Source organism: Pleurodeles waltl, chromosome 5 (genome assembly GCF_031143425.1).
Source record: "Pleurodeles waltl isolate 20211129_DDA chromosome 5, aPleWal1.hap1.20221129, whole genome shotgun sequence".
NCBI classification, from domain to species: domain Eukaryota; kingdom Metazoa; phylum Chordata; class Amphibia; order Caudata; family Salamandridae; genus Pleurodeles; species Pleurodeles waltl.
The window spans coordinates 1,824,500,166-1,824,644,344 of record NC_090444.1 but is presented as its reverse complement, the minus strand read 5'-3'; positions in this window follow the sequence as shown (position 1 = coordinate 1,824,644,344).

The following is a 144,179-nucleotide window of genomic DNA, read 5'->3' as shown; positions in this document are numbered from 1 at the left end:
AAATCAATGTCCCTGAATTCTAATGCTACTTTATTCTTATCACTGACACTAAGCCAAAACCTGACCTCAATCATAATCCTGATATGAAAGATTAGATTTTGGGTTTATATTAGATCATGTTTCCAGAAGGTTCTTTTGGTAGCCAGTGTAGGTCTGTTTGGTTGAAGTTAGGTTATTCTAACCATATATCTCTGAATGTGTTTTGGGGGGAATTTGGTGAACATATATTTACAAATATATTTAGAAATAGTTTGAGGGGGTCCCTAAAACAAGGACAATATAGAAATCGAGCTTGGACATGACGATGCTTCTGACAATGCATTAACTGGTAAAAGATGGAGTGCTTCCTTGACTTAGGAGAGTAGGAAACATACCTGTTTTTCATTATTACTTCTCTTTGGGAAGATGACCAATAGGCTGCCGGCAAACAATACTCCTCGATTCTTGTGTGCGACGGTGCCAGGGGACCACTGCCAACTCTTAAACAAATGTTATAAAAAAATCTAAATTCCGCCCTCTTTCCTTTAAGGAAAATGGGCTGCATTTCAAAATAAGGTTATTTTATAGGAAAACATTCACACAAATGGTGGTCTGCTGACCTGGGCAGGCTGCAATTTCTCTGATTATTTTTCAAATTGGATTGAATCTCAATTTCCGACCTTCTTAATGAACATTGATTAGGTAGTTCGGATTACAACTCACTCCGATTCAGTTTTTCTACTGAACCAACTTGATGTTACATTTGAATATTAGGTCCCACATACTGTGAGTCAAACTGGACACATCATTGGCATCTGAAACTCCAAAAACATGGAAGTGATAAAATGGCAGATACATCTAAGCACTCTTGTTTACTAGGATGTAGAGTGGGTGAAAAATTCTGCTCTGCCGGCGGAGTTTGCAGAGTTATGCCTACTCCGCATTCCAACTGGAGAGAGGAGCTCCAGCAAAACTCCACCCACCTTTCGCTATGTGGCAGAGATTTTTTTAGCATGCGGCTTGCCAATATTAAGTTGGTGAGCGCGAGTGAGAATTTGCATCCCTTAGAATGATTTTTGTGCACTAAAATGCCTCCAGCTGAGATTTCTTAACAAGGGTGGTCACCGCAGGTCACAAACATTTGGGTTGAGAAAGCTGCCGCTCAAGTATAAAATCTACCTGAGCGACAGAAAGAGTAAGCGCCCTTTGGCACACCGCATGGTGATGATCACACAGAGTTTACAGAGCGGAACAAGCTCCTGCTCTAAAAATCAGCGTGAGCAGCGTGACATGACCAAATTCCGATCACTCACGTAAGTGTGCAGAATCTCACAGAGTTTTATGTAACTCAGTGGAATTCAGCTGAATGAAACTCTGTGAGTTCCGCCCACCCTGACCAAGAAGGTCATTCAGCATGTTTTGTTTTATGGGCTTGAGTAGCTACTCCCCCAAAAAAGTCAGCAATGACTCCATTTAATATGGCTGTTATGAATCCTACCTGGCCTCCAACTTTTAATTGTCATGTAATTTTAACGTTTGAAAGCAGTGAATAAGCTTGAGATGGCCTGGTTTGTCTTAATTCAGCAGTACCAATAGGAGGTCATCAACTACAACAACAGACACGCACACACTTTCAATTTAGAGTTATTTGTAGCACCAAACATTGATTTTGGACAAAGTTTCACTGGAAAATTGTATTAATTTCATCATTTGCATCTATAGCTATTGAGATCACATAACATGAAGGCTAGATCGAATGACAGGACGCGACAATGATGCATGGGGTGATTACGCTGTTCCTTTAACTGGAATGCCAATATGGGATGATTTCCATGGTGCTTGCAATGTAAAATTATTAAAGGACATGATTCTATATATAGTCAATATCAAACTTTGAGGTGATTATATGTAAGCTATATCTGAACGTAAGGCCAAATACTGTACATGTTTTTTTATCCAAATGGAGCAGGGAATCATAAGTTACTATGAAATTGTGAGCTTCACCATACTTCAGTGTAAGCCTGACTGCACTTGTTAGTCATGCTTAGGCTTTAAATATACAGGAAGGTGTGTTAGAAAAAATATATTTCACCGCACCTTGCATGGAAGGTCAAAGAAATATGAAAATCATTTTGAAAATCTATGAAGAAGCTTGACAACCATACTGATGCATTATATTGTAACATATTGATATTTATACAGAGCGTCTTACCCGTCTGGTTGAAAAGATGTTGCTTCTAGTTTGACTTATACAGGGCATGTTGGGTGATGTGCGGTAGGTTGATGAAGAGGTGTGGAGAATATTACTGCAGACATGCTTCTGCTGTTGTGAAGAGTGTAAGACTAGACCCAGTCGTACAGGCAAACACTTACCATCTAAATAATTACCATCCATACATGCAAACCACTGTGGATATATGTCAGTGGCACCCCGCCCAAAAACCCAACCTGTTAGAGGCATTGTTAGACCGTTAGGGATAAATATATGGATCTCCACTGCAGGCACTGAGATGCGAACACAGCGAACTATAGAGAGTTCTTTCAAGAAAGAGGGAGAACCAGCCATACTGAAAGCACTTATAAACCCACATATCAACGGAGCGGATGAATCACAGAGCAATGAGTTGGTTCTATTGATGAAAGGATTTTCTTGGAGGTGGGAAAAAACTGCTAACCCCCTGATGGTACACTAGGGACACACACGCCCAAATTCCTCCACTATCCATACACTAGTATCCCTACATCTTAAGGCTGGTCACACTCTGCAGGACCAGCCATAGTTATTCCTTTGTCATAAGAAAATTCATTTTTCTTGTTCAGTGACCCTCACCAACTCTAGTAGTGGCATGCTTCATCATCAGGTCTACCCTGGCTCCTAAAGGCCAGGGTGGGCTCAAACGACTTGCGGGAGTACTTATGACGATCCTACCGGAAGCCTACAGATAAAAATACCTTATCGTTCATCAAGGAATCCCTTTATTAAGGGTGACAGATGTAGAGAAAAACGCTGATTCAAGCGGCTGCTTACTCATAACTTTTATTATAAGAGGCAGTCGGCGACCATCCGTACGACTCCAGAGTTAACGGACTTCTCTTGAATCCGCTTCTCGCCCACGTTCTACCTCCCACCATTCTATCGCTAGTCGCATGCAAGTGCCCTGCATGCGACTTTATACAACACATCCTTTCCCTTTAATAATAACAATTATAAATACTAGCATGAATTAAATCCTAAAATTAAAGATAATAAAAATGCAAAATTGTCCATTAAGAATCTAACACAAAATCCTGAAACTTCCTCGGTAATTCTATAACTCTTCCACTACGAGTAGCCACTTGATCCAAATCCTTGTGATTATTAGTACAAGACTGGTTTGACATTTGTTACTGTGTTTCCCGAGCAGGTGACAACTCATTTTGGATAACTGAAGATGTGGAACTTGAAATGAGTTCATGTTGTTCATCTCTTCCAGATTGTTCTCGTGTTGTCTGCAGATGCTCATAATTCTTCTCACAATTGCTCTCCATCTCTGGCCCAGACAAATCTAAATCTGCACAAGGTTTTTCCAGTGCACAGACACCAGAACTCTTCACCACGTCACTACACCTGGCCAACCTACTACAATGCCATATCTTCCCACCACTCAACAACACTGAACACTTGAACATTTTCCTTACTTGGAGGGAGTTAGAGAATTTGCTGTCTCCCTTCCTTGTTTTACACATCAATTTTATTTTGACCCAATCACCTGGCTTACGTTTGACTTCCTCAGCCTTTTTATCATGATCATAATACTTCCCATGTGCTTCTTGTGCTTTCGAAATATTGCTTTTGACCATGACAGGAGACCACCTACTCTGAATCTTAAGTTTTAGCCAAGCTCTGTTATCTTTAGTAAACGATTCTCTACATCTTAAAATTTTTAATGGACTATATCCTGTAACCGTTGGTGTAATTCTATAAGCCCACATCATGCATGCAAGTTCCTTCTCCCAATCTTTCCCAGCACTGATGGCTGCTTGAATAGAACCCATAGTCATACGGTTGAGGCGTTCTACAGCACCATTCCCTGCTGGATAATAGACAGGAGTATGTTTTTCCTAAACACCATTTCTGGAAAGAAACTCTTTCCACTTTTTTGACACAAATTGAGGACCATTGTCACTCAAAACTGATCTGGGTATGCCCTTCCTCAAAAACACATTTGAAACAAAGGAAATCAAAGTGGATGAGTCACATCTCTCACACACTTTGTACTCAGGCCACTTAGAATAAAGATCTAATAATACTATTACATACTTAGTTTCGTCATAAAGACTATCTAAGGATCTTGATATAGGACCTAAGATGTCAATTGCAACCTCCTCCCACAGATTCTCTGGGAACAAATTTATACCTAAAGCTGGTCTGAATGTTTTCAAAGACTTGTCAGCATTAGCTAAAATTCCGTACCACCCTTTCCACTTCTGCATCCATACCTGGCCACCAATATGACAATTTCACTCTTTTTTTTATTTGACAATTCGTAGATGGCGTTTATGAGTTATCGCTAGACTCTTTTTATGAAGCACTTCCGGTGGTACCATTTTCTCCCTCCTGATGAGAAAGTTGTTCTCATTGATGGTCAACTCATTCCTGACCTCCCACCATGTGACAAGGTTTTGAGTCAGTTTCCTCTTGCAAGGCCAACCATTGCCAACATACCCCATGATTGTTTGCAAAACCTCATCACTGTTGTAAGAAGAAATGCATTCAGTTTCATTAATGACATCACCCTCCAAATTGATTTGGTCTCCATCAACCATATCAGCAAATGCAACACTATACTCATTCCATTCGCAATCTTCCGCCGCCTGGAATGGTAGAGGTTAACGACTTAAATAATCTGCCACTTTATTTTTTATACCAGGAAGATATTCCACTTCATAAACATAATCCAACAATCGTAAAGATAACCTAGCTATGTATAGCCTTAGTAATGCCTTGGGAAGTCAAAACCTTCACCAAAGGTTTGTAATCTGTCCTCAATACAATATCTGTTCCCCACAAATAGTGTCTAACTTTCTCCATACCCCAAACTGCAGCCAGTACTTCTTTTTCAATAACAGAGAATTTCTCCTCTGAAGGGGATAAGGCACGTGAGGCAAAGGCAATAACATTCTCCGCCCCTTTATCTGACACTTGAGTTAACGCTGCTCCCAGACCTTTTCCACTAGCGTCAACCGTGAGCAAACTCTTTTCTTTGCAGTCAAATCCTTGCAGGGGAAGAGCTGAACAAATTTCTTTTTTTGATTTGCTCAAATTCTTTATTCAGCTCAGAATTCCACACAAATTCCTGTCTCTCCGTTTTCAGTTGTCTAAAAAGATAAGTCTTAGTGGAAAAATGCTCCACGAATCTCGCATAGAATTCCACTAAACCCAAAAAGGATCTAGCATCATTTTTTGAATTTGAAGCTGGAGCATCATTAATCGCAGATAGGATATTATTCTTAGGAAGTATGCCTTGCTTACTCACTACGTGTCCTAAATATGTAACAGATTCCTTAGCAATCCTGCACTTACTTAACTCCGCCATGAGCCCATTCTCTGCTAGCCTTGTCATAAGCGACATCAGTCCCGAATCATGTTCACACCTATCTTTTCCCACAATGAGTATATCGTCCTGGAAATATGTGACCCCCACCATGTCTCCTAACAAGCTGTGCATAAGTCATTGGAAAACTGCCGCAGCAGAAGCCAAACCAAATGGCATGTGGATGAATCTATAACACCGAAAAGGTGTAACAATGTAAATTTCTTACTTGACTGATGTAAACAGATTTGATCGTAAACTGACTTAAGATCAATGGTAGAAAACCATTGACAACCCTTCGATTGAGATAAAAGCTCTTCAATCTTGGGTAAAGGAAATTTATCAATCACAATACACTTGTTTAGCTCTCTCAAATCCACACAAAGCCTAATTTGCCCACTTGCCGTCTGGGAACATTGTTACGCGTAACACGGCTGCAGCGGGGTATAATTAGGCACCGGCCCTGAACATGGTGACGTTCCTGTACAACGCGTCCCTTCTGCAGAAACAAAGGAAGGACTTAAGGAATCTTCAAGCGGCTGCTTACTCAGAACTTTTATTTGAAGAGGCAGTCAGCAACAATCCGTACGACTCCAGAGTTAACGGACTTCTCCCGAATCTGCTTCTCGCCCACGTTCTACCTTCCACCATTCTATCCCTAGTCGCATGCAAGTGCCCTGCACACGACTATATACAACAACAGTGGGTATGATTAAAAATAGAAGCAATATAGTACTCTAGATTTTTATTGTCCTATGACCCTATTGTTTATGTGTCCACATGTTTCAGCCTCATCAAAGGCTGTAAAGGCCCTGGTTGAAAGTCGAACCGCTGGATTAGTGACCCTGCAGCAAGAATAATACATTGAAAGACTGCATGCAAGGCGTAAGACCTACATTCTCCTGTCAGAGAGAATGAAGCACTCTTGTAGTCCTGTTTTGGGTTACCACCTCACTTCTCTGGGGGAGTCAGGGATGCTCTCCTGAAGTCACACATACGTTAAGGGGACTATGCAGCACTTCCTACCTACATCTCTTCTCACCCCAGGGTTGCACACACACACAGACACACACTCTCTCTCGTCTCTGTTTTGAAGGCCTTAAAGATTTTGATTAGTTTGAAAAATGTAGTATTTGAGGTGCCCCTAACAATCCACGCTCCTCTCTATTTCCACTGCCCCTTAAGCCCTTCTCATGTCCTGCTTCTCACATAATGTGTTTTAACAAGGTATTGCTGGGAAATCTGAGGCTCACATCCCTCAATCTTATTGACGAAGCTATGCCCTACTGTTTACCAACATTGATTTTTAAATGAGGTCGATAATTTCCTTGCTGGATTTCATTTACAGAATTCCGAGACTCATGGAGAGCGCCCGTTTCATACATTAGACAGCAAGACACAGAGTGCTACATGGAAAGCATGAAGGGGTCACTTATGCCTTGGTGAATCTGGAATTGATGTGAGAAAACAAGTCTACATTTCTGACTGTTGTTGTGTGACTGAGATGTTACTGTACAGCATTGTGGGTAAGTCCCAGTTCATGGGACAAAACTTTCTCAGGGCTGACCCAGCCCTCAATGCTTCTAAGTTCATGAAATAAAACCCATTAAATGTGTAGTCTACAGTGCTTATACGTGACTAGATGCAGTAAAGCACTACTGAAAGACACATCTATAACGTTATGAATTAATATTGCTCAAGCACTATTGGGCAAAGACTTTGAGTGGATCTGTAGGTGGGCCCCTCTTACGTCACTCTTCACACAAATCCCTTGTGTTCCACCTACATGCCTTGGTTAACAAAATTAAAGCACTTCCATTGCAATGCATGGACGGTGATGCATCTATGCACTGCAGTGGAGATCCATTGATAGCATCCAGACAGGAACATCAGCGTTGGGTTAGACAGAAGTGGTCGTTTGAGCGGCGCCAACATCACACCTGGCAACGGTCTAGGCCTGGCTCCAGGTACAATCACCCCGTTAACTATCACTGCCCCATTTTGCCCCATGTATCTAGCTCTGTTGCAGCTCCTTGACTGCCCATACGTTTCCCTAACTGTCCTACTCCCACTGACCGCTAGCTGGGCCACACCTACTGTCCTGTACAGAGTCTGAGCGTCACCCACAACTCAGCCTTCATCTTATACCATTTCCTAAAAGTGTCATGAGGAGGATTATAACCCCTTCCTGGATCTGCAGCTGGGATTCAGTCTCAGGATCTCGAGGGGTTATATACAGTGTTGTTGTTTATGAGATGGACATTAGTTGGAACTGTTGTAAAAAATTTTGAACTTCCTGAATCCTATTGAGTAATATATTGAATTTTAACAGTACGGAGTTGTCTTATTCATTAATTAATGACTGGATCATATGTACGGATAATATATCTAAATAATTCCTCTAGGAGCATTTTAAGTGAGACATTGGCTTTACCCAGTTACTAGGGCAATACTGGGTTGCTCCTAAGTGTGTTCATTCACTTTTGGACAGTTGGCATTTTCATACTTTAAATCATCTAGTGCCTTCTGCCTGTCTCTGAATATACATTGGGTGGGTGACAGCTGGGCTTCTGTGCATTTCCTCCAGACAGCCACAAATAAAGGGAGCTTAGGTGTAACTGAGTGGGCCATTTGCATGTTGATGGGCTATCCTGGGCAGGATCGGAGGGAGGAGCTGGCACTTATGCCTGAATGGGTGGTGTCCGAAGCCCACATAAAGGGCTGCAGAACCCCCTGTAGTGTGTCTGAAGCAAGGGCAGGAAGGGCAAGGACTTTGTACCGCTAACAACTCACCCACCCCCCCCCCCCCCCAGCGCCTCGAAACCCTGACGGGTACATAGTGCGCTTTATAAATGTAATGATTGATTGATTGATTGATTGTTCACTTCAAAGGCCTCTCTCTGAAGTCTCCCCGACTTCAAAGGCACCACTGGATATAAGAACTGGACTTCTGGCCCCACCAAATCAGTACACTTCTGGACTTGAGGACATTCTACCAGGAAGAAGGACTGCTGTGCTGCCAGAAGGGACTGTCACTCTGCTGGAGTCTGCTGGACTTTGCTGGACTCCTGCTTTGCTGTGCCTGCTCTGCTGCCTGCTGTCCTCCTTGCCTGGTAGTGATAAGGACTGGACCTGCATTTCCACATCCCCAGAACCAAAGTGGCTCCACAGGCTTGCTGGCTTACCTCCTGTTCTGAAGTCTCCAGGACATCAAAGACTCCTCTCAACCCTGATACAGCCTCTGGACCCTGCCAACTGTGAGTCCTACCCTGCTAAGGGGTGCCAACCAAGGCCTGGGCCCTTGGAACTGGATTCCTCAGCTGTCAGCTGTCTCTACGAAAATTCATGCATCGATGTTGTTGCGCCAGGAGGAACCAACTCATCTCCCCTCGATGCTGATACATCGTTGCTGCCGCAGAGGACAAAGACATCACATCATCAGCTTCACGGGTCAACAAGGACGCATCACTTTCATGGCAAAGGGGTTCACCGATGCAGTGCTGTTTGATGACATTGCATCAACGGCTGTGCGGCTCAATGATGACGCATCTCCGACTGGGCAGATCGGAACCAACGTATTGCCTACATCCAAAGGAATCAACACTGATGCATCGTCTCCTCTGCTTCTCGCATCAGGTCTTTGACTTTGACACAACCCTTCACCCCAGTTACCTTATCAGTGGGACAGCACTTCATCGTGGTCGGCCTGACTTTTCAGATTTCACCCGGTCTAGCAAGACCAGATAGGACCGGTTGGTGCTTTATACTTTTAAGCACCATATTTGCAGATATTCTTCAAAAATTCATATCCTGACTTATACTGGCTGGATTTTTGCAGTTTTGGTCTTTTTTCATTAAATAAAGTTCTATTTTTCTAACTTGGTGTGGGTTATTTTTGTGTGGTCTTTTTACTGTTTTACTATTTTAAGTGTTGCACAAATTCTTTACAAGTTGCCGCTTAAGGTAAGCCTGACTGCTCTGTGCCAAGCTACCAGAGGGTGTGCACAGGTTAATTTATGATGTGCATCTGACGTACCCTGACTAGGATTGTGGTTTCTGCTTGGACAGGGTGCATACCCCTGCGAACGGGAAACCCAATTTCTAACAGTAGGACAAAAGGATCAAAAAGACTAATGCAGGGCTTCAGTAGGTTTGTCTGCAGCAGTGTAATGATTCTGATGGAGCCATGGATGTACTCAGAGAAAGACTGCACATTTCTTTAAGATATGGAACAATTTTATTAATTGTAAGTTTCAAGATATGAGGAGAATAGGTTTCTGTAGCAGAACGAGATGTTGCATTTGCTGTTGTGCAGTCTCCCAGTCCTTGGATGAGAGTGGGGTCTGCTACCTACAGATCACGCACTGCAGCACAGACACCCTGTGTGGTGCAGTCCGCTGGCCCTTGGTGAGGGGGTGTGCTGCCTAGAGGTCATGCACTGCAGCACAGACACCCTGTGCTTTGGAGTCTCCCGGTCCTTGGATGAAATGGGGGGTCTGCTGCCCACAGATCATGCACTGGACCACAGCCACCCTGTGCTGTGCAGTCCCCTGGTCCTTGCATGAGAGGGGGTCTGTTGCCTACAGATCCTGCACTGCACCACAGACACACTGTGCTGTGCAGTCCCCTGGTCCTTGGATGAGAAGGGGGTCTGGTGCCTACAGATCATGCACTGCAACACAGACACCCGGTACGGTGCAGTCCGCTGGTCATTGGATGAGGGGGGGTCTCCTGCCTACAGATCATGCACTGCACCACAGACACCCTGTGCTGTGCTGCCCCCTGGCCCTTGGATGAGAGGAGGTCTCCTGCCTACAGATCATGCACTGCACCACAGACACCATCTGCTGTGGAGTCCACTGGTCCTTGGATGAGGGGATCTGCTGCCAACAGACCATGCACTGCACCAAAGACACCCTGTGCTGTGCTGCCATCTGGTCCTTCGATGAGAGGGGGTCTACTGCCCACATATTATGCACTGCACCACAGACACCCTGTGGTGTACTGCCACCTGGTCCTTGGATGAGAGGGGGCTCTTGCCTACAGATCATGCACTGCAGCACAGACACCCTGTGCTGTGCAGTCCCCCGGTCCTTGCATAAGAGGGTGTCTGCAGCCTACAGATCATGCATTGTACTACAGACACACTATGCTGTGCAGTTCCCCTGGTCCTTGGATGAGATGGATGACAATGTGGTGCCTACAGATCAGGCACTGCAGCACCGACACCCTGTGTGGTGCAGTCCACTGGTCCTTGGATGAGGGGGTCTGCTGTCTACAGATAATACACTGCACCACAGACACCCTGTGCTGTGCTGCCCCCTGGCCCTTGGATGAAAGGAGGTCTCCCGCCTACAGATCATGCACTGCACCACAGGCAACCTCTCCTGTGGAGTCCCCCGGTCCTTGGATGAGGGGGGCTGCTGCCTATAGACCATGCACTGCACCACTGACACTCTGTGCTCTGGAATCCCCTGGTCCTTACATGAGAGGAGCTCGTGTCTACAGATCACGTACTGCACCACAGACACCCTGTGCTGTGGAGTACCCTGGTCCTTGGTTGAGAGGGGGCTCTTGCCTACAGATCATGCATGGCGCTCCAGACACCCTTTGTTGTGGTGCCATCTGGTCCTTGGATGAGAAGGGGTCTACTGCCTACAGATCATGCACTGCATCACAGACACCCTGTGCAGTGAAGTTCCCTGGTCCTTGGATGAGAGGGGGTTTGATGGATACAGATCATGCACTGCACCACAGACACCCTGTGCTGTGCAGTCCCGTGGTCCTTTCATGAGGGGGTCTGCTGCCTATAGATCATTCACTGTACCACAGACACCCCATGCGGTGCAATCCCCTGGTCCTTGGATGAGAGGAGAGCTCTTGCCTACAGACCACACATTGCACCACAGATATGCTGTGCTGTAGAGTCCCCTGGTCCTTGGATGAGGGGGGCTCTTGAATACAGATCACACACTGCACTACAAACACCCTGTCCTGTGCTGACCATGGTCTGTGGATGAGAGGGAGGCTCTTGCCTACAGATCATGCATTGCACCAGCGACACCCTGTGCTGTGCTGCCACCTGGTCCTTGGATGAGAGGGGGGCTCTTGCCTACTGATCATGCACTGCAGCACAGACACCCTGTGCTGTGCAGTCCCCGGTTCCTTGCATGAGAGGGTGTCTGCAGCCTACAGATCATGCACTGTACCACAGACACACTGTGCTGTGCAGTTCCCCTGGTCCTTGGATGAGAAGGGAAGTCTAGTGCCTACAGATCACGCACTATAGCACCAACACCCTGTGCGGTGCAGTCCACTGGTCCTTGGATGAGGGGGTCTGCTGCCTACAGATAATGCACTGCACCACAGACACTCTGTGCTGTGCTGCCCCCTGGCCCTTGGATGAGAGGAGGTCTGCTGCCTTCAGATCATGCACTGCACCACAGACACCCTGTGCTGTGCTTCCACCTGGTCCTTGCATGAGAGGGGGGCTCTTGCCTACAGATCATGCACTGTACCACAGACACACTGTGCTGTGCAGTTCCCCTGGTCCTTGGATGAGAAGGGGAGTCTAGTGCCTACAGATCACGCACTATAGCACCAACACCCTGTGCGGTGCAGTCCACTGGTCCTTGGATGAGGGGGTCTGCTGCCTACAGATAATGCACTGCACCACAGACACTCTGTGCTGTGCTGCCCCCTGGCCCTTGGATGAGAGGAGGTCTGCTGCCTTCAGATCATGCACTGCACCACAGTCACCCTGTGCTGTGCTGCCCCCTGGTCCTTGCATGAGAGGGGGACTGTTGCCTACAGATCATGCACTGCACCACGGACACCCTGTGCTGTGCTGCCCCCTGGTCCTTGCATGAGAGGGGGACTGTTGCCTACAGATCATGCACTGCAGCACAGCCACCCTGTGCTCTGGAGTGCCCTGGCTCTTGGATGAGAGAGGGGCTCTTGCCTACAGATCATACACTGCACCACAGAGACCCTGTGCTGTGGAGTCCACTGGTCCTTGAATGGGGGGGGGGCTGCTGCCTATAGACCATGCACTGCACCACTGACACTCTGTGCTCTGGAATCCCCTGGTCCTTACATGAGAGGACCTCGTCTACAGATCACGTACTGCACCACAGACACCCAGTGCTGTGGAGTCCCCTGGTCCTTGGATGGGGGGGATCTGCTACCTACAGATCCTGTACTGCACCACAGACACCCTGTGCTGTGCAGACCTCTGGTTCTTAGATGAGGGGGTCTACTGCCCACAGATCATGCACTGCACGACAGACACCCTGTGCTGTGCTACCCCCTGGTCCTTGGATGAGGGTGTCTGCTGCCTAAATATCATGCACTGCATACTTAGCCTTGAGCTGCACACTGCTGCTTGGGATGCTGCAGTGATTTCACACCAACCACCTAATAGTGCCTGTTCTTTGGACCTTCCTACAGAGAAAGGTGTTGGAGCTCACAAATAGAGCATGAACAGCATTAGTGCAAGATTTCCTAACAATATCAATACATCTTGCACTATGTATGTGCAGTGTTATGTTATGTTATAGAAATGTTATAAAGCGCGTAGCTACTCTGAGGCCTCCCAGCGCTATACAGAAATTTCCAACAGCTAGGCAAAAGTGACCGATGTTAGTACAACCACGTTTATAATTGCCGGCGAAAGGATAGTTCGTGGCTTGTTTGACGGAGAGAAAGAGGCAGGGAGTTCCAGAGTTTAGAACCAAGATAAGATCTAGATCTTCCGCCCCATTTGGCTTTTTTTATTGGCAGAACAGCTGCTAATGCTGCTGCTGATGATCTCAGACTCCTAGTTGGCTTATGGAAAGTAGCTAAGGTGCGTAACAGCGGGGGACCCCTAGCATGGAGGGCTCTGTGCATACAACACAGAGCCTTAAACTTTAGTCTTTGCTCAATTGGGAGCCAATGTAGGGCTGAAAGGGCAGGCTTGGCCGATTGGTATCTGGGTACGTTTAAGAGAAGGCGGGCAGCCGTGTTTTGAACCACCTGTAGTTTCTTCTTGAAGAGCCCAAGAACAGGGCGTTTCCATAATCCAGACGAGAGATAAATAATGCCTGTACAATAATCCTTTTTGCAATAAATGGGAGAACTTTAAAGACTTTCCTAAGAAGTCTGAGTATTCCAAAGCAGGTGGAGGATAATTTCTTTACCTCGTGGTCCATGGTGAGCCAAGGATCGAACCAGACCCCCAGGCTTTTAATACGGTTCTTGGGGGATGGAAGATGATCTAATAAATGCAGGGTGGGTATCGCTTGGGGAGGAAATGCATGATGGTCCATAATCAGGACCTCTGTCTTTTCTCCGTTCAGTTTCAGTTTACATTCTGCCATCTAGTTAGATACTGCCCGTAAGCATGGGGCCAGCCGGGAGTCAAAAGAATCATGCGGGGTGGAGAAAGAAGCTATCAGCTGGGTATCATCTGCACAGGATATTAGCGAGAGGCCAAAAGGCTCCACTATCTTTGCCAATGGAAGCATATATATGTTGAACAGCGTAGGGCTTAAAGATGTGCCCTGAGGAACTCCCCAATGGCTTTCAAAACTACTGGCGTAGAAAGAGTACCGGTGCTACCTGTTCTGTTCATTGCACATCCTTTCTCTAAACAAGGCCAACAGGGTTGACTTTGCCAATGCTTGTTACTATATTGTAGTGCTGTACTCCTTCTACGCCCACTGTGCTGCAATTGTGTTCGATTAGGTTTATGCGATGCCAAATGCACATTTCATGTTGTTTTTTATTCTATATGTGAGGGCTTGTGTTTTTCTGCTGCTGTTTGACTACAGCAGGAGATGTCAGCTGCTTGCTGGTTTACAGGTCTGTCTCAGCAGCAAGTGGAGATTGTTTTACATTTCCCACATACAAATGCAATCCTGTGAGGGCCTGTTGTGAAGTCTGCAGCGATCCTGTGAGCGCCTGGGTAATGTGGGCGCTATGACTGGCAGGTGTAATTTACTGAATGATCTGCCTGGCGGCTGCAGAAACACATGTCAGAGTCTAGTCTGCGATACCCACAACACTGCCACCCGCGGCGCGGGGGAGCCGCGAGCTCGGCGCCCGCGCAGAGGCCACCAGTTTCCTGAATCTGATTTTTAAATCACTCGTGAAAGAAATTATGGAGCAGCAGAATCCTGTTTTACGCAATTTTTTGAGGTATGTTATTTTTGTACCAGCTTTATATTGGTATGTTTTATTTTTCGTCAATTTATGCATATATGTTGTTCCAAGTGCTTTTATGACTTAATTGTCGAATTAAGCATAATGAAATGCAGAAAGTACAAACAGGTCATGTGGAGTCGGCCTGCTCTCCCACGTTTGCTAAAAGTGTACTAAACACTGGATGAAAGACGCCGAAGCCGACCCCCCCATGTCTGCCTTCTGTTCCAGCATCTGAAGCGCCCACCCCGGGGAGCCGGGCCCACCCGGCGCCACCAGCCTGCACAGCCGGTGTTGCTGCGGGCACCGCACTCCAGCATGGGCGGATATCGGGCATGAAAGCCAGGATGACAGCAGCAGACCAATCAAGACTCCTGCGCTGAGGCAGGTGCTCTGAGGAGGCCAGAAACAGTGTTCCTCGCCACCCACCCTTTCAACCTCTCCACACTGATTTCAGTGCTCCACACTTGAGTGCTAAGTATACATTTGTCTAGTTGACTGGCAGCAGGGCCCTCCCTTCAGACACTTCCAGGCCTCACTTAAGTTGTTAGAAGTGGAGCCGGTTTGGAAAGGCTGCGACTCCCGGATTGAGTGGTTTTGTTAGTAGCATGCAATTATTTCAGGAAGGCCTGTTCCTCAAGGCGCTGATGATGTAGAGTGGCAAACAAGGGGGCCTGAGGATCCAAGACTTGTGGAATCAAAGTGCCCAATCTGATGGGCGACTGACTAGAGACCTTGAGTGGGCCCAGTAGATGCAGGTGTGTGTAGAAGACCTCTGTAGGGAAAAGCTTCTTTGCGGTGTTACTCCTATGTTGCACGCTTTGCTTCCTCCGTCTTTTTCAACCTCTTCAGGAGGTTGAAGCCTGCGAATTAGTCACCCACGTGTCCACTGTTTAAAGGACCGATTGTTTTCACTTCTAAATTGTTATAACTGTTATTATAGCGCAGAGAGACCCTGCACAGCTGTTAGCGTGTAGATGCATGACACCGGAGAGAAAAATATTAATTCCTCCGACACTTAAAACATACTGTGCTTTTAGAAGTGTGTACTGGCTGCAGGACATACGCACAGGGGCATCCTAAGGATTTTGGGGGGCCCTGGGCCAAACGTATTTTTGGTGCCCCTGTTCAGAACAGCTTTGAATCTGTGATCCGATTTCAGCTCTTTCATGGCTGCTTTGGCCAATCCACTGACAGCCCAGAGGCACGTCCAAATTCTTGGGGGCATATTTATACTTGTTTTCCACCGAATTTGCGTCATTTTTTTTACGCAAATTCAGTGCAAAACTAACTCCATATTTATACTTTGGCGCTAGACCCATCTAGCGCCAAATTTATGGAGTTGGTCGTGGAAACCTTCTTTGCGTCAATGAGATGCAAAGTAGGCATTCCCGTGCAAAAAATGACTCTATGGCCTTAGCGCCATATTTATCCCCCTGTGCTAACATCACGCACAGGAGGGGTCAAAAAATGGTGCAAAGCTTGCTTTGCACCATTTTTTAACGCCTGGGTCAGGGCCTGGAACACCATGGAATAAGCATGCAGGTGCCCTTCCCAGGCCCCAGGGACACCCCGCCCACACCAGAGGGACAGCAGAGGGTTGGGACCCCATCCCAGGTAAGTATAGGTACGTACAGGTAAGTATTTTTTTTTTAAAGTGCCATTGGGGGCCCTGAAGTGGGGACCCTACATGGCACTGGGTGCAATGGCCATGCCCAGGGGACACTGGTCCCCTGTGCTCGCCATTGGGGTGGTGGGCATGACTCCTGTCTTTTCTAAGAAATGAGTCATTTGGTATGGATGGTTTTGCATCAGAAAATGACTCTAGGCAGGTTAGAGTCATTCTTTTTACTCTAACCTGGCTAACGTCATTTTTTGGTACAAAACCCCCCTTCTCCCATACTGCCTGCCCCACCCGACTAACGTCATTTTTTGGTTCAAAACCCCCTTCTTCCATACCGCCAGCCCCATCCGACTAACCTAATTTTTTTACGCTAGCCTACCCTTTGCACCGGCTTGCACCATTCCATAAATATGGTGCTCAGCTGGTGCACAGAAATGGTGCAAGCCGGTGCTAAATTTTTTGGTGCAAAACTGCGTTAGTGCAGTTTTGCACCATAAAATATAAATCAGGGCCTAAATGTGTTTACATCTAAAATTCTGGAATAGTGGCTTGTTCTTTTAATATTCTAACACAGCAGTAGCTCACTAATATTACTGCAAATAATCTCTCTGGCACTCCAAGTTTACACCTGTGAGGTCCACTGTTTTGAACTGAAAGAAACTTTTTAAAACATTTCTCACCAAAATGTCTCTAATAGGCTCTCACACATCACCCACATCAAAAATAAATTCAAGGAAAACTTTATTTTTAGCAGAGCTGTTTAAGAACTATTGAAGTTGATCAGGGCAATACTATCTGTAGAACAGAGCTGACTATCAGAGCCCGCGTTGCCCATGTCTTAAAACGTCTCTGAATACATCCTTTGCCAAAGTTCTGGCCACTAATCAGACAGCTTTACAGCTGCAAGTGCAAACAAAAGCCACACAAAGCACAAAAAAATGAGGGAACATTTGACCCACCACTTCTTAGTTCACTTATGTATCTGATTTGCCCTTAAGGTATGCAGCTCCTTTCAGAGTGCAGAGACTGAACCCCAGAGGGACGCCCAAAAGGAGGCCTGCAGCAAGTGAGTGCCCAGGGATGGAGGTTTCCTTTGAAGTGGCTGTAACTAAGGAAGCTAAGGATGGCCTCTGGAGGAAGGGGCAGTGCAAATAGCGGTACAAATGAGGTGCCATCTTAATTTTGTGATGGCTGTGGAATAGCTTTTTACTACAAGGCCTAGTCCGGAGAAAAGAATGAGATAAACCCAAAGTAAAATCTGGGGTGGCAAAGGCTAAAAAGTTTGTTCAAAAAGACTCAATGCTGAATGGCTTCATAATTTCTAGTACCCTGCTTGACCTGCGGCAAAGGAGAACTGCCTGGGTCAGAGGAAGATGAAATGAAGACAATATAACATCCCTTCTTGCTGCACTGAGCAGCTCCTGCATGATCTGTAGAGATGTCTTCAGCTCATCCTTGATTCTGAGGGTCCAGAACTATCTTCCTGCCGACTCACAAGGCGGAAGGGGCCCAGGTCCTGCCAGTGACTCCAGTCTTCCCTTCAGGAGCCTCCCTCTAGTGATTAGATTGTGCAGAGAGCTGAGTATTAAAGGATGCTTGTGTCTGCCTGGTAAGAACAAAACAGTGGACCAGTTCCAGCAGAACCTTTCTCCGCTTAGCCTGCGTGGAACCTTTATCTTGTGGCTAGAGGGTGAACATTTGAACATGTTTCTATCTGGGTAGCAGCACTACAGAACAGCTTTCTACAGCTCAGCATTTTTCATCTCTTGAGAACAAGGGCAGAGCGCCAAGCCATTCAGAAAAGATAGACCCATGGTGGTTATATCTGAGGTATGATTTTGTGTTCCTACCACGGGACCACCAAAGCGGCGGGGAGGACATCACAACCGTGGCAGTGGCAACCCCTCGTGCATATTACAATGTTCATGCCGGGCTGACCAGTGGGAACATTGCAATACGTGTTCCTGCTGGGCTGACCAGCGGGAACAGTGCTAGGATATTGGCCTCGGCTCCTTTAAGGGAGCCGAGGTCAATATCCCAGCACTCCACCACCCTCGGAATGTGCACTGTCTGCAAAGCAGACAGTGCGCGTTCCAATGGAGCTGGACGGGGGCCTGCACGGCCCATGCAGTGGCCCCCAGCACAGGCTTTTTTGGCAGAAAGAGGGGTTGTAATCAGCTAGGCAACGCTGAGTCCAGTGCCGCCATGGCTGGTTACAAGCCCGACCTCCATCAGCCCGTCAGGATGTATGATCCTGGCGGGGACAGTGGTCTTTAGGCAAGTCCACCAGCCTAAGTTGTAATTGGGCGGTCAGACCGCCCTGAGTGCTTGGGTCCTTGGACAACCACACTCGTAATGAGGCCCTTTGGGTTTTATTTGCTCTGGCATTTCTGTGTGCATCTCGAAGTGTCCGCCGGTTTAATTACCAGATGTATAATTATAAACACATTTATCTTACCTGGCTATACTGACACGTTGTTATGGACCCCGTCCCCCAATACCTACATTGGTCACCCGGCCATAGATTAACGATGGATTACTAATGCTCAATTGCTTTTTTATGGAACAACTTTCAAGTTTGCTCTACCATTTGACCGCTTTAGCTGATTATTTATATTTTATTGCATCTTTGATCTTATTTGTTTTGGTTCCTTTTTAAACATACACCAAATGCTTGAGCTACCCGGTGTGAGCCAGGGATTTCTTACAGAAGCCAGTTTGCGTTTGGTCCTTGTTGAAGATCATCCACGCCTCACGTCAAGACTGTGGCCTCTTTCTCCCATAGACTATAGAGAGTAGATGAAAGGATCCAATCTTCTCAGGGTCATCCCAGTTCGTCTCATGCGTCTGTTTGAGTGGCAGTGTTATTGTGTGACCAGCAGAGTCCTCCTGTAGAAGGTCAATGGATGGCCACTCTGCACTGCACTACATACTGACCCAATGAGCTCACTATGTGGAAAATGGTATTTGCAAACTATCCGGTACTTCCTAAATGAAATGAAATCTTAATTAGAGCTCGCAGCAGCGCTGCATGTTGATCACAGTACATACAAGGCGTCCTTTCACAGCACTTGTTGCACTTCGTGGTGCATGGCGTCAGCATGTAAGAGCACCACGGAAATTCTAGTCTGCTTATGCAGTTGCTTGGGGTTGAAAGAAGAGGCTGAGACTGCAAATCCTAATATGCAATGCTCTGGAAACTCCATCAGCCAACAGGAGTGCAATGTGAGTACTCTTTCGGAAGAAGTCAACAACGTCTGCCCAATCAAATCCTGTAAGCATGGTTCCTAATATGTGGGCCTAGTCAAAGTGCTTCTCTCCTGGAAATTATCACATAATTTTCTGGCGACCGGTGCTGTCAAGCCAGAGCATAAAATGGGGGGGTTCACTCGCAGAGCCTGATTGGTTTGGCTGTTGAACTTCTCTCTACTAATAAAAGACTGTACCGATGATGGCTTAAAAGTGCTTTGCAGAGTTTGAAAAGGAACTATCTCTAAAGAGTCCCATTGTTCCTTCCTTTCTTGGAACAGGGGAGCCTTGGAGACCGAGTTGTAGCAAAAAGACTATGATTATTTTTTAAATACCTTTCTACTCATTCATCTGCACTAATCATAAGTCTTGGTATTGAAGATTTTGAAAAGTACTTCTTTTATTTAAAAAAGAAGCAACTCCCATGTATGGAAGGCCTCAGTTAGATTTTGGCAGAGCACCAGTGTAAATCAGAAGTGCTCCCATCTAGCCCAAATTATAGTTCCCAACACTGTTTACAGTCGAGGGAAGCATCAGGTTTACACAGGCACAGCCTCTGCTGGTTCTGTAACCTCTGACCTTGAGTCCCGCTAACCAAAGGGCCTGCCATGTTACAGTGATATCCTCCTGCCTTATTGAAGGCTGGATGACCGCACTAAGGCCTGTATTTATACTTTTTGACGCAAAACTGCCCAAACGCAGTTTTGCATAAAAAAGTATAGCGCCCGCTTGCGTCATTCCAGAGTGCCTGCCGGGTGCCAAATTTATGGAATCCCGCAAGCCGGTGCAAAGAGTGGGCTAGCGTCTGGGAAAATGACATTAGCCGGGTGGGGGTGATAATATGGGGGAAGGGGGTTTTGCATAAAAAATTACAGTAGGCTGATTAGAGGCAAAACAAATTCCTTTAACTAGCCTAACGTCATTTCCTGACGCAAAACCATCCATACCACATGACTCCTGTCTTATCAAAGACAGGAGTCATGCCCACCAAGTCAATGGCCAGCACAGGGGACAAGTGTCCCCCGGGCATGGTAATTTCACCCAGTGCCATGCAGTGGGGCCCATTTCAGGGCCCCTAGTGGCACTTAATTGTTTTTTTTAAATACTTACCTCCACTTACCCTACTTACATGGGATGGGGTCCCCCATCCTCTGGTGTGGGTGTTCCTGGGGCTTGGGGTGTTTCACCATGGAAATGAGCCCACAGGTCCCCTAACGCCTGGTCTGACCCAGGCGTTAAATAATGGTGCAAAGCAAGATTTGCACCATTATTGAGCCCCTCCTCCCACCCGTGTGTCATTTTAGCACAGGGGAATAAATATGGGGCCACGGGGTTAGCACCATTTTTTAGATGGGAACGCCTACCTTGCACCTCATTGATGCAAGGTAGGTGCACACATCCAAAATATGGTGGTAACTCAAAATTTTTGACTCTAGACGTGTCTAGCGTCAAAATATAAATATGGAGTTAAGTTTGCACCGAATTTGCTTAAAAACTAATGACGCAAATTCGATGCACAGATAGCATTAATATGCCCCTAATTTTCCCCGCCCGTGTCCGCTGGGTAGCATAGACATAAGCAACAACTGCCAGATCCACGTTACCTTTTGAGGGGGAAGTCATGCATGAGCAGGGTATGGAGCATGTACATTCTGCATGTGTCTTCTTGTCTCCAATGTCCACGCCCGTCATCAGGCAACACATAAAACAAAAAGCCACTGGTCGTGGTTGAGATGAGATGACAGTTAAGTGCAGGTTAGGCATGGGGCAGAGAGGGCTGCATAGAAGGGACATGATAAGTCCTGACAGCTTCAGCATATGGAACAGTTAATTGGTTTAAATATTGAAACCGCTCCATGCCTGGCATCAAGCCTGTGCAGTAGGTGATTGTTAACTTATGTTCTTAGAGAACCATAGCCATTTCACCACGTTGGCACAGGAAAGTTTCTCTACAACATCAGTCTTAACAGTCAATACATGAATTCAAGTTATGTGTTAACAAATGTTCCCTTAAGCAGGTGTTTGGAGAAAATACTGGTTTAAAAATATCAGGAGACAGAAATATCGGGATTTGAATTTTGTAACATAAAAATATCACAATGCATTGACAAGAATATTATTTTTCACTTAAGTAATATCATTGTATATTATATTTATGTTTTTAATCCCGTTTTCACTAATATAGTGGTTAAAATATTATTAGCTATTTTAAAGTGTTTTAGTTGATATATTAATTTCATGTGTTACTGTTAACCCCTTTGCTGCCAGGCCTTTTCCCCCTCCTGTGCCAGGCCTTTTTTTGCCTATTTGGGGCAGTTCGCGCTTAGGCCCTCATAACTTTTTGTCCACATAAGCTAACCAAGCCAAATTTGCGTCCTTTTTTTCCAACATTCTAGGGATTCTAGAGGTACCCAGACTTTGTGGGTTCCCCTGAAGCAGGCCAAGAAATTGGCCAAAATACAGTGAAAAGTTCGTTTTTTCCAAAAAAATTGGAAAAAGTGGCTGCAGAAAAAGGCTTGTGGTTTTTCCCCTGAAAATGGCATCAACAAAGGGTTTACGGTGCTAAACTCAGCAGCTTCCCAGCTTTCAGGAACAGGCAGACTTGAATCAGAAAACCCAATTTTTCAACACAATTTTGACATTTTACTGGGGCATACCCCATTTGTGCAATTTTTTGTGCTTTCAGCCTCCTTCCAGTCAGTGACAGGAATGGTCATGAAACCAATGCTGGATCCCAGAAACCTAAACATTTCTGAAAAGTAGACAAAATTCTGAATTCAGCAAGGGGTCATTTGTGTAGATCCTACAAGGGTTTCCTACAGAAAATAACAGCTGAAAAAGAAAAATATTGAAATTGAGGTGAAAAAAACATCAATTTTTCTCTACGTTTTACTCTGTAACTTTTCCCTGCAATGTCAGATTATCGAAAGCAATATACCGTTACGTCTGCTGGACTCCTCTGGTTGCGGGGATATATAGGGTTTGTAGGTTCATCAAGAACCCGAGGAACCCAGAGCCAATAAATGAGCTGCACCCTGCAGTGCGTTTTCATTCTATACCGGGTATACAGCAATTCATTTGCTGAAATATAAGGAGTAAAAAATTGCTATCAAGAAAACCTTTGCATTTCCAAAAAAGGCACAAGATAAGGTGTTGAGGAGCAGTGGTTATTTGCACATCTCTGAATTCCGGGGTGACCATAGTAGCACGTGAATTACAGGGAATTTCTCAAATAGATGTCTTTTTTACACACACTCCTATATTTGGAAGGAAAAAATGTAGAGAAAGACAAGGGGCAATAGTACTTGTTTTGCTAATCTATGTTCCCCCAAGTCTCCCGATAAAAATGGTACCTCACTTGTGTGGGTAGGCCTAGCACCCGCGACAGGATATGCCCCAAAACACAACGTGGACACATCACAGAAAACAGAGCTGTTTTTAGCAAAGTGACTACCTGTAGATTTTGGCCTCTAGCTCAGCCGCCACCTAGGGAAACCTACCAAACCTGTGCATTTCTGAAAACTAGAGACCTAGGGGAATCCAAGGAGGGGTGACTTGTGTGGCTCGGACCAGGTTCTGTTACCCAGAATCCTTTGCAAACCTCAAAATTTGGCTAAAAAAACACATGTTCCTCACATTTCTGTGGCAGAAAGTTCTGGAATCTGAGAGGAGCCACAAATTTCCTTCCACCCAGCGTTCCCCCACGTCTCCCGATAAAAATGATACCTCACTTGTGTGGGTAGGCCTAGCACCCGCGACAGGATATGCCCCAAAACACAACGTGGACACATCACAGAAAACAGAGCTGTTTTTAGCAAAGTGACTACCTGTAGATTTTGGCCTCTAGCTCAGCCGCCACCTAGGGAAACCTACCAAACCTGTGCATTTCTGAAAACTAGAGACCTAGGGGAATCCAAGGAGGGGTGACTTGTGTGGCTCGGACCAGGTTCTGTTACCCAGAATCCTTTGCAAACCTCAAAATTTGGCTAAAAAAACACATGTTCCTCACATTTCTGTGGCAGAAAGTTCTGGAATCTGAGAGGAGCCACAAATTTCCTTCCACCCAGCGTTCCCCCACGTCTCCCGATAAAAATGATACCTCACTTGTGTGGGTAGGCCTAGCACCCGCGACAGGATATGCCCCAAAACACAACGTGGACACATCACAGAAAACAGAGCTGTTTTTAGCAAAGTGACTACCTGTAGATTTTGGCCTCTAGCTCAGCCGCCACCTAGGGAAACCTACCAAACCTGTGCATTTCTGAAAACTAGAGACCTAGGGGAATCCAAGGAGGGGTGACTTGTGTGGCTCGGACCAGGTTCTGTTACCCAGAATCCTTTGCAAACCTCAAAATTTGGCTAAAAAAACACATGTTCCTCACATTTCTGTGGCAGAAAGTTCTGGAATCTGAGAGGAGCCACAAATTGCCTTCCACCCAGCGTTCCCCCACGTCTCCCGATAAAAATGATACCTCACTTGTGTGGGTAGGCCTAGCGCCCGCGACAGGATATGCCCCAAAACACAACGTGGACACATCACAGAAAACAGAGCTGTTTTCAGCAAAGTGACTACCTGGAGATTTTGGCCTCTAGCTCAGCCGCCACCTAGGGAAACCTACCAAACCTGTACATTTCTGAAAACTAGAGACCTAGGGGAATCCAAGGAGGGGTGACTTGTGTGGCTCGGACCAGGTTCTGTTACCCAGAATCCTTTGCAAACCTCAAAATTTGGCTAAAAAAACACATGTCCCTCACATTTCTGTGGCAGAAAGTTCTGGAATCTGAGAGGAGCTACAAATTTCCTTCCACCCAGCGTTCCCCCAAGTCTCCCGATAAAAATGATACCTCACTTGCGTGGGTAGGCCTAGCGCCGGCGACAGGAAACACCCCAAAGCGCAACGTGGACACATCCTAAATTTTGGAAAAAAACAGAGGTGTTTTTTGCGAAGTGCATACCTGTAGATTTTGGCCTCTAGCTCAGCCGGCACCTAGGGAAACCTACCAAACCTGTGCATTTCTGAAAACTAGAGACCTAGGGGAATCCAAGGAGGGGTGACTTGCGGGGCTCGGACCAAGTTCTGTTACCCAGAATCCTTTGCAAACCTCAAAATTTGGCTAAAAATACACATGTTACTCACATTTCTGTGGCAGAAAGTTCTGGAATCTGAGAGGAGCCACAAATTTCCTTCTACCCAGCGTTCCCCCAAGTCTCCCGATAAAAATGATACCTCACTTGCGTGGGTAGGCCTAGCGCCGGCAACAGGAAACACCCCCAAGCGCAACGTGGACACATCCTAAATTTTGGGAAAAAACAGAGGTGTTTTTTGCGAAGTGCCTACCTGTAGAATTTGGCCTCTAGCTCAGCCGGCACCTAGGGAAACCTACCAAACCTGTGCATTTCTGAAAACTAGAGACCTAGGGGAATCCAAGGAGGGGTGACTTGCGGGGCTCGGACCAGGTTCTGTTACCCAGAATCCTTTGCAAACCTCAAAATTTGGCTAAAAATACACATGTTACTCACATTTCTGTGGCAGAAAGTTCTGGAATCTGAGTGGAGCCACAAATTTCCTTCTACCCAGCGTTCCCCCAAGTCTCCCGATAAAAATGATACCTCACTTGTGTGGGTAGGACTAGCGCCCACGAAAGGAAAGGGCCCAAAACACAACGTGGACACATCACATTTTTTTATAAAAAGCAGTGCCTACCTGTGGATTTTGGCCTGTAGCTCAGCCGACACCTGAGGAAACCTAGCAAACCAGTGCATTTTTGAAAACTAGAAACCCAGGGGAATCCAAGATGGGGTGACTTGCGGGGCTCTGACCAGGTTATGTTACCCAGAATCCTTTGCAAACATCAAAATTTGGCCCAAAAAACACTTTTTCCTCTCATTTCGGTGACAGAAAGTTCTGGAATCTGAGAGGAGCCACAAATTTCCTTCCACCCAGCGTTCCCCTAAGTCTCTCGATAAAAATGGTACATCACTTCTGTGGGTAGGCCTAGCGCCCACAAAAGGAAATGGCCCAAAACACAACGTGGACACAACATATTTTTTCACAGAAAACAGAGGTGTTTTTTGCAAGGTGCCTACCTGTGGTGTTTGGCCTGTAGCTCAGCCGGCCCCAGGGGGGGGGGGCAGAAATGCCCTAACATAAATTTGCCCCCCCAACCCCCACCCTCCCCCGCCGGGAGCGACCCTTGCCTACGGGGTCGCTCCCCCTGCGTGACATTGGCACCAAAAAACAAATCCCCGGTGCCTAGTGGTTTCTGCCCCCTTGGGGGCAGGTTGACCTAAACTCAGCCAATCTGCCCCCAAGGGGGGCAGAAATGGCCTAAATACAATTTGTCCCCCAGGGGAGCGACTTTTGCCTGATGGGTCGCTCCCCATCTCTAAAAAAAAAAAACAAAGAAAAAAAAAAAGAAAAAAAAGAAAAATTCCCCTGGCGCCTAGAGGTTTCTGCCCCCCCCCCCCCCCGGGGGCAGATCGGCCTAATAATAGGCCGATCTGTCCCCCGGGGGGGCAGAAATGGCCTAAAATAAATTTGCCCCCCCAACCCCCAACCACCCCCGGGAGCGAACCCTTACATACGGGGTCGCTCCCCCTACGTGACATTGGCGCCAAAAAACAAATCCCCGGTGCCTAGTGGTTTCTGCCCCCTTGGGGGCAGATTGACCTAAAATTGGCCAATCTGCCCCCAGGGGGGCAGAAATGGTCTAAATACAATTTGCCCCCCCAGGGGAGCGACCCTTGCCTGATGGGTCGCTCCCCATCTCTAAAAAAAGAAACAACAAAAAAAAAATACACAAAAAAAAAAAATTGCCCTGGCGCCTAGTGTTCTGCCCCGCCCCCGGGGGCAGTTCGGCCTAATAATAGGCCGATCTGTCCCCCGGGGGGCAGAAATGGCCTAAAATAAATTTGCCCCCCCAACCCCCAAACCCCCCCCCCGCGGGAGCGACCCTTGCCTACGGGGTCGCTCCCCCTGCGTGACATTGGCGCCAAAAAACAAATCCCCGGTGCCTAGTGGTTTCTGCCCCCTTGGGGGCAGATTGACCTAAAATCGGCCAATCTGCCCCCAGGGGGGCAGAAATGGTCTAAATACAATTTGCCCCCCAGGGGAGCGACCCTTGCCTGATGGGTCGCTCCCCATCTCTAAAAAAAAAAAAAGAAAAAAAAAAAAAACACAAAAAATAAATTTGCCCTGGCGCCTAGAGGTTTCTTCCCCCCCTGGGGGCAGATCGGCCTAATAATAGGCCTAAAATAAATTCCCCTCCCCCCCAGGGAGCGACCCTTGCCTAAGTGGTCGCTCCCTTTGCGTGAAATTCACACAAAGAAAAAACTCCCTGGTGTCTAGTGGTTTCTACCCCCCTTGGGGGCAGATTGGCCTCATCAAAATAGGCCAATCTGCCCCCAAGGGGGGCAGAAATGGGAAAAATATAATTTTCCCCCATTGAGAGCGACCCTTGCCTAAGGGGTCGCTCCCCACCAAAAAAAAAAAAAAATGGTCCCTGGTGCCTAGAGGTTTCTGCCCCCGGGGGGGCAGAAAAGGCCTTCCCGAAAATATGCCCCCCTGGGAGCGACCCTTGCCCAAGGGGTCGCTCCCTTTTGTCAATTTCTAAGAAAAAAAAAAAAATCCCTGGTGTCTAGTGGGGTTTCAAAAGCCGGATTGCAAGCAATCCGGCTTTTGAAACCCTCGGAGGGACTTCAAAGGGAAGGAAATACTTTTCCTTCCCTTTGAAGCCCCTCCGGGCCTCCCAAGTGATTGAAAAAGAAATGCTTTTGCATTTCTTTTTCAATCGCGCTGGAAGCAGAGCTTCCAGCGCGACGAGGGAGGCCCCTGTGACACATCAGCGCACGCGCGCGCGCTGACGTCACAGGGGGGGGGTGGGGGGGTCAGGGGTGGAAGGGGAAGGTCTTCCCCTTCCATCCCCGACTTGGGGGGGGAAGGGGGGTGCACGGGGGGCGCGCTAGCGCGCCCCCAAGTTCCCCTGTGCCATGGACGAGATGATCTCGTCCAAGGCACAGGGGAACTGTAGCCTTGGACGAGATCATCTCGTCCAAGGCACAGAAGAGGTTAATGATATAAATGTTATTAATTTTTTTTTTAAATATAGCTTGAAATTTTAAGTCAATTAGAATTTTTATTTATTTTTAATAGTAGTTTATAGTGATCTAATGGGTTTTTGGGTTTGTAGGGCGATAATTAAAATTATTTAATACATTTTATTTAATTATACATTTGATACTAATGATGTGAATTACGTAATACTTATTTATTTTCCTTATGAGCCTGATTACGAGTCTGGCGGTCACTCGACCTCCAGACTCACGGTGGCGGTTAGGACCGCCGCTGCTGTGGTGGTCAGACCACCACATTACGACCCTGGTGGTCAAACTGACAGGGTACCGCCGTCGCTGCCGGGATCGGTGATCCTGACGGGCTGATGGTGGCAGAGGTCGGAATCAGACATGACAGCTCTGCATACAGCGCCGCCCTGCTGATTACAACCTGGTTTTCCACCAGCCTTTGCATGGTGGTATCCACACCATAAAAAGGCTGGTGGAGAACAGGTACACTTGGCATGGGCAATGCAGGGGTGCTGGTGGCCTCTGCGACGGCAGCATTGTCGCCGGCTCGATTACGAGCCAGCGACAATACTGCCGCCATTTTCCCACTGGGCTGACGGCCAGAAACCTTGGTTTCCGCCCGTCAGCCCAGCGGCAAAGTCATAATGAGCATAATGAGCATAATGAGGCCCTATATGTTTTTTACAGCCTATTACGTTTGTATGGGTATAACGTGGGAAGGTAATTAGGTAATAATTAAGTAACTATTAATTATTATTTGTAAATTCATTATTTAATTGAATTTTAAATATGTATATTGTGGAACTCTTATTTAATTTCCTTTTATTTTAGTTAGGGGATGCTAGGTTTGTAGGGTCTAGGACGGTGAGTTAATTAAGTAATAATTAACAATTAATTATTAACAAATATTTAATTAATTTTATATATGTACATTATAGAATAGTTATTTCTTGTAGTTATATTTGTAGGGGTACAAGGTGGGAAGGTACATAATTAACAATTGAATAACAATTATCTATTAATTAATAATTATATTTGAATTGACTAGTAGGGATGTGAATGGATTGTTTTTAGTTTTTTAAATACATATGTATATTGTTTATGTAAAGTAATATTTTTATTCAGTTATTTTTTTTTTTACATTCATGAGATTAATCATATATGTAATATGTTAGAAATGAACTATTTTCCCTTCTCTTGCTTAAACTGCAGTAGGAATAGTTAAATTAACGTCTTTGCAGTTCAACACTTACCCTACTGTTTGGAGTCGGAATAGTAAACTTCACCCCTCCGAAAGCCAAGCTTTCCCTACTGTTGCACTTTCTGGAGTAGGAATAGTAAATCTTAGACCTCCGAAGTCCAAAACCTTCATTATTTTTGTAGCAAAGTTTTTAAACCCAGGATTGGTACAGTGTCATGCACGCCGAGCTAGTAAGCGACAAAGTCTTTTGCCATTTATACAGCAAAATCTTTAAGCATAGGATTGGCCCAGTGCCATCCTTATCGAGCTGTAAAATGACAAAAGCCTTTCACCACTCCAGGCACAGTAATACAGCATGGGACTGATAAAATACAATCCATGCCAACCTGAAATGAGCAAAGCAACCCCTGACACGTGTTTAAATATCATTACGTCTCTACAGAGAGGTTTAGCTTTGTCCAGACACAAGGGAGCACCAAGTATAAGTCAAAACAACACCCTTTCAGGGCTACAGTGACGCATAAATTATGCAAAACACAAGGGAGAACTCTGGGTAGTTCCCAAGTTTAGGTGGAACACAGCTCCAGTAAGGAGCACACTGCAACACCAGTGATGCTGTAGATTTGCTCACCTCAAATGTCTTTTTTTTCCTAGCAAAGGTTTTAAGCATAGGATTGGCACAGTGCCATCCACATCGAGCTAGAAAGTGACAAAGTATTTTGCCATTTATACAGCAAAATCTTTAAGCATACAATTGACCCAGTGCCATCCTTGCTGAGCTGTAACATGACAAAAGCCATTCACCACTCCAGGCACAGTATTACAGCTTTGGACTAGTAAAATATCATCCGAGCCAACCTAAAATGAGCAAAAGCAACCCCAGACATGTGTTTCAATGTCATTACATCTCTACAGAGAGGTTTAGCTTTGTCCAGACACAAGGGAGCACCCAGTATAAGTCACAACAATACCCTTTCAGGGCTAGAGTGACACATCCATTATGCAAAACACAAGGGATCTCTGGGTAGTTCCCAAGTTTAGGTGAAGAAAAGCTCTAGTAAGGAGCATCCTGCAACACCTCTCTGCTTTACTCAACATGAACACAATTCGATCCTTTTAGGCCGATTATCCAGGGTGATGACTATCTCAGATAATACACTTATGCCCCAACTGCAATTTGAGTGGGGCAGCAACCCTGTTTTAAATTTTACACAGAATTATAAGAGGGCTTGTGTCTGGTACCCGGATTTTCCAGATGCAATAACACTGAACTGATTTTTCCAGCTAGAAATTCTGTCTGGGAAATTTACTTTGGAAAAGGGCTGTATTGAACCCCAATCCCATTTCCTGGCCCCTGTCTGCCCCACAGCCAAGGCATGGAAGGGGTATTTAAAACTCCCCACTGCCAGAAGGTATCTTCTTTTCCCTTAGCTCACTTTTCCTTTCCAAAATTTAGTCTAGGTGTGAGTGTGACTCGCATAATTCAGTATAGCATAATCACGCATAATTACATAAGAATTCTGCAAGATTCTACATTGTTACATGAAATGAGTAATTCTGCATTTAGCAGCATTTCTTAATGCAGAAAATTATTCTTGCCTTCAAATTGGGCTCAAAAATGCACTTTGTGGTAACAAGTAGTGCTAAATGCAGCAGAACACAAATATCTGCTCCTGCTTGCTAAATGTTCCTTTGAGGTAGGATTTTCCCCCTAGTTACTCCTAGCATTTAGTACTTTTTTCCTAGTGCAAAATACCCTCTTACATCCAAACTGGGCACAAGAATGCATTTTGTGCTAAGAAATTGCACTAACTGCAACAGAACACAAATAGCTTGCAGTAGGATTCCCCCTCCAAATTACTCATAATTACATGAGCAGAAGTAATTGCATAGTTATCAGTAATTCCATATGAAAGAGAAAGGCAGAATTAACAAAATTCCTTCTGCAAAATTGAAATTCCGCCTGGGCCTTTTAAACCCCCCTCAACTCCACAAACACCCAGTAACAGGCATTTATTACCGGCTCATAGTAGGTAATAAGGCCCATATTTATACTTTTTTAGCTCCACATTTGCGTCATTTTTTGATGCAAAAGCGGCGCAAAGTAACAAAATACAATTGTATTTTGTACGTTTGCGCCGTTTTTGGGTCAAAAAGCAGCGCAAATGTGGCACTTGAAAACTATAAATATGAGCCTAAATGTCTGCAGTCAACCCTATTGATAGGAAATTTCATGCTGATTTTTGCCCAGAAAAACTGGGTCCCTATTCTGTGAGGTCATCAGTGGAGGAATTCCGTTTGTACCTGTAGTTCCAGCCACCAGAAACCTCTATATTGAATTCTACACTACTTATAATTTGGGCCTTAGAAAACCATCTTCATTCTGAGCAATATGTCATAGCAAGCCTTTTTGTTCCCCTTTCATATCCAGCAATATATCACCCTTCTGCAGAGTCCAACATGGATCACCACTCTCTTCAGTTCTATAGTTTATGTCTGGCATCTATGCTCAAAACTTCTAGAAATACTAAAGTGGCTGTTCAATTACAAACTATCAACACACATTTATTACATTTTTCACAGCCGCACCAATGTTACTGATCTTCAGAAGGTACTTACTACAAGAAGTAGAATCTTGGATGAGCTCCAACAGTATCCAACTATCTCCAACTTGATAGGTAAAAGACAAAGAGGATCATTTTGACCCTGACATGCTGTTTTCTTTTCTGCCTGGAGATCTTTATGTCTTCTGAGGAGCCACAGATAAGACTCCTCCGAAGGCAATGGAAGTTTGCTGACTGGCCAACATGCTTCATGCGGCCACTCAGCAAACTTTTTTAATTGACAAAATCAAACTCTCGAAGCCAGAGTTTGTATTATAAAAGAAAAGCTAATGGCCCTGACACCCTGGCAGTTTTTTTCTCAGGATATGGAGATCATTTTGTTTCTGCTCGCAACCATAAGGTTTTTCCCTGGCAGTTCCAAACAGGGGAAAAAGTACATTAGAACGCCCACCCTATATAGAGTGATGGTCTGAGGTGATTACACCGACCATGGGGCATGAGGAGTCCGCAGGTGGAGCCAGCAGAGGCACTAGTGGTGGAAACATGATGGTCAGTCAAAGCCTAAATAGAGTGAGCTGATTGGTGGAGATATTGCCCCACCAGGTTTGTGGTGAAGTACCCCATTCACCAGACTCTGAATGTTTCCCAGTGTTGATTATCTCTAGGACAAAAGTCCAGACTAATATCTTATCTATTACTTTTAATACATTTTAACTGGTAGCTCACAAGGTCAAACACATCCACAGCAGTCAGGTAAAAAGAGGGATCTAAACAGAGAGCACATCTCGCGACCTGGATAAAAATCTTCTCTGGCTCCTTGTCAGGGAGTGGTTCTGATTCAGACATGGGTAACTTATTGTTAAATATCTATGACCAGAAGGTGGCCCCTTGACACTTTAGCAAAGGAATGTCTTAATATCAACCAGAGCAAACATTAAGTGCTAGCTAACTGCTATTTAGAGTTTTCAAAGTTAGGGGCTCATTACGAGTGTGGCAGTCTGAAGACCGCTGCCCTGCAGGCGGTCCGACCGCCACATTACAACCCTGGCAGGCAGGGGACTTCCATCCCCGCCAGCGACATGGTTACTGATGGGGTGATGGTGGTTTGAGTTGTTCTCAGCCACGCCGGCGCTCAACTCAGCACTGCCTGGCTGATTACAACTCAGCTTTCTGTCAGCCTTGCCATGGCAGGGACCCTGTCATGGAAATGCTGGTGGAAAGCCAGTGCAGGGGGCCACAGGGGGACCTATAGGCCTCAGCTTCCTTAAAGGAGCTGAGGTCAATGTCGTAGCACTCTTCCCGCCGGTCAGCCCAGAGGGAACATTGTAACACCCTCGGTGGGGGGTCGTAACGCCACCGGTATGATCTTGTGTTTATGCTAAAGTTTAAGTGAACTACTTTGTAAATATATTTGGTGAATATCGTTTAGCAGATCGTATAAATAATAGAAAAAGTGAAAAATACCACTGCACTCAGGAATAAATAATATAACAGGACCACGACAAAAGCATGTTTTGCTATATGAAATACTAATATAGAAGCAATATCTTGAGCAAGTCCTTGATCAAAAACTTGATCTAACTGTACGATCCATATGCTACAATGTTAGGCCACGTGATCTCCCAACAGGTACACACGCAACCCCAGATATATTGTGGCCTTATTGGGATCATCAGTCTGCTGGACCTTGATTCTACAGTCTTTGCACATGAACATCAACCTTTCATGATAGCAAGACTTACTGAGACAACAAGAAGTGATGGATGGAAATGTCTAAAGGAATACACCAAAAACACACAAATTACTCTGGATAAAATTCCTTTCCATCATATTTTAGCTTGTCTGCACCTTCGTAGAAGTAATATGACCATATGTCTTCACTCTGCTCTCACAAAAGTAATGTCACCTCTTTAAGCTAATAAAAGCCATAGAAATAGAATGTTCAAACCACCCTTACATATGCCAAGATTGATTCGAACATTTCAATCAGTCATTTTTCTGCTGTCGAGGGCACCGAGATCTAAGAATACCAAATCCAAGTGAGTGTTTTTTACTCTTTGGGAGGGTGGGGGACACCAATACTCATCTAACAACTGCTTGAGGCATGTGAGAGAAGAGCTGAGAGCATTTGAAAACCTCTCAACCATACCTGTGATGCCGCGCAAGCCCCTTTACCTGGCTTTGAATAGCCTCATAGTTATGGAGTAAGGCAAGGCAGCGCTTTGGCTTATTCTGCACCTGGAGACGTTTAATGGGTGTTTCAGTGAGTTTTCCACCGCAACATCCATGGATTTTGACGCTGCCCCAGATTTACTTAATCACGTCAACCTGGGTAAGTGCCAAAACCTTACGCCTCTCCAGGGCAGACGTAACAAGAACAAATATTTTATTTCACCTCGTTTTTGTCTCTTTCCATGTGTGCTGCAGAATGAAAGAAGACAACGCCTCTGGGGAATGTTTTTGTACAAGAAGATGTCCCTTCCTGCATAAAAACAATCCTGCCTGCCTCGCAGACACCCTTGCACCATAGCGCAAGGGTTCCTGCGTTGGCCGTAGACAGCCAATAGGGCGCTAGTGCAGGGGGAGAGGACAGGAAGGCACCGTATTGCATAAACACCGCATTCCTGTCCTTTCACATTGGTGTAGGGCGGCGCAGCAAGAAGACTTGCAGCACTTACCTACACCAATTCCCCATAAATAATCCCCAGAGTTTGCAGACCCAGTAATTCTAGGCCCGAGACGCTGGGCAATGTCTTCGATGAAATGATATGGCCTCAAAGCAGAAGCGCCTATAAGAATAGAATAGGACAGATAGCCTTTCTGAGGTGAGACCCAGAAAGACTTCCATATGGATTTTTGTAACAACAGAGGCAAACTAAAGAATGATGGAATGGAATATTACCTGGAAGAACTCCCAATTCTTCAATGTATCCTTAACATTCATTTCCCTCAATTCTTTCCAGCCACGAGTCACAACAGGAAGTTGAAGTAGTGCCATGTCTGTACAGTAAATGTACCTTTGAAATATAAATAAAAGAACACTTTAAATAAGCTGCGAGAAATATGTGATTTGCAAAATACATTGCTTGCAAGTTTATTTGGCAGTAAGAAACGTAGCAATAATATTATGTATGCAAAATATACCTGGGAATTCAGTTTGCACAGGGAGCTCCTTTAAGAGTGATGAAACAGGGAGAACTTTTTTTATTTCTCCCTGTTTTTTCCTCTTTTGATTGTTTTTGTGCATCCCCACAAAGCAGGCTCTCTTGCAAAATGGTGTAAGGGTGCCTGCATTGGCACATGGCAGCATTTTGTGCAATGGCGCGGGGGGGGGAGGTCAGCAATGTGCCATATCTGGTATATACAGCAGATTTCTGCCCTTTCTCAGTGGCGCAGGGCGGCACAGCAAGTCACTTGCTGCGCCGCCCTATGCCACGGGCCTTGTAAATGAGGCCCTTGGTATCCGTCTAGCTCCCTTTCTTCACCTTTCTGTCATGACCTTAAGACTTTCATTGTTACACCTTTTATTAGTTCCTTTTGCAATCAGTGCACCCATCTTAAAGTGCCTTTCATAGACCACTTTTCATGGTATTTGTCCCAAGAGCAAAGAGATCTGTTTTCTGTGGACACCCAGGAGTTTCAGAGTTGTGATGCCAAGTGGTTTATTGCTCTTTCTGCTCTTCATCAAACACATGTTTGGACCTTAACACCACCAGGCTCTTTGAGGCATAAGGATGCATCAGGCAAGCCACTGTGCACCAGCTAAGTGTAAGCCACTGCCAGTCTCTCAATAACCCCAAAAGTTTATTTAAAAACCCTAACATGGCTTCCAATCCCCTGACTGGAAAAGCAGCCTCTATAGTTGGTGCTTCAATGCATCTTGATTTCCATTTCCAGATGTCAGTTTGGCTGCAAGATGGAGCTCCTCCATTGGTTATTGGTAACGGTGGCCTCTCCAAGTTGGCCACTTTCTTAGTCCGTTATGACTAAACACGGGGTGAATGTCTTGTTATATAAGGACTTTGGACCCTGTCCTCAATCTTTAATTGATAAGTGAAGTTGGAAACCTTCACCATGCAGGGCCCAGTCACTTTGTTCCGGTTATAGTGAGTGCAGCCCCAGCAGAACAGTAAAGATATTGGCCCTAATTACTAGCTGGGTGTTCGAATCCCCGTGTGAACATAAGTTTTCTCAGGAATAGGAATCCCAAGATGTGAGATAGTTATCACACCCTGCTTTTATAGTAGATTTCAGCAGGTTTAATCTGTCACAAATGTATCAGAGTAAAAATGCCTGAAGAATGGTACCACATGCATAATTTGCTGTGTTGACTATGCATGCCACGTCATCCCTCATTTACAATTGGAAATCTTGGAATAGGAGGCATTTATTACACCCAATAAACCTCAACCTGTGGTAACTGTGCTTGCTGAATACAATAAATACCTCACCCTTTTTGCAACCTACTTAATCAGTTTGCTATTTTTTACAGTATGGGGCAGATCAGCTCACAGACTGCTGCTGGGATGAAAAAGTCCCTTGCATGGTGACGGACATGTCCCCCTGCCCTGAGTGCACCAGCTACAATGATGTCTGGATCCCTGGATGATGTCTGGATCCCTGGATGATGTGTGGATCCCTGGATGATGTCTGGATCCCTGGTGCTGATTTTTGGAGTCATGAGTGAGCAAGGTTTAAGCGTGTGTGCCATTGCATAGTATAGGCCTGTCTCACAGACTGCGATGCTGTTGGTCTAGAAGGGGCATCCAAATCACTACCCTCATAGTGTTAACAGCCTACCGTCCTACTGCCATTGTCCATAGTTGCGCATTCTGAGTGTGGTGGTGGCAATATACTGTGTAGTGATCAGTAGAAGTGAGCAGGCCTTTTGTCCTGTGCCGCTGGAGTGAGGCCTCCAGGCTCACTCATGTAAAGTTCTGCTGCTGTGTGCTTAACCCACCCTTGGCCTACATCATGTTAGTGTCTAGTGTTGTAAAGCGAGGTCGAGTGGGAGAAAATAGTGAGTGGATCCCTGTAGCGAAGTGTGAGGTGACGGCTGCTCACTGATCGGACCATTGTCTCAGGGCAGTTGCCAGTCTGTGGCACCAGAGGCCAGATGGAGGACACAGTGAAGTTAGCAGTGGTTGCTCATGTGCAAAGCAGAGCTGGTGACCCTGTATATCAGAGGGGGCCACCTTGAAGATTACTGCTGTGCTGATCGGACTGTAACCCATGTCTGGAGTGAGGTCAGCAACCCCATATGCCAGAGGTGGTCGCCTTGAAGTACAAGGGACCTTTCCGGGTTTACTCGTCATTAAGAGGAGAGGGTGCCATGGTGACTTGTGCGTGTTCGAACTTCAACTGAGGATCAAAAGCCAAGCGATTCTCCTCTCCACCTGTGTAGTGGATCAGAGGAACTTCTCGTCTCACCAGAAAAGTGTCATGGTGCCGCTGCCTCTGCAGAGCTGTGAGTGCTACTCATCGTCAGTAGCCACTGCAGCCTTCTGCACCATTCAAGAGAAAAGTTCCTGCAAACTCTGGTAGTCCAACCCCTATAGGGGCAGTTACAACTGGTTGCAGGGCCAGAAGGTGCAAGGGTAACTTGTTCTGCCGCAGAGCATTTTGGGCGCTGGAACACTTTTAACATTTTTGGAAGAGCCGGAATGGGACTTCTGAGACTCGGACTACAGGTGAGGACTAATCTGAATGTCACCTATAATGAATGGGGAGTAACTGCTGTGAGTAGTAAGAAGGAAGTGGGGCTCAGGGACTTGCCTATCGAGCACCAGAGACCTCACCTCAGCAGTTGACAGTTCAGGCTGAACTGTTCCCAAGGGGAACAGGGTTAAGGCTGATTTGCATATGGCTGGCTCCAAACTGGAGTGGCGTGGTGGGCAAAAAAACGATGGAATAAACCCAGATCCTTGTCACTGGGGGTGAATGTTTGCATTGTTCACCATTCCGTCCATCATCTCTTCTTTTTGCTTTTGTCGCCCTAAGTGGGAAGGGTATGCCCAGACGTGGGTCCTGTGCTCACTGCACCACTGGATTCAAGCTAGCCTGGCTGAAGAGGGGTGATACTCTGAAAACAGTATCCAGAATGCCTATTTCTGGTTTAGGGAGGACCTGGCTTGGCAGTTCATGCTGGACTGTTTCCATGTGGAACAGGGTCAAAACTGATTTGCGTATGGCTATGTCCAAACTGGGGTGGCATGGTGGTTAAAAGAATGATGGATTAAACCCAGATCCTTGTGACTTGGAGTGTATGTTTGCATTGTTCAGCATTCCGTCCATCGTCTGTTCTTTTTGCTTTTGTCTCTAAATGGGAAGGGTATGTCCAGACATGGGCCCCGTTCTCACAGTGCCACTGGATTCAAGCTAGCCTGGCTGAAGGGGAGTGATACTTTGAAACTGGTCCCAGGATGCTTGTTTCCGGTCCAGGGAGGACCTGGGTTGGCAATTCAGTCTGGACTGTTCCCATGGGGAACAGGGTCAAGACTGATTTGCATATGGCTGGGTCCAACCTGGTGTTCCGTGGTGGGCAAAAAACATGGATTAAACCCAGATCCTTGTGACTGGGGGTGAATGTTTGCATTGTTCAGCGTTCCGTCCATCATCTGTTCTTTTTTGCTTTCGTCACCCTAAGTTGGAAGGTGTTAGAAATGGGGTATTTGGTTGACAGTCAGGTTACCCCTTGTTCAAGCAAGGACCCTCACTCTAGTCAGGGTAAAAGAGAATCACCCTCAGCTAACCCCTGCTTACCCCCTTGGTAGCTTGGCAGAGCAGTAGGCTTAACTTCAGAGTGCTAGGTGTAAAGTATTTGTACCAACACACACAGTAACTTAATGAAAACACTACAAAATGACACAACACAGGTTTAGAAAAATAGGAAATATTTATCTAAACAAAATAAGACCAAAACGAAAAAAATCCACCATACACAAGTCAAGTTATCAATTAAAAATCAAAAAGAGTCTTTAAGTAGCTTTAAATACACACTAGCGCTGCTAGAGTGAAAATGTACCTGGTGCGCGTCAAAAATAACCCTGCACGGGCGGGTGTGCGTCAAAAATAACTCTGCATGGCGGTACGCGAGTCGAAAATCCAGCCGCACGATGATCCGAAAATCCTGCAGTGCAGGTTGTGATCTCCCAGCCTCCGTCAGCGATGCTGCGCGTCGTTTCTCCTGCTCTGTGCGTTGATTATTCGGTCGCGTTTCCTGTGAGCGTCGTTTCTCAGCTGCGGAGCCGGCGGCGCGTCGTTTTTCTCAGTCGCAGATCGGATGCGCGTCAATCTTTTCCCCGCACGGCTCTCTGTGCCTGGATTTTCTTGTCTTTAGGCTGCCAGCTTCTCCTTTCAGGGTCCTAGGAACTGGATGGGCACCACAGGGCAGAGTAGGAGTCTCTCCAGAGACTCCAGGTGCTGGCAGAGAGAAGTCTTTGCTGTCCCTGAGACTTCAAACAACAGGAGGCAAGCTCTAGATCAAGCCCTTGGAGATTTCTTCTCAAGATGGAAGGCACACAAGGTCCAGTCTTTGCCCTCTTACTCTGGCAGAAGCAGCAACTGCAGGATAGCTCCACAAAGCACAGTCACAGGCAGGGCAGCTCTTCTTCCTCAGCTATTCAGCTCTTCTCCAGGCAGAGGTTCCTCTTGGTTCCAGAAGTGTTTTCCCAGTCTGTGGTTTTGGGTGCCCTTCTTATACCCAATTTCTCCTTTGAAGTAGGCCTACTTAGAGGTAAAGTCTCTTTTGAATGTGAAATCCTGCCTTGCCCAGGCCAGGCCCCAGACACTCAGCAGGGGGTTGGAGACTGCATTGTGTGAGGGCAGGCACAGCCCTTTCAGGTGTGAGTGACCACTCCTCCGCTCCCTCCTAGCACAGATGGCTCATCAGGATATGCAGGCTGCACCCCAGCTCCCTTTGTGTCACTGTCTAGTGCGAGGTGCAACCAGCCCAACTGTCAAACTGACCCAGACAGGGAATCCACAAACAGGCAGAGTCACAGAAATGGTATAAGCAAGAAAATGCTCACTTTCTAAAAGTGGCATTTTCAAACACACAATCTTAAAATCAACTTTACTAAAAGATGTATTTTTAAATTGTGAGCTCAGAGACCCCAAACTCCACACGTCCATCCGCTCACAAAGGGAATCTACACTTTAATCAGATTTAAAGGTAGCCACCATGTTAACCTAAGAGAGGGACAGGCCTTGCAACAGTGAAAAACGAATTTAGCAATATTTCACTGTCAGGGCATATAAAACACATTACTATATGTCCTACCTTAACCATACACTGCACCCTGCCCTTGGGGCTACCTAGGGCCTACCTTAGGGATGTCTTAAATGTAAGAAAAGGGAAGGTTTAGGCCTGGCAAGTGGGTACACTTGCCAAGTCGAATTTACAGTTAAAATGGCACACACAGACACTGCATTGGCAGGTCTGAGACATGATTACAGAGCTACGTATGTGGGTGGCACAACCAGTGCTGCAGGCCCACTAGTAGCATTTGATTTACAGGCCCTGGGCACCTCTAGTGCACTGTACTAGGGACTTACTAATTAATCAAATATGCCCATCATGGATAAACCAATCACATACACATTTTGTAAAGGAGCACTTGCACTTTAGCACTGGTTAGCAGTGGTAAAGTGCCCAGAGTAGCAAAAACAGTAAAATCAGAGTCCAGCACACATCAACAACCTGGGGAACAGAGGCAAAAAGTTAAGGGAGACCACGCCAAGGATGAAAAGTCCAACAGAAGGGTATGTCCAGACGTGGCTGCCATACTCACTGCGCCACTGGATTCAAGTTATCATGGCTGAAGAGAATAGAAACCCTAAAACTGATCCCAGGATGCTTGTTTCCGATCCAGACAGGACCTAGCTTGGCAGCTTAGGCTGCACTGTTCCTATGGGGAACAGAGTCAAGAATGATTTGCATATGGATAGGACCAAAATGGGGTGGCATGGTGGGTAAGAAATCAATGGATTAAACCCAGATCCTTGTAACTGGGGGTAAATGTTTGCATTGTTCAGCATTCCCTCCATCATCTGTTCTTTTTTATATTTTACTATGTGTTCATATATAAATAGTTCTTTTTTCACAAAAGCAAGTATTTGTGTAGACAATCATTTATTGCCTCTGTTGAACATATTTTGAGTTGTGAGAGTGTCCCTCCTCCTCCTGCTTCTACCTCTTCCCGAAAAGCCTTGAATTGCTCAACACACACTACTACTGAGAGTCAAATGCAGAAGGGATAGTTGGCCTAGTTGCCAAGGAGCCATTGTAAATTGGACCTAGGACATCAGGATTTAAATGTCTCAACCCCCACAGTTGGGCCCAGTTGCCCCATAGCCCCTGAAAGAGGTTTTGACAGTTGTCATGTTGGAGATGGTAGTTGAGTGCTATGAAGGAACTGAGCTGCCATCTTACAATTGGCCAAACATCTTGACAAGTGCATTGTAATGTCAGTCTGGTACCACATCTTGGTAAACTACTGATAGGCAATCACTTATTAATTTTTACAGGTCACTTGTCAGATCAAACAGGAGCATATATAAATGTGATTTGTATCTCGAATAAGTGGCCTATGTAATCGGGAAATTAGCATAGGACCTGGGGGCTGATATTCATAATGGCAGGATCCCTTCTCTGAATATGTTAATGCCCCTGGGATGAAATAAACAGCTCATGTAGATTGATGGCGAAGGACAGATAATGCACGATTGTCAAGTACCGAAAGTTAACCCCTTGGGTGCCTTGGACGCAAAGGTTGCGTCCTGGGCAGCACTGCTCGGGTGCCCAGGACGTAACCGTTACGTCCAAGTAGGGACCCTCGGGAGAAGCGCTAGCGCTCCCCCCTGGGGGCCTCACACCCCCCTCGCCTGGGCAGGGATGGAAGGGGAATCGCTTCCCCTTCAACCCCCGCTCCCCCCAAAACCCCTTGTTTGGCGTCTGATGATGTCAGCACGCAATTGCGCGCTGACCTCATCAGAGGCCTGCCCCTCCGTGCTGGAAGCTCAGCTTCCAGCATGGATCGGAGGAGAAATGCATAAGCATTTCTCCTCCAATCAAGTGGAGGGGCCGAGAGAGGCATCAAAGGAAAGGAAAAGCCTTTCCTTTGATGTCTCTCTCTGCATTTCTGCGATCGGGCAGCAAAAATGCCCACTAGACACCAGGGATTTTTTTTTTTTTGTTATTGAATATGAGGAGTGGCCCTTTGGGCAAGGGCTGCTCCCCATGGGATCAATTTATTTTTAGGCCATTTCTGTCCCCCCGGGGGCAGAGACCCCTAGATACCAGGGATATATTTTTTTATCTTTACTTTATTTTTTTATATATGGGGAGTGACCCCTTAGGCAAGGGTCGCTCCCCTGGGGGGCAAATTGTATTTAGGCCATTGCTGCCCCCCTTGGGGCAGATCGGCCTATTATAATTAGGCCGATCCCCTAGACACCAGGGATGTCTTTTTTTATGTTTACTTTATTTTTATATATATGGGGAGTGACCCCTTAGGCAAGGGTCGCTCCCCTGGGGGGCAAATTGTATTTAGGCCATTGCTGCCCCCCTTGGGGCAGATCGGCCTATTATAATTAGGCCGATCCCCTAGACACCAGGGATGTATTTTTTTATGTTTTAGTTGCCCTGGGGGGCAAATTGCATTTAGGCCATTTGGCCTATTTTTATTTGGCCAGTCTGCCCCCAAAGGGGGCAGAAACCACTAGACACCAGGGATTTTTATTTTTTTGCATCAATTTCACGCAAGGGGAGCGACCCCCTAGGCAAGGGTCGTTCCACTAGGGGGAAAATTTATTTTAGGCCATTTCTGCTCCCCTTGGGGGCAGATCAGCCTATTTCTATTAGGCCGATGTGCCCCCAGGGGGCAGAAACCACTTAGGCACCAGGGATTGGTGTGTGTATGTGTGTGTTTTGTTTGGGGGGGGCAGCCCCTTAGGCAAGGGTCGCTCCCCATGGGGTCACATTACTGTTGGCTATATCTGCCTCCGCTGGGGGCAGACCGGCCTATTTTTGGAAGGCCCATCTGCCCCCCATTGGTGGCAGAAAACCCACTGGAGACCAGGGAAGATTTTTTTTTCAAAATAAGAGGTTGGGGTATGGCCTTACCCCCACCCCCAAATAAATGGAGCCAAAGTTGTTCTTCCCACCAGTGAACAGATGGGGCAATTACCCCCGATCCACACCCCCGGGGGGGCAGAAAGTCTACTAGATGCCAGGGAATTTAAAAAAAACAAAAAATAGTGAGGTGGTGGCTACCAACCAGTATGGGCCTGGTTATGCCCCCACCCCAACTGAAGGGGGTAACAGTCTTTCAGCTCTCCCCTGCACACTACAACATCTTATCCCACGGCAAGCACGAGGACATTTGATTATTTTGGGTTTTGGTTTTACATTTGGGCTATGAGAGGTTGGCTAACTCTCAAAATCGTCCCACTTGGAATGGTGAGGGCTGCACTTTTTGGACTTTGGGACGCTGCCATGTAGAAAAATCCACGAGACCTAGACGCATCTGAAAACTAAACACCTGGGTGAGTCAAGGGTGGTGTGCTTCACATACACCCCACACCATTTTCTTACCCACAATGCCCTGCAAACCTCCAACTTTAATAGTAGTTATAGCCACCTGAGTAGTTGCATTGAGTAAGTATGTATATAGGAAATTCTATGTGAACGGATACTTACTTTCTAAATTGTGAAACATCATGTACCTGTATGAGATTGTATAAATTATGGATGCGAAGATTTATATATTGTTTTTTGTAAAAAGTATCATCAAAGATAATAACAACTAAAAATGTTATGCACCCATTTGTCTATGCATTGATTTTTTATTAATCCTCTTATTTAATATGCTTACTCAATGCAACTATTATTATAGCTTGATGTAAAAGAATGGAGTTACGGGGTGCTTCACTATTTTTTGTTTTTGCTATTAACTAGTTTTGGTTTTGATTCCAGTTTACACATAGTGGCAACAGATGTTTTTGAGCACCACAAATAGGTACATTTTGATTTGAAGAAACCTGAGGGATGTGCAGCTAAATGAAGTCACTGTGCCTTTTGTCTTTTGAAACCTCCAACTTTGCTGGAAATCACACATTTCTCCCACATTTTTGTGATGGAACCTTCCGGAATCTGCAGGTAATTCCTACCACTCAGCATTGTTTCACCTATACCGATAAAAATTCTGCCGCACTTTTTTTTTTATCAAACTGCCCTTTTGGACCCGCTTTGATTCCCCCTCAATTTCAACATGTTTTTGGCTCTTCCCTGTCACAGGCACTTGGCCGACCTACACAAGTGAGGTATCATTTTTACCGGAAGACTGAGGGGAACGTTGGGTGGTAGGAAATTTGGCCCGGTGCACTGATCCCACACAGAAATGTGGGAAACATTTGATTTTTTTAGCTAAATTTGAGGTTTGCTGAGGATTCTGGGTAAGAAAACATTGGGGGATCCACGCAAGTCACACCTCCCTGGATTCCCTCGGGTGTCTAGTTTTCAGAAATGTTTGGGTTTGGTAGGTTTCCCTATATGGCTGCTTAGGACCAAAAACGCATGTCCCCAGCCCTGCAAAAACAGAAAGTTTCATATTTGATAATTATGATGTGTCCACAAAGTGTTTTGAGGCATTTCCTTTCGCGGGCACTAGGCCTACCCACACAAGTGAGGTACCATTTTTATCAGGAGACTTGGGGGAACGCTGGGTGGAAGGGAATTTGTGGTTCCTCTCAGATTCCATGACTTTCTGTCACCAAAATGTATAGAAAAAGTGTTTTTTTGGCCAATTTTTGAGGTTTGCAAAGGATTCTGGGTAAGAGAACCTGGTGAGAGCCCCACATGTCACCCCATCCTGGATTCCCCTAGGTGTCTAGTTTTAAAAAATGCACAGGTTTGGTAGGTTTCCTAGTTGCCAGGAGATCTAAAGGCCAAAATCCACAGCTATGCACTTTCCAAAAAACACACCAGTTTTCATTGGGAAAATGTGATGTGTCCATGTTGCGTTTTCTGTTGTGGGCATTAGGCCTTACCACCAAGTGAGGTACCAATTCTTATCTGGAGACTTGGGGGGACACAGAATAGCAGAACAAGTGTTATTTCCCCTTGTGTTTCTCTACATTTTTTCCTTCCAAATGTAGGACAGTATAAAAAAGATGTCTATTTGAGAAATGCCCTGTAATTCACATACTAGTATGGGGTCCCCAGAATTCAGAGACGTGCAAATAACCACTGCTTCTCAACACCTTATCTTGTGCCCATTTTGGAAATACAATGGTTTTCTTGATACCTATTTTTCACTCTTTATAGTTCACCAAATGAGTTGCTGTATACCCAGTATACAATGAAAACCCATTGCAAGATGAAGCTCCTTTATTGGCTCTGGGTACCTAGGGTTCATGATGAACCTACAAGCCCTATATATCCCTGCAACCCAAAGATTCCAGCACACATAACGGGATATGGCTTTTGAAGATCTGACATCGCAGGAAAACATTACAGAGTAAAACGTGGAGAGAAATGGCAGTTTCTTTCACTTGAATTTCAATATTTTTTATTTCAGCTGTTGTTTTCTGTAGGAAACCCTTGTAGGATCTACACAAATGACTCCTTGCTGAATTCAGAATTTTGTCTACTTTTCATAAATGTTTAGCTGTCCGGGATCCAGCATTGGTTTCACACCCATTTCTGTCACTAACTGGAAGGAGGCTAAAAGCACAACAAATTGTAAAAATGGGGAATGTCCCAGTAGAATGCCAAAATTGTGTTGAAAAATGTGGTTTTCTGATTGAAGTCTGCCTGTTCCTGAAAGCTGGTAATCTTAACACTGCAAACCCTTGGTTGATGCCATTTGTAGGGAACAAAACACAAGCCGCCTTCTGCAGCCCTTTTTTCCTTTTTTATTTTTTTAAAATAATGAAATTTTCACTGTATTTTGGCTACTTTTTTGGTCTCCTTCAGGGGAACACACAAACTCTGGGTACCTCTAGAATCCCCAAGATGTTTGAAAAAAAAGGATGCAATTTTGGCGTGGGTAGCTTATTTGGACAAAAAGTTAGGAGGGCCTAAGCGCGAACTGCCCCATATAGCCAAAAAAGGCCTGGCACCTGAGGGGGAAAGGCCTGGCAGTGAAGGGGTTAGATGTGTGCTAGATGTACTATGCAATACAGTTCTCAGCAGTGTAGGAAGGAATTCATTGCTCAGTGTTTAGATGTACTCCCCCTTCAGATCTAGTGTGCATGTTTCTGCTGGGATTCGGGAAATGTGAAATGTGAAAGATACTATCAGTTAATCTCTGCCCTAGAGGCTGTAATTAAAAACAGACATACCCCAGGAACTTAAGAAACATGGAAAACAATCACATGCCTTAAAAAACATGTCTAAAAAACCTCGACAAGTCACTGAGCATTGATAAAAGTCACAAATAGCAAAATTGAGATTGCCTGTGAAACATAGATGCAGATGTCATGCGCGTTTGCTCATTTTCCTATTTATTAAAAATCAATCCTGCAGGAAAATGATACCCTCTCTGGAAACCAGCAGTGATAAGAGACAGAAGCACAGTGATGATGTGTCTACTAGATGGACATCCCCACAGGATACAGTGATAGCGGCACCATTTCTATGAATAGCATTGAAATGAGGAAACCTATCTTGTGGAATCAGCCACTGAATTAATCCCGAAGGAACAAGTAGGACACCTTTGCCAACATTGCCCTCTTTTTAAACAGATCCTGCCTTTTGTAATGATGAATGTTTTCGAGACACGTATTAAACTTTCAAAGATGTTAGCTCGCTTACAAGATCCCAGGACTGACAGTCTTTTAATGAACATGAAAGTAAATGTTCTATTTAATTTGTCAGGGAATAGATAGTTATAACAAATGTTTGTAAAGGCGGATATTTTCATTTAACAGAAATTCCCTCTGATTGTATAAGACATAGTGCAACTCCTCTGATCCATTGGGTCCAAGTCCAAATGGTATTTGCCTAGATATCTTAATTAAGAAGAGGAAATATATATTCCTGAGACCCAATGGGCCGTAGTCACAGATCTTTTGTGTAGGTATGAGTGATTCATGCTGTACTTCAAATTTAGTTTTAAATTCCTGGTATTCATTAGTCAGGAGTCGTAGAAGATCAAGTCCCACCTACTCCTAGACGAATCTTTGTGAATTCTGGTCAGAATACGGTTTGCACTGCTAAATAAATTTGCAGATGCAGACATATTTGCTAGGGTAATGTTATATTAATGTGAGCAAAGCTCACAGAGAAAGTTTATGGGTGCTCTAGGGTGCTCCAACTATAACATCTGGTGAACATCCACAAACCTGCAGTTTTGGGGTATTCACCTGCCCTGTGCAGAAACCTTTCTTACCTGAAAACATTTAGAGGTTTACCCCTGCCGGGGACTGGTAAATCCGTTTATACGGCAGGATGTTCTCAACCCACAGCAGCAAAATTTAATTTTTTAAGAAATTTGTGCTAGAGAATAGGAGAACCCATAGAAATCTACAAAACATAGATTCCATGAATAATCCTGCTCCCCTACACTTACGCCTGTGGATTGTCCCTTGGGTAGTCTTAACACAAGGGTGGGTACGGTGGACGCAAGCATCAGTAAATGGATGAATGCATTCCCTTCCGGCGAACCCGACAAATGTGGAATGTTTTCGTGCTCCTCCACTGAGTGTTCACTCCTACCTTACCTCTGAAAATTGTGTGAAAGTAACTATCTAAAATTGTGAATACCCACAAAAGAATGGTACTTTCTATCTCAAAATTACTTCCGCTGTGCACCTTCCCTGAGATACCCTATCTTTCCACGGCTAAGGATGCACCTCAGACTGTGGAAATCCACCGAATGGGCACATTTTCTACAGTTTTAAGTTACACCAGGGGTCTGTGAAAGGTCCCACAGAAGATTAAATTGAAGCATAAACGGGTCCTTCGTCTCGCAGGTCTGTAGTAACTCCATCTACAAAATAGATGAACTATTGTCCTGTATTTACTAATGTTCCATTCAACAAAGCTTGCTGTGTTTTATTTATTTATTTCTGATGTAAAAACTACAACATTTACCAAGTAACTTTCAAAAGGACCAGGCAATAATTTATTTCAGCAGATTTTCTACAAATCAAGTAAATCATTTGGGCTTAAATAATAACCTTTTGGATGAAGCAGAGAGAGAGAGCAAAAAAAGAGATTGCTGGAAAGCAATATGTGCAGTGTCTCAGAGGATAACCCCCTGACCACCTTGATGTGAACGATGAGTACAATCTGGGGGGCAGTGTTGGGACCCCCATTGAGGACGCAGACAGCTGGGATAAGGAGAGCTGGGTCTGAAAAGACCATCCTAGGAAAAGAGATTGTGTGTCCCTGGAGGCTCCCGCGTAAAGCACTGGGCGTGGGTTGTGTAGAAGATGGCATTGGAAGGACTGCACTCATCACTAGGAGATATTAGAATTTGAGTTTCTTCTGGACGCCCTCCTCTGTCCCCCCTTCCATCCCCTCCCATTGGACCCTATACAACCCCTTTCTCCTTGTGTTTCCACCTTCCTTCTACCTACCCCTGTTGTATTTAGGCCTGGGAGAAATTTTAATTACGCAGAAGTAACTGGAGTAGTTCAGAAATGATGCATTACTCTAGTGATGCGAAATTAAAGAAATTACCTGATTATGCTAGTTTGAGTAATTAACAGTAATTCTGGGCAAATATCCTGCCACAGGAGCACAGGAACAATAAACTAGGGGGCAGATTTCAGAGCCTCTAGCGCCTCCTTGCACCACATTATCGTCATTTTTGTTACGCTAATGTGGCCCAACAAAGCCAAAATAGCTGTGCAAAATTTACAAAGTGGCCCAATGCATGCATTGGCCCACTTTGTAACCCTTTGCACTAGATTATGCATGTTCCAGGAGGCGTTCCCCCATTGGGGGGGGGGGGGGAGGGGAGGAAATGGTGCAAAGAAATCTAAGATATTTCTTTGCGTCATTTTTTTCAGCACTTTTGGCGACTAGTGATGCATCCAGTCACCGATTTTAAAGAAAATACATCAAAACGCGACTATTGTAAGTTATTACAGCACAGTTCTGACGCCACAATGCCTGCTGCTGGAGCCAGGAGCTGTGGTGAAGGGCAGGTCACTAGGTCACGTAGCATGACTGAAGCAGCTGTTTAAAGCAGCCAAAACAGAATATTGCTTTTCTTTTTTCTGCTGTATTTGAATAGCTTACAATGACCAGCAGAAGGAATATGTTTATTTTTTGCACTCCATAGATAGAGAAAAGTTAGAATCCTTCTGCATGTTTCTACATATTCCGAGCTACTGCAGCTTTTTTTTTTTAAACAGACTTGTATTGAACTGTTTCTAATATCTGTTTGCAGCAACGCATAACAGGTTTTTGACTAGAAGCAAATCTACTTCTCTGAAGCCGACTGGATGTATATTCTACATTCTTTAACATATGTAATAAACACACCAGAGGCGGTGGGATCATGACTTTGTGACTTTCCCATACCCATTTACACCTCTGCTGGGTAACGTGGAATTTTCCCCAGGGATCGGGGATTTTATGGACTGGGCTTAAGGGGGCGGGGGGGCTAAGTTGCTTTGGGATGTATTCTGAGGAGGGAACATCAAAGACTTCCAGACATGCAAACAGGAATTCTGATTACAGGAAATGGAGCGCATGAGATTTCTATAGCTGAGAAATTGGGTCCGGCACCTAGTCAATAAAGTTGCAGCCATCCTGCAATTATCACTGTGGGAGAAGTTGTTCACCCCATACAGTGGTCCTAAGGGTTTAAATTCGATATATGCTCTCCTTACCAAGACTGCCCTGGATAAAGATTGGCCCTATGTGAGACATTGGCTGCCCTTTTGCTAGGGGAACTGAGATAAACTCTGGGACCATATCCCCTCACTTTGCAGAAGTGTGCAGAATAGGCAAACAATGTATAAAGTTATTGCACTGTGGTACATCACGCTATTTAAACTGCAACAAATGTTTGGGTCATCAGATGGGCTATGCTGGACGGGATGCGGCCAGAAGGGCAACTATATACACATGTGGTGGACCTACTTTAGACTGACAACATACTGGAGGGAAGTCCTTAGCCATATTAGAAGGGTGTTGGGATACCCATGGATGCCAGGTGCCAGATCTTACTACTATAATTTTGGACCTCAAACTGATGAGCATGATGGTGATTACAAAAAGGAATTGGGGGACAATAACCAACAAGCTGCTAGCAGCGAAGCAATTGCTTGTACTATGGTGAAGGACTCCAATGGAGCCCTCCTTGCAGGAATGGATCAGCATATTGTGGACATTGACAACCATGGAAAAACTGACAGGTTCTCTTGAGGCCAAGGAACATAATTTTGACACACAGTAGTGTCAGCTGGTTATATATTGAACAAAGGCCAGTTATATGGGTGCCCCAGACCCTTGAGGTCACTACATCTTACGGTTTAAGGGGAGGCCCTTCACCTGTAAGCCAGATTATGTGTTTTCTTGGTACTGTGTAAGAAAATGTGATCTACACTGGTCTATGTAATGTCATCTTTCTGCCAACTTCTGTTAATGGTCCACTTCAAAGCTGTTAAATGTTACTGTGGGCGGGAGGGCAGATATTCTTCTTACTTTTCCAGGAACAAGAAAACCCAGTAAAGTTTTATTGGGGGAAAAAAACTTCAGCTCAGATCCAGAAATGTGTGGAGGTGCAAAATGTGTGCATGATAAAGCCTCTGGTAATTAGTCACTTCATGTATGAAAAACACAACTGCAAATATGCTAATGAAAAGGCCTAAACCAATGTTTGTCCAGGTGCCCATTGTTCATGATGCAGCCCCAGATGTGTGAGATAGGATGGGTGGGAGCTCACCATGCCGAAGGATCTGCTTATAAATCTCCCCCTGATGCTTCTTCTACAGTGCCAAGGTAGTGCAGTTGGTACTTCCTGAGAGTTCAGCAACACAGCTTTTGACTCCTCCATCTTGTGAATGAGGTCACTGAGAAGGTCCGTCTCATTGGCTTTATTTTGAGTGATGTGTTGTGTGGTGTTGTGCTGTTACATTATGGTGGACGTTCTGTCCTTCAAACATTTAACAGAGAAAAGCTTCTAGTCTGCTCTAGTGCCTCTGTGGCTGAATTGTTTACGCTTCAATGCATATTGTGATATATGTATATGGAGCATGAAATGCCTATGTGTTATTTGAGTGATTTTTTTATGTTCCTGCAATCACGTAACTATTATGTAACTTGGGAGTAAGGCTACCTACGCGCTTGTGTCTGTGTGTATTGCAGTAGCATGAGACACGTTTTGTGCTCCCTCCTGCCTGCCTTCTCTGTGGCCCTGCCTACTTTCTCACCTACCATCCCCCCTACGCCAGCATTTTCACCTATTAGTACATCCTGTTCTTTCTCGCTCTGTTTGGCATGGTCCAGGCTTATCTGACTCTTTGAGCTCACTCGTGTCCTGCTCCATCAGGTCCAGTGCAGTGGTGTAACAAAACCTGCAGGGGTCCCCCTGCAAAGTACATGGGAGGGACACTCCCTCCGTACTCACTTAGGAGCTGTCAGGCCAGATTACTGTGCTGAGGGGGCTCCCTGGAGCTTTGGGACCCCCGCAGTTCAAGGGGTGCAGGGGCCTTTGTTACACCACTACTCCAGTGCTCCTTTCTCCTGGCCTCCCAGGTGAGAGAGTAGAGAACTCTGCTCGCCTACTGGGGGGTGTCCAGGGTGTCCCAGCTGTCTCTTTTGTTCAGGGGGAACCGAGAGCAGTGTCAGTTGTGGGGTGGGGGAGAGGTCTTAAAGTGTGGGTAGTAGGAAGTGTTGCGGTTCTAGAGTAAGGGCATCCGTCCCTCACAGAGAATATTGCTCCTTTAGACCAGTCAGCTTGTTGCTGGGATTGAGCGGCAATGGTGGTGAGTCTTCTTGCAAGGTCACTATGGCCCTCATTCGGACCTTGGCGGGCGGCGGAGGCCGCCCGCCAAAGTCCCGCCGTCAAAATACCGTACCGCGGTCGCAAGTCCGCGGCGGGTATTTTGACTTTTCCCCTGGGCTGGCGGGCGGCCACCGAAAGGCCGCCCGCCAGCCCAGGGGAAAACGACCTTCCCACCATGAAGCCGGCTCGTAATCGAGCCGGCGGAGTGGGAAGGTGCGACGGGTGCTACTGCACCCGTCGCGTATTTCACTGTCTGCTATGCAGACAGTGAAATACTAGCGGGGCCCTCTTACGGGGGCCCCTGCAGTGCCCATGCCATTGGCATGGGCACTGCAGGGGCCCCCAGGGGCCCCGCGACACCCCCTACCGCCATCCTGTTCCTGGGGGGCGAACCGCCAGGAACAGGATGGCGGTAGGGGGTGTCAGAATCCCCCATGGCGGGAGACCGCCGGTTTTCCATTTCTGACCGCGGCCAAAGCGCCGCGGTCAGAATGCCCAAGGGAGCACCGCCGGCCTGTCTGCGGTGCTCCCGCCCCCGTTGGCCCTGGCGGTGCAACACCGCCAGGGTCATAATGAGGGCCTATGTGGCGTGTGGTGATTTGGCATCTCGCAGCTGTGGGTGGCTTGCGTTTGCATTGGCTTTGGCACTGGCGTTAGCGCTTAGCCCAGAGTACGCTGTGGACGCCTCAGTGCCATTGTCTCGCCATCATATGCATGATGGCGCATCGGGCGAGACTGCTCCTCTTCATCTCATCAATTTTTCATCACCACTTTTCTGCATTAGTTACTGGTTTCTTCACTAGTTTCTGGTAACTGGTCACCCCAACCTGTTGACGCTGTTCTAATCTGAGTTTTTGAGACCCAACTCTGCATGTCCGTGTCCATCAGTCAGACCACACAGCACACTGCAGTGATTAAGGATACAGTCTCTTGGGGTTCGATCCCAGTGCTCTTAAATTTATTGTTGGTTGACAGCCAGGATATGAGTTGATTATGAAAATCCACAACCAATCCTTCAAGTGCTAAGAGCTCCCAGCGTCTTGGAACTTAAACAAAGAACTCAATCTTTGTCCCAACTCCCACTTAAGATCCAGGTCCATTAGGCCAAAAGACTAAAAACTAGGATCTCTTGGTGATATATCAATGGGGAATTTGGAAATTCAGGAAGGCTCAATGTCTAGCTTTCTCATTGAGCCCCTGCACTTTGGAGCTTCCACCCAGGCTCTGCCAGACGCCGCAACACTGATCCTGTTAAGGCAAATACAGTCCGCGGCACTGTTTAAGCAACAACTTATTAGTGGCTGTTTTGATTCTGTCAAACTTTCAGTTAATCAATGGTTATTCAGCATGGTGGATACCATTGTTCATCAGTGAGGAGGTGGTTTAAGAAAGAGGTGTGTTGCCCTAGGAATAATTTGGACAGTGTTAACAGACCCATTGATAGCTTCTGTGCAGTCAGCGTCCTCGAAAATGTTACCAACCACCTCCTCACGACCATAAATAGAATCACTTTCCGAATGCAGGTCAGAAATATTCCGTGGTTGAGACAAAGGAGGTAAGTTGGTTACAGCAGTGGTGACAATGTTATGAGAAAGGGCGCTCGTTGTCATGGGGATATCAGCTGAAGAGTGACAGAGTAACCGTCCGCTGAGTTCTGAATCAGACCCTACGTTTCTTGAGGTATCCTGGTTTCTCAACTAACAAACGTTTAATATCCTGATGTTTTAAGGCTTTGGGCTGCTTTTAACATACCTTGTATAATAACACTCATTTCAGAGACCAAGGCCCTCCCAGTTTTAACAACGAGAAACTTTTTAAAATAATTATTGATAACAACTCAGATTCTAACTGATTAGGTTGTAATCGTCCCACCTACCTGGAATCCATGTATGTTCCTTTTTCAGGCCAGTGGTCTCCAAGTCTGCTCTTAAAAGATCCCAGGCGTAGACAGGCAACTCACTCACAGTGGCCCGTCACTTAATACCTTCTTAAATATCTCTGATGTCATCTGTTTTCAGGAGTCATGGAAAACTACACCGTTTGCCTTCACTAACTTTTCAACTTTTGAGAATCTTGCCATTAAATCAAAAATGGGTAGACCCAGTAATGGTCTTTTAACCCTGATCATCAATAATTTGTCAACAAAAGCAATGCCTCTTCTAACTGCATCAGCGGAAATGTTAGCCATACATTTCAAAACTAAAGGCAAGCAATCCTTTCATCACATTTATCTTCCACCTTCTTCAAACAAATCTGGAGCTAGATTTGGTGCCTTCTTAGACAAACTTGATAATATCTTAGATGCACATGCAAAATCCACTATTGTTGTTATAGGGGATCTTAACAATGATTTACTTCTGAACAGGTCTGCGGATGTGGCACATGACTCGTCTGAATCTGTGTTCAATATACTTCCTCTCATGACCAATAAGACCGAACTCAAAACAGCGTCTGATTGGGGACCATTTGTTTAGTATACTCTCAGACAACGCATTCTGTTCACTTAACGGCAGGCTTGCAAATGAATCTACTTTTGTTGCAGGGAATCATTCAACAACTATAGATTACACATTTTTGCATTCTGTTCCCTTCATCCGTGGTCTTGAGTTTGAAATAATATCCAGAACAGAGAGTGACAATAATCGACAGCGCATCCCGTTAAGCATCACCTCAAACCAATATTCAACCTGTCCACCTTTGTCTACCAATAAAGATGTTGTAATCAAGAAACAGTGTATTCCAGGGACCAGTGATCTTAATCTTAAACTCTCTTCACTAACTACTTAACCATTTATAACTCATTGGCGGATGTCCATCATGGACGCTGAGTCCTCTAAACAAGCCTAGATATCAGACTGGGAACAGTACCTTTGTGCCACTCTCAACTTTCTTTCTTCAAGATTCTTGGGCAGTAAATTTGCTGGATCAAACTATTTGTGTAACAAGTAATGAATTTTCCAGCCAACTTATGGAAGCCAAAAGGCATTACTGGCAAACCATGAGAAAATGTGCTGAAAATTTCCTTTACAGACCACTATAACAAGCTGATCAAACATTGAAAACATATATAAAACTATACTGAGAAGTATCAAAGTTAAACAGGCCGATGAGTCTTGGTCCGACCTACTGGAGGCAATTAACTCTAATCATTCTAGTAAATTCTGGTCTTTGGTCGGGCTCGGGACTCACTTCACAAGGCAACCAATAATTTCTTCATTACCAACTCTTAATGGAAAACACCAATTGATGAGCTGTTCACAAATAAATGAGACACTTTGGGAGCCATTGTATTTACTTGTAATACACCGCTTTCCATCTCTCAAGAAGAACTATATAAATTATAAACAAACAGCTGGTCCTCACGAGCAGGTGGTCCAAATGGAATTCCTGTAGCAATTCTCAAAGCCGACAGGACCGCAGGGAGCACAGTACTTCACAGTCGCTTCTGCAGTTTCCTTTCTACGGGCCTGGATCCACCGCCATGAAAGGAGTCTGTCTTGAATCTAACAGAAAAAAAAGTTCAAAAACGACTCAAAAAATGATCCCCCCAGCGTGCTCCTAGATGCCGATGGCAAGTTGTGTGCAAATTTTTTACTGACTTAACTGATTACTGTTATATTGGGTCGCGGGGTGAACCACTCCCGCGGTACACTTTTCGGGACTCCTATTCGGGCCGTATGCAGGCCCGGTGAACTGCAGTAATAAACAGACAAACACACGTGTGTAGTACCAGCGGCTACCAGACTGCCTGGCGTCCCGCCACTCCGTGCTTTTTATTAACTATCGCCCCAAGTCCGGGGCTCAACCATACATTCCTAGGGAGCAGGGGTAACCTTCCCTGTCCCGCGTCACATGACCCGCAAATCCAGCGAACACCCCTTCCCACTTGGTACCTCCTGGAGGTCCCAAACATAACATTCCTCCTTAAATATAACAAAACACAATTATGGACTAAAACTACAACATGCCCACATTGATATAACGTTGGCCAGGCCAAACACAATCGGATTCCCCATGCAAAACGACATCCCCAACCACAAACCTGTGTGATACATTTCTACAACATGCGGCTGTCTGATCTCTAACAAAACAAAACCCCGCCTACTCACACACATAGTCTTTTAGGCTCTCGGGGAGTGTCAGGCGTGACCGCAGATTGTACCTGCCCCGGCCGCTTCTTTGGGTTACCTCCGAGTTACTGCCTTCCGTTGGTGCTTCTGCAAGTACTTCTTCCTGGTTCGGGACAGGGGACCCTGGCGTTGTGGTTTTTCGGGTGGCCAGTCCCTCCTCCATCTGCGAGGTGCCCCTCTCCACACAGTGTTCGGCAGGGATCCCGGCTCTCCCAAACTCGCACTCTGCTTCCTCATGACCACTGTCATTTCCACTCTCTTTGTGATCCACTGGATCTCCGTGATATCTTTTAAAACATGAGACATTCCTCGTGACTACTTCCTCACCTTTCGTAACAGTCACTAGGGTTCCCTTCACTCGGGTGACTGCCCACATTCCGGACTCGAAACGAGTTTTGAACTTGCTCCCTGGACGTCGGTTCTTCATTAACACCACATCCCCTATGTTCAGACTTCTTGGACGAGCTCTCCTTCTCCTTGACATCCGCTCATTATAGGCATGTCTTTGCCTCAGCCTTGTCTCCACTTGTGCCTGCTTCGTGTCTTGAAATGCCATTTCGTGTGTTGCATTCCACTCCCAAGGGGTATGAGCCTTTGTTAATTCCCGTAGTGGGGCAGTGAGGGAGGTCAAGTTCGAGATGAATCTCCCGCAGTAGGTTACCATCCCCAAAAAACTACGAACTCCTGTGACTGATGTAGGGGGAGGTGCTGATTTTATGTCCGCCACTTTTTCTGGATCTGGTCGAACTCCTTTTTCGGAGAAGTGATATCCGAAAAAGGCGATATCCCGTCTCAGAAATTCACACTTTTCCTGATGCAGTGTCAAACCATTTGATTGCAATCTTTGGAATACCGCTCTCAGCCTCTGCAGGTGTGTTTCCACCGTGGGTGCATGTACCAAAAGGTCGTCACTCACATTTATGACTCCTTCGAGGCCAGCCAACACACCTCTTATAGTATCCTGGAATACTTCTGCCGCACTGGCAATTCCAAAACTCAGGCGTCTGTATCTTCTGAGTCCCACGTGAGTTGAGAAAGTAGTGATGGCTCTCGACTCTGGAGCCAACATGATCTGGTGATATCCAGCCCTTAAGTCCATTTTTGAAAACCATTTGGACCCACTGAGCTCTGCCACTATGTCATCCACCGTAGGCGTGAGGTGACGTTCCCTCCGGATGGCCACGTTTGGAAGGCGCATATCTACACATATGCGTACCTCCCCTGGTTGCTTGGGCTTTCTCGTGACCACAATGGGGGATACCCATGGGGTTGGTCCTTCCACCTTTTCGATGATATCCGCTTCTTCCAGTTTCTTCAGTTCTGCCTCAACCTGAGGGCGGAGATGAAAAGCTATGCGTCGGTGTTTTAGCGCAACTGGTTCTATGGACTTGTCAATGTGTAATTTTATTTGACGGTCTTTCAGACATCCAATCCCTTGAAATAATTCAGCATACTCTTCTTGTAAACTCTCCAACTCCCCTATATGTATGCTGAACGCAAACGTCACCAGTTTCAGTGCTTCCGCGGTGCGGCAGCTGAGTAGCATCCCCGTTCCTATCTTTGTGACATACACTTTGGCCTGTACGGTTACATCCTCGTGATTGATATCTGTCACGAAGACTCCTGCCATTGGGAGAGGTCTTGTGGACCCAAAAGCAAACACTTTTACTGTTGTTTGCCGTAGAACAGGACGATGCCGCATTTGGTCAAACGTTGACTGTGCCAGTATATTAATTGAAGCTCCCGTGTCAATAAGAGCTGTCACTTGGTGTCCCTCTACTTGTACTTTGCATTTCGGAATTTTTTTCCGACTTTGGCAACCTGGTTCAGCTGTGTGAACTATGTATACTGTCCCTTCTGGCTCATCATCATCCATGTCCGGACTTAGGTCACGTGGTTGTATTGCCTTTATTCCCTGACTTGTCTTTTGTCTGTCATCTTTTGCTCTCGTGTTTGACCGACAGACCTTTGCAAAATGATTCAGTTTTTGGCAGTTCGCGCACTGCTTTCCCAATGCTGGGCATTTGCCTTGGTGTGGAAATGTTCCTCCGCACATGTAACATGCTCGGTTTGTGCCTGTCGGTCTTGTCTTGTCCTTTCTTTTTGTCGTTGTGCTTGAGGCAATAACATTTATTGGTTCTGTCTTTATGGTCTGTGCGAGCGCCGATTCCATGTGCGCTGCTCTTACCCTCGACAACTCCTTCGACCTGCCCATCGTTAACATGTTGGCCATTGTCAGGCCTGGGGTCTGAAGTATGTGTTCTCTCAGTTTCGTTGAGTGACATCCTTGTATGAACTGCGCTCTTATTTCATCCTCCGGGTCAGGTAAGGTGCATGTGCTTGCCAGTTCCTTTAACCTTGCATAGTACGTGTCTACCGACTCGTCTGCGTGCTGTCTAGCTTGTCGTAAAAGAAAACGTTCATAGTCAGGGTTTGCCATAGGTTCAAAATACGCTGTTATCGCCCTCTTTAGGGTTCGGTACGTGAATGGTGGTCCTTCTTCCGCCACTGTCTTGCTAATCTTGTGTAGCATCGCTCCGCCCATGTGAAGAAGCATCGGTCTTTGCCTATCTGGGTCTAGTGCAACAGCTGCAAAATAGTTCTCTAGACGCTCCACCCAGGATTTCCATTTGGCGGTTTGCGCTGATGGGGGCCCTTCCATAACAAAAGGCTCTATGACTGGAAAAGTGGCCATTGTTTTTCTTCCTTTTTTTTTTCTGCCCCTTATTGGTATTGTTCCTCCCTTTGTTGTGGCTTGTGCTTGTTTCCCTCTCCTTCACTTTTTTTTTTTTTTTTTTTTTGATAAGGGATTATTTCTTGCTGTTTGTCTGGCGGTATGTCCCTCTTTTCTGCCTTTTTCCCCTTTTTTCCTTTTTTTTTTTTTTTGTCTGTGGCCCCCCTCCTGCCGTACCGGTGCTCGCTCTCCCCTGCTGATTGGCAGCTCTTCCCTCACCTTCTTTTCTTGCTGCCGGCCTGTCTCTGGACTCCGACCGGGGGCGGGAGAATGCATGCTCCCCGTGCGCGCGTCTTCCTTAGCCACACGCGTCGCTCCGTTGACAACCAACAACACGGAGATCCCGCGCCGAGCCTCCGCCTCCTCCGCGGACTCCCCGACTCGCGTTGTCGTGGTGTGCCGGTTGCCGCTTGAAGACGCTGCCGTGCAGGGGCCAGCCTGCCGCTCTGCACTCGACGTGAGTTTCGTTTCTATTTCTGCCCGTGCCTCGTCGACAATTTGTTATATTGGGTCGCGGGGTGAACCACTCCCGCGGTACACTTTTCGGGACTCCTATTCGGGCCGTATGCAGGCCCAGTGAACTGCAGTAATAAACAGACAAACACACGTGTGTAGTACCAGCGGCTACCAGACTGCCTGGCGTCCCGCCACTCCGGGCTTTTTATTAACTATCGCCCCAAGTCCGGGGCTCAACCATACATTCCTAGGGAGCAGGGGTAACCTTCCCTGTCCCGCGTCACATGACCCGCAAATCCAGCGAACACCCCTTCCCACTTGGTACCTCCTGGAGGTCCCAAACATAACAATTACCTGGGTGTCGGACACTGGTCTTTCACCATTTAATGTAACAAGATTCAGAAATGAATGTTTCAAAATAAACAATATTGTGGCTGTAACCCTGTTAATTAACAAGGTCATTACAAGGAGGAAACCTATGCATGTCTGTTTCATGACTGTGCCACCGCCTTCGACAAAGTGGTCCGCAGTCGTCTTTGGGCCAAGCTTTCTGGTTGGGGCATTGAGCACTCCCTGGTATATTTCATCGTGGCATTATATAAGGGAGAGAGCGCCCCCTGGCGTACATTATAGGGATATTGCAATGACTGTGCATCAAGTTCAACATAGTTTGGCCCCATCAATACATCTTTGGGATTTTGCAGGCACCTTTTGACTATCTACTGTGGGCTGACGACATTGTAGACTAACTGCAACGTTTACCTCATAAACTGATTACCGCTCTTACCCAGGCCAGGTGTTAGATCTTTTTTTCAATTGACATGAGGAACAGCAGGTAGTTTTTAGAAGCAAAGTCATCAAGTTCGTGATCTACACTATTGGTTCTTATCAAAGTTGGGGTATGGTTGCAACTGATTGCTGTTTTAACTTGTGCTGACTACGGGCTGTTCCCTTTAACTGTATTACCAGTGTTTATCTTTTTTTGCTCTTCTATTACTGCAATTGATTTATTTATACACAATACATTTACTTACCTATTATGTAACCTGATAGTAGATAATACATGAAATTTAAATAGAATATTGTTTTTATTCACAATCCACTTCTCAATTTACCTAAACTTATAAAGAGTCACTTTGAGATGTAAAGATGGTTGAATTATTCTGTACATATAAAAAGTGGCGAAGCTTGTGGCAAAGAAACACTCTGCGCTTTCCCATCTGAAACTGAATACCAAAAATATTTAGCAAGAGTTCCAGACAAATACCAAACAAAAAGGTCGCAGCTTCCTTCTTGATACACGTGTTGTTTGGAAATGATTTAAGTGTGTACTCCACACATGAGGGGCTGCTCTTCAATAGAGCCCTTTTAAATTACAATCCAGCTTTCCCCAGGGCCAGTGCGCCTTTAATACTTCACAACAGGCATCTTTCAGGTCCGCTTTAGTTCAATTAGAAAAACCTTCAAATTCCGTACAGCATTCTTTCATCAGTTTTAATTGTTCTGTGAATGTCACATGTTGGTGCGTTCAACGACTCGGTTACCTTCTGCCTCTCAGCAGAACTGAAAAGCACTCACTAGGGCGCTTGTTTGTAGCCTCCTTCAATGTACATAAAGCGTTCTTTAGACTTCTGAGCACTTTACCAGTGGTGCCGAATGAATTGCTCTTGTTTTTGCACAGACAGATTGCAGCAAAGCAATTCACAAGGATTAATAATACTAAAAACCCGAAGTAAACAAACATTTGTTTCAGATCAGAATCAGGTGCACAAAGAGACTCGATAGCCGGAGCTAATGTCATGTGCAGCGAGTTGATTTTGCACCTGATACTGTCTCCTGGGTCCAAATAGCTCCAGGTCTGACAAATAGGCCCATTTTTTGCGTCCTGATGTTGTTTCCCATTAGTTCCCATTGTTGGCTTGTGAGTGATCTCGCTGTAAAGGAGGCCTTTGAGTGCAGTCTTCTGGCAGCAACAGGTGGACTTGGATGATTTCAAAGGGAGTGTCCTCCTTGTAGAGAGGCAGCTCCACAAACTGGCCCAGTACTTCTGCCATCACAGTAAGAGGGATGGACCAAAAAAGAGTTTTACAATCCTGTTGTTCCTATTTTGTTTTTTTTTCTTATCTCTCCATCCCCTTAGGAATATGTTGTCATTTTGGTCTTGCTTCATTTTACTGGTTGGGTTTTTGGCTCTGATGTTGGTTTAGTGAAGCTACAATACTTCATTTGCATTTCTCTGGGGAAAGGCCTGCTGCCTTGTGCCCCCTTAACAAGGGCTGAGCTGATATTTTGACATTTTACCGGGTCACTGCTTTACTAAAAAAAATTCCGATCAATTCTTGGCCACCCTCTCAGCTATTAAGCCAGATTCCACTGAACCCAAATATGAAATACAGGCAGTTTGAATGCACAGAGAAAAATCACAATGAAAAGTACAATTACAGGACCAAAAAATGCAGTTAATGGGAAAAAAGAAACCTAACTCAAAGGAGCCTAAACAGATAACATACCACATGGGATCCATAGTAGCATAAATCTACCTAGAGGTTCTATACACAGCAGTGTGTCCTGAGAGGCCCTTTAGTTGAATGTAAACAACACAACCTGTTTGAAGAGAGAGAGACCATGGATGAAATATACAGGATAAGCAGCATACAGCTTAGATACCAGGATTAGTGATGTCATTAAAAGAAGACAACGCTGGACTGTTCTTAATGAGGGAAAACAGGAATGAGTGCAGACAGGAGGTGACTGAGAGCTCCAAATGTTAGGAGCTAAAATGCCATAAATGGCTGGCTGTGCCTTTGACCTCAGGACATGGAAAAGAGCAGACCTTTCACTCGGAAATCTTGGGGCATATTTACAAGCCATAGCGCCTTCCTGTGTCACATTAGCGTCATTTTTTTACGCTAATGTGGTGTTACAAAGGTTTTGTTTCTGCACTGTAATTACAAAGTGGCGCAATGCTCACATTGTGCCGCTTGCATTGCGCCACTTTGCAATCCCTTGCGCCAGGCATAATGTATGCAACAAGGGGTGTTCCGGCACTAGGAGGCCCTAAAAAATACAAGATTTCACTGTGCCATTTTTGGCGTAATTTTGAATGCCTGGTCAAATCAGACATGTATATGACGCACCCATAGAAACCTATGAGCCTCCTGCACTTTGCTACACTAGCGTCAAGGTTTTTGACGGTAGTTCAGCAAATTTCCACAGAAGTTAAAAAAATTCCGATGCTATTGTCGTAACGACAAATACAACGCTATTGTCCTAACAACAAATACGGCAGACCGATGGTGGTGTTAGCTGCTGCAGGTGCATCACAAGAAAATTGGCACTTTTTTTTTATAAATATGCCCCCTTCACACTATACAACACTGGGTGTTGCTGTGCATCTACCTAGCTGTCACTTTTCTTAATTTGTGTTTTTGAATGTCTTGATGTACTCACACGCTTGCATGCTTCGCTTTGGGTTTCTACATGTGGTTTTTCAGGATGGGTGTTTCTGTGCAAGCAGTACCGTGGAGGCATGAGCCGTCTCCATGCTTCAAACACCAGAGGCCTCAAGCTCCTCTCTGTGTGGTTTGTTGACCGTGGGTTCCTTAACCAGCCAAAGTCCTGCCTCTGAGTCATGTGCAAATGTTCCAAGAGGGGGGGGGGACAATATGTTGATTTCCTCCATTTCATTTAGATAAAAAGCCCCCCCTTGTTTGGAAAGGCTGAATCTTACTGTGCACAGTAGGCTAAACCTCTTCTAGACTGAAAGAGTGGGCTTGTGTTGGTTGTCAAGACCTTCCAGTGCAGGATCAACACACCTCCTTCATTCTCTTAATGTCAGCATCAATTTTTCCAGTTTGAATGAGGTGGCATCTGTCAAAGCCCTCAGGTTTTTGTGTTGGGAGATGAGACCTTGCCAGGCTGGTGCATTTCTTCCCAATCTCCCTTCATTGCTTTAAGTTGGCGTAGAGGCAGGAGCAGCATTTTATGAAGTACTGAACATCAGTGTTCAAACCAAGATGTATTTCCCTCCTCTGCCGTCTTCAGAAAAAGACCCATCTGGACCCAGTAGGTGACATCGGACCTGTTTAATAAAAAAAGTGAAAGATTAAAATATCTATGAAAATCCTTTCTACACCACTCCCAGCCCTATCTCTAGGTGTGTGAGTTTTTTTGTGGGAGATGGAGATGGCTACAATTGTTGACTGAAGGGTCATTACACTCTCTACTTCTTTTTGGAGTATGGTGGGGTTTGCCCATTCGTTAGCTGTGGCCGGTATACCTCACCGGTATACACTACACTGCCCCCCAGCGCCTTGAAACCCTTACGGGTGAGTAGCTGCGCTTTCCAAGCACCGATTCACTGACTGGCCTCTTCAGGTGTTATTGGTGGTTTCAGCTTCCTTCAAAGCCACACATTTTCAACCATCCCCTACTTCCCAGGCCTCACCCCTTCATTGTGTTGTGGGCTTCCTACGGGGCACGTCAGTTGCTGTCCAGAACTGAATTACCATGGGCAGATGAAACCAAATATACAACCCTTATTGTGTATATATGTATTTATTTATATATAAGCGCACTTCTGTCATTTTTAAGGTCTTGAAATAAAAGGTGGCAATATTACCCAATTTAGTGGTATTCAATTTACTAATCTTGGAAGGATGAAAGGCTGAGTGGTTGTTGCTACGATGCAAAGTCATGAGCTGCTTATCACTGTATGTTTCAATGTAGAGCATTCAGCTCACTGAGCCATTGAGCTAGATTCTAAGCATAGATGCCATGGCCTGCTTTGTTTGCAATGTAGTGTTCTACTAATGATGGATATTACAGTTCTTGAGGCTCAGCGGTCACCTTCTTTTACCTTGATATTAAAGGAATGTGACTGACTCTTCAACATGTAAGTATAGAGCGAGCTCTAGGATTTCACAAGAATCATTACAGAGGGTGTTGCTGTTCCAGGGGCAGTGCCTCTGTTGGGGCATCACCCCACTGATTATTTTGCCCCCCCCAATAAGAAGTGCATAGAGAAAAGAAGTAACATTTGTATATGTTTTAAAAAGTGCAGCAGCATGATGCTGCTGTGAGCAGGGAGCAGTAACTTCACTTGTCGAAGTCGAGCAAGGAGCGCTCTGAGGCAGCAGCGAGCCTGAGGGGGTGGGGCTTACTTGCAATAGCAACAATGTTGCCACAGTCTTTTGATTGTGAGAAACTAAGAAAGATTCCCCAGCCACCACCGCATCTAAGTGTGCATGTTGAGTTAGATGGCAGCTTTTCTCCGGCCAAACCGACATGCGCACTAGGTGCTAGACACAGCATGATGGTATAGCGCACATTAGTTAGCCGGGGGTGACTCAGAAGGCGCAGCCCCTGGTTTCAGAAATGAGCGTTGAGGTCCCCTGCCCCAACCAATCCAGGGGCTGCAGCAACAGCAGGACCAGCGCCAGGATTAGTTGACTAAGACGGTGGCCTGGAGTGCAATCAACAACAACTTGCACGGTGCATGTGACAAGACTGGGGGAGGAGGGGACTGTCTCTCCCCTGATATCCTAAAGTTTTTTCACCATTACGTGCAGCGCCAGCATTCTGCCAGTGACAAGAGATAGGCCAGCATTGTGGAGAATATAGAACACAGGTAAGTACGTTTATGAATATAAAAAAAAATAATTGGTGGCATTTCAACTTGCGAAATGAAATGATAAATATTACTGACCGACACCGTTATGTCGTGGTCGTCGTGTATTTCGTGATGTTTATGACAACGCACGACTACTTTGAAACTGTCCTGCTGAGTCTTAAAGACAGGCGACTCACCATGGCAGTTTCACAGTAGTCGTGCGTCGTCATGAACATCACGAAATACACAACCACGACGAGTCTTTTAGTTTTAAAATTATGGCACATCATATTCTTTTATTAAAATGTGACCTATCATCATGCTTAAAGCTGCAGCTAAATGTGCGACAGTGCAAGCACGAAACACTGAGGCAGCGCAATCTAAAGCCATCTCGCGGGACTCTGTAATCCATTTACAGCCACTCCCTGCCCCCTCCGCTCACTCTTGGCGCTTTCTGTTTTCTCCCTTTGTGACGCTTTTTCATTATTCTCTTCCTCTGTCTTTCCCATATGTGTCTTTTGCTCACAGTAAATGCTTGATGCAGAAAAATAAGTGCCAGCCCGCCCTGCACCAGACAGTTTATGATGACGCACAACTACTTTGAAACTGTCCTGCTGAGCCTTAAAGACAGGCGACTCAGCAGGACAGTTTCAAAGTAGTTGTGCCTCGTCATAAACATCACGAAATACACAACCACAACGTGTCTTCTTTTAGTTTCAAAATTAAGGCACATCAAATCATTTTATTAAAATTTGAGCTTCATCAAGCTTAATGCTGCCGTTTTCAGTCTGTGATTGATTAATATTACTGTTACGCCGTGGTCCTTGTGTATTTCGTGATGACGCACAACTACTTTGAAACGCATTCAAATTAGTCATGCGGCGTCATAAACATCACAGAATACACAACCACAATGTGTCTTCTTTTAGTTTTAAAATGATGGCACATAAAGTCATTTTATTAAAATGTGAGATGTACCTACATCATTATCATATGAAATATGTCTATTGATGTCATAACTACACTTCCACAATTGCCTTATTAACCTTCTTGCATTCTCAAATTTATTTAAAAATGCACCATTTGCCCATTCATTTTTCAAAATTTTCTCAAGGGAAGAATCCCCCAAACCGCCTTTATGACACTCATCACAAACCTTTACGCCCCACCACTTTCAAATGTCACCAGCCGCCACTGTGCTGTACATGTACTTTTTCAGAAGATCAGAAACCTCCAGAGCCAGCAGAACCCACTAGTCTGCAGATACGATCCAGCTCATCCGAGATGCATGCATTGCGCTACTTTGTAAATCTGCTGCAGCGATTTTTGCCTCATTGGGCCACAGTAGCGCCATAAACAAATTACACTAATATGGCTCAAGGAGGCGCTAGGGGATCTTAAATCAGCCCCAAAGTCGGTAACCTTAGCTCAATTTGTGGGAGCAATGACAGTAAGGAAACAAGTCTAATATGGGCCTTTGGTGGCCCTAACGGAAGCACTGTTATGTGCGGATGAAAAGAAACCTGAAAACCAAGGGAGAGTAAACTTTTTCTGCCAAAGGGTACAGGGTTCAATATCAACAAACAAACAAAAATTCCCTCTTGTGACTATTTTATTACTGAACACATCAAACTCCTCCTTCTGAACTTGCAGTTTTCACGTCTAAGCCACTTATAAATTTACTTTGTCTCTTGGTGATTAAACAATTCTTTTGTTTATTCAAACACAATTAAAGACATAATTTTACATTAAAAAATATTAATTAAAAACAAAAAGATCTTTTCACATCATTCTCATACCTATAGAAAAAAACATTACATTTCATAATTCTCAGTCTTAAATCCCTCATTAATCACACAACATAGACAGTCTTAAACCACTGACTACAGATAGATAAGTTGCAAAACATTCAACATGATCTTCTCTAGTGACACATATTCATGTCCCCACCTCCAACTCCATATAGGCATTTGGTAGTAAATCCCTATTGTGGTAATGACTATATATAGCCATCCTTCTTACTTATATTACTCACAATCTTTGAGTCATAGATATCATATGTGTTTTTTATTTTCACATAAATCTGGGGTGGTGTAATCTTTCCTGATATCCCTTTCTTAAATATGTTTTCAACTACCACCCTCCAGAAAAAGTAGGAGCTGACTCCCCTCCCTTTTAATAGTTATTTTTAATACTGCCACCTCAGCAGGAGTACCTGATCATTTTGACATATATAAAAACAAAGGAACAACATCCATTGTGAACCAAACATTGTATGTCCTCTTATTGAAATTCATATCGATTGTTGAATCAACTCACTTGATCTGTATTACAAACCAACTTTTGTACTTCTGTCTTCTTTGTTCATTTCACCCCCTCCCTGGGTTCGCTAGTCTACCCTGTACTTACGTGCGAAGAACAGCTAAGGTGCAAAAAACAAACTTAGTAACCTAAGGCTGCTGTTGGTGCTGAGATAAACAAAAAACCTTTTTGGCTTGTTGGTCCCTTGTAGGACCCCGTCAGACATTGCAGTGCCAGTCTGATGTGGAGCAGAGCCCGATGATGATGCATGAGGGCTATTGCTTCTGGATGAGCGTGTGCCTGTGGGAGAGGTCGAATATAGCCCTCACATGTTGGAACAGTGCACCCTGTAATCGTGTTATAGCTAAAACACCCACATTTTATTGAATATTATAGACAACCTAGAACCAGCAATTCACTATTATTTCTCAAAAATCAATTAAGATGTACAGATGTATATTTCCACCGTTTAAATAAAAAAATGATCTTGGAAGTCCATGTGTCTATGATCCTGGACTGCTGGATATTTAATAGAAATGCACAAATATCACAATGTACCCAAGGGGGGGGTTAGAAATCAGGACGTAATCTCCCTAGCACAGTCAGCTTTGATGGGAGGTTATCTTTGGGCTGTAAGAAGGTGGGACTTCAAATTTAACCAGCCTAATGACGAATGGAAGACTATGTTGAGGACTCTTGGTATTTTCTGAATCATGGGGCAGGGGTGCATCTAAGGACACATGAGCTTGACACGCAGAGTATTAAAAGGCACATGGTGGGGAATGATTCCGCAAAGATCAGGACCTGCATTGGTGGAGGAGAAGAATGCATCTGAGAAGCACTTCTAGAGGTGAATGGAAGGGCATTCCATGAAACCCTGTGCACATTCCTTCCTGCATCCTTCGGCAGCAGCACTGTACATGGGGCGAGAGACACGTAAAGGTATAAATGAGTGCCAGCCTTCAGAAGGATACACAGAGGAACATGTAGTCACACATCCCACCGGAGAGAAAGGGTTTAAATAGAACACATCATTTCATGAAACACTTTGCACATTTGATAGAACGCACTTGTCTATGTTCCACAAAAACAATATTTCAGAATTGGTTAATATCTTGTTAGTGTCTGTATAATATTTGAATATCTGAAACCATGTCACACCTTTCAGAGAGAGAGTGGGGATATTCTTCATGTGGATATTTCCACAACACAAGAGACAGCTTTTACTGAAGATAGATGCTGACTTGGACTGTCTCATATGAAGACCTCACTTCTGAGATCTCACTGGTAGATATAACCAACAAAAAGCATTGACACTCCAGACTTCACAAGAATTTTCCGGTCCTACATTTTACATTTATTTGCGCCCTTCACTAAGGAATGAGGTTGATATTTTTGTCTCTGCCTGCATACATTTCTTTATAACAGATGCCCCTTCAAAGAAGTTTTAGCCATACTGGTACCATGAGTGTGAGTTGCCATTCTGTAAAGAGGGTTAATTTTTTATGGCATGCCTGTAAGTATGCTAAGAGGTCCCTGCAAGGCTGCTACAACCAGGACAGAAGTACAAACCCATGTGAGCTCACCCAGATATTGAACCTTGGGACCCAAATGGCGAACGCTGACTTGGAATCTGCCTCTTGGATGCACAATGTTCCTAGGACTAGACAGGCCAAGAGGGACATAAATTGAAAAGCACTTGTGAAGTTGACACAGAGCACTACCATGTACAACCTCCCACTGCCTAAGCCATAAGTACTTGCATCCCTCAGTATCCTGCAAACAGCCTCCTTACTGTGGCACCCAGCATTGGCTCATGCCCAGCTCTGTTAACGCGACAACATAGATGTGGTGTGAGTAAATCTATTTTTACCTACATGTACTTACCTTGATGATATAGTGACTGCCGATTTGTCAGAGTCGATACTTTTGCAGGATTATATCTTGTACACGATGCTGGGTAGAACACCCCCAAACATAAATGACCAAACCTTTGCCTTTCCTGGTTGTAGTTAAGACTTACCCTGGCTGCCCTCTAAGAAAATACTGCAAGCAAATGCCCTGTGAACGTAAATCCACGGTAATGGCTATCAAATCAGATTTCCTGGTGGAGGCCAGTTCAGAACCCATGAAAATCTTCCCCCTGTCCCTGAATATTGTCTTCAGCCTTCAAACTTTCAAGCAAATTAGCTAACGTTTGCTTATAGACTTTCCTACCCTTGTCTCAGGCCAACCTGGTGCTGAAGTCATCACCTACACTCTTCACAAACAGTGCCCGAATGACTGCTTCAGCTTCCTTCCAGTGAAGGGGGTACAGTACCCTCGGGGACATGGGAATCCCACATTCATCAAATTTTGGGCCAGATTTACAAGAAAGTGGCACATCAGCTGTGATGCACCACTTTTCTTGAGTCCCGTTGGCGGCACCTAACAACACCATGGTAGCGCCATATTTATAATACAACGCACCATGGTGCACATTAGGATAATAGCGTCATAATTTATGATGCTCTTGTGGTACTGTGTAGGATTAGCACCATAAATAATGGTGATAATCCTGCAAAGTAAAGGGAGGCCCATTGAAGATAATGGGCACATCATCATTTAAACACTTGCTCTGAACAGGCGCTATAAAGGACACTTTAGTGGGGGTCCCAGTGCTGCAACGCCCCCCTTGCATTCATTATACCTGCCGAAGGGTGATACTCTGAAAACAGTTCCAGGATGCTTGTTTCTGGTCCAGGAAGAACCTGGCCTCACACTTCGGACTGGACTGTTCCCGTTGGGAGGAGGGTCAAGACTGATTTGCATTTGGATGGGTCCACACTGGAATGGGAAGGCAAGCAAAAAAACTGACGGATTAAACCCAGATCTGTGACTGGGGGAGAATGTTTGATTTGTTCCGCATTCTGTCCATCAGCTGTTGTTTTTGCATTTGTCGTCCTAAGTGGGAAGGGCATGCACGGATGTGGGTCCCATGCTCACTATGCCACCAAATTCAAACTAGCCTGGCTGAGAAAGGGTGAAATCCTGAAACTGGACTCAGGGTGCTTGCTTTTAGTTCAGGAAGGACTTGATCTCGCAGTTCGGGCTGGACTGTTCCCATGCCACGCAGGGTCAAGATTGATTTGTGTTTGGTTGGGTCCAAACTAGAATGGCATGTGAGCAAAGAAAACTGATGGATTAAACCCATATCTAGGACTGGGGGTGAATGTTTGATTTGTTCTACATTCCATCCATCATCTGTTGTTTTTGCATTTATCAATAGAGGTGGGGCTATAAGGTGTGTCAGGGGGGTGAAAAGCTATATTGGATAACTAATTACATATAAAATAGTCAATAACATTAGATGTTTATAAAAGAAGGTCTGGTAACTCTGGAGCTCTTACCTTGCTATTCAGATGTGATTGCAAACATGACAATGACAGGTTGCAATCCAATTATGAATGTACGTCTGCATTTGGTCCAGTTTCACACAAAGAGGTGATCGCAGATTGCATTTGCGCCAGCAGTCTTTTCCAGTGCAAGTTAATGGAGGAATATGTGCAGGTAAAACAGTGTTGAAGACTGGATACCATGTGGTTCAACTGCTCCTTGAACTCCAAAGAGCTCATTAGTCCCCATTCCCAAGGAAAAATCCTGAAATCTGGAGCAGTAACCAGTTTCAGTGCGGTAACAGCATTTCTCCCAAGTGTTTTGTGCCCAATATTTCAGAGCCACCCATCATGTAGGGTTAACTTTGATGCAAAGGAGCATCATTTTGTTCAGGTCGAAGAAACCACAAGACTTGAAGTGACAAGTGTGTGTGTCGAATCTTATTCCGCGAGAAAGCCAATTAAAAGTGCACTTCCATCATGTGTGTGGAAAGTATTCTGCGCTTTCTGTACTTTATAGGCTTTTAGAGGGGACCTAGTGTTAACCTACAGATGATATGCCATAAAGTCCATCTTTGATGTCGCCATACTGGAAAAAGATTCTGGGGCATATTTCTACTCTGTTTGCGCCGAATGTGGTCAAACATTTTGATGCACATTCGGCGCAAACTGTGCACCATATTTAAACTTTGACGCCTGAGCCTGCAGATGTCAAAATTCCTCTGTGTGCGTCATTTTTTGGATGCGGGAAACTGCCTTGCGTTAATGACATGCAAGGTAGTCGTTCCCGGCCAAAAAATGACTTCAAGGCCTTTGCGCCTTATTTATACTCCAGCGTCACTTTGACGCACAGGAGGGGGTGGGCCTTAAAAAATGGCGCACAGCCTGACGTGCGCCATTTTTTAACGCCTATGTCAGGGCCGGCGTTAAGGGACCTGTGGGCTCACTTCCATGGTCTCTGACCATGGAAAGAGTCCAGAGGTACCCTTCCCTGCCCCCAGGGACACCCCCTGCCACCCTCGCCCACCCCTGGAGGACACCCATGGATGGGGGGACCCATCCCAGGTAAGTACAGGTAAGTTGAGGTAAGTATTTTTTTTCCTCTTTTTAAGTGGCATAGGGGGGCCTAATTTGGGCCCTTCTACGTGCCACTGTGCCCAATGACCATGCTCAGGGGCCAGAAGTCCCCTGGGCATGGCCATTGGGCAATGGGGCATGACTCTTGTCTTTGCTAAGACAGGAATCATTTCAATAGGGGTTGTGCGTCAAAAAATGGCGCAAGTCTGGTTTGAGGCATGATTTTTGCCTCAAACCTGACTTGCACCATTTTTTGACGGCACAACACCCATTTTCCCCTACGCCGGCGCTGCCTGGTTTGAGTAATTTTTTTTTACTCTGACCAGTTCCCAGCGCCGGCTAATGTAATTCCTTAAATAAGGTGCCCGCATGGCGCGTAGGAATGTAACATTTTTGACGCAAACCGGCGCTGGCTTGCGTCAAAAAGTATAAATATGGGCCTCAGTCCACTGTTTTTCGAACATGTCTTGTCTTGCAATTTTTTTTATTTTTTGGGGTTTTTTTTACAACAAAAGTTTTTTTTTTTTTTTTTTTACACCAGATGTTTTCACATTTTTCTGTAAAACTGTAAAATAAACAAAATTATATTATAGAAATCTTGCCAACGAGAGCAAATATAGATCAGACCATATAGATGGGACATAAACAGCCTTTATCAAAAGCAGTTATTGAGTATTAACAATAATCTCACAACATTTGTCTCTGGCATAATTACAGAGCAGGGTCAGCATTGATTTGAATAATGCAGGCCTCTGTCTAGAGTGGCACAGTGGGCTTAAGCAATGAATTGCAATGTTACTCAGAGGGATTGTCAGTAGGTTAGGCTATCTGCAAGCATTCCTCCCACCTCCTTTTTTTGTTAGATAATTACAGAGCTCCCTTCCAGTTTTGACTCTCACAAAGTCAACCTTCCACCTTTTTTCGGTAAGTCGTTCAAACTAATCACTAGAGGTGCTCAAAGTTCATGGGAAAACTGGATTGGAGATCTGCAACTTTGGTGGTTAATAGCAGCACAGCTGAACATGTGCATGCAAATTAAGCCAGGAACTTCATCCCTTGATAGGAAGCCACTCCTCTGGCCCCTCGTCTGCACCTGGGACCAGAGATCCAACTAGAACCTAGAATGCACAGAGGTTGGACATGGAAACAGAAGATAAATTCCAGCAGAATTCTTTCCTGCAAACAAGCAGATTCATACCGGATTAGCTTCTATGATATGATAGGAAGATAAACATTATCAACATTGAAAAATATCACAAAAAAATGTTGTTACTGAAAATTTTGCCATCCTGTACATAAAACACAAAACACACATATTGACACGACAACATAAATACAGCTGTAAAAAATATTGAGATTAACTAAATATTGAAAATAAAAACAAAGAAATATTCAATTCAATTCCACTTTATTTCGGTTTGAAATGGTAAACCATAAAAGCAATTCGTCATGTACAATAAAAAAAAGCGAATAAATAAAAAAACAGCAAATTAAAAAACAGAACATCATATATAGCAGAAACTGGCATTGAAGTGCCTCAGTATCACATCGTAATATATAAAAATTAAGCGGTAATAAATATAAGTCCATACAAATTATTAAAAACTCATTACCATAAATGAGAGTGATCAAAGCAGGGAACCTGGGGTACAAAATGCAAGACCTGATCACAATTAAAGCACCAAACATGGCCTGTGCTGTAGTGAAAGTTAAGAAATGTGTCTGCGCCTAGACACACTTTAAGGTTCAGGAGAGACTGTGCATACAGGGCGCCGGAATGTGTCGAGGGATAGGAGTACCTCGCAACAAAGGGAACCACAGCGTCCTGGTATAGCAATTATAAACCCCACAAACAAATGCAAAGTGGGCGAGGGTTTGCAGGCATCACCCATGCAAGGGCAGATCAGGGTTTTCTTTGGGTTAAACTGACCCAGGGGAAAGGAAAGTTGAGACCTGATCGAACCTAACCTGAACCTTGTAAGGAGGGCCCTGCACCTAGTACCCGCTACCATGACCAGATATGGTTCCATGCCCAAAGTTGATTGAACTGATACACACTCTTTAATCGCAGGTTTTTGCAACTCACAGGCTTTCTTTTTCTTAACCAGGAGTTCTATCAAGGCGTCTTTAGGCCATTTTTCGTCCTTTGCTGTAAGTTGACCAGGTGAGATGAATACATCTGGTCTAGCCAGCCTATGGCACGTATCCCTCACATTACTTAGCCACAGGATACGAAGGCCCAAGTCACAGTCCAGACAGTCCAGGATGATGTCTCTATTCAGTGAGGCCTCCTGATTACACCGGATAGCGCACCGTAACATCAGGGGAGCCATCCTAATGGTGTCCTCCACATACGGCAGCCCCAGTTCTTCGTGAATGGCATAGCTAGGTGAACCTGGGGACATGCCAAGTAGGCACAGACAGATCCTGTTCTCCTCAGCTTGTAGGCCCTTCGCGACTTTATTCCCCAAAAAACCAGCACCGTAAGTGAGGGTTGGGACCCATTTTTTGGCATATATCTCAACTAATGCCAACACTGACTTGTTACCTATTTTAGGCGCCATACTAAAAATGAACCCTGCAGATTGGTTTCCAACAGGGTCCCCAGAACCCATGTGAGTCAGAACTTATGCCCAAGAAAGAGAATTCATGGGTAACATCCAGAGAAGTGCTCTGGAGTGCAAAACGATGAGCTTTCACTCACTTCCGCCTACATCGCATCACAAACGACTTGGACTGATTTGTATGCAACCCCAAACTGCTCATAAAATCACCAGAGATATTCAACAAGGACTGAAGGCTGTTTGGAGTTTGGGACATTAGAACAGCATCATCGGCGTATAAAAGGATGGGGACATGTCTAACCTTTACGTTTGGTGGTTTCCAGCCCCTGCCCGTCAGCACAGTCTCCAGCCCATTAATATATAAAAGTAACAGAAGGGGGCAAGGGCGCACCCCTACCACACCTCCACACCCCAGCCCAAAACTCTCTGTGCATTTACAGCTCTCTCCATATCTGACACAGGCAGCAGATCGTAGTGAAGAGCACGTAAAAATGCCACCAAGCTTGGATCAAGCCCCAGGGAGAGGAGAATCTCCCAAAGATTTGACCTGACACCGCTATCAAAAGTGCATGCCAGGTCCATTAAAGCAAGTTAGAGAGGGCCGTTTTTGCCACAGTGTACTTGTTAACAAGGAGATGAAAATTTAGGCACTGCTCTTCTGCCCCATCCTATGTTTAATGACATACTGAACATCAGCAATGATATTGTTTCCTGTAGCCAGGGGCAAGATCCTATCCAAAATGATCCTGCCAATTATCTTATCAGTGGAGTCAAGGGAGATGGGTCTGTAACAACAAGGAGAGGTCCTATCTCCTTTCTTATTGATAGGGACAATATTGCCAGAACACCATGACCTAGGCAACCCCATCTGGCAGGCTGTGTTGGCACAACTAGTTAGAAACGTGGTCCAGACATCTACCGCCATTTTGTATAGATCCATGGGGCTCCATCTGGCCCTGGGACTTTGTGTGAAGGGCTACCATGGATTGCTACAGCAATTTCATCGACTGTAAACTCTATGGGCCGTATTTATACTCTGGTTGCGCCGAATTTGCGTCGTTTTTTTCGACGCAAATTCGACGCTAAACTAACGCCAACTAACGCCATATTTATACTATGGCGTTAGACGCTTCGGGCGCCAAAGTGCCCGGAGTGAGCGTCATTTTTTAGCGTGAACCCCTTCCTTGCGTTAATGATATGCAAGGGAGGCGTTCCCGTCTTAAAAAATGACTCCCAGGCCTTTACGTGGAATTTATACTCCCAGGCAAAAATGACGCCCGGGAGTGGGCGTGGCCAAAAACGGCGCATTTGCGCCGCTTTTTAACGCCTGGGTCAGGGATGGCGTTAAGGGACAAGTGGGCTCAAAATGAGCCCAGAGTGCCCTCCCCTGCCCCCAGGGACCCCCCCTGCCACCCTTGCCCACCCCAGGAGGACACCCAAGGACGGAGGGACCCATCCCATGGACATTAAGGTAAGTTAAGGTAAGTATATATTTTTTTTTTTTTAGTGGCATAGGGGGGCCTGATTTGTGCCCCCCTTCATGCCACTATGCCCAATGACCATGCCCAGGGGACATAAGTCCCCTGGGCATGGCCATTGGGCAAGGGGGCATGACTCCTATCTTTACAATGATAGGAGTCATGTTGATGGGGGATGGGCGTCGAAAAAAAATGGCGCAAGTCGGGTTACGACGATTTTTTCAACGTAACCTGACTTGCCCCATTTTAAGACGCCCATACGCCATTTTCCCCCTACGCCAGCGCTGTCTGGTGTACGTGTTTTTTTTCCACGCAAACCAGGCAGCGCCGGTCTGCTTGCGCCGGCTAACGCCATTCCATAAATACGGCGCCCGCATGGCGCTTCAGAATGGCGTTAGACGGCGCTAAATTTTTTGACGCTAAACTGCGTTAGCGCAGTTTAGCGTCAAAAAGTATAAATATGGCCCTATGTCTGGTAGAAAAGAGGGTAGGGGTGCGTCAAGTTCAGAACAATTATCTGAGTGATAGGCCTGCTTAAAGTGCATGTGCAGGAGTCTGCACTGATGTTATCACTCAGACGGTTAGAATTGATGTTTGGCTGCTGGACTTAAATTCTGCTTTCTTTCTCCTGATGGCTGACTTATAACCCCTTCTGCAGGCTCTAACCTCAACCAGGGCCCGTGGAATATTTTTCAAGGCCCGTAGTAAACATCTATTGGCTTCTCTGCAGTTCTTATCAAACTAGGCGTGTATTTGGTGCTTGGTGAGCGCAATCGGCTTTATCAGTATCCCTTTTATTATGGACCCTAGGAGGTCAAAAACATGGGTGCTGCTGGCAGAAAGATAGGATAGATGTAAATAATCAAAAGTCTTAACCAGGGGTTTTGCACAAAGCCAGTGCATGACCTTACCCATATCAACCAACATCCACACTAAACTCAGCCCATCACAACTTGGCTGCAAATGAGTCCCCCTTCACAGCAAAATCACGTACAGCAAGTTTTGGGCAAGACAGGGTGACAACAAGCGGGTTGTGATCACTGAATTGGCAGGAAATAACGTCACCATCACTCACACGGTCAAGAAATCTGCTGAAAAAAATATAGTCAATAACAGAGGATCCAGCATCTCCAACAACAGTGGGAATAGTTACGCAGTGAGGAGCAACCCACTCAAACTCATTGCACAGATTGGACCTTGCCAATTAGGAGATAAGCTGCTGACCTCTGATATCACTCGGCCAAGTCACGACTTCAGTGGCATTTCGATCTGGGGAAAAAGCCTCCAATTCAAAATCCCCATGCACCCCTGAGCACTGAAATCTCCTGCCGTAACAAGGTGTGCACCGTGCTCTTGGGAGAGATAGCTTGATTCTAATTCACAAATAAAATCTAAAAGAGCAATAAAGTTTGGGTTAGGTCTAAAAGAAAAATTATCATTCTAAAAATTAACTAACCCAAATGAAAAAAACTTAGACCAAAAAAAGTTTGGATTAACATATTATGCTTGGGAATCGGGACAATTTCACAATCAAGGGAAACTTTAAACTATAAAGCCAGCCGTGCCCGCGCCTTACCCATTTCTGAGGATACAATGGGGACTGAGTGACAAATAAAGCCATTACAAAAAGTTCCCTTGAGGACCAAAGGCCTCATTATGAGTTTGGCGGTCTGACCGCCATGGTGGCGCCCGCCAAAAGACCGCCATGCTGGCAGTCTCACAGACCGCTGTATTACGAGTTGAACAGCCAGGCCCGCCAAAACATAAAAACCCACACCGCCAGGATTCTGGAGGGCGGGAAATAGGTAGTCCAACCACCAGCACCATCAACCTGTCAACCAACCACCGACTGTATTATGACTCACAAATCACATTGGCGGTTCTTCCACGGCGGACTTCCAGTGGCGGTGCAAATTGCAGCTGTCTGCAGTTCCCAAAGTAATACACAACACCATTTTGGATGGATTAAAAAAAATCCACACAGCTGACACACATTCACACACCCGACACACCTACAAACTGCACTATAAAACACACCTCTTCACACACCACAATCCAACACCTACAACGCCACACAAGGAAGCCAGAGCCCAAAAACAGAGACACAGTACCATAGTTTAGGCACCCCTCCAGCTTTCAATAGCACATATCACACACCCCCACAACACACCCACCACACTTAATAGCACCTCCACACATCATTTACTAACTGTAACCCCCTCACCACACAGCACCTGCACCCCAGCATCCTGTTTTATGTTGTCTACCACCACCATGCCACCACAAAACATCCCTGTTTCACAGTTGCCGAGTGAAGAGTCATTGTGGATGAAATTATCAGAGTAGAGCTACACTTATTTGGAGCCCAAGTCCAGCAGACTACAATTGCGAGGAAAATGGAAATGTGGCAAAGAATAGTCGGCAGGGTGAATTCTGGAAGCAGTTACCCGCACACAATGGGGGATATCAAGAAGACGTGGAATGACCTCAGGGGGAGGGTGCATTCCATGTCTGCCAGACACCAGCTAGTGGTCCTCAAGACTGGCGGTGGTCCCCACCTCCTCCCCCACAGTTCACATCATGGGAGGAGAAGGTGCTGGCCATCCTGCATTCTGAGGGCTCGACAGGAATACCTAGGGGAGTGGAGTTGGGTAAGTCACAACAGCAATAATGTCACCAAAGCGTATGTTCATGCATGCTCATTGATCACCATTTCCCACAGTCACTGTCACACCACTCCCCACCCCTGTATCCAAATATCCGAGTGCCCCTGTCTGGCATATCACATGTGAAGTTAACTGACCTGGGGACACAGCATCCGTATATGGTGTGGGTAGTACAGGGACTGACAGCACTACCACTGTTTTACCATTACTAAAACCAGAACAGTGTTCCATATGTAAAATAGCCTAGCATGCATACTAAACAACGGAGTATACTCACCTGAATGGTTCGCAGTTGTATAGTCTGCGGGAATGACAGCAGTGCTAAGGATAGCTGCTAGTACAATACCACTATCCCAAAGCGACAAATGTGTCCTCTGTTAATCTGTCCCTTCTACCTCTGTTCACCTAGAGAACTGTAGTCACCTGGGGGCTAACAATTGTATAGTCTATTGGCATAGGACTGCTATGGACAGGAAAGCTGAGTACATGTGCCGCTGGTGTATTTCTTACACACAGCTACAACTGTGTCCTCTGCTACTCTGTCCCTTCTACCTCCTATCACCTAGAGAACTGTACTCACCTGGGGCACCCCATATATGCAGTGTGGTGTAACCTGCCACATATAGCCAGATAGAATGATAACTCCAAATCAGATGACCAGGTCAGTGTCCACATGACATTGTACAACTGTCTGTTAACTCAACAATTAAGTTTTGCTAACTGGGAGGTACCCTGAAACATATTATGCTCCCCTGCTGCCAAGATATGAGTCTATGAGCAGGCACCCAAGTGCTAAGATACTCAGACATCCTGTAGCAAGGTGACTTAAAAAGGAAATGTCTGTACCACAAATGCCAGGTCTTTATTATTGAAAGCAGGTGTCACTGTCACATAAGGGGATCAAGCAAAGCCAATCTGTATATGATCCAAAGTATATCTACCTGTAGAAATATGTGCTACATCTCACAGTACAACATGTAACTGTCTGTTTCTCAACTTCAACAGGTCTACCTGCCACTGGGACCACGGAAAACACTCCTGAGACTGCCACTTCCCCCCTGGATGAATCCCTCAGTGAGGAGAGCACTCCTGGATGTGTGGACACCTCAACTCCTCCCAGTCCAGTTGTATCAACATCCCAGGCAACCCATCGCCCCTAAACTGTTGTCCCAAGGACTGTAAAAACCATCATGTGCCCCCCAGTCCCGGAGTCAAAACTCAAAAATGCTGACAATTATGGACCTAGTACCAGTGGCAGTGGGCAAACTGTGCCAAGGGCGCAGATACATGGGGGTAGGATGCATGGGAGGGATAGTGTGAGCCAGCGGCACAAGGCTGCTAGGGATAGTTCTGGCCAGGACACCATCTCCCAAGTCTTGGGAGCCTACCAACAATCCCAAGGCGTGATGGGCCAGGTACTTGCCATGCTGGGGGAGATTGAGCAGTTTGACATAGTTTTTGTGTGCACACATGTTTTGGAAGTATGTTTAACATTTATTGGACTGACACAAAGACCCCCACTCCCTGAAGTAGTAGTTGGGTGCATGTGTATGTGCATAGGTACACACATGTAGAGGCTTGCATCTTTATGTGCACAACATATACTCTCTTGTATGTTGTCCTAGCAATATGGGCCTGTCTGTAGCCTGGCTGTGACCTGTGTGGACCATAGGCAGCTTGTGATCATCAGGGGTTGTGGATGTTTGTGTGCAATGTTTGCTTTTTAGTGTACCTGTCACTTGCCATTTGACGTGATATGTTTTATGGCATTCCTGGTCAATGTTATGTGGATTGCTCATGTCACACAAAGCACACTGCTTTACTAACTGGTCAGTGCAGGGGCTGAGCTGATGGTTGTGATGGGACCCTTATGGGTAGTGTTGGCAGTAATGTCCCCCTATCCAATGACTGTTATGTGCCATAGGTGGAGAGGATGTTCAATACAGGTTGTTATTGTCTTGTTGGACTGACTTGCAGTTAACTCTGCCTGTTCTTGGGTGAGACTTGTGGACATGATTTTCTGTCTTGTCTTTTGCAACCATGCATGTCAACACCCATCAAAAGAAGGAGCTTTGGTGAGCCATCGCCAAGAAGGTGCGGACCCTGCAGGTTCACATCTGCCAGAGCGCCCACTGTCAGAAGAGGTCGGAGGACCTGAGACACTGGGCCCGGAAGATCGCAGAGGCCCAGCTGGGGCTGTCCCCTCAATGAGGACGGGGTGCCCGTTGGACCATGACCCCTCTAATGGCCCGCAACTTGGCAGTGGCCTACCCAGAGTCGGATGGGAGTTTGAGGGCAGCACAGCAGCCACAAGGGGGTAAGTACAGACCTGACTCATGTTTGACCCTTTACCAGGTGACTGAGTGGACTGAATGCTAGCTCTGACAATGTGGGAAGTGCCACGTGTCACAGACCTTTAGTGCTCACATTGGTGTGCACAGGTCATGTATTGCCAACAGGTGTGCACAATCATTTGGGTTTGGGGCCTGGTACTCAACTACGGGGACCACTCAGTCCTATAGCACAGAAAGGAACACATATGACTGTGTTTTGAGTTCCAGTAGTCTGCTTTTACTACCCTGGTGGGTGTTAGTTCTCACCTACAGATCACTCTTCCCTAATGTCACAGTAGAAAGGTGGGTAGGTTGTTGCTCTCTGTCCTCTGCTCTGTATCAGGGGGAATGTCTCTGTGTGATTTCAATTTAGGCAGGGCGCGTCGTCTCCATTGTATGCTGGTTTCTGATGTGGCACAGCATTCTGTGATGCATGGGTGTCCATCATACATGTGACATGACATACATAGCTAACATATTGATACCTGTTGCAAGGTAATTCTCCTGGGTAAGTGTATGTGCTACATTTCCACTGGGCATTGTGCAGCTTCATTGTGTGACATCTAGCATGGCTGAATACTCACTAGGTGTTAGACTTGGCATCCTTGGTGTGGTCTCCCCTAACTTTTTGCCTCTGTTTCCCAGGTTGTTGATGTGTGCTGGACTCTGTTTTTGCTGTTTTTGTTACTCTGGGCACTTTACCACTGCTATCCAGTACTAAAGTGCAAGTGCTCCTATGTAAAAAGTATGTGTAATTGGCTTTCCATAATTGACATATTTGATTTGCTAGTAAGTCCCTAGTACAGTGCACTAGAGGTGCCCAGGGGCTGTAAATCAAATGCTAATAGTGGGCCTGCAGCACTGATGGTGCCACCCACGTGAGTAGCCCTGTAAACATGTCTCAGACCTGCCACTGCAGTGTCTGTGTGTGCAGTCTTGCACTGCCAATTCGACTTGGCAAGTGTACCCACTTGTCAGGCCTAAACTATCTAAACTATCCCCTTTTATACATGTAAGGCACCCCTAAGGTAGGCCCTAGGTAGCCCCATGGGCAAGGTGCAGTGTATGTTAAAGGTGGGACATGTACTTATGTGTTTTACATGTCCTGACAGTGAAATACTGCCAACTATGGTTTTCAATGTTGCAAGGCCTGTCTCTCTCAAAGGTGAACATGAGGGCTGCCTTTAAATGTTATTAAAGCGCAGATTCCCTTGGGGAGCAGATAGAAATGTGGAGTTTAGGGTCTCTGAGCTCACAATTTAAAAATACATCTTTTAGTGAAGTTGTTTTTTAGAGTGCATGTTTGAAAATGCCACTTTTAGAAAGTAGGCATTTTCTTGCTTTAACCATTCTGTGACTCTGGGCTGGGGTGTAGCCTGCATATCCCGATGAGCCATCTGTGCTTTAGGAGAGGGGAGGAGTGGTCACTCACACCTGAATGGGCTGTGCCTGCCCTCACACAATACAGTCTCTAACCTCCTAGAGTGTAGCTGGGGCCTGGCCTGGACAAGAAAGGATCTTACAGACACTTGAGACTTTATTTTGAAGTTTGCCAACTTAAAAGTCAGAAAGCGGTATAAGTATTGGACCCAAAACCCCAGACTTTAGATTACTTCAAGGATTCAAGAGGAACCTCTGCCTGGAGAAGAGCTTAGGAGAAGTGCTGCCCTGGCCTGTGCTGTGTTGGTTATCCTGCAGTTGCTGCTTCTGCCTGTGCGAGGGGACAGAGAGTGGACTTTGTTGCATTCCTGCTTGAGAAGTGACTGCAAGGGCTTGGAGTAGAGCTTGCCTCCTGTTTTGAAGCCTTAGGGACAGCAAAGGCCTCACCAACCAGACCTGAGTCTACTTGCTGTGGACTCTAGCTTGCTAGAGGGTGCCATTCCAGTTCCTGGACCCCTGGAAGTGAATTCCTGGAGAAAAAACAGTCTAAAGACGCCGGACGATGCCATACGACTTCACAAAGGACGCTGCTTGCCCCGAGGCGTGGACCTCGCTGAGTGCGACGAATCCGGCAACCCTGTGAGCTGATGCCGCTACCCTGGAACCGCCACGCCACCTGCCCCGAGGCCATGGACCTTGTAGAAGTGCGACGACCATGTAGGCCTCGCGTCGCTGCACCTGCTGATCCTGCCCGACTTCACTGACACCGAGTGCCATAAGTCCAACGTCCGTGACGATCTGACGCCATCACAGCTCCTGCGGCTCTGTAACGTTATCACAACAGCGTGAGGTTGCCCCGTGCTGGAACCGAGGGACCGACTTCGCATCTGACGCTGCTTCACCTCCACCGCCCTGTAGTAAGGCACCAACACCGCTGTGCGATGCCTCTGTCCATCTGCCCCGTGGCACTGAAACCGATGCCGCATTGGACCCAGCGAAGCCACTCTCCCCGACTCCGTGCACTGGCCTGTTTTCTACTATTTCTTAAGGTACTGTACCTGGGGGTCGAACGACTTCAGAAACTGCACCATTGGCTTTGCATTGTAAGAAACGACTCCGCCAAGACGCCATATAATATGAACTTGCAGTATTTGTGCCTCAAGGCACTGTTTTCTTGCTTTTAAGTGCTAAATTTGTATTTTTAACTTATATTGTGGATTTTTGTCGTATTTAGTCTTGTCTATTTAGATAAAATATTTACTATTTTTCTAAACCTGTGTGGTGCCCTTTTTTATAGTGGTTCACTGTATTACTGTGTGTGCTTGTACAAATACTTAACACATTGTCTCTGAGTTAAGCCTGCCTGCTCGTGCCAAGCTACCAAGTGGGTGAGTGGAGGTTAACTGAGTGTGATTCTCCTTTACCCTGACTAGAGTGAGGATCCTTGCTTGGACAGGGGGTAACCTGACTGCCAACCAAAGACCCCATTTCTAACACTTGGTAACTGAGGTGAACAGTCAGGTCAATTATCAGACAAAACCAGAACCCATCTGCAGTGCAATCTGCACCAAACTTGTATGACAGCTCCCAACATGGAGTATGGAAATCAAGTAACAGAGTTGTATGTACAACTAAGGTCAATGCCATTGCAGGAAATCATGTAAAGCCACTGTCAGCAGCTCACAAAGAGGCAACCAAACAACAATATAACATGAACCCTTTGCCTCACTCCCTCCAAAGGTAACCCTGCCATTGCCACCATAGAAAGGATACCTGAGACTGCCAGTTCCCCTCAGGATGAAGGCCCCAGTAAGGACAACACTCCTGGATATCACTACAATGACAAACAACCTGGCTCATCCGGGACACCTGGTCAGTCAACGACTCCCTTCCTCACCCTGCTCCCATCAACCCCCCCCACACCTGGTGCATACACATCACAGGTAACCATTCACCCCCAAACCTATGTCCCAAGGACTGTTCAATTATTATGTGCCCCACAGTATAGGACCTGAGTCAAACCTTAACATCGCTGACAATGATGGACCTGCTACCATTGGGAGTGACACACCATGCCAAGGGCACAGGCACTTGGGGGCAGGGTGTGTGGGAGGGATGCTATGGGCCAGAGGCTTGGGCCATAAAAGGACTCCACTCACCAGGAAACCATCTCTCAAGTCCTGGGATCATACCAAAGTCCCCAGGACAGGATGGGTCAGATTATCACCATGTTTGGGGAAAATCAAAAGCTGCAGAGGGACCACCACCAGGAAGTCATGCAGCAGTGGCAGGCACACAATGCCACAATGGCTACCATTGCAGGGGTGCTGAGGGACATCAATACCACCCTCATTAGTTTCTCATCACACCACCAGGCCCCTTCCACCAACCACTTACCATCCGGCCCATCAACAACTGCGGCAGCTGGTAGAATGGAGGCCCTGCCAGGGGAACCACAAGCCTCAGACACGCCTCCCTCTGTAGCAGAAGAACTCCCCCCACAAACGTGGATGTCCACCCAGACATCTGGCTGGAGCACATGCCAAGGCCAAACCCACTGCCAGGATGTGAACCTCTCCTGATTTGTCACCCTTCGGTATAACGGCAGCCATCTACTTCAAGTTGTGCACATTCAACACATCAAAAGGTGCACTTCACATACCTGTATGTCCGTGGAAGTACTGATTGATGAGATCTGCCCTAGTGTCACCTGCTCCCTCTTTCTCTGGATCCTCATCACTTGCCATATCAGCATTTCCAGCCACTGGTCCAGCTCCTCCCCCTCATTTGCTATCAATGGTATCTGATGTCTCAGGGCTAGATTGTGGAGCATGCAGCAGGTACCGAGTATTTGGCATACCTGGTGGGGCGAGTAGAGGAAGGCACAGCCAGATCAGTCCGGGCACCTGAATCTTGCCATCAGGAGCCCGAATGTTCACTTAGTTACACGCCTTGTCCTCCCGTGGTCCTCATTATAACGGAGTTCCCCTGCCATGGCTGGGTATCTCACTGGTGTCAACAGCCAAGGATGGTTTGGATAGCCTGAGTCATCTGTGATCACAATGGCAGAACAACCATAAATAGTACCTGCGACTGGCTATATTGTGATGCCAGGAGACATAACACACAAACACACACTTGCACACTTACAATGCAGTCTTACCAAACAGCCAGGCCCTCTCTCTTTGTAGTTGTGCCATCAGATGTGGGACATTTCTGTTCTGCATGAGGTAGGAATCATGCACAGGTCCAGGAATCTTGTCTGCGGTTTGTGAGAGGTACTGGTCTGCCAGACACACTAGCTGTACGTTGATTGCGTGGAAGTTCTTCCTGTTCCTATACACCTGTTCACTGGCACTGGGAGGGAACAGGGCTACATGGGTGCCATTGATGGCTACTACCACATGAGGAATGTGTCCCATCTCATAAAAGTCTGCCTTCATGTAGGCCAAATCGGCTCGTTGGGGAAACGTGATGTAGCTGTCCAGGTGTTTCAACAATGCACACAGTACATCCTTCAACACCAGACAGAACACGGGCTGAGACATCCCTGCTGTTAAGGTGACAGTATTCTAAAATGACCATGTAGCCAGGAAGTGTAGCACTGACAATACTTGTACGATGGGAGGTATACTATAGGGGTTGCGAATGGCAGGTATCAGATCTAGCTGCATCTGAGTACAAAGATCCATGATGATATGACGATTAAGATAATATGTCTGGATGACGTGTCTTTCCTCCATGGTTTCCAGGTCTATTAGTTGACGGTACACTGGTAGTTGTTTCAACCTCCTCATGGCAGCATAACTATGTTGAAAAAATACATTATACTATTAGTAATGCAGTATGCACACATCATGAACACATTGTATATCACTTGACACCTAAAATCTGTAGAGGATATGCAGCACTTCTGACAAATACAGTACAGCCCATAGATATGCACCTACATCACCCTCATTGCTGCACATTGGATAACATGTAAATTGGATTGCACATTTGAAACTAATGTTGGTGTACCTGTGTGTAAAACTTAGCTGCCCTGCACTATTCACACATATGTTTTACATTCTACCAATATCTACCCGTGGGCCATGTTCCTCCGAGTAGCTTTACTCAGTTTTCAACATATAGACTTCCTCAACACGTCATATTGTCAATATTGGCACAATATGTAGCACAATCCTGATAGCGCTACATACGGATACACAGTATTTTGGGGGAAGTAAGTTATTGATGCAGATAAGTAAGCACATGAATTGATGACATTTGTCCAAAATGGCAAGGTGCCTGACCTACTGTAGTGGACAGTTGGAAGTGACCTAAGTCTGGCGGCGGAAGTCGTCATGGCATTTGCACCTGACATGCAAGTTGCCATTGGTTAACATTGCTGACTTGGGCCAGTGGCCATGACCGCCGGTGGTGACGGTCCTGTACGTGGCAGCCGTGATTGCCATTTACTGCAGTATTGCTCACTTGACTCCTGACACTGTTGCCATCAAGACCTCCACTACGTCCTGCAGCTTATAGGGCCCCTGCCTTCACCTGGGAAGAGTTTGAGAGGCTAGTGGAGAAGGTCCTACTCCTGTAAGGACAGCTATATGGGGCACCATAGGAGCAGGTGAGTCCAATGCCCTAGCCATGTGTGATAGGCTATGTGTATGATGTTGCATCAGGTATGTGAACTTGTGAGGATGTAGATGCATGCAGATGGCATAATGTAAAGCCGTGTGAGCAGAAAGGATGGGTATGATGTTACTTGCTGTGACTGATGGGTACTGTCCACTCCCATTGGTATGGTGCATGTGTACATTACTGTAAGGAAATGGCTCCCTGTTGTAATTACCCCCCACTTTTTGCCTGATACTGATGCTGACTTGACTGAGAAGTGTGCTGGGACCCTGATAACTAGGCCCCAGCACCAGTGTTCTTTCACCTAAAATGTACCATTGTCTCCACAACTGGCACAACCCTGGCACCCAGGTAAGTCCCTTGTAACTGGTACCCCTGGTACCAAGGGCCCTGATGCCAGGGAAGGTCTCTAAGGGCTGCAGCATGTCTTATGCCACCCTAGGGACCCCTCACTCAGCACAGACACACTGCTTGCCAGCTTGTGTGTGCTGGTGGGGAGAAATTGACTAAGTCGACATGGCTCTCCCCTCAGGGTGCCATGCCAACCTCACACTGCCTGTGGCATAGGTAAGTCACCCCTCTAGCAGGCCTTACAGCCCTAAGGCAGGGTGCACTATACCACAGGTGAGGGCATAGGCGCTTGAGCACTATGCCCCTACAGTGTCTAAGCAAAACCTTAGACATTGTAAGTGCAGGGTAGCCATAAGAGTATATGGTCTGGGAGTCTGTCAAAAACGAACTCCACAGCTCCATAATGGCTACACTGAATACTGGGAAGTTTGGTATCAAACTTCTCAGGATAATAAACCCACACTGATGCCAGTGTTGGATTTATTAAAAAAATGCACACAGAGGGCATCTTAGAGATGCCCCCCGTATTTTACCCAATTTGTGCTCTCTGAGGGCAGAAACAAAAGCCTGCTCTGGGTGGAGGTGCTTCACACCTCCCCTGCAGGAACTGTAACACCTAGCAGTGAGCCTCAAAGGCTCAGGCTTCGTGTTACAATGCCCCAGGGCACTCCAGCTAGTGGAGATGCCCGCCCCCTGGACACAGCCCCCACTTTTGGCGGCAAGTCCAGGGGAGATAATGAGAAAAACAAGGAGGAGTCACCCACCAGTCAGGACAGCCCCTAAGGTGTCATGAGCTGAGGTGACCCCTGCCTTTAGAAATCCTCCATCTTGATTTTGGAGGATTTCCCCAATAGGAATAGGGATGTGCCCCCCCTCCCCTCATGGAGGAGGCACAAGGAGGGTGTAGCCACCCTCAAGGACAGTAGCCATTGGCTACTGCCCTCCCAGACCTAAACAAACCCCTAAATTCAGTATTTAGGGGCTCTCCAGAACCTAGGAAACTAGATTCCTGCAACCTAAGACGAAGAAGGACTGCTGACCTGAAGCCCTACAGAGAAGACAGAGACACCAACTGCTTTGGCCCCAGCCCTACCGGCCTGTCTCCCCACTTCAAGAAAAACTGCAACAGCGACGCGTTCCCCAGGGTCAGCGACCTCTGAACCCTCAGAGGACTACCCTGCATCTAAAAGGACCAAGAACTCCTGAGGACAGCGGCCCTGTTCCAAAGAAACCAAAACTTGCAACAAAGAAACAACTTTAAAAGGACTCCACGTTTCCTGCCGGAAGCGTGAGACTTTCCACTCTGCACCCGACGCCCCCGGCTCGACCTGCGGAGAAACAACTCTACAGGGAGGACTCCCCGGCGACTGCGACCCTGTGAGTAGTCAGAGTTGACCCCCCTGAGTCCCCCCAGCGACGCCTGCAGAGGGAATCCGGAGGCTCCCCCTGACCGCGACTGCCTGCTTCCAAGAACCAGACACCTGGTAAAGACACTGCACCCGCAGCCCCCAGGACCTGAAGGATCCGACCTCCAGTGAAGAAGAGACCCCCAGGTGGCCCTCTCCCTTGCCCAGGTGGTGGCTACCCCGAGGAGCCCCCCCCCCCGGCCTGCCTGCTTCGCTGAAGAGACCCCTGGGTCTCCCATTGAAACCTATTGCAAACCCGACGCCTGTTTGCACTCTGCACCCGGCCGCCCCGTGCCGCTGAGGGTGTCCTTTCTGTGCTGACTTGTGTCCCCCCGGTGCCCTACAAAACCCCCCTTGTCTGCCCTCCGAAGTCGCGGGTACTTACCTGCTGGCAGACTGGAACCGGGGCACCCCCTTCTCCATTGAAGCCTATGCATTTTGGGCACCACTTTAACCTCTGCACCTGACTGGCCCTGAGCTGCTGGTGTGGTAACTTTGGGGTTGCCCTGAACCCCCAACGGTGGGCTACATTGGACCCAACTTTGAACCCTGTAGGTGGTTTACTTACCTGCAAAACTAAGAAATACTTACCTCCCCCAGGAACTGTTGAAATTTGTACTGTGTCTAGTTTTAAAATAGCTTATTGCCATTTTTGCCAAAACTGTACATGCTATTTTGCTGATTCAAAGTTCCTATGATACCTAAGTGAAGTACCTTTCATTTGAAGTATAGATTGTAAATCTTGGACCTGTGTTTCTCAAAATAAACTAAGAAAAGTTATTTTTCTATATAAAAACCTATTGGCCTGGAATTGTCTTTGAGTGTGTGTTCCTCATTTATTGCCTGTGTGTGTACAACAAATGCTTAGCACTACCCTCTGATAAGCCTACTGCTCGACCACACTACCACAAAATAGAGCATTAGAATTATCTCTTTTTGCCACTATCTTACCTCTAAGGGGAACCCTTGGACTCTGTGCATGCTATTTCTTACTTTTACAGAGCCAACTTCCTACAATTACTTTCTCCGTTTTGACTGTTTCATTCATGCAAATCAACGCCCATCAAACAAAGGGAATTTGGTGTGCCTTCGCCAAGTGAGTGCAAACCTTGGGGGTCCATAGCTGACGGAGCACCCATTGTAGAAAGAGGTGGGAGGACCTGAGACGCTGGGCCCGAAAGATCCCAGCTGGGGATGTCCTCCCAGTGCGGGAGGGGAGCCCATCGGACCTTAACCCTCCTATTGGCCCGCATTTTGGTGATGGCATATCCTGAGGCGGATGAGCCACAAGGGGGTAAGTACTGACTATCCTTGTACTTGGCTCGAGTAGCATGGTGTTTGCTGTCACACTTCAGCAGCTGTGACAATGTAGTGGGTGCTACATGTATGTAGACTACTGGGAATACATAGTACTCACATTTCCTGACTAATAGATGGAGATATGGCATTGGGGTTGGCCATGTGTAAGTTTGAATCACCTGTGTCAAGGTATGTCTATGACTGCATGAGGAGATGCACAATTGACATTGCCACATGTGTGACTCCACCCAGCCATATATATGTGTATAAGCTGCTGTTTCATCCTACCCATCTAGTATTTTCAGGTCCATACATCTGAATATGTGAATATGTAGCTCCAAAGTGTCAGACCACTCACATCTGTGTAGATCACATGTATTTGCTACTGAGTGCTTGACATATTTGGTACAGGTCCTAGTTACCTTATGTCCTGGTACTGGTATTGACTCCATGTGAGACTGGCATTTCAGTCACTCAACTGATATTGGCAGTATAGGACTGTACATATTCATGCTATGGGGTATGTGAAGGTTGCAACGGAGGGATATCCAACTATGGCGCTCTGATTGATAATATTTGGCCTTACCATTCATTTCCATGGCAATGAACTGCAGGCGGTTTACTATTATCCCAATGCCCTTGTTTCAGAGGAGGTAAGTAGGTTGTCCTACCCAATGACAATATACAATGTCCATCATATGAGTGCCAAGGGCATACCAATACTAGTACAACATATGGTATTATCCACATACATCATTTCACAATAGTTACTTGGGGGCATATGTTGTTGAGTGTTGCTGTTGTGGAATATGTTGTAAGAGAAATGACAGTCATGTAGTACCATGTGTACATCATGTGTACATTGCTTTTTCAGTGGGATATGTGTGTTATTTGAACTTAGGTACAGGTAATCACATTTCAGGAATGGTGTGAGTGATGTTGGTTTACTCATGATGTCATGTCGTGGAACGATCTGCATGTCAGGTGGAATGTCATGTGCACTATTATGATTTAGTTGGCGTGCCTTTATTCAGTTGTTCTTACACTGCTCTCTGTGATTGTCAGTGGATGTCTTGTATCTGTGTGTAGTGACTGCAGGTGTTCATCAAGGATTTGGGACATGTGACCTGGCTGTTCTCCAGACATGGATTCTAAACATCAGATAGCATGTGTATGGGGCTGTCACATGTTGTGTCTTCATCAGAGATGGTATCGATTTTGGAATATATGTACAAAGGGTTCAGCTAGGCATGTGATTGGAATGCCAGTTGGTGTGTCTTCTGTGAATATAGTTCTCTCTACATGCATTGGACATGACTTATGGACATGGAGCGGTCTGCGGTTGAATCGAAACATGCATGATATGGTGTGATCAGTCAACTGCTTTGCCTAAAGGTGTTAGGAGTATGGAGAGTAATGACCAGGATTAGGCCAGATTTTCACCTTTAGCCAGGGCATGCTGACATAGCTTACATGTGATTTGATTGAGTGTTCCAGTTGTTCTACCTTACATGGATTATGATGTTGGTGAGAGAGATGACATTAAGGGGTGGATAGAAGTAACATGTTGTGACATTATGTAGGTTATGTGATTTTCTATGTAGAAATGCCTAGCCAGGAGATATATACTTACAGCTGTGCATGTGTGATGTGTGTATGTGAAGAATGTGATGACCCTTTCTCTCCCTCTCTATCTCTCCCTCCCTCTCTCTCCCTAGTTGTGTGCATCAGCATTGACAGGTGAAGGGGACGGGGCACAGATGAGTGTGGATGCTGGTATCCACGGGACCCAGAGTGGTGATACCACCGACAGCAAGGGACCCAGTGGCCCGGAGGGCGAGGGGAGTGCCACAGGGGTGACAGGATCATCATCGTCGGAATCCTCCGCCAGCAGACACTCCCTGGCGGACCCATCTGGGACCACCCAAGCACCATCTTTATCGGCCACGCCCCTTACTACCACCGCCCTCCCAGTAGCTCCCCACTCACTTGACCTCTGCCCCTGCCCTTATCAGCCCTGCTGCCCTCATTGAGGAGACTATTGACCTCCTGAGGTCGATCTCTGTGGGCCAGTCGACCATCAAGTATGCTATCCAGAGGCTGGCAACTCAAGTCCAGCAGAGTAATGCGTTCCTGGAGGGCATTCACAGTGCGGCTTGGCTACGGTGATCCTTTCAGGCTCTGGCCTCCCCACTGATGGCAGCCAGTCACCCTTTGTCTTCCGTTCCCCCTCCACCTTCCTCTTCCCAATACAAAACACCTCTTCCCCGACCTAGCCAAAGCACACAAACAGACAAGCATGCATCCACCTCAACATCCAAGGGTTCCGCTGATAAACACAAGCACCACAAGACCCACCGCTGGCATTCACACGGACAACACCCACCTGCAGACACACCAACAGTCACTACCTGCACTGACTCCCCCACCATCCCTGCCACCACAGACACACACCGGGCACACCTGCAGACACAACATCAACATTCACCGATCCAGCCACAACTCCTATCCTACTCACAGTCAGCACAATAGCAGAACCTCAGACATCCACCCCAGTCACCACATCCACAGACACCACAACTACAAACATGCTTACATGCAGCACATCCACCCTGCCTGCAGTCATCATCCCAACAGACAGTCACCCATCCACCATGGCATCTCCCAGCACCTCCACCCCCCTCCTCCCAAGACACATCAACACCCACACTCACCCACCCAACAGACACCAAGCACCTACAAGCATACCTTCTACATATATGCACCTAAGACATCCACCAAAACACCTCTCACAACCACTTCCTCTCACTTCACTCCCAAACCCTTTTACCATGACTGTCCCCGTGTGTCTAAGAAGTTTTTCCTCTCTGAGTTAAACCTTTTTCCTACTCCTCTTCCACCCAGTGTGACCCCCAAATGCTCTGTGTCCCTCCCCAAGTCCAGCTCTTCCACCTCCAAGACATCCCCAGCCCCCCTGCTAGTTCCCGTGCAGCTCCCCACACCAAGAAGTCAATACATCCAAAGAGTTTCCAGCCCTCACCTAAGCCTCAACCTAAGCCCCTCCCTCCTAAACCCAAGCCCAACCCCCTCACACCTCTCCAATCCCCGAGGTGCCTGCCTGCCCCCTTGATGCCGTCAGGAGTCAAGTTGGGGCACTTGGAAGTGCCATATGTGCATGTAGCACATATGTGTTTGGACTGGCCAATGACCTTAATTGATTTACATATTTATTTATGTACATTAATATTTTCAATTGACATATATCTGGACCAACCCGTTGTTGGTTCAGAAGTTAAATCTTTGTCCTGTCTTTCTTTTCTTATGGCTGTTTTGGTCTTAGCTGCATTTGTGTGTAAGTTTTGTGTTTAGTGTGTGTAAGTTTTGTTTGTGGTGGTGGTGCTACCAGTTGTGTGTGGGCAGCATGTGTGGGTGTGTGCATTGCATTTGTCCCGCAGTGATGGATGTGCATTGTGTGATGGCCATGTAAAAGTTGGGAACACGTATTTGTGATAGTATTTTGTGTTGTGATTGTGTTGATGTGTTATTTGCAGTGTTTTGTGCCTTTGTGTGGTTGTACTGTGTGCGTGAGTAAATGTGGTGATTGGTATGTCAGATCCATTGTGATGTGTGTTTGCGGGGTATGACGAAGGCCTCATTGTGAGGATGTGTGATTGTGTGTGTTGGTTCTCTGGTGCTGTTACATTGTGTTGTATGTCTGAGTTGTCAAGTGGAGGTGTGTTTTGTGGATGTTTGACAGTGCTTTTGAGGTATTGTGGTTGTGGTGTTATGTCATTTGGTGGTATTGTGTGTTGTTGTGTGTGACTGTGCCGGTACTGTGTATCTGGGGGTTGGTGTGTGTTTTGGCATTTGTGTGTGTGTGTGATGGTCGTATTTGTGTGTACTATGTATGTGCATGTGTGTATGTGGCTGTGTGTGAGTAAGTGTGTCAATGTGAGATTACGTGCGTGTGTTGCCCTCACCACCTGTTCCAGATGTGTAAGTTGTGTGTGTGTGTGTAGGTACATTGGCATTTTGCACCAGTGACAGGTAAATGTGTGTACTCACGGTTGCTGTCGTGGTTGCTGGTTCTGGAGTCGTTGGCCGAGCAGGAGCAGGGGGAATACGTGTAGTTAAGGTTCCATGGCAGCTCCAGACAAGTATGGCTCCCTGAATGTGAGTGTCTCCTTCTATAGAGTTGGTTTCCACCAGGCTTTCTGTGGTGGTGCGACCACGGCGGGAACCTTGGTGGTGTGCAGCCTCGTAATATGTCTGGCAGGAATATGGTCTCCGGCGGCCTGCAGGTGGCTACCATCATCTGTGGTGGTGCCAGCAGTGGATTGGCTGCATCCTGTTGTGAATACCACCATGGTTATAATTTGGCGGTCTTCTCCTCTAGCTTGTTGGCGGCTCGACCGCCAACATCGCAGTCATGAGACAGCCAAACTCGTAATGAAGCCCTTTGACATTTCATTTTTTGGCTGCAGTTGTCATTAAAAGTCCATTTCACTGGTAAAGGTAGATTTTTAATAAATATCATGGAAAATGCTCTTTTAGAAAGTTACTTTTTCCTGCCTAAAGCCTATGGCACATAATTCCAATTAGTCTCCAGCTGCAGGCCCCTGACTGCCCAAGTCCTGAATAATGTGTGAAAATTGCTCTCAAACCACTGACAAAGGCCTGGATGTGGGCAGGTGTTTCTGTGGGTAGTTGTTTCTGTTCCTCTGGGAGAATGACTATTTGGCCGTACCCAGGAACTTAATTTACTTCATAGGGGCCTTGTCAGTCACAGGTAGAAGTCAGATGACACCAGGACAGGCATCTGCTTTATTTTTTCCCTCAGCCAGCCAGGCTCCAATCCCTTTTGGGAGGAAGCTGCCTCTAGACCCTGTGGGATTGCTTGAAGTAGGGCACACAAGAAATGCTACAAAGGTGTGTAGGGTAACCCCTGGGAACTTTTACCCATTGGTTAGGGAGGAGCCAGGAGTCACCTCCACCCAAAGCAGGGAACAGGCATAAATGTGGCATCCCCAGTACCTTCCTCAGAGCACTTCTGGACCTGAAAAAGATCAAAAGAGGACCGAACCTGCTGTCTGGGACTTGAGAAGAGCACGGAATAACTGGCTCTGTCTGGTACCCAAACCTAAGAAGTGGACTTCAAGGGTAATACAGCTGACCTACTCAAGCTACAGAAACACAGCAAGCTACAAGAGTTATTTTCGGAAGATTCCCAGTTGAACAGCTCCAACTGGACCTGAACCGGGTCCTTATGGTGGCCTCTGCTGAAGTGAGGGCTGAACCCCACGTGGTGTTCTTGAAGTCCCAGAACCATTGGCTGTGTTTGACTGTACTTCTCCTACCATCCCTAAAAACCTGGGACTTGGAAACATCGCTGCTGGGATGAAGATTCAGGTTTCTTCATTTGAAGCTATTCCGCAGCAGCAAAGGAGATTAAGCAGGACCTGGCAAAGAAGGTATCCAACCTGTTGGAGCCCTCTTTAGCTATAGCCTACAGCTATTTCCCTGCTCGAGGAATCCGAGCCCCAAAAAAGTGACTAAGGGTCTCATTACCAGGCTGGTGGTCTTCAGACCCCCAGACCTGTGGTGGCGGTCAGACCACTGTGGCTTTAACAGTCTGACCGGACTTTGGTGGTCGGACCGCAAAAGGACTGCTGTCCCCACCGGGAACATGGCTTCCGATGGCATGATGGCAGTCGGTTTGTAATCAGCCATGGCAGCGCTGACCTCCTAATCGCCATGCTGATTACAACCCCCCTTTTCACGAGCCTTTTCATGGCTGGAATCCTGCCATGAAAAGTTTGGTGGAAAGGTAGTGCAGAGGCCCCCCTGACCAGCACCATCGGAATGTGCATTGTCTGCTGTGCCTACAGTGCTCACTATGTGCTACAAGATAGCACTCACCTCCTTTAAGGGAGCCGAGTGCCATCTCACAGCACTGTTCCAACCGGACTGACTAGCGGTAATGCTCTATTTCAAGGTTTCCGCCAGGCAGCTAGGTCAGGCCGGCGGAAACCTTGCAATAGGGTGGGGGGACGCCACTGCCATGGAGGTGGCATCCGCCCCACGAGTTTGGCAGTCCTGCATTGGGACCGCCAAACTTTCAATGAGTCCTAAGTGCAAGCGAAGAAATCCTGACCTGGCAAATGCGTCACAATTATCTGACCAGCGAAGGACCGTCCTTGGGTGTGAAATTCAAATTTCTTTGTTTGGAACTTTTCTGACATAAACTAACGGCTAAGATCACATCCGATGGCTATTTGACCTTGTTGAGTCTTCCTCTGCCACAGCCTGCTGCCCTGCTGAAGATTTTGGACTTCCATTTTTGAGACTGCTGGTTGAACCTGGTCCCTGTGTCCAACCCAAGCTCCTCTGCAGTCAGACAGAAATTATGCTAACCTCCCAGTCTACCACAAAAGGTGGTAAAACCTCCATGAAAAGGCTGGTGGAGAACAAGGTTGTAATCAGCAGGGAGGCACTGCATGCAGCGCCGCCCTAGCTGATTGCAATCTCGGCCACCGTCAGCCCGTCGGGATCATGGATCCCAGTGGTGATGGTGGTACCCTGGTGGTCTAACCACCAGGGTCTTAATGTGGGGGTCAGACCACCCGGGCAGCGGCAGTCCTGACTGCCACCGCGAGGCTGGCAGACTTGAGACCGCCAGCCACGTAATGAGGCCCTTAATGTTGGCCATTGCCCCTCTTAACTAATAACCTAATTTCTCACAAATACAAAATAAAAAATGTAAAACCCTCATGTAAAAAATGTGAACACAAATATGCATGTAAATTTGTATGAAATACTCAACATAAAATGCATGCACACATGACCTCAGTGCTGGATTTATGGGGTGCGGGTATACGTACTATTCACACTACAAATGTAATCACATTGGAAAAAAGTGTTGGACCTTGAGAGTGGGTGGTGGTGGAGGGTAGGGTCTCTATACCTACTCCAAACGTATATAAACAATGCAATTTTAAAATAAAATCAGAACAGTGATAATTTTAATGTAATCATATGTAAAATGACAGTGTGAAATATTTCAACAATATTAAAACAAACAAAAAATAAAAACCTAAATTAAATGCAATTTTGTAACCATTATTGAAAAATATTACATTTACTGCAAAATTTTAAAAAACAATACAAAAAATAGCATGTTGTCATTTTAAAAATAACTAAAAAGTATACATTTTAAACACTTATAAAAGTTTAAAACATTAAGGACAAGATTTACAAGAAAGTGGTGCATCAATTGTGATGTGCCACTTTTCTTGCGCCCCTTTCACCCACCTAATGACACCATGTATGCGCCGTACTTACAATATGGTGCACCATGGCGCACATTAGGACAATAGCATCATAATTTATGATGCTATTGTGGTACTTTGCAGTATTAACACCATAAATTGTGGTACTAATCCTGAAAAGTGAAGGGAGGCCCATTGAAAGTAATGCGCATGCCATCTTAACACCTGCTCTGAGCAGGCGTTAAAAATGACACTAAAAATGGCTCAGTGAAATGTTATAAATTTCACTGCGCCATTTTTATGGGTCTCCCAGTGTTGGAATTCCCCCTTGCATAGATTATGCTTGGCACAGGCATAATGTGGCTCAAGGGGTTACAAAGTGGCGCTGTGCAAGCATTGCTCAACTTTGTAAATATGGCAAAGGAGAATGGCTTCCTTAACGCCACATGTAGGAGGCTGGACTGGCTTGTAGTGAGTACCAAGGGGTACTTGCACCTTGCACCAGGCCCAGTTATCCCTTATTAGTGTATAGGGTGTCTAGCAGCTTAGGCTGATAGATAATGGTAGCTTAGCAGAGCAGCTTAGGCTGAACTAGGAGACGTGTGAAGCTACTACAGTACCACTTAGTGTCATATGCACAATATCATAAGAAAACACAATACACAGTTATACTAAAAATAAAGGTACTTTATTTTTATGACAATATGCCAAAGTATCTTAGAGTGTACCCTCAGTAAGAGGATAGGAAATATACACAAGATATATATACACAATAGCAAAAATATGCAGTATAGTCTTAGAAAACAGTGCAAACAATGTATAATTACAATAGGATGCAATGGGGAAACATAGGGATAGGGGCAACACAAACCATATACTCCAAAAGTGGAATGTGAACCACGAATGGACCCCAAACCTATGTGACCTTGTAGAGGGTCGCTGGGACTATTAGAAAATAGTGAGAGTTAGAAAAATAACCCTCCCCAAGACCCTGAAAAGTGAGTGCAAAGTGCACCAAAGTTCCCCTAAGGACAAAATAGTCGTGTTAGAGGGAGAATGCAAGGAAAACACAAATCAGCAATGCAACAACGATGGATTCCTGTCTGAAGGTACCTGTGGAACAAGGGGACCAAGTCCAAAAGTCACAAGCAGCTCGGAGATGGGCAGATGCCCAAGAAATGCCAGCGGTTGGTGCAAAGAAGCTCTTACTAGGCTGAAGAACTGTGAATACTGCAGGAACGACAAGGGCTAGAGACTTCCCCTTTGGAGGATGGATCCCCCACGCCTTGGAGAGTCGTGCAGAAGTGTTTTCCCGCCGGATGGACGCCAACAAGCCTTGCTACACGCAAATCGTGCGTTTGGCGTTTTTGGACGCTGCTGGGGCCCAGGAGGGACCAGGAGGTCGCAAATTGGACCTGCAGAGAGAGGGGACGTCGAGCAAGACAAGGAGCCCTCACTGAAGCAGGTAGCACCCGGAGAAGTGCCAGAAACAGGCACTACGAGGATGCGTGAAACGGTGCTCGCCGAAGTTGCACAAAGGAGTCCCACGTCGCCGGAGACCAACTTAGAAAGTCGTGCAATGCAGGTTAGAGTGCCGTGGACCCAGGCTTGGCTGTGCACGAAGGATTTCCGCCGGAAGTGCACAGGGGCCGGAGAAGCTTGCAAAGTCGCGGTTCCCAGCAATGCAGCCCAGCGAGGTGAGGCAAGGACTTACCTCCACCAAACTTGGGCTGAAGAGTCACTGGACTGTGGGGGTCACTTGGACGGTGTCGCTGGATTCGAGGGACCTCGCTCGTCGTGCTGAGAGGAGACCCAAGGGACCGGAGATGCAGCTTTTTGGTGCCTGCGGTTGCAGGGGGAAGATTCCGTCAACCCACGGGAGATTTCTTCGGAGCTTCTGGTGCAGAGAGGAGGCAGACTACCCCCACAGCATGCACAAGCAGGAAAACAGTCGAGAAGGCGGCAGGATCAGCGTTACAGAGTTGCAGTAGTCGTCTTTGCTACTATGTTGCAGGTTTGCAGGCTTCCAGCGCGGTCAGCGGTCGATTCCTTATCAGAAGGTGAAGAGGGAGATGCAGAGGAACTCGGCTGAGCTCATGCATTCGTTATCTAAAGTTTCCCCAGAGACAGAGACCCTAAATAGCCAGAAAAGAGGGTTTGGCTACCTAGGAGAGAGGAAAGGCTACTAACACCTGAAGGAGCCTATCAGCAGGAGTCTCTGACGTCACCTGGTGGCACTGGCCACTCAGAGCAGTCCAGTGTGCCAGCAGCACCTCTGTTTCCAAGATGGCAGAGGTCTGGAGCACACTGGAGGAGCTCTGGACACCTCCCAGGGGAGGTGCAGGTCAGGGGAGTGGTCACTCCCCTTTCCTTTGTCCAGTTTTGCGCCAGAGCAGGGGCTAAGGGGTCCCTGAACCGGTGTAGACTGGCTTATGCAGAATTGGGCACATCTGTGCCCAACAAAGCATTTCCAGAGGCTGGGGGAGGCTACTCCTCCCCTGCCTTCACACCATTTTCCAAAGGGAGAGGGTGTCACACCCTCTCTCAGAGGAAGTTCTTTGTTCTGCCATCCTGGGCCAGGCCTGGCTGGACCCCAGGAGGGCAGCTGCCTGTCTGAGGGGTTGGCAGCAGCAGCAGCTGCAGTGAAACCCCAGGAAGGGCAGTCTGGCAGTACCAGGGTCTGTGCTACAGACCACTGGGATCATGGAATTGTACCAACAATGCCAGGATGGCATAGAGGGGGCAATTCCATGATCATAGACATGTTACATGGCCATATTCGGAGTTACCATGGTGAAGCTACATATAGGTAGTGACCTATATGTAGTGCACGCGTGTAATGGTGTCCCCGCACTCACAAAGTTCAGTGAATTGGCTCTGAACAATGTGGGGGCACCTTGGCTAGTGCCAGGGTGCCCTCACACTAAGTAACTTTGCACCTAACCTTTACCAGGTAAAGGTTAGACATATAGGTGACTTATAAGTTACTTAAGTGCAGTGTAAAATGGCTGTGAAATAACGTGGACGTTATTTCACTCAGGCTGCAGTGGCAGGCCTGTGTAAGAATTGTCAGAGCTCCCTATGGGTGGCAAAAGAAATGCTGCAGCCCATAGGGATCTCCTGGAACCCCAATACCCTGGGTACCACAGTACCATATACTAGGGAATTATAAGGGTGTTCCAGTAAGCCAATGTAAATTGGTAAAAATGGTCACTAGCCTGTCAGTGACAATTTGAAAGTAATGAGAGAGCATAACCACTGAGGTTCTGGTTAGCAGAGCCTCAGTGAGACAGTTAGGCACCACACAGGGAACATACACATGCACACCTATGAGCACTGGGGCCCTGTGTGACAGGGTCCCAGTGACACATACATATAGGCCACAAACCTATGAGCACTGGGGTCCTGACCAGCAGGATCCCAGTGACACATAACAACCATACTGAAAACATGGTGTTTTCACTATGAGCACTGAGGCCTGGCTATCAGGATCCCAGTGAGACAGTGAAAACAGTGACAAACACCCTGACATACACTCACAAACAGGCCAAAAGTGGGGGTAACAAGGCTAGAAAGAGGCTACCTTCTCACACAACCCCCCCCCAAACGAAGGACAATAAGGCTAACCTTGGCCAGTTGAGACTTTATTGTCTAAGTGGTGATAAGTAGAGAGTAGCTCTGCAATAGACTGGTTACTCCCTTTATCATCCACTATATGGTTACTTCCCTGTGGGGATGTAAACCACCCTGTTTGAAGTTTTTTAGCTAAGCAACAATGTGAAGATGTATTTTCAGAGTTTCTATCAGTAAGTTTTAGGTTAGAGCAGTGGGAATTGTCCACTGAACCTATTTGTAGTGATGGAAATGCCAGACAGGGATGCTGTCTCAGAAAAGCCATAGCTGGGCAAAAACTTTGTCCATCTGGCTGGAAGAGAGAACAGGGATGCTGTTTCTCTTGAGTTGGAGCAGGGCAGGGATGCTGTCCTATGAGCTCCACACTAGGGCAGGGATGCTGTCCTAAGTGTTGTGAGGTAGTGCAGGGTTTCTGCACTAAAGTTTCTCTGGGAGGGTTGGAGGGATGCTCCATGTTAACTAAAATGGTGCTGTTTTTCTCACCAATGTTAGTTATCCCACAGAGAGGTACTTCCACCTCAGGGAGTCCAGCTTTGCCAGCTGATGATTCCCTTGGAACAGGTGCCACCCCAGGAGAGGTTTCTCCCACCACAGGAATAGTATCCTGAATGGTAGGGTGGTTAGGGGATACTGTGATACCCTTTATACCTGTTGATGGAGAGGGATCCTGAGTTTTCAGGCCTTCTCTCCTTTGCTTTTTCATTTCACTTGAAATGAGAGGGAACAATTCCTCAGGGATGCCCAGCATGGCTGCATGGGCATAAAACTCTACATCAGCCCAACCTGAGGCCTCTAGGTCATTACCTAAGAGACAGTCTACAGGTAAGCTAGGTGATACCACCACCTGCTTAGGGCCAGTAACTCCACCCCAACTAAACTGAATTATAGCTAAGGGAAGAAACTTAGTGGAGTTATGGACATCAATAATCTTATATTGTTGTCCAATGATGTGTTGTTCAGGAGGCACTAGGTTTTCAGTCACCAAAGTGAAACTGGCACCTGTGTCCCTGTAGGCCAAGGCCTCAACACCATTTATTGAAACTGTCTGCCTGTACTTATCCATTGTAAGGGGACAAGCAGCCAGTGTGGCAAGGCCAGTGCCACTAGGTGTGACAGAAACTGTCTTGGGACTGATGACATCAGTTTCCACTATGGACCCATAAGTGAACCCAACTACACCCTTTGCTTGACTGTTGCCAGCAGTCCCACCACTAGTACCACTACTGCTAGGGGCACTAGAGCTTGATGTATTAGTGGTGGTAGGCTCAGGGGGTTTACCTGGACAGGACTTATCCCCTGGCCTATGGCCTCTGTTTTTACACACAAAGCACCAAGGCTTTTTAATATGTGCAGGTTGGGAAGAAGAGGAAGAATTTGTTTTATCCCCACCCTCTGAAGAGTGTTTAAGATTTGAAGTGGGATCTTTGGTTTTACCCTTATCCCCATGCTTATCTTGAGATTTTTCACCATCTTTCTTCTTATTGCCATCTTTGTCACCCCCTGTATGAACTTTTCTGTTCACCCTTGTTCTGACCCATTTGTCTGCCTTCTTTCCCAATTCTTGGGGAGAGGTCAGATCAGAGTCTACCAGGTACTGGTGCAACAAATCAGACACACAATTATTAAGTATATGCTCTCTCAGGATTGTGTTATACAGGCTTTCATAATCAGTAACTTTACTGCCATGTAACCACCCCTCCAAGGCCTTCACTGAATGGTCAATGAAATCAACCCAGTCTTGTGAAGACTCCTTTTTGGTCTCTCTGAACTTTATCCTGTACTGTTCAGTGGTTAAGCCATAACCATCCAGGAGTGCATTCTTAAGAACTTGGAAATTGTTAGCATCATTTTCTTTTACAGTAAGGAGCCTATCCCTACCTTTTCCTGTAAATGATAGCCATAGGATAGCAGCCCACTGCCTTTGAGGGACATCCTGTACAGCACAGGCCCTCTCAAGTGCAGCAAACCACTTGTTAATGTCATCCCCCTCCTTGTAAGGGGGAACTATCTTATGCAGATTCCTGGAATCATGCTCTTTTGCAGGATGACTATGGGGAATACTGCTGCTGCCACCATGGGTATCTAAACCCATCTTCTGTCTTTCCCTCTCTATTTCTAAAGACTGTCTATCCAAATCCAGCTGTTGCTTCTTGAGCTTCAGTCTGGTTTGCTCCACTCTCAATCTATTGAGCTCCCTTTCTAACAATCTGTCATCAGGGTGGGTGGGAGGGACATTTCTAGATACAGAGGTATGATGGGAATGAACAGAAGGAGACCTGTCCCTTACAGAGGGCACCCTAACAGCTTGGCTACCAGTATAATGTGAGAGCACATCATCAGTATGATGTGATTCAACCTCTGTACCAACTATGCTAGACTGTCTAGTAATGGGCAGGCTGAGAAGTTTCTTTCCTGAACCTTTTCCTGGGGGAGTCCCTGGATCAGATTGAGAACCATTAGCTACTTTTTCTACAGATTGGTCACTTATGGCCTTATCTTGTACTCTAAGCATATTAATTAACAGTTCTAAAGAAGGATTCTTCCCTACACTCAAACCTCTCTCTATGCAGAGACTCCTTGCTCCTTTCCAGCTAAGGTGATCATATGCAAGTTTGGACAGTTCAACTTTTTGGCCTGTGCCAGACATTTTTTAGAGAGAGTTAAAGTGATAGACAAAGAGAAAAAAGTTTTCAGAACTTTTTGGAAAGACAGAAAAAAACTTTTTAAACTTTTAAGAACTTTTTGAAAGTTTAGAAGTACTTTTCAGCACTTAGAAAAGAGTGAAAAGAGGAAATGCAAAACTTTTTGGCTATGTGTATATACACTGACCTTGTTTTGTATATTTTTCTCTTATGAAAAGTACAATGACAAGAGTGGTAAGTAGTCTCAAGCACTTATCCCACCACTGCACAACCAATGTAGGAGGCTGGACTGGCTTGTAGTGAGTACCAAGGGGTACTTGCACCTTGCACCAGGCCCAGTTATCCCTTATTAGTGTATAGGGTGTCTAGCAGCTTAGGCTGATAGATAATGGTAGCTTAGCAGAGCAGCTTAGGCTGAACTAGGAGACGTGTGAAGCTACTACAGTACCACTTAGTGTCATATGCACAATATCATAAGAAAACACAATACACAGTTATACTAAAAATAAAGGTACTTTATTTTTATGACAATATGCCAAAGTATCTTAGAGTGTACCCTCAGTAAGAGGATAGGAAATATACACAAGATATATATACACAATAGCAAAAATATGCAGTATAGTCTTAGAAAACAGTGCAAACAATGTATAATTACAATAGGATGCAATGGGGAAACATAGGGATAGGGGCAACACAAACCATATACTCCAAAAGTGGAATGTGAACCACGAATGGACCCCAAACCTATGTGACCTTGTAGAGGGTCGCTGGGACTATTAGAAAATAGTGAGAGTTAGAAAAATAACCCTCCCCAAGACCCTGAAAAGTGAGTGCAAAGTGCACCAAAGTTCCCCTAAGGACAAAATAGTCGTGTTAGAGGGAGAATGCAAGGAAAACACAAATCAGCAATGCAACAACGATGGATTCCTGTCTGAAGGTACCTGTGGAACAAGGGGACCAAGTCCAAAAGTCACAAGCAGCTCGGAGATGGGCAGATGCCCAAGAAATGCCAGCGGTTGGTGCAAAGAAGCTCTTACTAGGCTGAAGAACTGTGAATACTGCAGGAACGACAAGGGCTAGAGACTTCCCCTTTGGAGGATGGATCCCCCACGCCTTGGAGAGTCGTGCAGAAGTGTTTTCCCGCCGGATGGACGCCAACAAGCCTTGCTACACGCAAATCGTGCGTTTGGCGTTTTTGGACGCTGCTGGGGCCCAGGAGGGACCAGGAGGTCGCAAATTGGACCTGCAGAGAGAGGGGACGTCGAGCAAGACAAGGAGCCCTCACTGAAGCAGGTAGCACCCGGAGAAGTGCCAGAAACAGGCACTACGAGGATGCGTGAAACGGTGCTCGCCGAAGTTGCACAAAGGAGTCCCACGTCGCCGGAGACCAACTTAGAAAGTCGTGCAATGCAGGTTAGAGTGCCGTGGACCCAGGCTTGGCTGTGCACGAAGGATTTCCGCCGGAAGTGCACAGGGGCCGGAGAAGCTTGCAAAGTCGCGGTTCCCAGCAATGCAGCCCAGCGAGGTGAGGCAAGGACTTACCTCCACCAAACTTGGGCTGAAGAGTCACTGGACTGTGGGGGTCACTTGGACGGTGTCGCTGGATTCGAGGGACCTCGCTCGTCGTGCTGAGAGGAGACCCAAGGGACCGGAGATGCAGCTTTTTGGTGCCTGCGGTTGCAGGGGGAAGATTCCGTCGACCCACGGGAGATTTCTTCGGAGCTTCTGGTGCAGAGAGGAGGCAGACTACCCCCACAGCATGCACAAGCAGGAAAACAGTCGAGAAGGCGGCAGGATCAGCGTTACAGAGTTGCAGTAGTCGTCTTTGCTACTATGTTGCAGGTTTGCAGGCTTCCAGCGCGGTCAGCGGTCGATTCCTTATCAGAAGGTGAAGAGGGAGATGCAGAGGAACTCGGCTGAGCTCATGCATTCGTTATCTAAAGTTTCCCCAGAGACAGAGACCCTAAATAGCCAGAAAAGAGGGTTTGGCTACCTAGGAGAGAGGAAAGGCTACTAACACCTGAAGGAGCCTATCAGCAGGAGTCTCTGACGTCACCTGGTGGCACTGGCCACTCAGAGCAGTCCAGTGTGCCAGCAGCACCTCTGTTTCCAAGATGGCAGAGGTCTGGAGCACACTGGAGGAGCTCTGGACACCTCCCAGGGGAGGTGCAGGTCAGGGGAGTGGTCACTCCCCTTTCCTTTGTCCAGTTTTGCGCCAGAGCAGGGGCTAAGGGGTCCCTGAACCGGTGTAGACTGGCTTATGCAGAATTGGGCACATCTGTGCCCAACAAAGCATTTCCAGAGGCTGGGGGAGGCTACTCCTCCCCTGCCTTCACACCATTTTCCAAAGGGAGAGGGTGTCACACCCTCTCTCAGAGGAAGTTCTTTGTTCTGCCATCCTGGGCCAGGCCTGGCTGGACCCCAGGAGGGCAGCTGCCTGTCTGAGGGGTTGGCAGCAGCAGCAGCTGCAGTGAAACCCCAGGAAGGGCAGTCTGGCAGTACCAGGGTCTGTGCTACAGACCACTGGGATCATGGAATTGTACCAACAATGCCAGGATGGCATAGAGGGGGCAATTCCATGATCATAGACATGTTACATGGCCATATTCGGAGTTACCATGGTGAAGCTACATATAGGTAGTGACCTATATGTAGTGCACGCGTGTAATGGTGTCCCCGCACTCACAAAGTTCAGTGAATTGGCTCTGAACAATGTGGGGGCACCTTGGCTAGTGCCAGGGTGCCCTCACACTAAGTAACTTTGCACCTAACCTTTACCAGGTAAAGGTTAGACATATAGGTGACTTATAAGTTACTTAAGTGCAGTGTAAAATGGCTGTGAAATAACGTGGACGTTATTTCACTCAGGCTGCAGTGGCAGGCCTGTGTAAGAATTGTCAGAGCTCCCTATGGGTGGCAAAAGAAATGCTGCAGCCCATAGGGATCTCCTGGAACCCCAATACCCTGGGTACCACAGTACCATATACTAGGGAATTATAAGGGTGTTCCAGTAAGCCAATGTAAATTGGTAAAAATGGTCACTAGCCTGTCAGTGACAATTTGAAAGTAATGAGAGAGCATAACCACTGAGGTTCTGGTTAGCAGAGCCTCAGTGAGACAGTTAGGCACCACACAGGGAACATACACATGCACACCTATGAGCACTGGGGCCCTGTGTGACAGGGTCCCAGTGACACATACATATAGGCCACAAACCTATGAGCACTGGGGTCCTGACCAGCAGGATCCCAGTGACACATAACAACCATACTGAAAACATGGTGTTTTCACTATGAGCACTGAGGCCTGGCTATCAGGATCCCAGTGAGACAGTGAAAACAGTGACAAACACCCTGACATACACTCACAAACAGGCCAAAAGTGGGGGTAACAAGGCTAGAAAGAGGCTACCTTCTCACACCACATAAGCATAAAAAATGATGCTAGTGTGGCGCTAAGAGGTGCTAGGGATTTGTAAATCTGGCCCTAAATGTTTATTAAAATATTTATTATGAAATATTTGTAGATTCATATATACACCATGACAAATAATAATATTACAATTAAAATTGACATTAAACAATAATGAAAATAAAAGAAACATTTAAAAGCACTTCATACCCAATTCCCAAACTAACCCTACATACCACTTATAAAATATTTACCAAGAAGATAACATATAAATAGGAAGTCAAGTCAAAAGATTATACAATCAATTACTAAACTAATAATAGCAATAAACAGAGCATACATTATATTTTATACAATATATAACAACTCAATATTAACTACAACAATATAAAAAAACACAATAAAAAAATTACCTGCGATAAAATATCTACACAGTATAAATGACATCACAATATTACTGTAACAATAATAAATACAGACAGTATTTTTGATACAATTTTAAGGTATAACAATCAGATTGGATGTTTTATTGGCAGGGTATTAGCAGGGCTGGATTCTGCTAGGAAGATGCATTTACGTCTGTTACACTTAGCTACCCCTTATTCTTTAACACGTATAGCCATTAGCTTTAAATAAACGTACAGCACATTTTATTTAATAACTAACAGTGAAAACACACATTTCAAATGTGCTAACCAAGATGGCCTGTTGTTTATTTTAAAATGTTTTCACTTTTAGATCTAAGCTCAATTACTCCTTGAAGTGTGAAACAGATAAACATGACTTAAGTGAAATTGCATCTAAATGTTCTTTCCATATTTATGAGTGTGACACTACTATATTTGTTGCTTTCATATTGTCATCAGTCGGGAGATTGTTTCGAAGGGGTTATAAAGCCAGGAAATGAACACAACTTTCATAAACAATATAACACAAAGGGCCTCATTACGAGTTTGGCGGTCTTTTGGCAAGACCGCCACAGTGGCACCTGCCAAAAAAAACCCATGTTGGTGGTAATCCGACCGCCTTATTAAGACTCACACAGGGAAGCCTGCCAAAATCCAGCCAAAAATCCCAAACCGCCAGGACACTGGGGGGTGGGAAAGATGAGTCCCACCACCAGCCCACCAAAACATCTCCGATCCTATTAGGGCCCACAAATCATGAGAGCGGTTCTTCCTTGGCGGAAAGCCAATGGCGGTGCGAACCGCAGCGGTCACATCAGTAATACACCACACCACATTGGATAGTTTGAAAACATCACCCCTGACACACATCCACACACCCAACACACCTACATACTGCATTATGAAACACACTCCTCCACACACCACAATCCTTTGCAACTAAGATGCCATACACTGCCAGATAGAGGCCACACAAAATATATTACTAACCATAGAATAGGCACTCCTACACACACTTCACAAAGCACTCATCCCACAACTGCACAACACACCCAACACATACATTAGTACCCCGCTCATTCAACACCACCAGCCAACAACTCACAACACAGCAACCACACCTAATCACCAATTGTTTTACCTAATCATTTTTTTCTCTACCTCACTGTCTTGTCCAACTCTACCATGTCCCCACAAAAACATTCCTGTTTCACAGATGATGAATTGAGGGTCATGATGGATGAAATCATCAGAGTAGAGCCACAGCTATTTGGAGCACAAGTCCAGCAAACATCCAGGAAAATGAGCTGTGGAAAGAATAGTCAACAGGGTAAATTCTGTAAGCAACTATCCAGGCACAAGGGAGGACAGCAGGAAGAGGTGGAACGACCTTAGGGGGAAGATGCTTTCTATGGCTGCCAGGCACCAGCTGGCAGTCCTCAAACTGGCGGTGGACCCACACATTCTCCCCCAACTTTCACAATATGGGAGAAGGTCTTGGACATCCTGCATCCTGAGGGCTTGACAGGCATACCTGGGGAAGTGGAGTCTAGTAAATCAAAACACCAATAATGTCACCAAAAAGTTTTGTTTTGCATGCTCACTGATCACCTTTAGACATATTAACAGGCAACCCACTCACCACCCCTGTGTCCAAATGTTTCAGTACTCCCTTCTGGCACACCACATATCAACTAAACTCACCTGGGTCACACTGTCTGTGTATGGCATGGAAAGTGCAGGGACTGACAGCACTAAAACTCCCAGGAGGCACTGTTACACCTGTAAGAAAACCAGAACAGTATACTACAAGTCAAATAGCCTTGCACGTTAAACTAGCAATCAATCCAACCCACCTGACTTCTCTACTATTATACACTCCATGGCTATAACATCAATGCCATGGCCATCTGTCAGCACTATTACAAGCAACACACAGTTAAAGCTGTGTCCCCTACCAAACTGGCTGTTAAATTGCTATCCAAACAATGTCAGGAACTCACCTGGGGGGACATCGATATAGGAGGCTGGATTTAGTTGCAGTACACAAATACAGAGGCCCAGGTACAATGGCCACACCTATACTGTTGGTCAGCTCTGTTACCATAGTACATTGTGCAGCTGTTAGTTGAATCAATAATGCTGTACACCAAACTAGGAGTTGACTATACATTGTCAAGTCATGGATCAGACAAGATATGAGTCAATGAACAGTCATCTAACCACCAAGATACACCAACATCTTGTAGCAAGGTGTATGAAATTTGTAACTCGGTGTCCCATATAGCTCTAACCCAGATTTGGGAATAGGTGTCATTGTCATACCTGGGGACCATGTAAAGGCTCTGTGTGCATGTCACATAGCATGTCTAGCAGGCAGACTTTGATATCACTTGTTGCATTACAAACAACAACTGTGTTCCACTACTCCTAAAGGTAACCTAGCCAGTGTCACCATGGAAAGGACGCCAGAGACTGTCACTACCCCTCTGGATGAAGGCCTCAGTGAGAAATTTGCCCCTGGATGTGTGGTCATTGAGGATTAAGCTGGCCCATCTGGGACACATGGTCAGTCAACAACTGTCGGCCTCACCCTGCCCACATCAACTCCTCCCAACTCTGTTGCTTCAACATCACAGGCAAACATTCGCCCACAAACCTGTGTTTCAAGGACAGTGTTTACCATCTTGTGCACCCAGGTACTGGCACCTGGGTCTCCTGTACTAAACCCAGTCAATGATGGGCCTGGCACCAGTGGGAGTGGGCAAACTGTGCCAGGAGCACAGGCTCGTGGGGGTAGGGTGTGGGACAGAGGATGGAGGCTCCCAGGAATACAACTGGCCCGGACAACATCTCCCAAGTCTTTGGAGCCTACCAACAATCCCAAAGCGTGATGGACCAGGTACCTACCATGATGGGGGAGATCAAGCAGCTGCAGAGAGACAATCACCAGGAAGGCAGGCAGCAGTGGCAGGCACAGAATGCCCACTTGGCTTCAATTGCAGGGGTGCTGTGAGACATGAATACCACCCTGAGTAGGTTTTGTACACAACAGCTGGCCCCTTCCACTGTCAATGAGACACAGTTGCTTTAACATCTGTGGCCGCTGGTGGAATAGAGGCCCTGCCAGGGGAAGGATATGCCTCAGACACCCCTGCCTCTGTAGCTGAAGAACCTCCCACAAACGTAGATGTCCCCCTAAACATCCAGGAGGAGCAGATGCCAAGACCAAATCCACTGCTAGGAAGTGAACGTCTACTGATTGGCTCCCCTTGTGTGGCACAGATACACCCTGTTGACTGTTCTGTAACCAGTCTCAATTTTCCTATGTTACAAGGACACTGGACTTGTGTCTCCAAATGTTGTTGCAGCCACACTGATGATTTCATCCACCATGACTGAACTTGTCACTGTTTACTTTGTATTACATTGCATACAATTTACTTATTTACTGCAACTTAACAACAGATCATGTGTGAGAGTCATTTATCAACCATATTTCACTATCATCTATAACACCTTCTCCACAAAAAATTATCTTTCTAATGTAAAACATTTGTTAAATTACATCTCACATGTACTGTTTAATTAGGCTACATTTTGCAGTGCCTAATAATGATAGAGATAACTCAAATCACTGTTATTGAACTCCCCAAATATAGGTTGGGAGAATGCAAATGATCCCACAGTGAAGTACTGCTGCTCACCTCACTTCAGTGTTTCAGCATAGGTGCCAATCACTAGCACCCCACAGACTTATGAAGTTAGGGACATGTCAGTCTTTCACTATTACAATAGGCAAAAATATTGGTTCAATGCATCATCAGTGTAGGAGGCTGGCCTGGCTTGTAGTGGGTACCAGAGGTACTTACACCTTGTGCCAGGTCCAGTTATCCCTTAACGTGCAGGTCAGGGGAGTGGTCACTCTCCTTTCCTTTGTCCAGTTTCGCGCCAGAGCAGGGCTGGGGGATCCCTGAACCGGTGTAGACTGGCTTATGCAGAGATGGGCACCATCTGTGCCCATCAAAGCATTTCCAGAGGCTGGGGGAGGCTACTCCTCCGCAGCCTTCACACCTATTTCCAAAGGGAGAGGGTGTTACACCCTCTCTCAGAGGAAGTCCTTTGTTCTGCCTTCCTGGGCCAGGGCTGCCTGGACCCCAGGAGGGCAGAAACCTGTCTGAGGGGTTGGCAGCAGCAGCAGCTGCAGTGGAGACCACGGAAAGGCAGTTTGGCAGTACCCGGGTTCTTTGCTAGAGTCCCGGGGGATCATGGAATTGTCCCACCAATGCCAGAATGGCATTGGGGTGACAATTCCATGATCTTAGACATGTTACATGGCCATGTTCTGAGTTACCATTGTGACGCTGTACATAGGTAGTGACCTATGTACAGTGCACGCGTGTAATGGTGTCCCGCACTCACAAAGTCCGGGGAATTTGCCCTGAACAATGTGGGGGCCCCTTGGCTAGTGCCAGGGTGCCCACACACTAAGTAACTTTGCACCCAACCCTCACCAGGTGAAGGTTAGACATACAGGTGACTTATAAGTTACTTAAGTGCAGTGGTAAATGGCTGTGAAATAACATGGACGTTATTTCACGCAGGCTGCAGTGGCATGCCTGTGTAAGAATTGTCAGAGCTCCCTATGGGTGGCAAAATAAATGCTGCAGCCCATAGGGATCTCCTGGAACCCCAATACCCTGGATACCTCAGTACCATGTACTAGGGAATTATATGGGTGTACCAGTATGCCAATGTGAATTGGTAAATTTAGTCACTAGCCTGTTAGTGAAAAATTTGGAAAGCCGAGAGAGCATAACCACTGAGGTTCTGGTTAGCAGAGCCTCGGTGAGACAGTTAGGCATCACACAGGGAACACATACAGGGCACATACCTATGAGCACTGGGGCCCTGCCTGGCAGGGTCCCAGTGACACATAGACTAAAACAACATATATACAGTGAAATATGGGGGTAACATGCCAGGCAAGATGGTACTTTCCTATCCAACCACCCCCCAAACGAAGGTCAATAAGACTAGCCATGACCTGATGAGTCTTCATTGTCTAAGTGGAAATATCTGGAGAGTCCATCTGCATTGGTGTGGGTACTCCCAGGTCTATGTTCCACTGTATAGTCCATTCCCTGTAGAGATATGGACCACCTCAACAATTTAGGGTTTTCACCTTTCATTTGTTTTAGCCAAAGTAGAGGTTTGTGGTCTGTCTGAACAATAAAGTGAGTACCAAACAGGTATGGCCTCAACATTTTCAGTGCCCAGACCACAGCAAAGGCCTCCCTCTCTATGGCAGGCCAACGCTTTTCTCTAGGGGTCAACCTTCTGCTGATAAAAGCAACTGGTTGATCCTGGCCCTCAGAATTCAGTTGTGATAAGACTGCCCCTACCCCTAATTCAGATGCATCAGTTTGAACAATAAATTTCTTGGAGTAACATGGGCTTTTTAGGACAGGTGCAGAGCACATGGCCTGTTTGAGCTCCTCAAAAGCTAGCTGTCCACAATACCTTTTTAGGCATCTTCTTACTAGTGAGCTCATTAAGTGGGGCTGCTATGGAGCCATAGTTTATAATGAATCTCCTGTAATACCCAGTGAGGCCTAGGAAGGCTCTCACTTGGGTCTGAGTTGTAGGGGGAACCCAATCCATGATTGTCTGGATTTTCCCCTGCAGTGGTGCAATATGTTCTCCACCTACTAGGTGTCCCAGATAAACCACCTTTCCCTGCCCTATCTGGCACTTTGAGGCCTTGATAGTGAGGCCTGCCTTTTGCAGGGCCTCCAAAACTTTCCAAAGGTGGACCAGGTGCTCATCCCAGGTGGAGCTAAAGACAGCAATATCATCTAGATATGCTGCACTAAAAGCCTCCAACCCTTGCAGGACCGTGTTCACCAACCTCTGAAAAGTGGCAGGTGCATTTTTCAAACCAAAGGGCATCACTGTAAATTGGTAGTGCCCTCCTGTAGTTGAAAATGCAGTTTTAGGTTTAGCATCCTCAGCCAATTTGATCTGCCAATACCCTGCAGTCAAATCAAAGGTGCTTAGATACTTGGCAGATGCCAGTGTATCTATGAGCTCATCTGCCCTGGGTATAGAGTGAGCATCAGTTTTTGTTACCTGATTGAGACCTATGTAGTCTACACAAAACCTCATCGCCCTTTTTCCATCTTTTGAGTGAGGCTTTGGTACAAGCACCACAGGACTCGCCCATGGGCTTTCAGAAGGTTCAACCACTCCTAGATCAAGCATTTTCCGAACCTCTTGTTTTATGCAGTCCCTGACATGGTCAGGCTGCCTATAGATTTTACTTTTGACAGGCAAGCTGTCTCCAGTATCAATTTTGTGTTCACACCAAGATGTGGTGCCTGGCACAGTTGAAAAGAGTTCGGAAAATTGTCCAAGGAGATTTATGCAGTTGTCTTTTTGTTCTTGTTCTTGTTGATGTCATCCCCCTCCTTGTAAGGGGGGACTTTCTTGTGCAGATTCCTGGAATCATGCTCTCTAACTGGATTACTATCAGGAATACTGCTGCTGCCACCATGGGGTCCTAACCCCAATCTTTGTCTCTCCTTCTCCAGGTCTAGGGATTCCCTATCTAAGGCCAGCTGTTGCTGTTTAAGCTTCAGTCTGGTCTCTTCAACCCTCAACTTTTTGAGTTCCCTTTCTAACATGTTGTCTTCAGGGTGGGTGGGGTGGGAATGCTTGGACACAGAAGATAAATTGGAAACAACAGAGGGGGATCTGTTCCTAACTGACTGAACCCTAGCAACTTGGCCTCCAGGAATAAAGACTCTCCTACTGTGATGGGAACCTCCATTACTACCAACATTACTGGGTGTCCTGCTAGGGGTTAGATCTGGTACAGAACCCACCCCACCTCCCTCAAGGAGATCCCCTGAGTCAGAATGGGAACCTTCTATTAACCTCTCATTTGATGTGCCTGCTTGGGACTCATCATTCACAATAAGCATGTTAAATAGAAACTCTTTTGTAGGGTTCTTTCCTATCACTAAACCTCTATCTAAGCCGAGACTCCTTAGGCTCTTGTAATTCAAATTGTCATAAGTAGTATTGACCATTTTAAGAGTAGAGTCTTCTACAGACATGATAGTAAAAGGTTTAAAAATAGTGAGAAGGAAGAAAAAGTTTCAGAACTTTTTAAAGATTAGAGAAAAACACTTTTTCTAACTTTTTAGAAGTTTTAGTAAACTTTTCAGAACTTTGTAAAAAGTTTAAGTGGAGAAAAGCAAAACTTTTTGGTTAGGTGTACATACACTGAACTGTTTTGTATATTATTCTCTTATGAAAAGTACACAATGACAAAGTGGTAAGTAGTTACAAGTACTTATCCCACCGCTGCACAACCAATGTAGGAGGCTGGCCTGGCTTGTAGTGGGTACCAGAGGTACTTACACCTTGTGTCAGGTCCAGTTATCCCTTATTAGGGTAGAAGAGGTGTTTCTAGCAGCTTAGGCTGATAGAAGGTAGCTATGGCAAAGAAGCTTAGGCTGAACTAAGAGACATGTAAAGCTCCTACTATACCACTGGTGTCATATGCACAATATCATAAGAAAACACAATACACAGAAGTACTAAAAATAAAGGTACTTTATTTTTATGACAATATGCCAAAAGTATCTCAGTGAGTACCCTCAGTATGAGGATAAGTTATATACACAAGATATATGTACACAAACCAAACTTAGGTAAGTAATAGCAAGAAAAGTAATGCACACAGTGTAGAATTACAATAGATTGCAATAGGAGCACTTAGGTATAGGGGCAACACAAACCATATACTCCAAAAGTGGAATGCGAACCACGAATGGACCCCAAACCTATGTGGGCTGGTAGAGGGTCGCTGGGACTGTAAGAAAACAGTGAGGGTTAGAGAAATAGCCCACCCCAAGACCCTGAAAGGTAGGTGTAAAGTGCACCTACTACCCCCAGAGAACACAGAAGTCGTGATAGGGGGTTTCTGCAGGAAGAACAAACACCAGCAATGCAACAACAGTGGATTTCCGGACCTGAGTACCTGTAAGACAAGGGGACCAAGTCCAATAGTCGCAACAGTGTCGATAGTGGGCAGGAGCCCAGGAAATGCCAGCTGAGGGTGCAAGGAAGCTGCCACCTGTTGGAAGAAGCTTGGAGTTCTGCAAGAAAGAAGAGGACTAGGAACTTCCCCTTTGGAGGATGGATGTCCCACGTCGCGATGAAGCTTGCAGGAGCCTCTGACGTCACCTGCTGGCACTGGCCACTCAGAGTAGTCCAGTGTGCCACAAACACCTCTGTTTCCAAGATGGCAGAGGTCTGGGACACAATGGAGGAGCTCTGGGCACCTCCCCTGGGAGGTGCAGGTCAGGGGAGTGGTCACTCCCCTTTCCTTTGTCCAGTTTCGCGCCAGAGCAGGGCTGGGGGATCCCTGAACCGGTGTAGACTGGCTTATGCAGAGATGGGCACCATCTGTGCCCATCAAAGCATTTCCCGAGGCTAGGGGAGGCTATTCCTCCCCAGCCTTCACACCTATTTCCAAAGGGAGAGGGTGTTACACCCTGTCTCAGAGGAAGTCCTTTGTTCTGCCTTCCTGGGCCAGGGCTGCCTGGACCCCAGGAGGGCAGAAACCTGTCTGAGGGGTTGGCAGCAGCAGCAGCTGCAGTGGAGACCCCGGAAAGGCAGTTTGGCAGTACCTGGGTTCTGTGCCAGAGACCCGGGGGATCATGGAATTGTCCCCCCAATGCCAGAATGGCATTGGGGTGACAATTCCATTATCTTAGACATGTTACATGGCCATGTTCGGAGTTACCATTGTGACGCTGTACATAGGTAGTGACCTATGTACAGTGCACGCGTGTAATGGTGTCCCCGCACTCACAAAGTCCGGGGAATTTGCCCTGAACGATGTGGGGGCACCTTGGCTAGTGCCAGGGTGCCCACACTAAGTAACTTTGCACCCAACCCTCACCAGGTGCAGGTTAGACATATAGGTGACTTATAAGTTACTTAAGTGCAGTGGTAAATGGCTGTGAAATAACATGGACGTTATTTCACGCAGGCTGCAGTGGCAGGCCTGTGTAAGAATTGTCAGAGCTCCCTATGGGTGGCAAAATAAATGCTGCAGCCCATAGGGATCTCCTGGAACCCCAATACCCTGGGTACCTCAGTACCATGTACTAGGGAATTTTATGGGTGGACCAGTATGCCAATGTGAATTGGTAAATTTAGTCACTAGCCTGTTAGTGACAAATTTGGAAAGCCGAGAGAGCATAACCACTGAGGTTCTGGTTAGCAGAGCCTCAGTGAGACAGTTAGGCATCACACAGGGAACACATACAGGGCACATACTTATGAGCACTGGGGCCCTGCCTGGCAGGGTCCCAGTGACACATAGACTAAAACAACATATATACAGTGAAATATGGGGGTAACATGCCAGGCAAGATGGTACTTTCCTATCCAACCCCCCCACCCCCAAACGAAGGACAATAAGACTAGCCATGACCTGATGAGTCTTCATTGTCTAAGTGGAAATATCTGGAGAGTCCATCTGCATTGGAGTGGGTACTCCCAGGTCTATATTCCACTGTATAGTCCTTTCCCTGTAGAGATATGGACCACCTCAACAATTTAGGGTTTTCACCTTTCATTTGTTTTAGCCAAAGTAGAGGTTTGTGGTCTGTCTGAACAATAAAGTGAGTACCAAACAGGTATGGCCTCAACTTTTTCAGTGCCCAGACCACAGCAAAGGCCTCCCTCTCTATGGCAGACCAACGCTTTTCTCTAGGGGTCAACCTTCTGCTGATAAAAATAACTGGTTGATCCTGGCCCTCAGAATTCAGTTGTGATAAGACTGCCCCTATCTCTAATTCAGATGCATCAGTTTGAACAATGAATTTCTTGGAGTAACATGGGCTTTTTAGGACAGGTGCAGAGCACATGGCCTGTTTGAGCTCCTCAAAAGCTTTCTGACAGCTAGCTGTCCACAATACCTTTTTAGGCATCTTCTAAACTAGTGAGATCATTAAGTGGGGCTGCTATGGAGCCATAGTTTATAATGAATCTCCTGTAATACCCAGTGAGGCCTAGGAAGGCTCTCACTTGGGTCTGAGTTGTAGGGGGAACCCAATCCATGATTGTCTGGATTTTCCCCTGCAGTGGTGCAATCTGTTCTCCACCTACCAGGTGTCCCAGATAAACCACCTTTCCCTGCCCTATCTGGCACTTTGAGGCCTTGATAGTGAGGCCTGCCTTTTGCAGGGCCTCCAAAACTTTCCAAAGGTGGACCAGGTGCTCATCCCAGGTGGAGCTAAAGACAGCTATATCATCTAGATATGCTGCACTAAAAGCCTCCAACCCTTGCAGGACTGTGTTCACCAACCTCTGAAAAGTGGCAGGTGCATTTTTCAAACAAAAGGGCATCACTGTAAATTGGTAGTGCCCTCCTATAGTTGAAAATGCAGTTTTAGGTTTAGCATCCTCAGCCAATTTGATCTGCCAATACCCTGCAGTCAAATCAAAGGTGCTTAGATACTTGGCAGATGCCAGTGTATCTATGAGCTCGTCTGCCCTGGGTATAGGGTGAGCATAAGTTTTTGTTACCTGATTGAGACCTCTGTAGTCTACACAAAACCTCATCTCCCTTTTTCCATCTTTTGAGTGAGGCTTTGGTACAAGCACCACAGGACTCGCCCATGGGCTTTCAGAAGGTTCAATCACTCCTAGATCAAGCATTTTCTGAACCTCTTGTTTTATGCAGTCCCTGACATGGTCAGGCTGCCTATAGATTTTACTTTTGACAGGCAAGCTGTCTCCAGTATCAATTGTGTGTTCACACCAAGATGTGGTGCCTGGCACAGTGGAAAAGAGTTCAGAAAATTGTCCAAGGAGATTTATGCAGTTGTCTTTTTGTTCTGCAGTCAGACAATCTGCCTAAACTACTCCCTCCACTAAAGCATCATTTTCAGTGGTGGAAAAGAGATCAGGGAGAGGGTCACTCTCTTCTTCCTGTCCTTCATCTGTTGCTATGAGCAGGGTGAGATCAGCCCTGTCATAGTAGGGTTTTAGGCGGTTGACATGAATCACCCTAAGGGGACTCCTGGCAGTGCCCAGGTCTACCAGATAGGTAACCTCACCCTTTTTCTCAACAATTAGATGGGGTCCACTCCATTTGTCCTGGAGTGCTCTTGGGGCCACAGGCTCCAATACCCACACCTTTTGTCCTGGTTGGTACTGGATCAGAACAGCCTTCTGGTCACGCCATTGCTTCTGGAGCTCTTGGCTGGCCTGAAGGTTTTTACTGGCCTTTTTCATGTACTCAGCCATTCTGGATCTTAGGCCAAGTACATAGTCCACTATGTCCTGTTTGGGAGCTTTTAAAGGTTGTTCCCAACCCTCCTTCACAAGTGTTAGTCAACCTCTTACAGGGTGTCCAAAGAAGAGTTCAAAGGGGCTGAAGCCCACTCCTTTCTGGGGTACCTCCCTGTAAGCAAAAAGGAGGCAAGGTAACAGGACATCCCATCTCCTCCTGAGTTTTTCAGGGAGTCCCATTATCATACCTTTGAGAGTTTTATTAAACCCCCTCTACCAGTCCATTAGTCTGTGGATGATAAGGAGTGGTGAATTTGTAGGTTACACCACATTCCTTCCTCATAGCTTTCAAGTATGCAGACATACAGTTTCTACCCCTGTCTGATACAACCTCTTTTGGGAAACCCACCCTGGAAAAGATTCCCAGGAGGGCCTTTGCCACTGCAGGAGCTGTAGTGGTCCTTAGAGGAATTGCTTCAGGATATCTTGTGGCATGGTCCACAACCACCAAGATAAACCTAATGCCTGAAGCAGTAGGAGGGTTGAGGGGGCCAACTATGTCAACCCCTATCCTTTCAAAGGGGACCCCAACCACAGGTAGTGGAATAAGGGGAGCCTTTGGTGTGCCTCCAGTTTTGCCACTGGTTTGGCAGGTCACACAAGACTTACAACAATCTTTAGTGTCCTCTGACATCCTAGGCCAGTGAAACAGGGGGACAAGCCTTTCCCATGTTTTGATCTGGCCCAAATGCCCAGCCAAAGGAATGTCATGTGCAAGAGTTAGGAGGAACACTCTGTACTGCAGGGGAATGACCAATCTCCTGGCTGCTCCAGGTTTTGGGTCCCTGCCTCTGTGTACAAGAGGTTGTCCTCCCAGTAAACTCTATGTGAGTCACTGACATCCCCATTTTGCTGTTTGACAGCTTGCTGTCTGAGACCCTCTAATGTGGGACAGGTTTGCTGTGCCACACTCAGCTCTTCCGTGGCAGACCCCCCTCCATCCAAAAGCTCACCAGTGTCTTCTGCCAGCTCATCTGGTGAAGGTTCTGCACAGGGAGGGAATTCTTCTTCCTCAGAAGTAGAATCATCTGTAGAGGGAGGGATAGTGGGTAGAGATGTACCCTTGCTACCCCTAGCTTTAGGGAGCACTTGGTCCATTGTTCCAGGATCCAAGTTACCCTGTCCTTTTTGGTTTTTGGCCTGAGCCCTTGTCAAAGCAAAACTATGCCCAGGAATGCCCAGCATTGCTGCATGAGCCTCCAACTCCACTTCTGCCCAAGCTGATGTCTCTAAATCGTTCCCTAGTAGACAGTCTACAGGTAAATCTGAGGCAACCACAACTTTCTTTGGACCAGTAACCCTCCCCCCCCAGTTGAAATTCACAACAGCCATGGGGTGGCTAAGAGTGTTGTTATGAGCGTCTGTCACTTGGTACTGCTGACCAAGTAGGTGTTGTTGAGGGTTCACCAGTTTCTCTATCACCATGGTAACACTGGCCCCTGTGTTCCTGTAGGCCTGAACCTCAACACCATTTATTAGGGGAAGTTGCTTGTACTTATCCACATTAAGGGGACAAGCAACCAAGGTGGCCATATCAATGGCACCTTCAGAGACTAACACAGCCTCTGTGGTCTCCCTAACAAGACCAACCCCAACTAAGTTACCAAAAGTGAGCCCAGCTACTCCCTTGGATTGGCTATTAGTAGGTTTGCTCCCACCACCACTGCTATTACTAGGGGCACTAGCATTTGCAGTAGGGGTTGTGGTAGGGGGAGGTTTGGTGTTTTTCTTTGGACAACTGGCATCAGTTGTCCAATGGCATTTGACTTTACACAAATAACACCAAGGCTTTTTAGGTTGATTATTGGAAGAGGATTTGGACCCACCACCCCCACCAGAGGATTTTTGTGGGCCTGATGAAGACTCAGTTTTACTTTTGTCCCCACCCTTGTCAGAAGACTTACCATCCTTCTTCTTGCCATCCTTGTCACCCCCTGTATGAACTTTTCTGTTCACTCTTGTTCTAACCCATTTGTCTGCCTTCTTTCCCAATTCTTGGGGCGAGGTCAGATCTGAGTCCACTAGATATTGGTGTAACAAGTCAGACACACAGTTATTCAGAATATGCTCTCTCAGAATAAGATTATACAGGCTTTCATAGTCAGAAACTCTACTGCCATGTAACCACCCCTCTAAGGCCTTCACTGAACAGTCAAGAAAGTCTATCCAGTCTTGTGAGGACTCTTTTGTGGTGTTTCTGAACTTAATCCTGTATTGTTCAGTGGTTAAGCCAAATCCAAGAGTGCATCCTTCAAAACTGCAAAATTGTTAGCATCACTTTCTCTAACAGTAATGAGCCTATCCCTACCCTTTCCATTGAAAGATAGCCACAATATAGCAGCCCACTGCATTTGAGGGACCCCCTGTACCATACAGGCCCTCTCAAGTGCAGCAAACCACTTGTTGATGTCATCCCCCTCCTTGGAAGGGGGGACATTCTTGTGCAGATTCCTGGAATCATGCTCTCTAACTGGATTACTATCAGGAATACTGCTGCTGCCACCATGGGGTCCTAACTCCAATCTCTGTCTCTCCTTCTCCAGGTCTAGGGATTCCCTATCTAAGGCCAGCTGTTGCTGTTTAAGCTTCAGTCTGGTCTCCTCAACCCTCAACTTTTTGAGTTCCCTTTCTAACATGTTGTCTTCAGGGTGGGTGGGTTGGGAATGCTTGGACACAGAAGATAAATTGGAAACAACAGAGCGGGATCTGTTCCTAACTGACTGAACCCTAGCAACTTGGCCTCCAGGAATAAAGACTCCCCTACTGTGATGGGAACCTCCATTACTACCAACATTACTGGGTGTCCTGCTAGGGGGCAGATCTGGTACAGAACCCTCCCCACCTCCCTCAAGGAGATCCCCTGAGTCAGAATGGGAACCTTCTATTAACCTCTCATTTGATGTGCCTGCTTGGGACTCATCATTCACAATAAGCATGTTAAATAGAAACTCTTTTGTAGGGTTCTTTCCTATCACTAAACCTCTATCTAAGCAGAGACTCCTTAGGCTCTTGTAATTCAAATTGTCATAAGTAGTATTGACCATTTTAAGAGTAGAGTCTTCTACAGACATGATAATAAAAGGTTTAGAAATAGTGAGAAGGAAGAAAAAGTTTCAGAACTTTTTAAAGAACAGAGAAAAACACCTTTTCTAACTTTTTAGAAGTTTTAGTAAACTTTTCAGAACTTTGTAAAAAGTTTAAGAGGAGAAAAGCAAAACTTTTTGGTTAGGTGTACATACACTGAACTGTTTTGTATATTATTCTCTTATGAAAAGTACACAATGACAAAGTGGTAAGTAGTTACAAGTACTTATCCCACAGCTGCGCAACCAATGTAGGAGGCTGACCTGGCTTGTAGTGGGTACCAGAGGTACTTACACCTTGTGCCAGGTCCAGTTATCCCTTATTAGTGTAGAAGAGTTGTTTCTAGCAGCTTAGGCTGATAGAAGGTAGCTATGGCAAAGCAGCTTAGGTTGAACTAGGAGACATGTAAAGCTCCTACTATACCACTGGTGTCATATGCACAATATCATAAGAAAACACAATACACAGAAGTACTAAAAATAAAGGTGTTTTTTATGACAATATGCCAAAAGTATCTCAGTGAGTACCCTCAGTATGAGGATAAGTTATATACACAAGATATATGTACACAAACCAAACTTAGGTAAGTAATAGCAAGAAAAGTAATGCAAACAGTGTAGAATTACAATAGATTGCAATAGGAGCACTTAGGTATAGGGGCAACACAAACCATATACTCCAAAAGTGAAATGCGAACCACTGAGGGTGCAAGGAAGCTGCCACCTGTTGGAAGAAGCTTGGAGTTCTGCAAGAAAGAAGAGGACTAGGAACTTCCCCTTTGGAGGATGGATGTCCAACGTCCCGATGAAGCTTGCAGAGGTGTTCCCATGCAGAAAGACCGCAAACAAGCCTTGCTAGCTGCAAGGGTCGTGGTGGAGGTTTTTGGGTGCTGCTGTGCCCCAGGAGGGACCAGGATGTCGCCACTTGGAGGAGGAGACAGAGGGGGCGCCCAGCAAGTCAGGGAGCCCTCACAGAAGCAGGCAGCACCCGTAGAAGTACCTGAACAGGCACTTGGAAGAAGAGTGAACCGGAGTCCACATGAAGTCACAAAAGGGAGTCCCACGACGCCGGAGGACAACTCAGAAGGTTGTTCACTGGAGGATAGAGTGTTGGGGACCCAGGCTTGGCTGTGCACGAAGGAAATCCTGGAAGAGTGCACAGGAGCCGGAGCAGCTGCAAATCATGCGGTACCCAGCAATGCAGTCTAGCGTGGGGAGGCAAGGACTTACCTCCACCAAACTTGGACTGAAGAGTCACTGGACAGTGCGAGTCACTTGGACAGAGTTGCTGAGTTCCAGGGACCACGCTCGTCGTGCTGAGAGGGGACCCAGAGGACCAGTGAAGCAGTCTTTTGGTGCCTGCGGTTGCAGGGGAAAGATTCCGTCGACCCACGGGAGATTTCTTCAGAGCTCCTGGTGCAGAGAGGAGGCAGGCTACCCCCAGAGCATGCACCACCTGGAAACAGTTGAGAAAGACGGCAGGATGAAGCAATACAAGGTTGCTAGTAGTCGTCTTGCTACTTTGTTGCGGTTTTGCAGGCGTCCTGAGCGGTCGATCCTTTGGTAGAAGGTGAAGAGGGAGATGCAGAGGAACTCTGATGAGCTCTTGCATTCGTTATCTGGTGAGATCCTCAAAGCAGAGACCCTAAATAGCCAGAAAAGGAGGTTTGGCTACTTAGGAAGGAGGATTGGCTACCAAGAGAGGTAAGAGCCTATCAGAAGGAGCCTCTGACATCACCTGCTGGCACTGGCCACTCAGAGCAGTCCAGTGTGCCACAAACACCTCTGTTTCCAAGATGGCAGAGGTCTGGGACACACTGGAGGAGCACTGGGCACTTCCCCTGGGAGGTGCAGGTCAGGGGAGTGGTCACTCTCCTTTCCTTTGTCCAGTTTCGCGCCAGAGCAGGGCTGGGGGATCCCTGAACCGGTGTAGACTGGCTTATGCAGAGATGGGCACCATCTGTGCCCATCAAAGCATTTCCAGAGGCTGGGGGAGGCTACTCCTTCCCAGCCTTCACACCTATTTCCAAAGGGAGAGGGTGTTACACCCTCTCTCAGAGGAAGTCCTTTGTTCTGCCTTCCTGGGCCAGGGCTGCCTGGACCCCAGGAGGGCAGAAACCTGTCTGAGGGGTTGGCAGCAGCAGCAGCTGCAGTGGAGACCCTGGAAAGGCAGTTTGGCAGTACCCGGGTTCTGTGCCAGAGAGCCGGGGGATCATGGAATTGTCCCCGCAATGCCAGAATGGCATTGGGGTGACAATTCCATGATCTTAGACATGTTACATGGCCATGTTCGGAGTTACCATTGTGACGCTGTACATAGGTAGTGACCTATGTACAGTGCACGCGTGTAATGGTGTCCCCGCACTCACAAAGTCTGTGGAATTTGCCCTGAACGATGTAGTGCCAGGGTGCCCACACACTAAGTAATTTTGCACCCAACCCTCACCAGGTGAAGGTTAGACAAATAGGTGACTTCTAAGTTACTTAAGTGCAGTGGTAAATGGCTGTAAAATAACGTGGACGTTATTTCACGCAGTCTGCAGTGGCAGGCCTGTGTAAAAATTGTCAGAGCTCCCTATGGGTGGCAAAAGAAATGCTGCAGCCCATAGGGATCTCCTGGAACCCCAATACCCTGGGTACCTCAGTACCATATACTAGGGAATTATATGGGTGTACCAGTATGCCAATGTGAATTGGTAAATTTGGTAACTAGCCTGTTAGTGACAAATTTGGAAAGCCGAGAGAGCATAACCACTGAGGTTCTGGTTAGCAGAGCCTCAGTGAGACAGTTAGGCATCACACAGGGAACACATACAGGGCACATACTTATGAGCACTGGGGCCCTGCCTGGCAGGGTCCCAGTGACACATAGACTAAAACAACATATATGGTACTTTCCTACAATCAGCTAAAGCCTTATCACATACCGTAGATTCCAAATTACCATACCCCATGAAACAGATAGAGGTCATTACAAATACCCCCAGTCATGGAACCTTCCACTTACCAAGATCAGGTATCAGTAGGCATGCTACTCATACATGTCAGTCTTGATACACATGCACAGTGGCCTGCTGTGATCAAACACACTGACTGCTACGTACAAGTTAATTATTGCCAACACAAACCATTCTGATGGTTGAGGGTATGGATAGCACAGGATCATATGTGTCAGAGACACAAGACAATGCACATGGCACCATTGGGCACTACCATCTCACTGTTATGACAGTCTGGGCTTAGAACACACACAACAAATAGCATGCCTGACAGTACGCAGTTCAATCCATGTTCACGTCAGGTGTCAGTCTGCAAATCCCATCTGCCTGTGAAACTATCTGATATTGTCAAATGAGGATGAGCTCGTTAATTAATCTGCAAATTGTAAATGACAAACATAAGGTATGGGACACATTGAAACAAAACCAACACACAGCCAATTCCTATTTACAATGGTAACTGTGCATTCTGATAAACTTAAACCATATTGATCAAACAGCTGCACACCGCTCCATGAAGCACTCTGCAGGCACATCTGAGTTATGGGCTTTGAAGCTACTCATGACCTCCCTGATGGTCATAATATGACCATCATCAAGCATTCACAACCTCACCAATACCCCACTGAGTCACTTAAATTATGAAACATCACATGCCCAAAGTCAGGTGAAGTACTGCATGATAGGATCAGCCCTGATGTCTCCAGCTTCATCCTCAACATACTCATCCTCACTTGGCAAATCTGCATTCTCACCTGCAGGAACTGCTAGCTCCGCCTCATCTGGTATAAATGGCATTTTACGTCTCAGGGCGAGGTTGTTGAGCATGCAGCAGGCCTTAATAATTTGACATACGTTGGTGGGTGAGTAGAGGAGGGCTCCACCAGACTTATTGATACAACGGAATCTTGCAATCAAGAGCCCAAATGTCTGCTTCAAGACACGCCTTGTCCTTTCGTGGGCCTCATTGAAGTGGACTTCCCCTGGTGTGGTTGGGTACCTCACTGGCATCAAAACCAGGGATGGTTTGAGTAACCTGAATCACCTGTAAAGTAGAGTTTAGCAAGACAAATATAAGTAACAGACATCTACACACTTGTTAGCAGATACATTTTACAGACACACATGACATATGTGACTTACCAACCAGCCGGGCCCTCTGTGTGTATTGTCGTTTCATCAGAAGTGGGATATTGCTGTCCCAATGATGCAGGAATCATGGACTGACCCGGGTACCTTGAACAAACTTGCAGAATGTAGAGGTCAAGCAAACAGACCACTGTTCATTGGTATTTGGGGGAACCAAGGCTACATGGGTGCCATCTATGGCTCCAATCACATGTGGAATGTGTCCCAAAGCATAATAATCACCCTTCACATGTGCCAAATCTTAACATTATGGAAATCTGATGTAGCTGTCCAGGTGTTTCAACAATGCAGACAGTACAGCCTTCGAAACCAGACTGAACATAGGCTGAGACATCCCTGCAATTAGATTCTCTGTATTTTGAAAGGACCCTGTGGCCAGGAAGTGCAGCACTGACATGACTTGTACAATGGGTGGTATGCTACAGGGATTACGAATGGCAGGCATCAGATCTGGCTCCAATTGACGATAGAGATCCATGATTGTATCCCTATCCAGGTGGTAGAACGGAATCACATGTTGCTCCTCCATGGTCTGCAGGTCTACTGGCGGACGGTACACTGGAGGTTCTCTTGCTCTCCTCATGCCAGGGTAACTATGTGGGTGCAAACCAGAATGTATGTGTATCACTCATTCTGCACAGCATAAGCCACATATAATGCTATAAAATGCTGCATGAAACTGTTAAAACATTGTACACAGCACATGCCCAGGCAAATAAGAGCTTATTGATGCATTCACATCCCCTTTCCTCCATCATGTATCAGAAATGGAGAAGCAAGTCACTGTCAGTCTATGTGACAATCACATTCTTGACGTGTTGCACATATATGGTACACGTATACCATATTTCAGATTGTCATTGCTCTTCTGTCTATGCTACTACATGTACAGTACTCATTACACATCAATTTCTCATCCTGTACTTAATACATGCACATTTCTACATGTTTGTTTAAAGCCAGCAGTGAACACAGTGTTGTGAATATGTTTCACAGCTTGCAATGCAACTTTGAATACTTTGTCGTTCATATATGAGTCTTAAAATGACAGTTGCCTGACTTACTGTACTCGACAGTAGGAAGTGACCTAACTCCACTGGCGTATGTCGTCATGGCGGTAGGCGAATATAACTGCAGTGGACATTGCCATTAGAACACATTGCTGCCTTTGGCGGTCTTGGGCCAGTGGCGATGTCCACCGGCGGTGACCATATTTTATGTGGTGGACGTGACAACCATCTCAGACTTCCTCTCTCACTTGACGTCTGACACTGCTGCCAGCAAGATCTCCCCGACCTGAACTACTGTGTACTGCATCTGCGAGAAATCATGCCATGTCCTACAGGTGATAGGGCCCCTGCCTTCTCCCCGGAGGAGCTTGAGAAGCTTGTGGAGAAGGTCCTTCCTCTGTATGGACAGCTCTATGGTGTACCAGAGGAACAGGTAATTGCAATGCAACTGCAATGTTTGTAGGTTTACGTGTATGAGTATGTCCAAGAAATGTGTCAGTATGAATGATTGTGATAATATGGGCCGTATTTATACTTTTTGGCGCACAACTGCGCCAACGCAGTTGTGCGTCCAAAAATTTAACGCCGGCTAACGCCATTCCAAAGCACCATGCGGGCGCCTTATTTATGGAATGACGTTAGCCGGCAGAGCTGACTGGTGTGCGTCAAAAAAAATGACCCACACCAGGCAGCGCCGGCGTAGGGGAAAATGGAGCTTGGGCGTCAAAGAATGGGGCCAGTCGGTCTGAGGCAAAAAATCTGCCTCAACCCGATTTGCGCCATTTTTTTTGACTCCCACCCTCCATTGACATGACTCCTGTCTTAGCAAAGACAGGTGTCATGCCCCCTTGCCCAATGGCCATGCCCAGGGGACTTCTGTCCCCTGGGCATGGTCATTGGGCATAGTGGCATGTAGGGGGGCACAAATCAGGGACCGCCCTATGCCACAAAAAAAAAAAATATATACTTACCTGAACTTACCTTAAGTTCCCTGGGATGGGTCCCTCCATCCTTGGGCGTCCTCCTGGGGTGGGCAAGGGTGGCAGGGGGTGTCCCTGGGGCCATGGGAGGGCACCTCTGGGCTCCTTCCAAGCCCACAGGTCCCTTAACGCCTGCCCTGACCAGGCGCTAAAAAATGACGCAAAAGCGGCTGGACGTCATTTTTTTTGACCCGCCCACTCCCGGGCGTCATTTTTGCCCGGGAGTATAAATACGGCGCACATGCCTCGGAGTCATTTTTTAGACAGGAATGCCTACCTTGCATATCATTAACGCAAGGAAGGTGTCCACGCTAAAAAATGACGCAAACTCCAAGATCTTTGGCGCTAGACCGGTCTAACGCCAAAGTATAAATATGGAGTTAGTTTTGCGTCGGATTTGCGTAAAAAAAAACGACGCAAATCCGACGCAAACAGAGTATAAATATGCCCCTATGTGTGGGTAGATGGGCATGTGCATATGTGTACAGATGTAGAGTCCTGAAACATAGTAGGGAGTGTGTGAAGTATGTACCCTGACCCAACTGCAGACTGTAATACATGATCATTGTAGGTGGTGTGCAAATTGTCTGAAAGATATACCATGTATAGAGACATGCCTAGGGTCTGGTCACATGTTTCAAAGTGACACCTAGTGCTGAATATGCATGGAGTATGCCTGTCTCAACATAGCACATGGCCTGACTGCTGATGGTCATCCTTCATTGAAGGGAATGTTGAAGGCAGTCTAAGTATGGCTAGTTGTACTAACTTGTATTTTCGCTCTGCTTGTTTTGGTACTGTGTATGTAGACACAACAATCTCTTCTTGTCTGTGTCATCCATGCAGGTCAACTTCCATCAGAAAAAAGGGATTTGGCATGGGAGTCCACAGCCGGCGGAGTACCCACTGTAGGAAGCGGTGGAAGGACCTGAGATGCTGGGCCAAGAAGGCCGCAGAGGCCCAGCTAGGGATGTCCTCCCAAGGAGGATGGGGTGCCCGTCTGACCTTGACCCCCCTAATGGCCCACATTTTGGTGGTGGCCTACCCGGAGCTAGATTTGAGCGCAGCACAGCAGCCACAAGGGGGTAAGTACAGACTTAACAGTTTTTCATTCCTTTACCAGGTTAGTGTCTGAGGTGAGAGAGACTAAGCTGTGAGAATGTGGTAAATGCAAAGGGTCTACGATCTCCAGGGAACACATTGATGTACTGTCCCCAACATTGGTACACAGGCGAGCACATACGATTTTGCATAGTGACATATTATTCTCCTATGTTGTCCCCTCTGTACAGAAGCATATGATAATGCACGTGACTGTGTCATCTGTATTCCACTATACAGCTTTTCATACCCTGCTGTTTGTTCCTTTCCACCTGCAGGTCTTTACTCCCAATATCATGATGGTACGTTGTCCAGGTTTCGGCTGTCTGTCCTTTCCAATGTCCCTTGATCCATGTCTATGTGCAACATAGAGTCTGACAATTTGAGGTCATTCCTACTTTTCATAGGAATTCTGATAAGTGACAGCATCATGTGAGGCTGTGATGTCCATCTGACATTTTACATACCATCCATGCAAAACATATTCTGACCTGTTACAAGGTGTACCCCCTTGGTAAGTGAGGGATGTAAAGGGCCTCTGTAAGGTGTCATCTGAGTGGACATCCTACAGTTTGGTAACCATGGAGGCATTGCTAGACTCCTACTGAATCACATACATTGGTGTCAGAGCAATGAATGTTGGTACCATGTACCTGTTCTGTGAGTGGGAACCTGCCATTGTGTTGCAGGCATGTTATATAGGCCAAGACATTTTATTTACAGTTTGTGAGAGAACAGGGCTGATTGCAGAGGCCCACTAACTTTTTGCTCCCATTTTCCACTTTTTGCTGGTGTTTTCCTGACTGAGGGTGCCCTGGGTACTGCTAACCAGTCCCGTGGCCTGTGTCTGTGTAAAATCAGTATGCAAATTAGGCTAATTATAATTGGCTAAGTCAACCTACCTATAAGTCCCTAGTATATGGTAGGGCATGTAGGTTTAGGGATCCCAGTATAGATAGTGCACCCATAGGTGCACTGCGGAGGTGCCAGTGTCATTTTAAAGGCAGGCCTGCCTTGCTGGCTGCTTTTAAATTAAAGTTATATGCAAATTCGACTTTGGAATTAAAAGTAGTTCCAAAGTCCTAAACTACCTTATTTTTACATATAGGTCACCCCTAAGGTGTGCGATATGTGCCCCTAGGGCTGGGTGCCATGTAACTATAAGCAGGGACCTTATAAAAATAGTTTTATAAGCCCTGGTGAGGTAAAACAGCCAAATTCGTTTTCCCTCATTGTAGTGAATGGCCTCCATAGGCTAGAATGGGGAGACTTTATTTTTATTTTTTAAGTCCCCTTAAGTAACAGATACCAAGAGTTTGGTATCAAATTAATTGTTATAATAAATCCCATAACTCCCAGTTGTTGGATTTAATATAACTTGTTCAGGTAAAGAGTTGTAAACTTTACCTGAAAAGTTGCCAATTTCAGCCCTGCAGTGTTTTTGCTGCTGTGCTATGATTGGCCAGCCTCTGGCAGCCTGGACAGGCTGCAATGATGAGGTGTTAAGTGGCCTGGCTTCACACAAAGAGATGTGCCTGTGGGAGTAGATCTCCCCTCAGCGGAAGGGGGAGGGCTGCCAAACTAGTCTTCAAAGGCAGAGAAGGACATTTGGAGCAACGCAGCAACACCCCCACATCCTGCAACCCCAGACAAGTAGGTGCCCCCTTGATTAGATTAGGAGATGGCAGGAGAGGGTTGTGTTTAAGATTTTTAGCCACACCAGTGGGTGGGCTCAGCCATATGTAACCTCCAAAAATCACTTTCAGCCAAGATGGATTTTTGAGGAATGTTGCTCCCTGGGATTGATTTTTGCCACACTTCCCAGGAAGTGGTCATCACAGGGGGAAGGACCCTGCACCTGATTGGAGAACCAGGACCCCCCTGTTTTTCACCCAGGAGCAGGGTTAAAACTGGCAGACCTGCACCCACACCTCAGTTCCCTACCAGATCCCTACCGGGAAGAATTACAGAAGAAGAAGGACTGCCCTGCTGGACCCCTGGCCTGCACCTGGACCCTGCACTCTGAAGGACTGCACCAGCTGCACACTTGGGCTTCATCACAAGAAGGACTTTGCCTGGCTTCAACTGGTTCAAGTAGGGACTCCCTGTTTGCTACAGGTGAAAAATTGCTAACCAGAGCCCCCTGCACCAACTCCTGAAGAAACCAACCAGCTGACCACTGTCCAGTGGCCAAAAAGGAGTTTGCGCCAGGTGCATTCTGAGAGTTGTAGTCCACACCCCCAAGGATCATCTCAGAGCCTCTGGAACCTTGGGGTGGGCTGTGGACCCCAAAAGAACCTTAAAGGAACATCTGGGAGAAGATCCAGAAGTTTGGAGAACTTTTGAAAAAAAGCTCCATAGAGGGACCGACCCGCGGCGGCAACTCTAGCCGGCTTGCCTCAACCGCGACCCGGCCTGACTTGCAGGTTCGTCCCAGTGAAGAAAATCTCCCAAAAAAAGGGACTAAGCTAAGGCCCTCATTACAACATTGGCGGTAAATCCCGCTTACCGCCGTGCAGAAGACCGCCAATACGCCGCTGCGGCGGCGGAGGAATTCCCCTACAGCTATTACGACCCACAGGCCAGAATTCACCAAAATCCAGACACCCACACAAGTCCGCCACACCAAAGGTCAGTGATAAACTGGCGATAACAAAACTGACACCGTCACACCAACAGGAACACGCCCACACTATCACAACTCACGAATCCACGAGGCGGTCTTTCAACCGTGGTATTCCATTGGCGGTACACACCGCCGCTCTCAAAATACACACACATATACAAAACACAACCACATTGGACAATTCGAAATACACACTCCTGATACTCATACACACACCACTCCCACACACTCAGTACAATATACAACACACACCCACATCACCCATAAACCCCTACGACAGAAACTGAGAAAGAAGCACAGAGAGAGACACCACCATCAACAATACTTGCATCTACTGGCACACAACACCATCACTCACACAACATCCACACAGCTCACACAACACACACAAACACATCCCCTCACACATCACAACACACACCACCCCACACATCACCCACACCACACCATGGCACCGCAAAGACACCCCAGGTTCTCTGAGGAGGAGCTCAGGGTCATGGTAGAGGAAATCGTCCGGGTAGAGCCACAGCTATTCGGATCACAGGTGCAGCACACCTCCATAGCTAGGAAGATGGAGCTATGGCGCAGAATAGTAGACAGGGTCAACGCAGTGGGACAGCATCCAAGAACACGGGATGACATCAGGAAGAGGTGGAATGACCTACGGGGGAAGATTGCAGTTCAGAGGACTGGCGGCGGACCCCCACCTCCTCCCCCACAACTAACAACATGGGAGGAGCAGGTCTTGGCTATACTGCATCCTGAGGGCCTCGCAGGAGTAGCAGGATGTAAGGAAATGGCTCCCTGTTGCAGTTACCACCCACTTTTTGCCTGATACTGATGCTGACTTGACTGAGAAGTGTGCTGGGACCCTGCTAACCAGGCCCCAGCACCAGTGTTCTTTCACCTAAAATGTACCATTGTTTCCACAATTGGCACACCCCTGGCACACAGATAAGTCCCTTGTAAAAGGTACCAGTGGTACCAAGGGCCCTGTGACCAGGGAAGGTTCCTAAGGGCTGCAGCATATGTTGTGCCACCCTAAGGGACCCCTCACCTAACCCATGCACACTGCCATTGCAGATTGTGTGTGTTGGTGGGGAGAAAAAGGCAAAGTCGACATGGCATCCCCCTCAGGATGCCATGCACACAAAATGCTGCCTGTGGCATAGGTAAGTCACCCCTCTAGCAGGCCTTACAGCCCTAAGGCAGGGTGCACTACACCACAGGTGAGGGCATAGCTGCATGAGCAATATGCCCCTACAGTGTCTAAGTCTATTCTTAGACATTGTAAGTACAGTGTGGCCATATTAAGTATATGGTCTGGGAGTTTGTCAAAAACGAACTCCACAGCTCCATAATGGCTACCCTGAATACTGGGAAGTTTGGTATCAAACTTCTCAGAATAATAAACCCACACTGATGCCAGTGTTGGATTTATTAAAAAAATGCACACAGAGGGCATCTTAGAGATGCCCCCTGTATTTTACCCAATTGTTCAGTGCAGGACTGACTGGTCTGTGCCAGCCTGCTGCTGAGAGACGAGTTTCTGACCCCATGTGGTTAGGGCCTTTGTGCTCTCTGAGGCCAGAAACAAAAGCCTGCTCTGGGTGGAGGTGCTTCACACCTCCCCCCTGCAGGAACTGTAACACCTAGCAGTGAGCCTCAAAGGCTCAGGCTTCGTGTTACAATGCCCCAGGGCACTCCAGCTAGTGGAGATGCCCGCCCCCTGAACACAGCCCCCACTTTTGGCGGCAAGTCCAGGGGAGATAATGAGAAAAACAAGGAGGAGTCACCCACCAGTCAGGACAGCCCCTAAGGTGTCCTGAGCTGAGGTGACCCCTGCCTTTAGAAATCCTCCATCTTGGTTTTGGAGGATTCCCCCAATAGGATTAGGGACGTGCCCTCCTCCCCACAGGGAGGAGGCACAAAGAGGGTGTAGCCACCCTCAAGGACAGTAGCCATTGGCTACTGCCCTCCCAGACCTAAACACACCCCGTAATTCAGTATTTAGGGGCTCCACAGAACCTAGGAAACTAGATTCCTGCAACCTGAAGACGAAGAAGGACTGCTGACCTGAAGCCCTGCAGAGAAGACGGAGACACCAATTGCTTTGGCCCCAGCCCTACCGGCCTGTCTCCCCACTTCGAGAAAAACTGCAACAGCAACGCGCCCCCCAGGGTCCAGCGACCTCTGAAGCCTCAGAGGACTACCCTGCATCTAAAAGCACCAAGAACTCCTGAGGACAGCGGCCCTGTTCCACAAAGACTGAAACTTGCAACAAAGAAACAACTTTTAAAGACCACACGTTTCCCGCCGGAAGCGTGAGACTTTCCACTCTGCACCCGACACCCCCGGCTCGACCTGCAGAGAACCAACACTACAGGGAGGACTCCCCGGCGACTGCGACCCTGTGAGTAGCCAGAATCGACCCCCCTGAGCCACCCTCAGCGACGCCTGCAGAGGGAATCCAGAGGCTTCCCCTGACCGCGACTGCCTCCTTCAAAGAACCCGAAGCCTAGGAAACCCACTGCACCCGCAGCCCCCAAGACCTGAAGGATCCGACCTCCAGTGCAGGAGCGACCCCCAGGTGGCCCTCTCCCTTGCCCAGGTGGTGGCTATCCCGAGGAGCCCCCCCTTGCCTGCCTGCATCGCTGAAGAGACCCCTGGGTCTCCCATTGAAACCTATTGCGAACCCGTCGTCTGTTTGCACTCTGCACCCGGCCGCCCCTGTGCTGCTGAGGGTGTACTTTCTGTGCTAACTTGTGTCTCCCCCGGTGCCCTACAAAACCCCCCTGGTCTGCCCTCCGAAGTCGCGGGTACTTACCTGCTGGCAGACTAGAACCGGGGCACCCCTATCTCCATTGGAGCCTATGCGTTTTGGGCACCACTTTGACCTCTGCACCTGACTGGCCCTGAGCTGCTGGTGTGGTAACTTTGGGGTTGTCCTGAACCCCCAACGGTGGGCTACTTTGTACCCAACTTTGAACCCTGTAAGTGCTTTACTTATCTGCAAAATTAACCAATACTTACCTCCCCCAGGAACTGTTGAATTTTGCAGTGTCCAATTGTAAAATAGCTTATTGCCATTTTTGCCAAAACTGTACATGCTATTGTGTTGATTCAAAGTTCCTAAGATACCTGAGTGAAATACCTTTCATTTAAAGTATTGTTTGTAAATCTTGAACCTGTGGTTCTTAAAATAAACTAAGAAAATATATTTTTCTATACAAAAACCTATTGGCCTGGAATTGTCTTTGAGTGTGTGTTCCTCATTTGTTGCCTGTGTGTATGTACAACAAATGCTTAACACTACCCTCTGATAAGCCTACTACTCGACCACACTACCACAAAATAGAGCATTAAAATTATCTCTTTTTGCCACTATCTTACCTCTAAGGGGAACCCTTGGACTCTGTGCATACTATTTCTTACTTTGAAATAGTACATACAGAGCCAACTTCCTACACAGGAGGAATGGACTCTGGTAAGTCAAATCTTAACCATTACATCCCCCACCCTACCTGCATGCTATCACATACCCCACCCTCACCCTCAACCCCATCACTCCAACACCTCACAAAAGTCCCACTATCACAACACACACATCCCAACACCAAGCCCTGCGTGCAACACCAAAGCATGGACACCCATCACCAAAGCATGTCCACTACTGCTACCCACACAGGTCCCCAAACCAATTATCACACAAGGTCCTACACAAGAATGCAAGCACTGGAGCACAGGGTCACCCACCCATTGCACACAATGGCACACACAGATGCAATAATCATGCCTTTACACCCCTGCAGGACCCCTACCCAACGTCACCGGACAGGAGGTTCCAGACATGTCCACTCCCCCCACAGAAGAGGCCCACAGTGATGACAGCAGCTCTGTCCAACTGGATCAAGATAACCAGCCCAGCCCATCTGGGACCTCGGGACAGTCGGTTCCCCTGACACTGGCACATGCCATCTCAGAGCCTCCCCCCTCAGGAAACACCAGCACAGCACCCACCCAGCGGGCCCATCACTCTGTCCCCAGGACACGTCAATCAGCAGTGTGTCCACCACTACAGGGAACCCAGGCAAACCCACCACCCCAAGAAAATCAGGGACCTGGGGACAGTGGCAGTGGGCACATGGTTCAGGGGACAGAGGAACAGGAAAACAGGGGAACTGGGAGGACTGCTGTGCGACAGGGGGAGGACAGGCCCAGGGAACCCACTCTCCACGAGGCCCTCTCCAACATCATGGGAGCGTACCATCATTCCCAGGAGACAATGGCAACGGTACTGACCAAATTTCAGGAGACCCAGCGGCTGCAGGAGGAACAGTATTTGGGGATCAGGGAGGAACTCAAGTCCATCAACACCACCCTGGTCACCATTGTAGGGGTGCTGCAGGACCTTGTCAACACCAGGAGGGACACTGTGGCACAACAAGGGGCCCCTGACACTAGTCTGGATGATGAACAGCCCACCACCTCTGCCTGCGCTAGTGGACAGGAGGCACCGCCACAGGACCACGACACCAGCACCCCACCCCCTGCAGATGGAGAACCACCCCGCAAACAGTCCCTGAGATCCAGGACAAAGACAGAGAACAATGCCAAGACCCCCGCCAGGAAATGAGACCACCCTGAATGTCATCCTTCTGTCCCACTTCATCACCCTGTCCATCCTTAAACTGCCCCAGCTCCACTTCCTATGCCCCTTTGGACAATGCACCTGTGAAACAAATAGACTGGACTCTGCCATGGACAATCCTCCACCATCAACCCTGCCCATTTTACAACCCCCTCCACTAATTTGCACTGAAATAAACACCCTTGAATCACAAAACAATCTGGAGTCAGTCTGTGCTTTCACAAATGTGTATTTGCAATAACTAAGGAAAATAGCAATGTCGATTGTATTGTCAACATACCTATATCACACAGCTCTAGTCCATGAGGTAATATAGCTGAGGTCACACAGTGGGACCCACATCTGTGAAATGGAAAGGCAAAGTGACAAGTCAGGGTCTATACACTGGGTGAAAGTGACAGACATATGATAGGTCTAACAATTGTATGAGATGTGTAAGCCAGTGACATCTTCTTACCTGTGTCTCACTGGAAGTATTGCTGGATAAAGTTGTTTCTGTTGTCGATATCCTCTTCTTCTTCCTCCTCTTCTTCACTGTCCACAGGCTCCACAGCTGCCACAAGACCTCCTTCTGGACCATCCTCCTGCAGAAAAGGCACCTGTCGTCGCAAAGCCAGGTTGTGCAGCATACAGCAGGCCACGATGATCTGGCACACGTTCTTGGTGAGTAGAATAGGGATCCACCTGTCATATGGAGGCACCGGAACCTGGCCTTCAGGAGGCCGAAGGTCCTTTCGATCACTCTCCTAGTTCGCCTATGTGCCTCATTGTAGCGTTCTTCTGCCCTTTTTCTGGCATTTCTCACTGGGATCAGTAGCCATGACATGTTGGGGTACCCAGAGTCACCTGCAAATGTCGAGGGACAACTGTTGGACACACACTAGCCCTTAGGGACAACCCCAGACCCAGACAACTATTCACACGGTATAGGGTCCTTGCCCTCACCTATTAGCCACACACGGTGCCTCTGGAGTTGCCCCATCACACAAGGGATGCTGCTATTCCTCAAAATGTAAGCGTCATGCACTGAGCCTGGAAACTTGGCATTCACATGGGCGATGTACTGGTCGGCCAAACACACCATCTGCACATTCATTGGATGGTAGCTCTTCCGGTTTCTGTACACCTGTTCACTACTGTTGGGGGGGGTACCAAGGCCACATGTGTCCCATCAATGGCACCTATGATGTTGGGGATATGTACCAAGGCATAGAAGTCACCTTTCACTGTGGGCAAATCCTCCACCTGAGGGAAAACGATGTAGCTGCACATGTGTTTCAGCAGGGCAGACATCACTCTGGACAACACGTTAGAGAACATTGGCTGGGACATTCCTGATGCAATGGCCACTGTAGTTTGAAAAGACCCACTTGCCAGGAAATTGAGTACTGACAGGACCTGCACTGGAGGGGGGATTCCTGTGGGATGGCAGATAGCTGACATCAGATCTGGCTCCAACTGGGCACACAGTTCATGGATTGTTGCACGATCAAGTCTGTAGGTGACTATTACGTGTCTCTCTTCCATTGTCGACAGGTCCACCAGCGGTCTGTACACCGGAGGATGCCGCCATCTCCTCACCTGCCCCAGCGGACGTGCCCTATGGACGAGAACAGCGAGCAGAGAGTCAGCCAACACTGAGGTATTAAAAAAATAATTATTGCACACATTTGTCAATCCGCAATGTGCCTGTCACTGTGTGCATGCAAGGCCTAGATAGGTGTGACACATTTAAAAATAATGCCATGTGGCCCCCTGAAATGGCGGCTGTCTGACCTGTAAGGTGGGACAAGGGGATATGTGGCAACTGCGCTGGCGTTATACATCGTCGCGGTAGGCGGTCGAAGACCGCGGCGCAATCCTGCATTGGTTAACATTGGACCCTATGGGTCCCAGGAGCCAATGATGATGTACGCCGTCGGTGACGGTACGCACCGCTGCGGATGTGACCGCCATTTTCTGTCTGTTTACTCACTTGATACCTGACCTTCAACAGGAGAGGACCTACACTGCAAGTGCTGCTGTGACCTCAGTCTGGAAGCGACGATGGCTCATGTGTCTGGGGAAAGGGCCCCTGCCTTCACTTCGAAGGAGTTGGAGAAGTTAGTGGATGGGGTCCTCCCCCAGTACATGCTACTCTACGGTCCTCCAGACAAACAGGTGAGTACACTGTGAGCATGCTGTATGGGCAATGCCTGTTTGGAGTGGTGTGGATGGAAGATACAGGGGGGGGGACTGTCTCCTGCATGATCGGACGGTGAGTGTATGTGCGTCAGGGCAAGGGTGGGAACGTGGGTCAATGACTGTGACGGTCTGGACCGTTAAAGATTTTCCTTTTCCCCTGTACTATTCCTCTAGGTCAGCGCCCACCAGAAGAAGGATATTTGGCGTGCCATCTCCAAGGACGTCCGGACTCTGGGGGTCCACCACAGACAGAGCACCCACTGCCGTAAAAGATGGGAGGACATTCGCCGCTGGAGCAAGAAGACGGCGGAGGCCCAGCTGGGGATGGCCTCCCAGCGTGGGAGGGGTGCCTGTCACACCATAACCCCCCCAATGTTCTGGATCCTGGCGGTGGCCTATCCGGAGTTGGATGGGCGCTTGAGGGCATCACAGCAGCCACAAGGAGTACACTCTCATTCAGCTGACTCTGCGTGCATTACAAGGTGTCTGGGTGGGGGTGGTGGGCTGTGAGTTCCCCTAGGCCAGGGCGAGTTTTGTAGTCAAGGTCCCTTCGTGAGGCAGGCTATGTGGCAGCCCAAACCCACCAGTGGTAAGAGCCAACTGCACCTAGTCAGGCTCCTGTGACTTCCAAGTGTGCAGCAATCGGGCATAGGCCTTGTACCCCATGTCCCTGTGATTAATTAGGGAACTCTAAGTGCATGGTGTAGTGCAGAGGGCTGCTGTGTCTGTAGTGTCTGCCAACTGTAGTGGTATTGCATGCACTGAACATGTCTTTCTTCTGTCTCCCCCCCCCCTTTTTGTGGTGTCCTATTCTTGTGTGCATTAGCACCATCAGGCAGAGAAGCAGTGGCACCGGAGCAGGAGGGAGCAGCATCCCGCATAGCCCTAGAGGGCGAGACAACGGAGTCTGAAGCCACCAGTGGGACAGAGGGCGAGGGGAGCTCCACGGCGGGGACAGGAGGTGACTTCAGCGACAGCGACTCTTCCTCTGATGGGAGCTCCCTTGCGGTGGCGGGCCCCTCTGTGCCCCCTGCATCAACAGGTACAGCCACCACCCCCCTACCAGCACCGCCCTCCCAGCAGCCCCTCAGCGTGTGTCCCGTGGCCGCTCACCCAGGAGGGTGGGCATCTCCTTCGCCCCAGGTACCTCAGGCCCTGCCCCAGTCAGCCCTGCTGCCCTCAGTTAGGAGGCTATTGACCTCCTGAGATCCCTCACTGTTGGGCAGTCTACCATTCTGAATGCCATCCAGGGTGTCGAGAGGCATTTGCAACAAACAAATGCATACCTGGAGGGCATTCATTCTGGCCAGGCAGCCCAACAGAGAGCATTTCAGGCTCTGGCCTCAGCACTGATGGCAGCCATTGTCCCTGTGTCCGGCCTCCCCCCTCCAACTTCCTCCACCCAGACCCAATCCCCTGTACCTCAGCCTATCCCAAGCACACCATCATGACTCAGCAACACACAAGGGTGGCTCTGGCAAACATAAGCACCACACATCTCACAGGCACTCACACAAGCATCATACCCATGCAGACATACCAACATCCACTGCCTCCACTGTATCCCCCTCCTCCACGTCTCCCTCCTCTCTCCCTGTCTCGTCTCCACTCACACTTGCATGCACTACATCTGCAGCCACTATCTCCATCACCAGCACGCCAATCACCACACACCGCTCACGTGCACTCACCACCCCCACTACCACTCACACATCCTCTGTGTCCTCTCCCAGTGTGTCTTTGAGCCCTCCTCCCAAACTACACAAATGCAGCCACACACCCACCCAACAGCCATCCACCTCACAACAGCCTCCAGCCCATGCACCTTCACCCAAAGTCAGCAAACGTACGCCTCCTACAATCACTACCTCTTCCTCCACTCCCAAACCCCCTCCATCTACCCGTACCAGTGTGTCTAAAAAACTTTTCCTGTCTAATATTGACCTCTTCCCTACACCCAACCCCCCCCCCGTCTGTCCCCTAAGGCCCGCCTTTCCAGGTCCCAAACCTCCACCTCACCAACCACATCACCGGGCACAGTGGTGCCAGCAACTGCGGGCTTTTGGAGTGCGCCAAGCATCAGGGCTGCTAGTGTTCTACGGAGCGAGGGCAAGGACATTCCGCCCCCCCAAAAGTAAAAAAGTTGCCCACTTCCCAGAGGGAGAAGGCGAAAACACCTGCCACCAAGGGCTCAGGCAAAACAAAAGTGGATAGTGGCAAGACAGCTGCGCCACCATCCAAGGTGGGGAAGGGCCAGAAAATCAAGGGCAGGTCCACATCGACGCCAACCTGCACGGCGGACAAGACCGCCACCTGCACCGCCACCTGCACCGCCACCAGCACCGCAGTCACTGAGCCCACCACCAGCACCCCAGTCACTGAGCCCGCCACCAGCACCGCAGTCACTGAGCCCGCCGCCAGCACCGCCGCCACTGAGTCCGCCACCAGCACCGCAGTCACTGAGCCCGCCACCAGCACCGCAGTCACTGAGCCTGCCACCAGCACCTATGCCACAGAGGCCGCCGCCAGCACCGATACCACTGACACCGCCGCCAGCACCGCCAGCGGCCCCGCAACATCCTGAGCCAGTGGCACCACCGCAGACATGGCTGCCATCCCCAGTGGTCAGTCGTACGAGGCTGGTGGTCAGTTCCAGGAGCCTGGGCAGCTTGCATGTTGCACCACCGTAATTGGAGTATCACATCCACTACCTTAGTCCTTGGCAGGATGAAGCACTCTGGGCACCAAGCCCCTTCCAGAACCAGTGGAGTATCACACCCACTACCTCAGTCTGTGGCAGGATGAAGCACTCTGGGCACCAGGCACCCTCCAGAACCAGTGGAGAGATACATCCACTACCTCAGTCCTTGGCAGGATGAAGCACTCTGGGCACCAAGCCCCCTCCAGAACCAGTGGAGTATCACATCCACGACCTCAGTCCTTGGCAGGATGAAGCACTCTGGGCACCAAGCCCCCTCCAGAACCGGTGGAGTATCACATCCACTACCTCAGTCCTTGGCAGGATGAAGCACTCTGGGCACCAAGTCCCCTCCAGAACCAGTGGAGTATCACATCCACTACCTCAGTCCTTGGCAGGATGAAGCACTCTGGGCACCAGGCCCCCTCCAGAACCAGTGGAGAGATACATCCACCACCTCAGTCCTTGGTAGGATGAAGCACTCTGGGCACCAAGCCCCCTCCAGAACCAGTGGAGTATCACATCCACTAACTTGGTCCTTGGCAGGATGAAGCACTCTGGGCACCAAGCTCCCTCCAGACCCAGTGGAAAGATACATCCACTACCTCAGTCCTTGGCAGGATGAAGCACTCTGGGCACCAAGCCCCCTCCAGAACCAGTGGAGTATCACATCCACTACCTCAGTCCTTGGCAGGATGAAGCACTGTGGGTACCAAGCCCCCTCCAGAACCAGTGGAGTATCACATCCACTACCTAAGTCCTTGGTAGGATTAAGCACTCTGGGCACCAGGCCCCCTCCAGAACCAGTGGAGAGATACATCCACTACCTCAGTCCTTGGCAGGATGAAGCACTCTGGGCACCAAGCCCCCTCCACAACCAGTGGAGTATCACATCCACTACCTCAGTCCTTGGCAGGATGAACCACTCTGGGCACCAGGCCCCCTCCAGAACCAGTGGAAAGATACATCCACTACCTCAGTCCTTGGCAGGATGAAGCACTCTGGGCACCAAGCCCCCTCCAGAACCAGTGGAGTATCACATCCACTACCTCAGTCCTTGGCAGGATGAAGCACTCTGGGCACTAAGCCCCCTCCAGAACCAGTGGAGTATCACATCCACTACCTCAGTCCTTGGCAAGGTGAAACACTCTGGGCACCAGGCCCCCTCCAGAACCAGTGGAGAGATACATCCACTACCTATGTCCTTGGCAGGATGGAGCACTCTGGGCACCAAGCCCCCTCCAGACCCAGTCGAGTATAACATCCACTACCTCAGTCCTTGGCAGGATGAAGCACTCTGGGCACCAGGCCCCCTTCAGAATCAGTGGAGATATACATCCACTACCTCAGTCCTTGGCAGGATGAAGCACTCTGGTCACCAAGCCCCCTCCAGAACCAGTGGAGTATCACATCCACTACCTCAGTCCTTGGCAGGATGAAGCACTCTGGGCACCAAGCCCCCTCCAGAACCAGTGGAGTATCACATCCACTACCTCAGTCCTTGGCAGGATGAAGTACTCTGAGCACCAAGCCCCCTCCAGAACCAGTGGAGAGATACAACCACTACCTCACCTTGGCAGGATAAAGCACTCTGGGCACCAAGCCCCCTCCAGAACCAGTGGAAACTGTTATCCACTTGAGAGACTGTGGCTTTGCACTCCCCAGGATAAAGCAGTGGGCAACCCACCCACTGAAGAGACTTGAGAGACTGTGGCTTTGCACTCCCCAGGATGAAGCAGTGGGCAACCCACCCACTGGAGAGACTTGAGATACTGAGGCTTTGCACTCCCCAGGATAAAGCAGTGGGCAACCCACCCACTGGAGAGACTTAAGAGACTGTGGCTTTGCACTCCCCAGGATAAAGCAGTGGGCAAACCACGCACTGGAGAGACTTGAGAGACTGTGGCTTTGCACTCCCCAGGATACAGCAGTGGGCATGGGGCCCCCTCATGGAGCTGGCGTTGTGCACTCATCCGTCTGAGGTGCCCCCCTTTCCCTTCCCCCTGAGGTGCTATTTCATTTCGATCTGATGCCCCTCCAGTGTTCTCTCCGTTTGAAAGCTGGTATCGAGTGTGGGCCTCGCCCATGCATTTTGGGCCCAGTGGTCCATGGACTATGAATGGTGCACTATCCGGATTTGGGTAGTTGGTGTACATAATTGTTTATACTGTATTTCAAATTTTGACGAATGGATTTTTATTTATTACAATCGTTCAACTCATTTCCTTTTGTCCTTGTGTTATTCAAGGGGGGTGGGGGTGTAAATGTAATGTTGCAGCATGTATTTGTGTGTTTGTTGTGGGTGAGGGTGGGTGTGGGGGTGTTTCGTGTTGCGTGTGTGTGTGTCACTCTCTTTTCCCTCCCCCCCTGTTTTGTAGGTGCAGTACTCACTGTGGTTGTCGCCGCCGTCTTTTGTGCTCCTAGTAGAGGAGCAGGAATACCATTGCAGGGAGTATTTGGAGTTCTGACTCCATGGCGTCCTGGTTCCTCGTGGAATGTGTAGAGGTGAGTATTTTTGTTCGCGTTGTTTCCGCCCCAGAAAAGGTGGCGGATTGGCCTGTCATAATAGTGTGGGCGGTACATTGTCTTCCGCCTGTCTGTTGGTGGTGACCGCCGCAGTGTTTGTTTGTACCGCCGTGGTGGTCGGAGTGTTAAAGTGGCTGTCTATGTTGGCGGTTTCCGCCATGCTCGTGATTCCATTTTTTTTCCACCGGCCTGTTGGCGCTCTTACCGCCACTTTAACGCCGACCGCCAGGGTTGTAATGAGGGCCTAGGTCCGAACGTAGGATGTTGACCGGGACCTCCCAGCTAGCGTATCCGAGGAGGGCTCCAAGGACGTCGGATCAAGATCCAGGTTTGCCCCGGTCGAAGGATTTTCACCTTGAAAAAACAACTAAGTCCGAAGGTAAAAATCTCCACCGAGGGTTCCCGCGACATGTACCCAAGGAAGAGTTCCAGGAGGTCGGATTGGACTGGCAGGTTCGTCCAGCTGAAGAAAATCTTCAGAAAAATGACTAAGTGCGAAGGTAAACTTTTGACTGAGGCCTCCCGTGGGCTGTAGGCAAGCCGGGCTCCATTGCGGTTGGCCTTAAACTTTGACTTTGCCCCAGTCGGGGTGCGACCAGATGACCAGATTGGCGCTTTTTGTTTCTAGGCGCTAGAAAATAATAATTCTTTAAAAATTCATATCTCCGGTTCCCCTTATCCGATTTTATTCGTTTTTGTGTCATTTTAAAGATATAAATATAATCTATTTTTCTAAATTAGTTTTTGATTTTTAAAGTGTTTCCTGTGTTTTATTTAATTACTGTTTTCTTATATTTGAATGCTTTACACTCTGGGAGTCATTCTGACCTCAGCGGTAAAAGGCGCTTACCGCCAGTCAGAAGACCGCCATAACACCGCCGCGGTAAACCGCCACGGTCATTCTGACCCGCAACTGGCAAACCGCCAAAAACCGGACAACAACAAAAGTCCGCCACACCAACGGCCAGCGAAAAACTGTCGATGACCAAACCTCCACCGTCACGCCAACAGAAATACGCCCATGCTATTCCGACCCACAAATCCCCGCAGCGGTCTTTCAACCGCGGTATTCCATTGGCGGGACACACCGCCGCGCTCAAAATACACACACTCTTACAAAACACAGCCACATTGGACAATTCAAAATACACACACCTGAGACACATACACACACCACTCCCACACACCCATTACAATATAAAACACACACCCAC